General features: G+C 39.7%; 1 protein-coding gene and 1 long non-coding RNA gene across 2 annotated transcripts; one reads left to right on the top strand and one right to left on the bottom strand.

The window, feature by feature from the left end:
* Positions 1–15,638: 15,638 nt before the first annotated feature.
* On the bottom strand, positions 15,639–22,771 carry LOC308190229. The gene is made up of 2 exons (XR_013947018.1): positions 18,363–22,771; positions 15,639–17,347 (listed from the first exon to the last, which is right to left on the bottom strand). It is a non-coding gene; the product is annotated as an uncharacterized lncRNA (long non-coding RNA).
* A 168-nt stretch (positions 22,772–22,939) lies between these two features.
* On the top strand, positions 22,940–72,881 carry CA8 (carbonic anhydrase 8). The gene is made up of 9 exons (XM_080581281.1): positions 22,940–23,198; positions 23,348–23,539; positions 27,562–27,686; positions 48,415–48,510; positions 50,915–50,977; positions 52,351–52,399; positions 55,198–55,310; positions 60,382–60,554; positions 72,234–72,881. The coding sequence occupies exons 1-8, from the start codon at positions 23,120–23,122 to the stop codon at positions 60,514–60,516; spliced, it is 852 nt and encodes a 283-aa protein (XP_080437407.1). The 5' UTR covers positions 22,940–23,119; the 3' UTR covers positions 60,517–60,554; positions 72,234–72,881.
* The last annotated feature ends 37,831 nt before the right edge of the window (positions 72,882–110,712 follow it).

The raw sequence follows: 110,712 nt of genomic DNA, 5'->3' as shown, positions 1-110,712 counted from the left end.
CTACCTTTCTCAGCACTTACTCTTTCTTCAATATTTGTTCAATGTTTTTAATATTCCTTTTACAAAATCTTATTTTTAAATGTCATCTCTTGACAGCTTTTTAACCTCTGAACTTATATTTCTTTATCAATTTTGGGAATATTTAATTTTGCCTTAATAGTAATTCCCTTCCATTCTTTCAGGAAAAGAGTCACTAACCTGAAAATGTGACCAAGTAGAGGCATTTCTAATCACTGTATAAAACACTTCACTAGGATATTATCACAAGAAAGTAACTTGAAGTCAAGTGCATAAGTATATAAAACCTGGTGGTACTTGTAGAACAAAAAACAACAACAACCAACCAAACAAACTAAAAACACAACCAAAAACTAGGATTAACTTCAAGAGCTCAGAATGAAATGCAAGCCTCTGCTATTGCAGGCACTAGCTCATTTGCTTGGGCAGATCAGGCTGAACTTGCGACAGCTTCTCTTGATGATATGAAATACAGGTACTTGATGCTGGGGCTATTTGATCTTAAAATGTCACTGAGGCTATTTGTTCCGGGTCATATCACTTCAAACAAAGTATTTTAAACTCTTCTCGCTCCTTTCTTCTTATCTGATAGGTGGATATCTTTGCTATTGCTTGTTGTAAAACCAGCAAGCGTCTCTTGTTCTTTTATCTTAAATCACTGCTTTCCTAAGTTGATACAATTGTCTATGTTGAAAACTCGATACTGTGGCTACCTATAATATGTATAATAACATTAGAAAATAAACACTGCCAGACTGCCACAAAGTACATTTAATACTTAACATTTTCATAACCATTGCTCTGTCTCATGGCCACAGTCAGCAGAAGCAGAAGTGGCTGGGGCTTCTCATTACAGCTCTGTTCTACTTGACTTCTGTATTTGATAGCTGGCATTAAAGTTATGTTAAAATATGACAAAATAGGATTCTGGTGTTGGCTTATGCAACATTACAAGGAGTCATCTTTTCAGTATTTCATGTCAGATTAATTTATCTGATTCAATCTTACTGGCAATGTGAAGATTTAAAAGCGTATTCATATAGCAAATGCAGATACCCCACCTAGCTTTGCTTGCCCTAAGGCCAGAGCTGGAAGTGTTGGGTAGCAATGTTTTAGACAGAGCTGGGGTAGCTTCATGCAAGCCCAGGCAAGACTTGAAGAAGTGTGTGGTAATCCAGGAAATAAGGCTGGTCTGTATTGGTTGAATGTACTGGATGAGAGATCCATGCTGTTCGCAGCATGGGTTTACCATCCTATGTCTCACTGAAACTGGGGAATGACAGTGCTGTTGTGAATAGGTGAATTGGTGAACTGGTGAGCTGCATTTGGTGCAGGCATTGAAACACTCAGGGGCATAAAGCCAAGGCAAATACATCCCCATCTAACTGAAAGCAAAAAAAAAAAAAAAAAATAAAATAAAGAGTTTGGGAAAAGATAAACATTCTGAATCTTCTATAAGTCATGCTGTACTGGTACAGTGCATGCTATACTTTCCTTAGAAATAAGGTATTTATATGTGGTTGTCCAATCTGGACTTTATATTCAAATACAAACTTGTGTTTTGATTACTTCCCAGTGCCAGGACAAGAGACCGTAGGTAAAAACTGGCACACAGGAGGCTCCCTCTGAACATCAGGCAGCACTTCTGCGCTGTGCGGGTGACTGAGCACTGGCACAGGTTGCCCGGAGAGGTTGTGGAGTCTCCTCCCTGGAGATCTTCAAAAGCCACCTGGGGGTGGCCCTGCTTGGGTAGTGGGGGTTGGAGCAGATGGCTCCAGAGATCCCTTCCAGCCTCAGCCATTCTGTGAGGACTCACCCCTTTTAAACACAGTCAGGTGTCTCAACACCAGGTCAAATGAACTTTTAACAATATAAATTAGTGATTTGGCTGAAAATCAGAGGTTAATTTAAACAAATATTTGGTAAGATTATGATTACTGTCTATACAATTGAGAACTCTGTGATTTGAAGATTGTTACATAGGTAAGAGGAAGGAAAAGTCTCCATATGTACGCTATCTGCATTTAAGGAAATCTAAACTATACTTGAGGCCACTAGAAGTGAACATTGCAAACCTGAACTTGTTTAAAGGAAGCCCAGGAAAACAAATGTGTCCTGTTGTAATCATCCTTACCTGCTGTTTCAGATTTTTCCCCTGTGCAAATACAAAATAAGAAAAAGATCATACCAATTCTGCTCTTGCAGACGTATTATTTTAGTGGCACTCACTGACTATATTTAAAAAGCTGTGCAGGCTGGCAATATCTACACAAGGGAGAACAAAAGTTTAAAACCATAATTACATTGCCAAGTCATTTCCTGAGGGGCTTGTAGGGTGGCCAAGCAAAGGCTCCCACAGATAAGTGAAGAAACACTGCTCTCCGCTTCCTCACGATTACACGTCTTTTGTTTTGTTTGACTGTGGTTATGATTATTATTTCCACAGTGCCTAGGAGGGCCAAGCCAGGCTGGGAATCCTGTTGTTTAACTGCAAAGAGAAATTCAGACGACATCGGTTCCAGAGCACCTGTTGAAAAGAGATTACGTTTGAAGGATGAGCAAGGGTCACTTCCAACACTGGCGGCTGAGCATGCTCAAATATACCCTCACAAATACCCTAACTATTCAGCTCAAACAGGCATTTTCCAGGCAAATAAACAAACAACGTATATACACATCAACATACAGATCCATGGTCTGTCTCCTACTCCTGAAAATTTGGCTCTGTGTACATGGAAGTAGAAAACAACAGCTGTGAAGGAGGGAATTTGGAGTACAAATGAACACCAGAGCCAGCTGTAGATTTGCATTCTTTGACATCTGGTGCTGAGCAGACACTGGGGAATTCTGTGACAACAGGAGACTTTATGCATCTGTCAGCTAAATCTAGCATTTCTCTTTGGGACGTTTGCATGGATGAGGTTGATCACAGAGAGCCGTTTTAAGCCAGAACAAAATAAAGGAGGAGGACTGTGTATGATTCAGACTCTCAATTTGTATGCAGAGCTGGCAGGTTGCAAGGAGCTTGCCTTGAATTGGGATCGCACATCTGTTCTGCCAGAATTTGCAAGATAGCTTCCACAAAATGCCAATGTATTTGATTTCAGAAATGCTGTGGCTTGGGGCTCCATTACAGCCTTTTGGTGCATAATAAAAAAGGTTAGGGGTGTGTGTGTGTGGATGTGGGGAATCCCATTAAAGGGGACTGACCAATACTGTTTAAAAGAGGGATTTTCAACACTTCTTAAGATCTACTGGCATATCATGATGAGCCCAAATATTCAAGGAAAAGAAGGGCATATGATAACATTCCTTAAATTAAAGTAATTCTGTTCTTACTTTTAGTAATTTGATTTAAACTAGAGTCTTTTTTAATGTGAGCAGGATAAACACAGACTTCACACAAAAGCATTGAACTTCTCCTCCTCCTAACCCTGGATAATCAAGGGTGGGTGTAGACTGAACCCAGCTGGGGATGCTCTGTGGGGATGCTCTGTTGGGGATGCAGTCTGTGGCTGCAACCTTTCCACCTCAGACATCCGAGAGCACAGAGTGATCAGCAGCAGGGCTAATGAAGACTGCCCTTTCCCAATGTGTGCATGCTTCACAATCCCTGCTATGCCCTAAATCCCCAAAAAATGATTGGCAGTGCAGAGGATGAATTAAGCTTCCTCCTCCCTTCCTTATTTTCCTTCTCAGACAGGCACGTGTTACATTGTGCTGCTGGAATTGCACTTGTTTGGGGATGACCCCTGTCCCAAGTGATTCCTGCAGTAGAGGGAATGCCAAGGAGCTTTTTAGAGCTGCTGGTTGTAGGCATGTGGTGGGGTCCTCAGGTACCAGTCAGCAGGACCCTTGACCCCATTATTTGATCACATTAATCAAGTTTGAGCCATTGTCAAATACAGTGATGTAAGAAGGACTTGTGTTACTAAGAATATTTTTAATGAAAATTGCTATCATGCCTTCACTGTGTATATGTGAAGAAATCCCCCAACTGCGTTGGCTACCAGTTGTCTCTTTGCAAAGTATATGTTGTGCTACACATGTGGTGGTGAGTGGTTCTCTGACACAGCTCCTGAGTCCCTTAATTATGGCTTATTACCCCATGAAGGATGAAAAGGAGATAAACCTCTTAAGTATACCCTATTAATGACGGCTAGAAATGTCCATATTACTTCAGCAGGGCTGTAACGGAGTCTGGGATGCTCTATAAAGATCCACAATTTTCCAAAAAAAAAAATACACTCCTGTAACTTTGAAGGAGAGACAGGTGGAAGTTTATCAGGAGAAAATAGGCTTTGCTGACAGCTCCTGGCTGACAAATGCTGAAACCTGATTTCTGTGAAATTCTCTGTTGGTTATAAGTCAGGCATGAGAGAAACCTTGCTCCCTTCAGATGCCTGCCAAGTTTTTACATTGGATACAGATGCAGCTTTTTGAAGACAGAATGTATTTGCAGCATATAACATGCCTTCCACTGTTACTAATTCCTCTCAACGAGGAGGTAATAGCAACTTTTGTTTGTATTATGAGGTGTTCAGTATGTCAGCCTGTGGTGTTTGTGAGTGTGTCCACGCGTGTGAACATAGCCGTTATAATCAATACGCAACCTGTGTGTGTGGCCACTACAGGTGGTATTTTAACCATGTAATTAATTAAGTCCAGGCTCGTCCTAACACACAAACCCAGGATATACACCCATCAACCTTTCTGAAACCCTAGATCGCAACACTAACATGCCTCAGCAAGGGGTGGGCATTAGCCTCGTGCTAGACTTAAATCATTCCAGGCAGTCTGTTTTGAATTTCCAAATGTGCTGTCCTGTTCTAATGAGTTAATTCATTTGGTATCCATTTCCTTCTGTCAGCTGCTTTTGGAAGATAGATTGCGTATTGTTATCTTAGCCTTGTCCATCCTGTTAATTATTTAGGAAACGCAGCTGAAGACTATCTGGAGTTTTCTATGGCAGAGGTTGACCTGTGGCAGTGGGACAACAATCGATCACATCTTGAAGGAGTCACAAACTGTGAAATGAGTACTCATTTTATTTGCTGTCTTCAGCATGGTGTTTTAAAATGTTTTCTTTCATTCATGCGGAGAGATAAAAACAGAAGTGTAATCTTAGAAATTTTTTAAGAAAGTCCATCCCAGTACATCAATGCCATCCACCCGATGAAGGTGGGTATACTAACATACTGCGATTTCCACATTTGCCAGTAGCACATTGGAAGTCTCCTCTATTCCTTTCTTGCTTGTTTATAGTCATTAGATTGACCATACCGTGAGAATTCATGTTATATTCACTCATAGCGCTGGCATTAGGCTGGTGGGACATGAGGACTCAGTGCTTCCACCCCACATCATGCTCGAGCTTCGGACTCACAAGGCAGCATTGTCCGAAGCAGTGCTGAGTTACCCCAATGATGCTCCTGCTCTCTGAGGCCCAACCTTAGCCTGTGACTTGGCAGAGCTTCATAAAACAAGGTCAGCTGGGGTTCTTCCGATTCCCTGTTAAAGAATAAAGAAACTTCCACGAAGGACAGCTGCTGTGTGACATGAGCTATTATTTGCAGCCTTCCCAGTTCTTTCCCATCCCTCCACTACTTCCAGGAGCTTCCATGTTTATTGTGCACATCTTCCTCAGTTTCCTAGCAATCATTTCAAATCCATAGATAGTCCAGCAACTAATTTCTAGAAATGCCTGGATATCTTTGTTCCTTGGTGCTCTGGTTGTGTTGTCCATGTCAAAATTTTTGCACTGAGCTGTGTGCTGAGCCCACTGCAGCGCAGAGCACAGCATTGCTCGTGCCCATGCTCTCCCTTCTCTCCAACCACAATTAGATCATCTCAAAATATCTGCACTGCTCAGGGGCTCTAGATTTCACGTGAGGCTTCACAGATTAATTTAGCACAACTAGTTTACCTTGGGATTTAAACAAGCTACTAATTTAACAGCCCTGAATCTTTCCTGCCGTCCCTGTGCTGAAGTCCTATGCTTCCCATAGGATCCGTGGGAATAAAGAGTATATAAAAAGAAAAAGAAGCATGAGATTCTTAGCCTCTTAGCACTTCATCTCCCTGTGACTTTCAGACAGTTCTGACTTGCACACTGGAGAGACTCAGAGGTGTTTTTTTTTAATTTTATTTTTTATTTTTTTATTTTTTTAATAGGAAACAGATTGAATGTGCAGGCTTCCATTGATCTCTGTGCAAGTTCACCTCTGAAGAAATCCCCAAAGAGTTCAATGCACTGTACAAGGCATCTATTGGACCTTGGACTCAAGTCTGTTCTCTCCTGCACTTAGTTTCCATTCAGCAGGTGGTGGAAAGACCTCTTCAGTTTCTCTTACTGTGTTTTTAAGGATTGCAAATGATTTTGACCATCCTAGCCCTACTTTAATGCAGGCCACCGAAGAGGAGCCCTGAGATGCCCTTTCATCCTGAGCAGAGAGCAGAGTGGGAGCAGAGCCTGGTTACACGAGACTGAGGAAATCTGTTCTCAGAGGAATCCTCCGCAGCTGCCTGCGGCGTTGCCTGAGCACAGCCTTCACCAGCACCGGAGTGATGCATGAATCCAAGCTGGGCCAAACAACTTTCACCCTGTGCACAACTGAATTTCCAATTTTCCTTAGCGTTATGTTCCCTCTGAGGTGCCGGTGGCTCCTGGATGGCCCCGCATGCCTTGGGTGGGCTGCCTCGCTCTTCTGGTGGCCGGGGGTAGATCAGATTTTCCTTGCTGTTGAAGAGCTGCAGCTGCACATCTGCAAGATACTCCAGGGAGAAATCAATCTCAGTTTGATTTTTAGAAATAGACTCACAAATATAAGATTTGTGGAAGAAAATGCTGGCCAGGCTTTACTTAAATTCCATCATTATTTTTACAACTTTGTCCAATTTTAATTTAAAAAATATGTCCTGTGTTCTCCATAATGTAAATTGGTGCAGTCCAACTGAAGTCTCTGGAATTACATCAAATATTCTAGCAGACAATTTGGCCCATGAAGGGAAAAGAAGCCTCTATAATGCTGTGCTCTCAACATCAGCATTCATTTTCCTTATTATCTGTACCAAGGGATCATTTTCTTTAGGAAGAACTCTAACTGCAATTCTTACTATCAAGAATATTGCTTTTAAATTGAAAAATAAAAAGTAAACTATGATAGTTTTCAATAACTATACTACTACAGCCTTAATTTTCAAGGAAAAACATTACCTAAACTCAATTTCAGATAATGTTCTATTATGTGAAAACCACTGTTGATATAATAACTTCTATTTTAGGTTGCTAGTAAAGAGAAGAACAATGTGACCCATTTTAAAACTGGCTCACAGAAAAATATTAGCAAGCCATTTATCATTTCTGTTTAATTTCGTTGATAAGAACCATCTGATAGAAACATTTCTTTGTTGCAAAACTAACAGCAGCACAAGACATATTTGACCATAACACATGAACTTTGCAATGGTAAGAAATGGATTTTATGTTTGTTGCTTGTTCAGTTTGAAAAAGAAATGAAAAAAAAAAAAAAAACACTCACCTTTGAATTTTTCAGTAGATGGAGCCTGGATTTTTAGTAATCTCCAAGTAATGGGCAAATCACACTCCAGTGACTGGGGTACTGCAGTGGCTGTGTACAGGCTCTTTGGGGAGGAGAGGGTGGGAGGATGAGGAAGGGCAGTTTCCCTGTATTTGAGAAAGAAGCAGGGATGCAAGGAGCTCTGCTATGAGCCAGCTGAGAGCTTGTGGGCCTGGACTGGCTGGCAGACCAACGTGGGTAACATTGGTGTGGGTGTCTGCTCCAGACTGCCTGGTAAGAAAGAAGCAGCAGATCATCAGGCCTTTTCCAGACAAACCGAAGAAATACCTTCTTCACTGGCCCTGGTCCTCTTGGGAGCCTTTAGCAATGCTGGTATTTGCTGGAGAGGTAACACAGCAGGGTAAAATCAATGCAGGTTTCTGCAGGGCATTGATGACAGCTTCCTGACACAGGTGATTGATGAGGAGATGAAGCGTGGAGACTGTGCAGGACCATATTTCTACAAATAAAGAACTGGTTGGGTACGTGAAGGTCAGGGCAGCTCTGGTCACTGTGACTGGTGGAGCTCAGGATGCTGAGAGAAGGCACATAGCAGATTAACAGCTCTGGACATTAGAGGAGCAACCGCTGGCCTGTTTAGGGATCTGCTCAGAACAATCCCATGGGAGACCATCTTGGAGAGAGGAGGAGTCCAGAAGAGCTGGCTGATTTTCAAGGATTGCCTCCTCCAAACTCAAGAGTGTTCCGTCCTCATGCGTAGGCCTACAGGAGGCCTGCATGGGTGAAAAAGAAGCTCCTGACAAAACTCAAAAAATAAATATTCAGGAGGTGGAGGTAGGGTCAGGTGATATGGGAGGAATTAGAGACGCTGCCCAGTCATGCAGTGATCAGATTAGGAAAGTCAAAGCCCACCTGGAATTGAATCTGGAGAGGGATGTGAAGGGCAACAAGAGAGGTTTCTACAGGTATGGTAGCAGTAGAAGGGAGACTAGTGAAAATGTTGGCCTGCAGATGAATGGGGCAAGGGACCTTGTGGCAGAGAACAAGGGCAAGGCCAATGTACTCAATGCCCTTTTCTCTTTGGTCTTTGCTGGTATGACCAACCTTCAGGAATCCCAGGCCTCTAAGACCCACAGGAACATCTGGAACTAGGGAGAATTAGCATTGTTGATCCTGATGAGGATCAGGTTAGGGAAGACTTAAAAAACCTGGACACACCAGGCTGTTGGGCCTGATGGGATGCGACCACGAGTACTAAGGGAGCTGGCTGATGTCACCATGAGGCCACTCTCAATAATCCTTGAAAGGTCACAGAAGTTGGGAAAATCATTCTTGACCGAGTTGGTAGCCTTCTATGACAAAAGAACTAGTCTGGTGCATGAGGGGAAAGCAAGTTGTTTATCTGGAGTTTAGCAAGGTTTTTGACACTGTCTGCCATAACTTCCTCACTGTCAAATCAGTAAGCACAGACTAGGTAAGAGGACAGTAACCTGAGCCAAAAATTGGCTGAATTGCTGGACTGAAAGGATTCTTATCAGCAACACAAAGTCCATCTGGAGGCCACTCCCTGTAGGCGTACACCAGGGTGGGTACTGGGGATGACACTATTTAACATATTAATTAGTTACCTGGACAGTTGGAAAGAGTGCACCCTCAGCAGGTTTGCAGGTAATAAAAAATGGGGAGAAATTACTGCTACATCAAATGGTTGTGCTGTGATCCAGAGTGACTGTGACAGGCTGGAGAACTGTGCTGACAGGAACCTCATGAGGTTCAGTGAGGGGAAGTACAAAGTCCTGACCCTGGAGAAGGACAATTCCAGGCACCAGTACAGACTGTGGGGTCAACCAGCTGGAAAGCAGCTTTAACAAAAAGGACCTGGGGGTCCTGATGGCCAGCAAGTTGAACATGAGCCAGAAATACAGCCATGCAACAGAGAAGGCCATCAGCTTCCTGGGCTGCAATAGGAGGAATGATTCCAGCAGGGCAAAACAGCAGATCCCTTCTCCCTGGCACTGAGGAGGCCACGCCTGGAGCCCTGTGTCCACTTCAGAGCTTCCCAGTATAAGAGAAACCTGGACACACTGGAGAGAGTCCAGCAAAGGGCCGCCAGGTTGATGAAGGGACTGGAGCACCTCTCCTGTGGGGAGAGGCTGAGAGAGCTGGGACTGCTGAGTCTGGAGAAGAGGGACATCATTGGGGAACTCACCAATAAACACCTGAAGGGAGGTGCAAAGAGGACGGAGCCAGGCTCTGTTCAGTGGTGCCCAGTGCCAGGACAAGAGGCCATGGGCACAAACTGGCACACAGGAGGCTCCCTCTGAACATCAGGCAGCACTTCTGTGCCATGCAGGTGACAGAGCACTAGCAGAGGTTGCCCAGAGAAGCTGCGGAGTGTTTTCCTTAGAGATCTTCAGAAGTTGCCTGGGCATGGTCCTGGTCAGCCTGCTCTGGGTGGCCCTGCATGAGGAGAGGGTTGGAACAGCTGGCCTCCAGAGGTCCCTTCCAACCTCAATCATTTTGTGGAATCTTTGTTGATGTAATTTTTAAAAAGTGCTGTGTCTCAATAAAGGCCCATATTATAGGAATGGGCATAATCACACTTCCCTGCTGTTAACAGGTTCTGTTAGAAAGAATTCCCACATAAGCCTTCAGGTTGTAAGTGCACACAGAATCCTGACATCCAAACAGAGAGACAGCAGGGAGCTTTTCTCACCTGATGCTGGGGCAGATGGTGGATGCATTGCCACTCCTCACTAGCTGTGGTCCTTAGGGGCTGGGCTGTCCCCAGGTAAGGAGCACAGGGAGGATCATGACCTTGGTCCATCCAGAGCACTGGAGAGGAGGAGCAGGCTGCTGGTGCTGGACAGCTGTCTCTGCTGGCACTGAGGCAGCTCAGGAGCCCTTCTTTCAAGGAGAACCTGCAGCTGATTTCTCCAGCCTACTTTCTAGACCTTTTGTGCTGATCCTGCAAAGCTCAAAGGGAATAGAGCAGGGCTGGGAATATGTGTGAAAAAATTATCTCCCCCAGCCTTTTTAGGTACTGAACAGAAGGAATATGTAACAGCATGATATTTGCACCAGCTCCACTGAGATAAAACTGCTTCTGAAAGCAGTTTTTGGTTGTTCAGGAAAACTAATTTTCTTCCCAGGTTTGAGTTAAACAAGGTCATTTCACTTTTTCTTCAGCTTCCTATTATTGTGTTTATGATTATCATCAATAAATTATTTTGAACATCAAGCATATAGAGCAAAGTATTTATTTATTTCTTTTTTACATCATACTTTTAATAGTAAATTTTGGCCTTCATTTTTATTAAATGAAGAACCACTACCTACTCTGTTTTAGGATTAATGAATTCATGAGGCTTATTTTCACTGGCTATGAGGGAAAGACAACATTTTAAAGCAAAATGAGGTAGCTGATATCTTTCTTAATGTATTTTTAATGTATGAGACATGGCGAGGAGCAGAAAAACATTCCATGCTCTGCAATACAATTTGACAACAAAAGAATGGAAAAAAAAAAAAAAGAAAGAGTAAGATAAAAACAAGCTAACAGAAGGTATGGAAGAGTGAAAGATACAGCCATGTTATTAGTCTCCAGTTGGATAATTTTATCGGGATTTCCAGCACACGACAAATGAATCTGATAAATGGTGAGGGGATGAGGATGTTGTGATATTAATAAGAATGTAATTCCATATGAAACTGTCCTTCTGTGATTTATAGCTAATAATATTACTGAAATGAGGAAATGAGGTTAATAAAGGCAATCAATCCTATATAATCTTTTTTCTTTGTAAATCTGATTCTCAAAGCATTTCTGATAGAAAAAGGACAGATTTGTCTTCTACTCCCAGCAAGCTCTGCTGACAAGAGAAGTCCCACTGAAATCAATTGACAAGCAGTCCGGGGAGTACATAAAACTCTGGATTCACTTCTGTTCTGCTTTGCTTCTGTGGTTCCTCTCTGGTGACAATGTCCTTAGAGCCACATTTTCTTTGAGTAACAAGGCTGCTACAGCACACTTGAAGTGCAATTATAGATCTTGCTGATATACTAGCAAACTCTTGTTGCTCTGAAAGTTACCTTTGATCTTGCGACTTGGGTACTGATCACACAGGCTTTTGCTGTGCTGTTCCAATCTTCCCAGATCTCTGGGTATTTACGCACTTAGCTAGGCTGCACTGCACCCCGTACTGCTTGGTTTCTGTGGTATTAGTACTGGAGTAAACCAAAGCAAGGTTAGCTTGATTGAGTCTACCTGTGGTGTAAGAATACCACAGACTGCAGTGTATCTCCACTTCTGACTGTCATCTTTTCCACTCCAGCATGTCTTCATCTCAGTAACTGAAATCCAGCTTCAGTGAAATTTGGCAGACCTCAGAAAACTCACAGACTCTTTTTCTCTCCATTATGTGCCTTGCCTGTTTCCAATATAGTTTCATTACTTGATTTTCTCGGAAGGGAGTATGTGATTTAGAGTATTTATATTTATAGCATCTGGAGGAACACCTATTTCTTCAGAGAAATGTCATGGGATATCTCAAAGAAAGACATTTAAGAAATACTGGAAGTACTTTGCTTTGCTTCAAGTACATAATTCACAGTTCTCCTTATGAGGGAAAGTCTACAATGAAATTACTAATTTGGGGATAGTTTTGTGGACACAAATGTATGATCATCATTTTGGTGGAACGTGAAGAGAAGCTTCTGCACATATTTCTGTCCTCAAGCCCAACACATTCCTTTCTTGGATTCTGGAAATGGACGCCATGCTCATGTAAGTCAATGGCAATAACCTTTTTGATGTCAGTGAGGTAGGATAAGATCTTGTGTAAACAGCCAGTAGTCATATCTTGTCCTTGTCTCATGAACTTTGCTGCTATCTGTTTTAACACCTTATATGTGCACCTCACCCAAATATGTGAGTAGGCACAGATATATGACAGCAAGGAGGTATAATAGTGAAGAAAAAGATGTGTGAATACAAAGTTGGAATGAAAGTATGGCATTATGGACAAGATCATACCACATATTTTTCCTGTGCAAGGCTTTTTGGGGGAGATCTTAGTTCTAAGCAGCCACTGAGGCTAGTGGCATGAACAGTAGATTACTGGAAAAAAAAAATATTTTTGAAATATATGCTCAGAATAACTAGTCCCATCTGAACTTGGTGAGAGCAGTCTTAGATATGACATGGGCTGAGGAAACATCAGGGACACAGTAAGAAAGAAGTTGACTACTGATTTCAAAAGAAAAAATGTAGATTAAGTTTTGTCAAAAAGAAAACAAAAGATTTTAGTTAGAGTCCTGACTGGTTATTTTTGTTTAAGGTTACTTATGAAAATCACTTAGTACAGAGCAGATTAGACCCTAGCACTGTTGTGCTGTCATCACTGTAAATTCATTAATGCCTCACTGACCTGTTCTAATGCCATTAGACTGCCCATTGTCACATGTGCTGTGTCTATGAATGCTTTCTTTGTCTCTCCACTTAGCATGGAAGATGAAAGGCACTGGAACTTAACCGAGTTTTCAAGCCAAGAATCTTTGCAATCGTAAATAAGTCCCTTCAACTTAACATTTATGGCCTCCTTTCTCATGTAGAAGCAGATGTAAGTACCAAGGAAAATCAGGTACATAGTGCCTCTTTAGGCTCCTTTTGAAGAAAAGCAGGAAGCGAATAAGTCATATGGAGATGTGTTGTATGTATCTTTAGAAAAGCACTTACTATTTCTAGGAATATTTCTGATAATGAGAATGTGAGAGACAGTTCTTCATACGTTACAGCATGCACTGTTGCATTCTCATCAACTCTGATGGATGCTGGTTGTATGGGTATATAATTTAAATGCAGAGATATAAGGAATGGTTTATTAAATAACCAGATAAAGTACTTATATATGTGTATGTAAAGACTAATAATAGAAAAAATGCCAGCATTAACAGAATGCTATTAGAGGTTTAAAATTTCCTATCTCATAGGCAGGAAACCCCAAAATGGATGCTCTCCATAGACCGCAGCACTGTCTGAGTATGCATAGAAATATCTTGAAGTAGGAGATCTAAAATATAATCATTCATGACAAACAGTTTTTTAGCTCCTGAACCTAATGAAGGTCACAATCTTACTGTCAATAATATTACTGCTGTTAAAGTGAACAGCAATGTAATCTGAGATCTTGATATGTTTGGTTCTGTGGATAGAATTTGACTGTGGTGTTTTCCCCCTACGGCAATCTAATTCTCACATGAAACATTTCCATTTTTCAATAAGGACAAGATTAGACAGAATACGATCCCTGGTCTCTACAAGACACCAGACAAAGGTGAGTAGAAAGGAATAAACTGTGTCAATGCCTCTCTGCTCTCTCTTTCCACATCTATCAGTAGAACTGGTTCGATGTGGGTGGAAACACACTCTTTGTAAAGTGCTGGCACAATATGCCCTCATTAGTGGAGCATACCCATTTTATTTGGCACTGTTGCAGTACCTCATTTAAACACCGTGCTGCAGGGATTTTGTAAGTCGCTGGGATCTTAACTATGAAAGAATTTATTCTTGTAAATTCCTGCAGCTTCCTGGGCTTGAGGCACGGCATTGCTTGGCACAGCAAAAAAGCACCAGCACTCCTGTCACAGAACAACTTGCTTCAACACCATACGCTAGCAAAGAGGCTCTCTGATAAACAAGCTTTTAATTTTTTATTGCAACACTTTCAGTTGATAATTTGCAACTTGACAAAGATGTGTGTCAATGACTATGCCAAAAGCTCAGCCCTGAACAAAGCCGCTAAAAGGAGTGTGAGTGTAGAGGAGAAAGCACTCATGGGAAGTTCACAGAAGAAGCTTTACAGATGCTTTGATCTGGTGCCATCAGTTTTACTGCTACAGGCATTCTATTTATTGCTAACGTAGAACAGTCCAGGAAGAGTCCCAAGGAACTCTAAATGATGCCTTCCAACCTGGGGAATATCTTCTGCTTCTCTGAACTCCAAGGTGGGAGCTGCCAAAGCCAAAAATGCACAGGGACTCAGACCGATCATGAGGAGCATGCCTTCTCATACGATAAAGTCTCTCTTGATCAAACTGTCATTTAATCAAAGTGTATAGGTAGCCAAATCTCCAAGAGCATCAGTTTTTCAGAAAAAAGCCCCACTGACTTCTCCAATGTGAAGCCAACCCAAGCGTGTCAGGGATGGGCCATTCCTTCTGTGTGAAGGGAATGTCGGCTGCTCAAATGCATGTTAACATACCCAAGACAAAGGCTTTCAGTGCCAAAATGAGATGCTAAGTGCCAAGCAAGAATAATAATAAAATTTAAGAGAATTTCAGTTCTCTATGAGATATACCGTCCCACAGCTGGGAGCCAAAACCAACCTATTCCAGAGAAAATGCTTACACAGTCAAGTGACTTGTCAAGCAAGAAGCACTACAGGAACATAAATAGTAGAGGACCTTTTCTGCTTACCAAACTGTCGTCTTGTTCCCTGAAACCTTCACAATAATCCTTAACTACTGCATTGTCTCCTGGTGCTCTTCCTCTGCCCCTTTTCCAGATGAAGAGAGGCAAGCCTATTTGCTTTGCTGATGCAGATATAACAAAGTACACTGTGCTGTGAACTAACTCCCTTCCTGTGGAAAAAATATTAGGAAGCAGCTGAGGAGATATTTAAGAGTCCTGTGTTTCAGTGTAAAACAGAAAATGCCTGTTTTCGGATTCTTAAACAAGAGGGAGGAGACTGAAAAATGAAATCTTAGAAGAAAATATCAAAAAAGCTTCTGACAAATTCCAAATTATTTAGTGAAGAAGCCTCCTCTGATGCCTTTTTTTTTTTTTTAATATAAAACTACTGCATATTGATGTATTGTGGGACATTGATAAAATAGTGCAGCCATTGGATGACTTACTACATGGAAATCTGGTGAGATTTGGGCAAAGATTTATTATATTCAGTCTGTGAGGAGAATTGATTTGGTTGGAGTTTTTCACTGGTTTGGAAACTAGCAGTATCTTTATACTTCTGAATGTGAACTTTTCTGGAACTTTTCTGTTTATATATGAGATCTCTCTTTTCCTTTTCCTTTTTTCTTTCTTTCTTCGTTTTTTTTTTTTTTTTTTTTTTAATGTGGTTTGGGACAATAAGATAACCCCCTTTATCATATTATCACCCTGAAAGAATACTAGTTCAAGAAATCAGTGTACAGGATACCTGATGTTCCTACCCCAACCATTTTAATTTAATTTTATTAATTTTATTGATATGGGACTGCAGCCACAGAAATTTGATGGAGAGGAATATAATTAATGCTAGTGACAATAGCTTTGCAGAAAGTACATTTTGTCAAATGAACATATATGATGATATAATGAGATTACGGATTTTTATGAGGCATAATGTTTGGTACTGTACAAGATTTTGGTTAAAAATAAATGAACACTAGTACTGATTGAAATGAATGGCGTTTTATGTTAACTAAATGTAAAATGATAACACAAGCTGTGTTCACATTCTGTACACTGGCTTCTGAATACACTGACTTGAAAAGAGGACTTAATGTTTATACTAAACAGAGGCAGAACAAGAGCTCCAATGTCTGATTCAAAAGGAAAAAAAAATTAATGTGACTGGTCACTGTGCACATAAAAAAGAAATAAATGAGAACATGAGGTAAAAACAAGAGCGACACAGAGGGATTCTGGTGTCTGTATTCTTAATGCAGAAAACAGGAAAATGTGCAGGAAAAAAAAGCTTAGAAAAAAGATATCTTGGTCTTATTCTTCCAGTAAGTGTTAGTGAGCTCCTCTTGTTTAGACCACAAAGAGGTGACCAAGTGGGTGTGTACATCATGGAGAAAACACAAAGCAATAAAGGCTCTTTATCAAGGCAAACAAGCATAACATGAACCAGTGGCTGGATGTTAAAGCCAGATAAATTCAACTTAGAACTGGGTACCCACAAGTTAACGATGAAAGGGATTAACCGCTGGAACAAACTGTCAAAGGAAAGTAATGAATTCTTCATTTCTTGAGGTCTTGAGGTCGTGCATTTCTGGAAAATGTGCTTTAGCAAAACACAAGTTATTATTTATTTATAACCAAATAATTAACACGGTACATAAGTAACTGTGAAATGCAATAGCCTGTGATATAGGAAGCCAGATTACACTCCCAATGTATGATTTCATAGCTTTACCAGAACTGGGCGCGTGAGCACTTTGCCAGTTACAGATGTTTACACATTGATAAGCAAAAGTCAGTAGAATGAATGAAGAACTGGCTCTCCTTTTGCCATCATTTTACAGAATCAAATACGTTGTTATTCTCTTGATCCTGTTCCACTTGATCCTGTTCAGCGCTTCCATGTGTTCATGTGCTTCCCAGATGAAAAGCCAACACTTTTAAGCCAACATCTGCCTCTGCTCCTCCAGTGAAAAAACTGCTCAGGCTCATTATTTAGCTCATTTTCTCCTTTTATTTTTAAGAGTAGAACAGTATTACATCTTTCCCTGATTCATATTCAGTGCTTCTTTTTTAAACATTTAATTTGCAGGTAGCAGATTTAACATCTACCAGTTTCACTGACAAAGTGCCACTCCATTTCAATAGGCATTAGATGAAACTCATAATCCTTTAGGAATCTCATGTAATGTTAAAGATCTGAAATGACTACAGTTAGGTAAATAAATATTCAGCATCTTCTTATTGCAGATTTTCCCCCTGAGCATTCAATCATCTTCCTTGAATTTCGCCTGGGTATATCTTTAGTTCTGCTTCCTTCCTAAAGAAATAAAGAATTATTTACACAGGAGTTTTGCCATGTCAGGGCCCTTAATTATGATTTCTTTTACTGTGTTTCAGAGAAATCCTATTTCATCCTTTATCTCTCCTTTCCTCAACCTACCAGGGGAAAAAAAAATCTTGCTTCCCTTCTACTCTTCTATTGTTTGAAGGACTAGACTTTATTTTTGTACTTATTTTACTTCACCAGCAATTCCTGTTATCTTCTCCAAATTCTTTACATTTTTTTTTTCAGAGCTAGATCCTGTTAGGGAAATGAAAAGTTCCAAAAGACTACACTAGGTTATTCTCTATTTATTTATTTTTTTAGTATGCGCTTTAATTGCACTGTATTTCTTGTTATTTCTTCCCTTCCCTTTAACTGAGGTATTTTTAAGTCCTTAGAAGTGCATTCTTATTCCTTGGATTTTCCTTAAGGAACTGGAGACTATCCTGTTGTAGATTCATTGCCTTCTAGATGTATGTGTGTGCTCTCATTTGCAGCCACAATAGCCTTGTTTTACACATTTGAATACTGGGACAATATACGCCAATTATGCCCATTAGTTTAGAAATATGAGCTTCTTCACATATTCCTTTCACCTCTTGTTTACTCCTACAGATGCAATTTTGTGCTTAGGGATTTTATACCTGTGCTGTAGTGTATATTTGTGTACACACTTTCAGCTCAATTTGTTGGTATTTTAATTCCAAAGAAGCCATGTATACTGTAAAGTTAAATGTGTGAAGTGTGTGCAGGACCAGCCTGCTATCCTATTAGCTGGTAAAGTCAAGAAGCACAAATTTATGCCTACAGACATAAAATATACATGGCCACTGAAACCACATTTGGTGTGGATTTAAAGGGAAGTTGGAGTCCAGCTGCTATATTTTGCAATGTTTGCAGAACAGCATTTGCCAATGTAAACCTGACTTGCAAACACATGGAGTCTTTCACCATAAATTGTTTCTCTTTGCTCTAAATGGGCTCTTTATTGAAAATGGTCTCTCTTTACCTTGTCATCTTGGACTATTTATACCGCTTGGCCATCCTTTTCCTTTCTGTCACACATTGCTTTAGCTGCAGAAAAAAAAATGATAGGTGAATAATATTATTCCCGAAAAGCTGAAATATTCTTCCTTGCAGCTGCCTTTCAAAATATGCAAAGCAATTTTCAATTTTATTATATGGAAGCTTGTACTTTAATGGACAAACGTATGAACTTCCTGCTTACACTTCTACGTATGGAAAAGCGGCGAACTTATTTGAGAGAGTAACCTGGCAAGAATGAAGGCAGAAACAGTATCATGTGAGTGATGATTTTTGGCCAACCTCATAGTCAAGCACAGGAAGCAAAATAGGAAGCCTTATTTACTGAAAAAGCTAGATACTCCTGGTCCTTTAGTTGCTTATGTTTCTGTATGGATATTGTCTTTTCTTTCAGGATACCTTGGCAAGAACTGAGAGATGGCTTAGAGAAATGTAAACTCTACTCTGAATTTCCCCAAATGGAATACTCTAATGTCCCATAGAAGAATTCTATTATAATACTAAGTCCCACATGCCCTCAAATATTCTTCACAGGCAGCAAGGTAATAAAGAAAAAGAAGTGACTAATGAAGGAAATATGGTTCTCTTACAATCTGAATTTCATAACCTCTAATCATAGAAAAAACTGTCAGTTCTGTGGCCTGCAGAGAATCCCTGAAGGTAGGCCTGTTCAGTTCAAAATAACTTATATGGAATTCTGTTTTTATTTTTCCTACAGATTTCTTAATAACCTGCACAGTTCTGTGCATTGAACTCCCCCAGTCAGCGTGTGGAAACCAGTCATTTTACAAAGTTGTTGAAATTTAACTTCTTTAAAAAACATTTTTGTTTTTTGTCATTTTTGTCATCAATGACCGTTTCTGGATACAAATTTGGAACATGTTTCAAAGTGCCATTTTACAAAAGGGAATGTCAGAGACTCAGCCACTACTGTCTTCTGAGTTCAAAGAGAAACTGTTAAACCTTGGATCCCTCTGCCTCAGTTCCCCTCTCCTACCCCCATTACCATCAAAGGGTCAGACCATTAATACCGGTTAACCAAGAAGTCAGCATGCTCCACAAGATCAGCGGATGACCTGGGATGTGGGGAGATGTACCCTACTGCTTCTGCTGCTGAGTTGCTGTGTCACTCATGAAGTCCACTTTGACCGTGCTTTTCCTGATCTTTACCTATCAGTTTGGTATTAGCTTGAGGGCCATAATTATGCCTATCTATTTTACAGTATGCCAAGCCAATGTAGCAAACATTAGTCTGATGAATAACACCATAAGCAATGCATTTTTACAGAACAAATACTGTATTTGTACGTATCATATATTTATCATGTTTTTATAGTAAAGTCAACTACTGGGATCTTATGCACAAACAAATTTTAGATGTCTAGTGATAATAAAGTTTCTAAAGATCAATATAAAGTCAGTTTAACAGATGTATGGAACAGGCTGCTGATGTAAACCATATGATTGCCATGCAGAGAGAACTTAATTAAAGAGGAAAGATCTCTAAGTGGAAGTGGATGCCTTGGGACAAGTACATCAGGTAACATAACACTGCAAGGTGAGTTTTTCTAGATGATTGCACAGTACATCAACATTTGGCAAAAGGCAGTGCCTAGGGCATCATCAGTATACTATACATACGTACAAAAATGGACTAACAAAGAGTGCAATGATTTCAAGAGTGCCCGAAGGACACCAAATCCCATTGATCTAGAGCAAGACTTAGATCATGCCACTATCTTCATCTAATTCTGTGATTCAGTCCCTTTACTTGGAGCTGGGTCCATAAGCAAATTATTTGGCTTGTGCAGAGATTGCTCAGATGGATTCAGGTTGGAGCTAAATGTGAGATCTCTGTCCCACGCTCCATTCCATTTTAGAGCCATTACCTTGAACTCTTTTGTTACTCACACACTTTACCAAGTCATAAGAATCTTCAGAAGAATCTAATCTGGTGATTAGATCATCCTATGCCAGACAGCAACTAAGGAAGAAATGATATTTGCACAGAGAACAACTGTGGAGACGTGGGAATAAATACATGCCATCTCTTTGGTAAGGCTTTACCTGCTATGCCTAATTTTGCAGAAAGACATGGAAATAATGGAAGGGTTAAAAGGAAGGGCAAATAATATAAGTAGCTTAGTTCTTAACTTCAGTTATGAATGGAAGCCATGAAAAATCTGAAAAGCCATGAAAAGTATTTATTACAAAACAGGAAATCACAGGTCTGATTATGGTGCCACTCATGAGTGTGAAATTCTAGAACAGACGTCCCACAGGAAAGCTACTGCAGGAAAGGATTTAATACAGGGCATGAATGAAGCACTGTGCCTCAAGGAGCAATGGAATGAACCCAGCCTCCTAAGCCTGTTTTTTCTTCAAAATGAGAGACTCTGCTTGAAGAGGAAAAAGAATTTCCAGTCAGATGGACCAGAATCAATGATGATTCTGTGGCTCAGCAATGATCAAAGGGACTGATGTTAATAGGAATAACTAACATGTGTTTAAGAAGCAATTATGGGACAAAATTTATCAAACAATAAAGCCAATTTTGGTATATGCATATGCAATACACTATTATCATGTGACTAAAATTCATGCTAGAAAACCCACATGTTCTTTTTGTACTGATGTCAGGTATTCATTACAAGAGAAAAAATGTATGTGTATTTATATGTACATATATATATATATATAGAGAGAGAGATTTTCCCACAAGGAGCTGCACCACCATCGTAGTTTTTTGGGGTAGAATATATTTTTTTTCAATCTTCGGTAGTGAAGAATAACAAGTAACTGTGATCCTGCAGAAAGAAACTTGTATTTCCATTCTGATCTTAAAGCAACAAAACAAAAAGCAAAAGAAAACCCAATACATGCTACTTTTTTGTCCTGTTTTCTTTTTGCCTTGCACACAGCTCATGAACCAGTACTCTCTTGCTTCATTAATGAATTTCTAGCTTACTTCTTCCTCTCCTTCCATCTCAATTTAACACAGGTGATAATTTCTACTCTCATGTCAGCCTGCACAGGAATCGTAAATGCTACTGCTGAGCTGGGGAACACTGAGGTCGACACCTAGATCAAAGCCTGTGGATCAACAGCGCAGGATCAGGATATTATCTTCTCAGGGAGGTCTGGATGCTATGGTACCTACTAGTACTATAGTCTGGATGTTACCATCGTAGCAACTTTATTTCTCTTGCCTTTCTGGGACTGGGACTGTCAGTGCTGTTTCTTTCCCCTTCCTGTCACTGATACAAGTTTTTGGGTCACTGCCATACGGTAGTGCCTGACTACAGAGGTCCCTTCCAACCTTTTTTTCCCTTGATAAAATAAATGTTCTCCAGGTCCATGCATGGCTGTTGGCATAGGAGATGAGAGACTCCTCTGATGCCCTTGAATTGGGGCACCCTCTCATACCCTAGTACACTGTATACTCTGCAGGAAGGGTTGAAGCCACACTCCTGGATGTGGTCTAAATGGAGTCACTGCAGGGTATGGAGGCCTCAACCCTGCTTCAGAATGTATAAGACAGAGCTGGTCTCCCTTACGTTTTCAGTGGCTCTCTTATCCTCAACAAGTGCTTCCATCCCCTCTCAGGAGGGGGGCACAGTGCTGCAGGATGAGGAACCACACCATCACAAAACGTTTGGGGTTGGAAGGGACCTCTGGAGCCATCTGGTCCAACCCTTGCTCAAGCAGGGCCACCCAGAGCGGGTTGCCAATGACCATGCCCAGGCAGCTTCTGATCTCCGAGGGAGACTCCTCAACCTCTCTGGGCAACCTGTGCTTAGTCGCAGCACAGCACAGAAGTGCTTCCTGGTGCTTATATGGAGCCTCCTGAGTGCCAGTTTGTGCCCATCGCCTCTTGTCCTGGTGCTGGGCACCACTGAACAGAGCCTGGCTCTGTCCCCTTTGCACCCTCCCGTCAGGTGTTTATAGACGTTGGTGAGATCCCCCTCCAAGCTTTCTCCTCACACTGAGCAGTCCCATCTCTCGTCCTCTCCCCACAGGAGAGGTGCCCCAGTCCCTTCATCAACCTGTCGGCCCTTCACTGGACTCTCTCCAGTACACCCAGGCTTTCCTTTTACTGGGGATAAGTGAGGTGGACCCAGGGCTCCCGGTGTGGCCTCAGAGCTGAAGGGAAGGACCACGGGGGAGCCGTTCCCCCGGGTGCAGCCAGGAATACCACCAGCAGCAAGGCCACACCGCTGACGTTCCCTGGCACCCTCAGGACCTTTCCTCCAAGAGCCCCCAGCACCTGGGGCTGTCCCCCTGCAGGCGCAGCAGGACTTTGCCCTTCCCCTGCCGAACGCGCTCTGCCCGGGTGTCCTTGGCACAGGCGGGGGTGCAGCCCGAGCGGGGAGCCGAGGGCGAGGCGGGGCAGGGGGAAGCCGGGGCAGGGCAGGGGGAAGCCGGGGAGAGCAGCGTCCCCCCGGGGCCGCCTTCACACCCTCCGCCGGGGGCGGGCCGCCGCGGGGCGGTCGTACGCGCTCGGCCCACCCGCGGCATGAGGCAGCGCTCGCTGCCCGCGCCCCGCACCGCCGGCTGCCACCGTTCCTCCGCCCCCAGCCCCTGCCCCTGTCCCCGCCACACGGCCGCAGCCGCCCGCCGGGGCGGAGGCAGGGACGGGGAGCCGCTGTCGCAGCGCCGTGAGGCGGCCTCGCCCCTCGCGCAGCCCCCGCCGTGCCCCTCCGGGAGGAGCCGGGGCCGCCCATGGCTGACAGGAGCCTGCTCGGGGGCGCCGAGCCCTGCCCGCGCCGGGAGGAGGCTCCCGAGTGGGGCTACGAGGAAGGTGAGGGGCCGGGCGGCTCCGGAGGGGACAAACTTTGGGTGGCGGGGGGCTCCGGTGGCGGTCTGTCTGTCCGTCCGTCCGTCCGTCCGGGGGAGCCGTGCCGCGCGTTGGCTCCGGTCGCGACATAACGGCTGCTCCCGGCGCTGCAGGGGTGGAGTGGGGGCTGCTCTTCCCCGAGGCGAACGGCGAGTACCAGTCGCCCATCAACCTCAACTCCAGAGAAGCCAAGTACGACCCCTCGCTCCTCGACGTGCGCCTGTCGCCCAACTACGTCGTCTGTCGCGACTGTGAGGTGATCAACGACGGGCACTCCATTCAGATCGCCCTCAAGTCCAAGTCAGGTATGGCGAGACACCGCGTACGCTTTTCCAGTGGCCTCCACTGATTGCTAAAAGCTCATATATTGCCTTAAAAGTGTGTCCAGGAGCGTAGGAAGGGGAGCTGCTGCCAGCCCCAGCTGCCGTGCTGTTTCTGCACGGGCTGTGGCTGGTAGGAGCCGTGCTGTTGACTTAAGTTGGAGCAGGAGCTGGCTTTGCAGCGGGAGCTGGGAGTTTCGACGCCAAACTGGATGGATGGTCAGTGAGATTGCTTCAGAGTGAGTTCGGGGTTCCCTGCCGTGCTGGTGTCATCTGCTTCAGTGGCATTAACAGCTGGCTGTTGTCAGAAGCAGTGCAGGCTGCTGCAGAGACAGTGTGATGCCAAACTGCTTTGTACAGCTGGCAAAATTCGTCCGTGGTCCAGAGACCGTGTAAGTTAAGGTAAACTTTTTCCATTCATTTGAGTAGGCTGTCAGCACTAACTGCACAACTGGACCACTTAAGAAAGATGCTCCAGTTATACGTACTTAAAATATTGATAAAGAGCAGGTAACATTGCAGGTAGCAATCATTTCTTAAAGTGTTTTTTTTTTTTTTTTGGGTTCATTCAACAAACAAGAACTAGAAGCCAATAAAAAAAAAAAGAACTAGAAGCCAGTTTCAAGTTAAGCGAAATTGTGTTATCTCACCCAGACCTATCATGTGGATAAACTATTCTGTACAAAGGAGGCAACTGTCAAGAAAGTTGGCAGAAAAAAATCCTTTGTGCTTCCCAACACTGTGGTAGTGCTTACCATGTGTTTTGAAGAGTATCCAAGTTAGTCTAACGAATCTTAGCTAGCAACAGTCTTTTGGGGGCATTTAAACAGCTGAAGATTGTCAAACCATGAGACAGTCCAACTTTTGTTTCCTTCTGAGATCCCAATAGTCCCGTAAGCTGCAGCTGTGCAGGGAGTGAGGGAATCAGTTCAGTTTTACACTACTTTTTTTTTTTTTAAACACAAGGGTTTGTTTTATTTAATAATGTTGTTTTCCTTTATAATTTCCCTTCCATGATAAGTTCCATGTTTTATTGCAAAACAGAACATTTCTTTCCACAGATTTTTGCAGATTTCCAATAGAACAGAAGTTTTGTACTTCCAGACAGTTTTACTGCCCTCATCAGAAGCAGAGCTCTTTTCTCAGGGAGTATGGTTCTCCCTGCAAGATCAGGAAGGTTATTGATTCTCCTGCAGAGTGGGTAAGAGTGACCACAAACCACATCTCGCCACTTGTATGCCAAAATGCAACCCATTAAAACCTACCTTTCCCAAGGGCAGGTTGTAACTTGGTAACAATGATGAATAAGATGGGACCAACACACTTATGTGCATGTGCAAAACCATTAGAGATTTAGGAAAAGAAAAATACTGCTTTTAAAACTTGAATGCAGTGTGATGCCAGGCAGATGAGCGTTGAAGTATAAGGAGTAACGTGAAACAGAATAAAAGTTTATGACCGAGGTATAGGATTAGGATTTAGGAGATCTTGGTTTCTATTTCTATCTTGGCTTCTATTTAGATTTCATATTACATAGTTTTCCGTTTGTAAGCTGGGGATAATTTTTCCACTTTTGGGAGGGAGAGGACAGCATTTGCTATCTCTACGATGAGAAGAAGAGTTAATAAGCTCTGTTTGACCTACTACTTTGGCCAATTTTCAGGGATTGCGGAAACTCCTGCAGCTTCTCTTCCTCACAAGGGATCTCTGATGACAAGTCCATTTAGCCAGATAATTTTAATGGGAACTGTTGAATACTAAGTGCTTTTGAAACTTTGTCCAGTTAATGTGGAAGATAGTCACATCTTCTGTAATGTTGACAGTCAAAGAAAAACTTCTTTATGGAAAAAAATTAAACCGATTAAGTACATATTAAAAGTCAATTTGTCATTCCTGGAGATTGATTTTATCCTTTAATTCAGGACACGGTCCATCTGGAATTCCCCAGTCTTTCTTATTACTTAATTGTAAACATTTTTACAGGCTGCTTCCAATTTGATCATCATACATGTGTTATACATTAAGTGGAAGAAGCATGACCAACTGTATAATGGAACTGTATATTGAAAAGTGCTGTGGAGGATATCCTACTAACAGAGAGACTTCTCTTAAGCTCTTGGTAGATTGCATAGCAGATGGTGGTTTTGGAGTTGTTTTCTAGTAAGGATCAAAAGTTGATGAAAAGCAAAATTAAACATGTTGCATCTATTGACAAGGATCAAAAGTTGATGAAAGGCAAAGGAAGATAAACGTGCTTCATGCATTGAAATTTTTTTATCGTGGGATCAATGTATAAATTAGGTTAAAAAATAAACTCTTTGAAGCTCCTGCAGATACAAAACTGCATCATATAGAGAACATTCTTTTCTAGTTACACTTTCTCTAGGAGCAATATTTTAAACCAGAGAAATGCTCTGCTTTTCCAAAAAGTAGACCTAATTAAGTTTCGAGTTGCCTTTTATTCTTCCAGGTTTCTCTAAGGACGTTAATTGGTTGTTTTCCCAAATGTTCACCAGATTTGTAGATCTTCCCTATAGATATAGGTATGGGTTCAATATGGATAAAGAAAGTTTAAGAAGCAAATTTGGATCCATAACTACATTAAGGACATTTCATTATAGAAATGCTAATGGCTACTAGATTAGTTGAATTAGTAATGATTATGAAGAATCATTAAAGGAGGATTAATCAGAACATTTTACTTTTTTCTCCAATGCAACTGATTATGAAAACCATAGCTGATCATTTTTCTTTCTTTTTTTTTGATAGTTCCGTATTTTTTGTTTTTGTGTTTGTATGGTTGCAATATGATACAATTGCTAAATAGCTTTAATATAACTGAGGCTACTTAGTTTGTGCATCAAGATAACTTTATGTTATGGAAAGGTCATTCCCTAAAGCTGTATGTTATGCAATTAAATAGTCATTACCAATTATCAGAGACTGTTAAAGATTCAAAGTCAATGAAATGTAAGCTAGAGTATAATGGATTGTGAGAAAGACTGTGAATGTCCTTAAGTAAAATTCAGCCCTATGTAGAAGCCAGTACTCAATGATTTCAGCAGAAAGTTACTTACAACATGTGTAGATATTTGGGCTGAAGCAGATTAACAAATCCCTGGTTTCCATTGGTTAATTTAAAAGTAGATCAGATGTTAAAAAGGTCCAAACAAAATTGTTTTCTTAAACTACTTTTTCGTATGGTGAAGGGCTCCATTAATGCAAAAGAATCAAGGTATTATATAAAGTGGTTGCTCTGAGTTGCAATTATGGATAGATGTTCTTAAGAAATTCTGAATGTTTTAAAAAACTTCCCTAGGAAAAAAGTCATGGCTGCCCACGAGCTGTTTTAAAGTAAATAAGCTCCTGTGTCTAGGTTTGATTATATATGGATATGGGGGCATTCTGTATCTCAGAAGCCTGACAGGTGGTATATGTCTTAACACCTTTATCTTGGAAGGTATTGGCAATCAAAAGTTTTCTATCAGTTTCTGTGACACATAGCAAATACAGGTGATGAAAATTAAGCATTTGGACTAGCTGGAGGTAGTGACCAGTTCAATTCAGAACCCCCACCATCTGTTTAGAGCACATGCCTGCTGTCTCGATAACAGCAATAAACATATTCACTCTTCTGATAAAGGTATAATGTTTTTATTTAGTGTTATGAACCAGCTGTTCTGCCTCATAAAACTGAGACTGCAGCTTGACAGTGTTTTCACTGTTGTTTGTAGCTGCCTGGATTCGCATTCTGTGCCTGCACAGAAGTTCAAAAGTAAAGATCATAGAATCATTAAGGTTGGAAAAGACCTTCAAGGTCATCTGGTCCAACCATCACCCTACCACCACTATCACTCACAATGCCACATCTGTCAACTTTTCTTTTCTCTCTCATGCAGTTGATAATAAAGAAGCCTGCAACCATCTCCTCATTGTATTTGGAGAATATATTCAGTGGCTTGTCTGCTTGGAAAACCAAGTTTGTTACCATTTGTGTTCTTTCCCAGTGTTAATAGGTGGGCCGTTACCTCGAGGACATGAGTTTGAACTACACGATGTTCGATTTCACTGGGGGAGAGAAAACCAGCGTGGTTCTGAGCACACAGTTAATTTTAAAGCCTTTCCCATGGAGGTAAGAGTGACACTGCATTGTTTTAACACTCCTTAAATGCAAAAGATTTACATTCACAGCCTGAATTTGTGATAATTCAAAAGAGATTTTCTTTTAGCTCAGCATTTTATTGGTTTACATTTCAAAAAGCTATCTTCCTGAGGTGTGCAGTAGTGCAGGTAAACTAGGATATGCATCTGGGATAGAATGCCTCCAGCACTTATTCCAATGTGTGATTAATAGGTCATAAAGTTAACTTGCAGAATAATTAACTTCTGTCTTAATAATATTAGTGTTCTAACAAGATCTGCTGTTTCAACACTTCCTGTGTCACCTTGGCTAATAGCTGTAAATGGGGACTGATAGCTGTAGATGGCCACTGGAAATGTTGCCATGGTGAACAGTAATGATTTAGGAACATTTGGAGGAAGTGTATAGTAATTTGTTCACGAACTAGCTTTACATACCTGAAAACTGAAGGTTATGCCATAGTCTTAGGCATTCCCTGTAATATCTTAATCACAAACTTCTGAAACACAAGCAAACTGATAACGGAGTCTGAAAAAATTTAGTTGTTCATGGGGTGTCAGTTTGGGCTCCTAGGCAGCCCAACTACTGGGGCCAATGTCTGCTGCCCTCCAGCAGCCATCCATCAGACTGCTTCACTTTTGACTGTCCCATTGCTTACAATTCCACGAACATCTTGGAGTATCTCCTAGACCGCTGGTTACAACACCAGCTTTAACAGATATCGACCATGACGTTTGGTGACTTCACCTTTGCATCTTTTATTTCATTTGCTGTACACTGTGTCAATTTTAAAGAATTATTTTTTTTCAGAGTTCTTTGAGTTATTTGTACCTTATATATCTATCGTAATCCCATAGGAGCATGAAACAATATTTCCTTTTTTTCCTGTGTTGTTCAGAGTTAAGAAATTTATTGCAGTGTTATTTGTAAGTGCCAGGCTATTGGAATAGAGCTGCTTTATGGAAGAGGTTATAAAAAGTATTAGAATACCTACGGCAGAGCTAAGTGTAAAAAGCATGTTGGCTTACACCATCAATCTAATTTTTAGGGCTGTTCAGAGGCTTTCTTTAAGAGTTGTGGGTCAGATTCTAGTCCTGATTGCTATTTTGCACTGGTCCATCACAAAAGCCCAGGTATAAAGTCACTCATACGGGCTTTGCAGGTTGATTTCAGGCAGATTACGGGCAATTCAGGAGAATTAATTGAACAGCAAAGATTCATCAACCAAAAGGAAAGCAGAGAAGTCATCTCTACATCCTGGTTACCTGGCGTAATATATACAATAAAGTTTGTATGGGCAACAAGACCTTCAGGCTACTGCAGTGTTCCCATGAGGCAGGAAGTAGCTTGTTCATTATGAAACAGCTGTGCCCTGTGCTGGTCCTCAGGACTGATTCAGCATGTGGTGGTCAAGAAATGCTGCTATGAATTATGTCAAGAACTGTACTTGGACAGGCCTTCCGTCTCCTTCTCTATAAAGGATGACTCTGCAAACAGCCTTGGTGGTATATAGGAACAGATTAATAATATCTGCAGAAACTGCAGCATCTCAGTCCCAAGGAAAATATACTTGACCCAGAGATGCAAACTAACAATCTGTCATAAAGGGGTTTCTTCATCTACTCAAAAAGCAGCATGGCAGCTGCACAAACAGAATTCTGGCAGTATTGAAGAACATAGTCTGGAGGTGAGCAAGCTGGTGTTATCCTGTCTCTTGCATCTAAACAACTTCCATCTAGGCTCTGATCCTCAAGAAAGAATTAAAATTGCAAGAAGTTTGTCGTAGAAAAAATGGACTTATAATACATTTTAAATATAGTGTGAATGTTTAACTTTGCAAACATCCTTATGCGTATTAATTCTTCTGGCAGAAAATAACTGCATAGCTGCTACCGTCATATCCAGTGGCACACACAGGTATATTGTTTGAGCCAGTTCATCATCTTCTGTCCTGTGCTGTAAAAAAGCACAGTGTGGTCTCGTTGACAGATGAGTTGCACTTCCTTTTGCTTTGTCCATGAAGAGCTGCTGTATTAAATCCAGCTGAAATTGTCCAAATCAAATATTAGGCCTGAGCAATAATAAAACAGGCGCTTATGACCCCTAATGAAGTAGTGCATCTGAGACTCCAGAATGGGTTATCTTCTCTTTGTGTTCCAACCATTGCCCCACCTAGTTGCTTTTGTGGAGATCAATCATTTTTGTCAGAAGACCAGGAAATCTATTTCTTAAGTTTTAATGTTAGCATTAGTTTATGCGGTTGTTGGAAATCAGCATATTCTAAACACATATTGGACTTGATTTTCACTAGGCTTGTTAGTTAGCGAACATAAATGGTGATAGGTGCTTACTTTGGATGTATACAAACACTCTGGGGGAGTTTATTCTTCCTATTCTAAATGCAAAATAATCTGGTAGTTGTTTGTGCACAAATGCATGACTATAAATATATTGAGCACCAAGCACGTAAGTTTGGATCTTTTGCCAGTGGAACAAATCTAGCAGGTCATTTTTCCTAACAAACTAGAATTGAATTTACAAAGCAAATGATAAGGATTTTAAACCATCCTCCCTTTGTGGGAGGAAGACAAGCCAAGTAGATGAGCAGTAATATGAAAACCTAAGTGCTTGGTTTAAGTGAGTACATTAACACAAGAAACTAGGTCCAATTTAAATACACCATTACACTGTTATAAAACCGGAGCAGTTCTACAGAAATCAGTGTAGCAACTTTCAGTTTAAAGAGATCTATCTGAGGTAACTGTCTAGGACTGTTTATTGACTGGAGCAGCAGTCTGGTTTTTAGGACTGAAGATTGTAAGGCTTTATTTTATTATTTTATTACTTTATTATTTATTGGGCTGGATAGTTGTGGAACAGCTTCAGATTATTAGTGTAATGATCTTTGTAAAGGATGCTGTTAAAAGAGTATTATTTTTCAAAGTCTGGAAGAAAACTCTTCAGTTACTTCCTTAGTCTCTTCACCTTTGATACCACAGCAGCTCTTATGGAAATTAAGCAATATCCTATATTAGTTAGGTAATATCCTGTGTCTCTTAGTGCAACAATCTATCATTTCTTACCAGACAGCTGGGACCTTTGCACGTGGTTAGGATATATAGGTTCCTGGTGAAATAGGTTTGGCTACTAAACTTATGTAACCTCTCAAACAGCTTCTTGAAATAATTCACACTGTAGAAAAATGTTGTTTATGTGACTTGGAAGCTGAGTTCATCGTTATGAAAATAATGATGTTATTATTGTCTGAAGTTCAGCAAAGATACGTTTTCCACCTTTGTTGACTGAAGAAATCAGAATGTTGACAATAATACACAAGTGTTATCACTTTCACTGAAACATCTGTGCTTGCGATCAGTGAGGAAAGCAGGACAAAAGAATAAATAGTTGTCAAAAGTAAATGCTGTAACATGTCTTTTTTGAACAAAGGAAAAGCAGAGTGCTATATGTATTGATACAATGCTCCTCTCTTTGTTTCTTGAAAACAAGAACACAAAGGCTGTTCTTAACCTTTTGGACAAAAATTGGAAGGAGACATTGTGCAACCTTCTCCAGAAATCATTCTCACCAAGTACTTTTACTGCACATAAACAGTGTTATTTGCCCTTTGGCCACCGGTTAAGTTTTTAATAATGGTCTTAACACTGAGAGACTGTTTCTTGCTGGCAAATGGAACAAGGTACCAAAGGTTAAATTGTACTTTGCAGTACACATTTCCATGAAGCAGTAAAACCCACACTTGTACCCTCATGTGAGTTACCTGAACCTTATTTATGTATAAGAAAGAGAGGAACTATTCCACGTCTTTATTTCCTTCAGGCCAAGAGTATGGATTAGAGAAGGAGGAGGAACAAATGAACTAATGAAGCTCTGACTCCCTCCCTCACCTTTGCTGTACAGAAGGGAGGTAGAGAGAGACAAGAATAGCAAATTACTACTCATCCTAGTCATCAATACATATATCCTTCTTATTAACAAGGTTAGTATAGGGGCATCTATGGAGTCCCACTCTGTCTGATCTCTTTAGAGACATAGCATACTCTAGTGCCAGATCTAATCAATTTACAGTCCAAAAAAGACAGAAAAGGCAGCAGGAGAAAGAGAACCATCAGATGGCATCAATGCTGTTTTATGAAAAAAAAATATGTTTTTATGGCTTCTGAAGTGAAGGGAAACATAGGGAAAATTATGCCTTCAAGGTGTCTCCTCCTCTTATTTATTCAAGTGGTGGCGTGACCAAAGGCATAATCTGAACATAAGGAAACAGTTGTTTTCAGGCTGCTGCTCTGAAATAGAACTGTAACTGAGAAAATAAAAACGTTCCTTTCAGTGCTTGTATATGACAAGGAGCATAATTCTCTGTAATCCATCCTCTTTAAAATGTAGGATTATATTAGCTGTGAACCATGTGAAAGCTCTCAGTAGAAGAGGATTGGCAGAAAATCATTTAAAAAATGTTTCCAAGATCTGCAGGAAGATTAAAAACTGTATTATTTTCTGTCTTACAATTTTTGAGTAGAGCAGAAGAAAATTCAGTTGCCTGAAGGACCAGAATCAGTTTTGTGCAGAAAAAAGATGCTCCTTTCTGTTGTATCATGAAGAGCAGACTAATTCATTCTGTAGTCTCTTTCAGAGTTACTGAAATACCTGCTGCAATGTGTTTATATATAATTCAAAAATGTATCCTACCCTCTGTCTGATGTAAGCCATTAATTTTTCCTGTGTTCACGAGAAATGGTGCCTGCCTATGGATCTCATCAGAGTTACAGTTTTAGGGCTTAGACTGCAACCATTATACTTCTTTACTCTCAAGTATTTACAGTCTTTGGCGCGAGGATTTCTCTGTGTCAAAGTTCTGAAATCAAATGCATACACACCATGCATCTCCTTCCTGGCATTTCTTGAGAGGAAGTGGTGTGCTTTCAACATGGAAGTTTATTCTTTGCCGACCTTAGATTTTTTTTGCAAGTTTATTTAATCTTGATATCTGTTTAATTCAGTTACTTACTGGCTTGTGTAGTGAATTATTTTGGTTAAAATAATTACTATAATTACTATATTTGTAATTGTAATAGGAGGCATATGCATCCCTGTCTTTCCCTCTTTACGTGAAAGCTTACAAACTGCAGTGGGATTGGGTAGGTTTGAATGACAAGCAGGATTTAATCCATAATATCAGCAGTTTCTAATATGTGAGCTCAGTCTCGAAACCTCTGAAAATTTGCTGATAGTTGTAGTGGGACTAAGACCCTAGTCATAAACCCTAAAACAAAATGTTTTAAACCAAGGAATAAATCCTGTTCCCTGAGCAGCACAAGACCTATGAATGAAGAATATCCTGCTTAGGCAGTCATGAGGAGGAAAAAAGGACAGATTTCAGAGTGGTTTACGTAGCTTCATGCTGAGGTTTGGAACACTGCTTAGAAATTTTCCAAGTTTTCTAGTGGAAAATTAGCTTGTTACTCAATAGCTTGGAAAAAAATCTAAATTTTGAAATTATTGCAGATGAGTACTCTGAACTGTGATTAAAACACTGCTTCTTATGGGAAAACGATGACGTTCATGTAATAGTTATGACAATGAATGTGATGCCTGTAACTGTGCCAAACAACATTATGTGAGACATAATATTTTGTTGTTTAAAGAAAAAAAAAGCAGAAATCTTGCAATGGCTTTGTGAAAAGTGGCAATATATGACTAAAATATATGACTAATATGACCTAACAAAACTGTTCTGGTGATAGAAGAGTTCAGTGCAGTTCAGCTCAGTTCAGTTGGGATGGACCTTCCGACATCACCAAGTCCAGCTGCCTGATCACTTCAGGGCTGCCCAAAAGTTAAAGCATATTATTGAGGGCATTCTCCAAACGTCTCTTGAACACTGACAGGCATGGGGCATCAAGCACCTCGCCGTGATGCCCGTTTCAGTGTCTGACAACCCTCATGGTAAAGAAATTGTCCGTAATGCCCTGTCTGAACCTCCCCCTGCACAGCTTTGTGCTGTTCCTGTGTATCCTGTCATTGCCTACTAGAGAGAAGAGACCGTCACCTCCCTGGGCTTCCTCTCCTCAGGAAGTTGTGCAGAGCTGTAGAGCTATATCCCTGACAGATTATGAGTAACAGACTAATTATAATTCAAATTAGACATGCCCATTGAATGTTACCTAATTTCTGAGGACAGAATTGTGGAAAAACACAGGAAAATCACGCCTATATATAAGCAGATGTTTTCAGTTTTGATTTCCAAATCTGCACTGATTTATAGAGAAACAGAATTTTTTACCCATTATGCAGATGCTTTTTAGAAGCATAATAATAATACTTAGCATTACACAGCACTCCATGGGCAAAATTGGCCCTAGGACCAATTCCAGGGCTGTCAGTGAATTGTATTGTGTGATCCTAGCCCCATACGTGCAGGTGTTTAAGTATTTTTTTGTGTTTTTGTATATCCCATACACTCCGTGGTACCCTGGTTGATGTGACTATTGTTTGCTTTTTTTGTAGTGGTACAAAGCTGGGAGGTCTCCGTTCCCTCCCAGTATGCTAAACGAAAACTGACAAGAAGATAAAAACAAGATTACCATCATTGTAAAAGCACACATGGGCATCTTATGACTCTTGAGATTGCTGGTTGCTAAGCTCTTCCAGTATTATATTTTTATTGTGGTTGAGGGTTAATTTGACCTAAATAGGCACATGCAGCCTCTAAAGTATACTTTGTTTCTAGGTAATTTGTCAATATGAGCTTGGATTGGCCCTTGTTTTGCTCAGTCACATGTAGTTGGAATTTACCAGGGAATACATCTATGCACTTCGAATTGTGAATTCATGAAAATAACAGGTGCAAAAACGGACTGATGTGCTGCTACAAACGCTTTTTAGCTTGGCTAGCATCCGAGAAGCACTCAGTTAAGCTCTGTGGAAGATCGTAATGATCAGGAAGATCAGATGTAGTAAATGTTATTTTTCCTTCTGTGTGAAATCTGCAATTTATTCATTGGTTGTGAAAGACACATAAGCTGCCAGACACCAGGTCAAAGAAGAGTGGCATTAACAGTCTGTACTAAAGCTTCTTTATTCTTTTGTTTCTCTTTTAGGAGTTGTCTTACTTGCAGCCAGTTGTGTGTGGTGGCTTCACTGCTCACACACATCTAAAACTTTTGAAGGGGCAGGTGCAATAGGCTGTGATTTTTAACCTGTACCAGGATGGAGAATTTCAGTACTGTTTCAAGAAATAAATGGTCTGGACTACAAATGACTGAGCAAAATAGGAAGAACTCTTCTAAGGAGACATGTCGCAGGTGGATGGAATTTAGTGAAGGAAGTGAGAATGAGAAGAAAGTGAGAAGTGTATCAAGCTTGGTGGCACTGCATCCTCACTGAGGGAGGCAAGGAGCTTTGAAGGCAAAATAGCTCTTAGCAATCCCTGTCTGTGGTGGAGACAGTACAGCCTCTGAGACTTTGTTAAAATATGTGAAACTTTTCTACTCCTTGAGCTGAAATACTGCTTTGCCTTCTCCTTATTTTGCTTTCTCACAGAACTGTCTTGGTCACAGTGCTTGTACTTATGGATATAGAGACTGCTGCTGTGACATCCCTTACTGCAAACCCCATTCCCAACATTAAAAGATAGGTACTTACGTTTTCACTCTGCCGCGGGAGAAGAGCTTGTGTAGTCACTTAAAAAGTGGGACTTCTGAAATGAATTTAACCCCAAGCTTGAGCACACAAGTCTTCGCTCTTTTTCTTGGCTGTCTGCCCTTGACTTGTTTTGCCTCGGTTCAACATCATTTTCAAGTTTCTACCATGATCATTGCTGACACTCTGCTTTACATCTTGCCTCAATTTCCTGGTGCCTTGGCACTTTGCCCTGACTCCTGTGCCTAACTGTTTTTCTGTCTAAGGTCTGTCATTTGTGGAAGAAGCTGGGAAAGGAGATTCCTCATTTCCTCCCTTTCTATGCTGCATGCTGATGTCAGGACCAGTTCCTAGGTTGGCCCCAGTATGAGTGAATACTCTAAGAGAGAGACAATAGCTTTCTGATACAGACTTAACCACCCCCCTCCTTTTTTTTTTGTTGTTGTTATTTGTGTTAATGGTACACACATGGCTCTCAAGAGGTAAAGGATAAAACTTGAAGATCATCTAAGAGCTGAAGAGCTTTGAAGGCTTACACAAGTATTTACTGTCATGCCTGAGTGCTTCACAAGCACAAAGAATGCAATACTTGAAACATTGGTGTGAGGGAGGCAAGTTCCGCTCTTGCCAATGAACTGGTAGAAAACAAGTTCAGAGGGATTAAATTATTTGGCCTTGGTCACGCATGTCTTTTTCAGGACTGACAGAGAACTGACTCATAATTCCTAGATCATCGAATTCTAGAGAGACTTTGAGACACTGCAGTACCAAAATAGCTAATTTAGGTTATAAATCCCAGTTCAGCAATTAAACCACAGGGGTATCTGATGCCTTGCTATGTGGACCACACTGTTGCCAATGAGACAGCCTCGCTGCTTATTCCTGCCTTCTAAGGTGGCAGCACTAAGCCACGTAATGAACCAGAGTGAGGCACAATTAAAGCTCGACAAAATTATGGGAGTCTGTGCAACTAGGGGACTGGAGAGAAGTATAATGCCATTATGCAATGTGCAAATGTACAGTTCAAGAGGAAACTTGGATATGCATAACAAGGGTTATTATTCCAATGAAAACATAGCTGATGCTATGGAAAAAAAAAAAAACAACCGACTCAGTTTCCAAGAGGAGCGTAGTATGGATGAGCAACTGCTCACTGGAAAACAGCCAGGCTTACAATTTAAAATGATAATATGCAGCCACAGATTCTCATCTCTTCAGAGAGACCCTTAGCTTTGAAACACACAGAACCACAGGATTCAAATCAGTTATTAATAAAACTTGGTAAATTAGGAGAGAAGGAGTATTTTTTTTAATTTATTCTGCCTTCAATACAGAATCTATTGTTGAAAATTAAATCAGTGATTTAAATCCTTCCACATACAAACAGTCTGGTTTTAAATCCAGGACAACAGATTGCAGCCAACACTGTGGAATTGGGCATGCCTATATTAAATGCCTAGTCATATAACTAACACTTCCAGAAGTAACCACTTAACCTCTGCCACTTTGTGTTTTCTGTGTGGTTGGCATTGCTTGCCTGTAATATCATCAACTATTCATCAAGGTCCAGTCCCTTTCTACCAAGCTTCGCACTTTCCAGCTATGGAGATGTAAAAGCACATGCAGACACACACGTACACCCACGCAGGTTGGCAGCAACCCAGTCTAACAGCAGGATGGAGGGTCTTGTGCTAAAATCCTTGTTTTTTCCTTCCTGGCCTTCAGGGGAAGGAAGAAGAAAGGCTTGAATGTGTATTTGCTCCTGTTAGCACAGGTAAGGGCAGAGCTGGGGCACCTCAGCCTACATGTTTGCTGCGGCCAGATGTGGTATCAGGGAACAATGACCTTCTGTGGTGCTCCTTGCTTCACACATCGGGCAGAAACTTGGCACAGTGAAGAACTTGACCTATGAATCTGACTGTGAGAACTATGTAGCTTTTCATTTACTTACTGGTTGGGTTCAAACCGAAAGTCAGCAATATAGAATCAAGGGTGTTCTGCCTTTTTCATTCCTTTTCTTAGCCGGTATAATTTTCCTGAGGTTGGAAAAATGTTCATTTTTTGATTAATTCCTGTTTTCTTTTAATTTCCTCTGCATGCCAATAGAAATAAGCCGTGCTTGTGCTTTCAAGCAGGAAGAAAAAATAAATACAAATTATAGCACCCTCAGTTTCCCCTATGCCCTTCGATGCTTTGCCAGTGGTTTTCCTAAAAAACAGACAAGCTAATGCCACATTTCAGTAGCCTCTGTGAGCCGTTGAGGAGATCCTTTGGCCTTCTGTTCAAGGCCTAGACAAAAGGGGCCTAGGTGGGGTTTGCAAAGCTTTCTGGGGATTGGTCCCCTCCTTGTGCTGCTTCCTTTTTCCTAACCTTGGAAATGGAGCCTCTCTGTGACAAGTTGGCACATCCTTAGTTCGAAGAGATTTGACCCATTTTTTGCCTTTTTAATAAGGTTAAATATTTTTTTTTTCCCTTAGCCTTTTAGCTTCTTTTGCCAGAGCAGAAAGAAGAACACTCAGATGGATTTTTGTTGTTGCTGCCATTACTTTTCTTTTTAGCTTACTTTTCATTGCTGTGGTCTTTTGAATCTCTCCATATACACGTGTACTTCCTGCTGTTAATTCTGTTGTTTCAGTTGTCCAGCAATTGTTTTCCTTACATGAAATGAGGCTACTGCATGGTATTGGACTCTTCAAAGGGAACACAGAAGCCTGGTTAATGTTAGATGTTGCAATGTTTTTATTATTCTTTTTCAGTACGGTTCACCAATGTGGTAGATATTTCTGTATCACAAGGGATTTGCCACAGTGACTGCTAGGGCATTTCCTGAGATGCTACAAACAATCCTACGCTCCCATTATGCTTTGTCTTTCCAGTGGCATGCCTGAAGGTATGCTGCACAATTGCCTAGACTACTTTTGCAATCTATTTTTGTAGTCTAGGTAATTGTTACTGGGCTGGCTTTTTGGAAAGAGAATAGATTTTGGAAGGTCTTTGCAACCCTTCCTTATACAATCTAACTAAAATATTTTTTTTTACAGCAACATTACAGTTCAACCCTCTTTCAAAGGTGTCCATGGAGAGAAGAGCACAGTCAGCAAGGGTTCTTCTGGACTAGCTTATGTCCCAACTGAGCATTTATTCTGAATGTTTTAGCTATGAACTTTGCTTTTGGCCTGAGACACTTTGTATCTCACACTATGACTGCAAGGTTGTCTAAACACAATCTCCAGCATACCTTGTACTCTTCTCCAAGCCTAATTGTTGCTTCCACCTAATTTGTCTGATTTTAAATTACAGACTTCTTTGTTCAGGGAATGTCATCTTGTTCTGTACATACCCAGAACCTCACAGTTAAGTGACAGACTAGACCTAGACCTTTAGATTTTCAATAAATTGTAACAAGCAGAAGTTGGACAGAAGTTTAGCTTTTCTTTCTCCTACATTATATTATTCAGGAGGATTTTTACTTAACAGTGTTGTCATCTGTGTTTCTTGGCACTGCTTCCAGCCTGTCTTTCTTCCTTAGCACTGACCTCAGCATTGCTTTCAAAGATAGGCACAGAGTTCCCTTTATGTCTTTGTTATGACAATAATCTATGTATGAAATGATAAAGATGATTTAATTCCTACTGAAATTCAGTGGCATTTTGGCACCTATCCATGACAGAAGCCTTGAAAAATTCAAGTCTACAAGCATAAACCAAGTACACTGATTAATATCCTAACTCCCTTGGCTACTTCCTCCTCCTTCTCTTCTTCTTGCTTTTGCCCAGAGTTTGTAATACAGTCATTTGTTTTTATTTGCATTTGCTTTTTTAAAGGACCATATTTACCTTGACGGAACTGTAATGTTTAACCATGCAGACTTTATACTTCATGGGGTTTTGCTTCTTTTTTTTTTGTGGTACAGAGTATATAAATGTACTCCTGCTTTTTCTGATATTTTCAAACAGCTTCTGTATCAATTCCATTAACTTTAATTTCCTAAACCTCTCCTTCAGGCTGTTAATAACTAACTTTCTACTTTTTTTAATCACTTTTCTTGAAGCTGTGTGCCCTGGTCATATCCTTGGTTCGGTCCCCTTGTGAGGATTAGGAACTTAATTACTGTGTGTTATGGTCACTGCCAGCAGCTTAGTCAATTGCTTCCTGAAACAATTCAGTGCCAAGTCAAGTATCAACTCATAAATTCTTATGCACATGTATAATAGCAAGACACATTTTTTCCACATTTTGTCTTTATGTGATATAGTTTATGCATTTTTTTTAAATTATGCATAATTAAAGTATGTCTAGTCTGTGTTGCTATCCATTATTACTAGCTAAAATCCTCAGCTTCATTTCATCCTTCTCAGACCAGGAAAAAGACTTTATATTGGCCCTGGCTAGGTATCCAGAGTTGCCTATTCGTACTGTTCCCTCCTTAGTTTTTATGGCACGTTGTGAGTGGAACGGGAGTGTAGTGATCTTTAATAAACCTGGGTGAGTCCAGGAGAACAATTGTTAAGCTCTACAGTAGTTATCAGAGCAGCTGCTTTCTTACCAACTGCATGAAATTTAACAGGAACAAGTGCCAGATTCTGCACCTGAGATGGGGCAACCCCAGCTATATGTGCAGACTGGGGGATGAGAGGCTGGAGAGCAGCTCTACAGAAAGGGACCTGGGGGGTTCTGGTCAATACCAAGTTGAACATGAGCCAGCAGTGTGCCCTGGCAGCCAAAAGGGCCAGGTGTACCATGGGGTACATCAGGCACAGCACTGCTAGCCTGTCAAGGGAAGGGATTGTCCCACTCTGCTCTGTGGCGGTGCGGCCTCACCTTGAGTACTGTGTGCAGTTTGGGGCACCACAGCATAAGAAAAGACATAAAACTATTGGAGAATGTCTAAAGGAGAGCTACAGAGATGGTGAAAGGTCTAGAGGGGAAGACGTATGAGGAGCGTCTGAGGCCCCTTGATATGTTCAGCCCCGAGCAGAGCAGGCTGAGGGGAGGCCTCATGGCGGCCTGCAGCTCCCTCACAAGGGGAGCGGAGGGGCAGGCGCTGAGCTCTGCTCTCTGGGGACAGCGACAGGACCCGAGGGAACGGCATGGAGCTGGGACAGGGGAGGGTCAGGCTGGGGGTTAGGGAAAGGCTCTGCACCCAGAGGGTGATCGGGCACTGGGACAGGCTCCCCAGGGCAGTGGTCACAGCACCGAGCCTGTCAGCCTGTTTGGACAACGCTCTCAGATAATACGGTTTGATTTTCAGGTAGTTCTATGTGGAGCCAGGAGTTGGGCTCGATGATATAGAGCAAAGAGGCTTTAAACTAAAAGAGGGTAGATTTAGATTAGATACAAGAAGGAAATTCTTCACTCAGAGGGTGGTGAGGCACTGGCACAGGTTGCCCAGAGAAGCTGTGGATGCCCCATCCCTGGAGGTGTTCAAGGCCAGGCTGGATGGGGCTTTGGGCAACCTGATCTAGTGGGAGGTGTCCCTGCCCATGGCAGGGGGGTTGTAACTAGGTTAAGGTCATTTAAGGTCTTTAAGGTCATTTCCAACCCAAACCATTCTATAATTTTGTGATCCTTATGGGTCCCTTCCAACTAGGGATAGCCTATGATTCTATGAGCTCTAAAGCTGCTTTAATTTACCTTAATAATATAGATTAATCCCTGAGGTGGCATTTACATGGATTCAAAACAATGTTTCAGTGCCACTGTCTGTCTCAGTAGTGACAGATATATGACAAAAAGACATGTGGTTACAGTTCCCAGACTAACATGTTTTAGATGCAACTCACAATTTAAAATGTGGTGATGCACTACTCACCTATTAGTCTTTTAAAGAACACCCCATATGAATTGAAATAAGGATCAAGAAGATAGGAGAGCAATAATGTATCTCGAACCTTCAGATGCATTCTTGACCTGTAATATTACTGGACTAAGCAGACTTTTCTGGAGCTTGTAGTTGCTAGTTGCACAGCTAACCAGAAATACCTTTATAACCTAGTTCTGACCAGGGAACAAAGCTTTCCAACAGATTCATTTACACTTGACACAGCATGCACTGAAGAAAGAAGCTTTTGGAGTACCTAGCTCCTTAGTGAAGAGCAAGAGTGTATGGATTGGAAAAAAAGTACAGTGAGTGATTGCAAAAGCAACATGCATTCAAGTAAGCCTAGTGATGATAGTGTCGTAGTCTGATGTTTTAACAGTTTAACATGCAGATCTGAAGCAGGATTATTTTAAAATCATAGTCTTCTGTTGTGTATAGAGCACAAACAGGAGCCTGTTGAACAGAGTGATCCCCCATGTCACAAATCCTTAAAAAATTGGCTATGGTTGCTGAGGCTGGACCTACACCCAGGTTATGTACATATTTTATCTTGCCTCCTGTTGCCCCAGCTGCCAGTGGTTTTATCAGGTGTAAGTCTGCTGTAGGACCTGCTTCTGATGCCATTGAGGTTCAGAGGACTTTGCTATTGGCACCTGTACCTTGATTCCAAGGAAGTGTGGGTTTGTTATTTCTGTCCAAACTGCCTAGCTTAGCTGATAAAAACATTCCACATTGAACAGTGTTTTAAAGGGATCCCAATAACAAATTGGGGCTCCAGTAGTTTAGCAGGAAGTATTCATAAAGAAAGCAGCAATATTATATGAACTACTTCTTAGGGTAGCAACTCATTGTGCAGATTTATAGCAAATTTCTAGCATTAAGATTATATAAGAGAGCAGAAACATTTGAGCACAGGGTCCTCCTTCTTCCTTGACTGTTAATCAGATGATACGTCATAACAAAATATTAGCTGTGATGTATTTCAGGGAGTATTTTCCTATAATGCACTAGCCTGTCTCACATTGCCCTGGTCTGCCACTTGGATAACAGAGACCCACTAGCATGTTGCAGTGGGGGATAGACACAATAGTGACTTTCTGACATTGCAGGAGTTAAGTAAGCTCAGGTGAAAGTAAACTTAGGTGAAACTTAGACATTCACTAGGTGATATTCACTGACAGGATCTGAGAAAGAGCCATCATCTGGGAGTCATTCAAAAGTCATTGTTCTGGCAGTTGTGGCCACTTTGTGCCTGGCTTCCTGACCAAAGAGAAGATGGGCCGGGCTCTTTTGAGCAGTGTGAAAGGGCAAGAGAGGTGAGGTTGCAGCAAGAGAGATGCTGATTAGGTACAAGGAGAAACATTTCTTCACCATGAGGGAGATGAAATACAGAACAGGCTACCCAGAGAGGTTGGAGGATCTCCCTCCCTGGAGATATGTAAAACTTGGTCAGGCAAGGCCTTGAGCAATCTGATCCAACTTTGAATTAGTGGGTGACTTTGAATTTGTTGCTGCTTTGCATGGGGAAAGGAGAGTTGCATTGGCTGGCCTTCAGAGGCCCCTTCCAATCTAAATTATCCTGTGAGTCTATGTTTTAAGTGTGAACTAGAAATAGAGTAAGGCCAGCAACAGAGCTTAGAAGATCATTTTTTGTAGCACCCTGCAAAGATCTGCAAAGCAGCCAGCACCATAGACAGAGGAAAAATGTACATGTTCTTGTAACACTTTTTTTATTGAAACTGGCTTCCAGAACTAATACTAGGTCATACAGAGTGAAATCTAATTCTTGCCAGAATCTGTCATCCCAGTGACTGATACTGTGTAAAACTCTACCATTCCAGGCCTTTTCTTTTCAGCTTGGTATAAAAGATGTTTATGTGGTACGGAAAGGAACCGATTAGAGTGTAGGCTTTTCATTTGTTTATTGATTTTAAAGCCAGAATCTCAGGTCCTTATTAAGTTTTGAAGCAGTCTTGATTTGAGACAGGCCTCTAGTTAATGTCAGTGTATGTTTTTCCTGAGCAAGGACATCAGGACCATGATCAAAAGTCTTTTAGTTGAGTGAAGACTGGGTAAAAACTGAGAGGATTCTCAGGATTTGTTGCATACAGAATAACCGTTCTGTAGGGTTCACTCTGCTGCCTGGAATAATTTCTTAATATTTCCCATGAAGGAGAGTCTCTCCAGCTGTTGACAGAGTAAATCAACTCTATCAGCACTTTATCATTTGCCTTTGTGAGTTTTCAGTTCATCCTATTCCAAGGAAGTCACCACTACAATTCTTTGATATACAGCTGGAATGTTAAACGTCTCCAAAGTACTTTTTTTTTCATCCTATTATTATTATTATTACTACTATCATTATTATTATTATTATGCTAAAGAGTTTCTCACAATCTTTTAATATTTCTGCAAAAATATGCACTGTCTGGCGCTCCAAGCCAGCCCTGACAATCAGCAGCATAGCTGACTCATTCTGGTTGTATAGAAACATCATAACTGCTGAGCATCAACACATTAGCTAACAACTTGAACAGAATCTCTCCTGCTGCATCTTGTTTGCACTCGGAATGAACCACACTACAGTGAGCTGCCAATACATTGCGTTGATTATTTAAAAAAACCCTTATGGTTTGTTTTCATCAGAGGCTGGCACCCCTTGTGAGTATGCACTCTCAAACCAACGTCCCAAATCAATACGGCCTTCTCAAATCAATGTAAAATTGAAAGCTACCAAAGTACAGACCATTGACCTAGTAAGTCTGCCTGGCTGTTAGCTACTGGTAAGGTACAGCTGCATGGCTGTGAAGTTGTCAGTGTACAGAGGTGTTACATGGGTAGTTTCAAGAGTTGTAAAAGCACTGGGGTATTTCCCCTGTGCACATCTGATTTCCATTAATATTAACAGGAGTTACAGGCCATGTTGGTTGTGGACTGTCCTTTTTAGAGTTCAAATTTTCGTAATGTTCATAGATTTTTAGCCGTTTATTTTTTTCTGTTATCTGAGATTTTCATCTAATTGCAAATTACAAAAAAAAAAAAAAAAGTGAACAGAAGGCTGAACAATTCAGAAAACCTCATGAATGCATAGGATAAACAACAATTTGAAAGGAACACTTTGCTAAGCAAACTTAGGTCTTACTAATTCCTGGGTAATATTTCCCTTTCTGTATCTCTTGTTCATTTACTTATCCAGACCCCATATGAGCTACATTTTTCCTCTTCTGCAGAAGAATTCATTTGATTTGGCTTCCATGTATTTAGACAAATGTTGACATCTATTTATTTAAATGCACATGCACAGGCTTATCAGAGGGCAAAAGATGTGAGGCCTTGTGACCTGTTGTTAGGATGTATTACGGTATTATTAGGTCTCATTAGGTTACCTGTCTAATTTCAGCCTGTAAATCCCTAATGACAGAACCTTTTCTGTGAAGAGCTGTTCCAAGTATCTCCTAGATTCCGAAGATGGGAACGTAATGGATACCCTGCTGGGTCAGACCAGCGGTCCATCCCGTATTCTGTCTCTAGCAGTGGCAATAAGAGATGCTGCCTGAGGAGAGCACACGAGCCTGACCTCTTTCTGTATTGTACTCCTCGGTCATCTGCGGTGGTTGGGCTAGGAGTGCTAGAGGCTACCATTCTATCTGTTCCCTTTAGTATCTGTTTTTAGAAGATTTGTCTGTAACTTGTCAAACCCATTTATATTATGGTACGATATGGCTCCGCAAGTGTTTATGGCAACAGGTTTACAATCTACTGTGTAAAAAGTAGATGACTAATCTACTGTAATAATCGCTACCTCTAAGGCAGTCGCAGAGTAGCATTTTTAACACAGACCAGAAGTTTGTTCTACATTGGTCTGCAGAAACGTGGTACAAAATATTGATTCTTGTTCCAAGGAGTCAAATATTTATTTAAATATTGAGCATTTAAATATTCCACATTCTTGAGTGGAACCTCCAAATTACAGGAACCTTTGAGCCAGAAAGTGATGAATGTCCATTTCAGTACCTTTAGTAATGTTGATTCCTAAACCTGAACCTAGGCAAAGGTACATCAGCTCTATGCAGAACCATTTTTTGTCTTTGTGTTATTTTCTTTTTGTCGTAGACCACCCTGACCTCCGTTAAGTTGGTGGAAAGGAAGGAGGCCCTAAGAGTATTCAGAGAATCTTCTTTCCCCAAGTAAATAGCAAGGCCTAGAGATACGCTTGAAATGCGTAGCTAATATTTACTTATAAACTAATATTTACTAATATTTAGCTAATATTAATAACTTACTCTTCCCATGTCGCCGGGAGATGTGGGAAGAGGTGCTGGCCGGTGGGTATGTGCTTTGTAAAGCAGTTCCATCCGCAGGGTGTTTGGCACCATGTAGCTCCTTTCATGCAGCAGCTATGTGTATTTTACAGCACGTCCTCCTGGCAGGCTGTTTATGCTGCTTCCCAGACTAATTCTAGATGTCTTAATATTTTACACAGAGGTTTGGATATCATTTTCCTGGCCAATATATAACATTGACATAGGAAACAGTCTCTGCCCTTAAGAGCCTAAGACAGAACTGCGACCTCTTTCTAGATACCCTGGGGTCATTGCTGGCACGGTCTGAAGTGCTTGCTCGTTTTCCTCTCTCTGAGGCTAAGAGTTTTCCTTTTAAACCTTCACCAAAAAAATGCTGTTGTCAGAACACGGAGAGACATCAGATTACAGACTTCACCTCCAAAGGAGCGCAGCAAGCTGCTGAATGTCATGGCAGCCTTAGCCAAGCCCCGCCTGTTGACACAGTTGAAGTAATGGGCTTGTTAAATTTGGCTATCACTCCCGGCGCTATTGTTCCAGTCGCCAAAGGAGAGGCTTGCTTTGACATTTCAAACAAAATGAATGGCGGTGCCATGTGGTATTGTTCTCCGCAGCACCAAGGACATCGCCGTCGGGACTGCAGTCACTGCAACCTTTTCCGTGAGCCTGTGCACTCCTGCCTGCCTGCCTGCCTGCCCGCCTGCCTGCAGCTGGCTCCCGTTCCCCTCGGCAGGTCTGGGGTTTGGTTCGGATCGTGGGACTCCCTGCGCCCCCTCTAGTGGATGGCTAATGCAGACTCCAGGCTCCGCCGGGGAGAAGGCAGGGCTCCGACTTCGAGGGTGGTGGTCTGTTTGCTAAAGGGAGTGTCAGGGAATGGACTGTCAGTATCCGATCCTTTGTTTTTATTCTTCTAAAGGCCAAAGGTAAATCAGATGTATAGAAAAGCTTTTTATGTCTGCTGAAGTACATGACACCAAGTACATTCATGGGAAATAATGAGACAGATTAGCTCTAACAGGGAGCGTTTGTATGTCTAGAAGTTTTATAGCAGTGGTCGAGTACATTCGTATCACTGTTCTTCATGTGTGAATGATTTTTTTTAAAGGTTTCATTTTTTAAGTACAGCAAATGCCTGCGATCAATACGACCAGAATTATTTGCAATGATAACTTGAAATGTAATTTGATTTACAGTATGTTCATTTAAAATTTTACATTGACAAAGGTTTATAAGATGACAAGCATCAAGAGTAGCACATAAAATTATCCTCAGAGATGAAATAAGGGGAGTGGAGCAGATCTTCTGAAATGCTGAGGTCCCTTGGTAAACTCCTGCTTGCCAGAAGCATTTCATAGGGTCTGTTACTGGGCCAAATTGAAGCACAAAACCAGAAAACGTTACCTGTTTTACAGACCAGTTTGTCTGAAGGTGGAAACAATATTAGTTAAGACAGTGATATTTTAACTTTAGACATGTCTGAGCAAAATTTCAGTCACTTAATTTTACAACAGGAATTAAATTTAAGAGTTTTTTTTTAAGCTGTTTTATCTATTTGGAATGTGCAAAAGTTGTTGGCAGATAAACTTGAAAGCATCGGTGCTTAGGGTGTTGAAGCTCTGCAGTGTTACCAGACTCAGCCACAGAGATTACATTTTCGCATCAGTGCTGGAGAAACTCATGTATGAAATGTATATTACGTCTCAGTAGGTGGTGGCATCCCCTTCCCTTCCCTTCCCTTCCCTTCCCTTCCCTTCCCTTCCCTTCCCTTCCCTTCCCTTCCCTTCCCTTCCCTTCCCTTCCCTTCCCTTCCCTTCCCTTCCCTTCCCTTCCCTTCCCTTCCCTTCCCTTCCCTTCCCTTCCCTTCCCTTCCCTTCCCTTCCCTTCCCTTCCCTTCCCTTCCCTTCCCTTCCCTTCCCTTCCCTTCCCTTCCCTTCCCTTCCCTTCCCTTCCCTTCCCTTCCCTTCCCTTCCCTTCCCTTCCCTTCCCTTCCCTTCCCTTCCCTTCCCTTCCCTTCCCTTCCCTTCCCTTCCCTTCCCTTCCCTTCCCTTCCCTTCCCTTCCCTTCCCTTCCCTTCCCTTCCCTTCCCTTCCCTTCCCTTCCCTTCCCTTCCCTTCCCTTCCCTTCCCTTCCCTTCCCTTCCCTTCCCTTCCCTTCCCTTCCCTTCCCTTCCCTTCCCTTCCCTTCCCTTCCCTTCCCTTCTTCAAGGGCTTTTCTCAAATCAAGATGGACAGCTGTGACACTTCACCAGGACAGACTTGATGTTTTCCATCCAGTGTCTGCTGCCTGACGTGTTCATGCATTAAATCCTACGGGCCCTGCTCCCTTGTGGAAGGCAGTTGAGGGCTCTCATTTTGCTCTTTAGCATCCCTTTCACTGCTGCCCCAAAGGTGATCCTCCAGCCATTCTTCTCTGCTCAGCTTTCTCTCTGTTTAACCTTTCTTGAAGTCACTTCACCTGCTCTTACTGCTGAGATGTGAGTGACTCATCTTGGAAGGTGACGTGTGAGACAAGTGACATTCAGATAATACAGTCGGCCACTCCAATGTATGTCTGGACAGCCTGTGTCCATAATCATACCTTGGGAGGGAGCTGGCAGGATGAGAGGCAACACTGGCAGGTTGTATTAGCTGATGTTATTTCAGTGTTCAAAGTGAGGGAGTATGTAACTCATCATTACCGTGGTTATTCACACCTTTGTTGCAGATATTTGGTAACTGGCTATAGATCGCTTTTTCTGCAGCTGACTTTCTTTTTTCTTCTTGGGATTCCTGATTATAATGGAAATCCATTTAGATATACATGCATAACCACAGGCATGCATATGCATGCATGCACTCAAACGTGGAGGCTTTGTTAATTGAAGTTAATTTCTGGTGTGTTTTATTTTTAATTACAAAACATATTTATCTATTGGTCTATTTGCACTGCTTTGTTTTAGCTTCATCTAATGCACTGGAACTCCACACTGTACAGCAGCATCGATGAGGCAGTGGGGAAGAAGCACGGCATAGCTATTATTGCCTTGTTTGTACAGGTGGGTTTTCTGTGCTGCAGTTGTTACCATGCACTGTCATTTGTGTGAGGAAGATCAGTCCCTTTACATTTTCTTTCATTTTTAATGATTTCATAAAATAAAACAATGTGTGGCTGCTGGTATTCTATTCAACAGACATTTCTCTGTCATGTCGCCTGTGCATGTGCTGATAAATAACTCTTGTTTAAGTAGTATATTTAATGTATATTAGTTCAAGAAGGGGTGATATGTAGTCAAACCATCTTTTCTCTGTGCGTCTGGCTGTAAGTAGACATCCACTCACCATGCCTGTGACGACAGAATGAGGACTGTCAGGAGGGCAAGGTGCTTCGCTGTCTCTGATGTGTTCTTCTTCATTCCTGGCCAGGGCTGCAGTGCAGGGATTGGGGAAATATATAGAGGAGAGGAGGAAAGAGGAAAAAAAACAACTAAATAACCCATTGACCCAAAACCCGGTAGCAGAGCTGTGCCTTTTTAAACACAGGGGCAAGTGTGTTTTTACACACAGCAGAAATGTGAGGTGGGATCCCATTACTTCTTCAGAGACAACAGATCGAGACTGTACTGAGTCTTTCTGCACATCTTCAGAGAAGCCTATGACATGGAGGCTTAAAGCTGGCTGGGGAGAAGGCATAATGCAAGCTGGGAAGTTAGGCCCATAATCTAATTGCCGCTGAAGGTTTTTCGGGACTGCATCGCATAAAGAAGACTGTCAGTTTTACTCCTCAAACACCACTTGCTCATCCTCCTCATGAAAAGTGGCAAAATGTTTTATTTAAATGGGTTTATAGGAAAAGATTCAGAATTCATGCCTGGATCAAATGGTTTTTCTTTCACAGTGATATTATTAATTTGTCATATTTCATAACAAGTTTATGAATGCCTTTGAGCTTTACCTCTGTTTGAATTTAAAGGTACATTGGTTACAGCTCCAACACTGAGACAGAACTGCTAAAAATGGAAGTTAGACAGTTTTCATTCTCTCAGTTTTGTATCCTGGAGGGCTGTGTCATAATTGCTTGTGTAACTCACCTTCTAATTCTAGCAGAGGTAACCTTCGAGTTAGTTAGAAAGTTATATATAAGTTCTTAAACAAATATGAAACTTAAATGATACATTTTCCATTTCTGGTCTCTCTCTCACTTAAGCATTCCAAAGTGCTTTTTCATTAGCCAGGAAAGGCTTCATATAATTAAAATTGACTAAGAAGAGTAGTTATGCTGTTTATTAAAGGAATGAGGAGAGGAAATTCAGTGACCATTTCCCACTGATGGCATGGAAATATAATAGTTCTGCACCACAGTTCTCAAATGCATCATTTAAAGGTTAATGAGAATATTTTCACTGTCTTAAGTGACAGACCTTGGTACAATTTAGAACCTACATTTTTGAAGTTATTTTGATATCTTCGATGCACTTTGAAGGTTTTAAATTGAAATCCCGTTCTGAAACAAAAGAAAACCCTTTTAAATTACTGGAAATAAAAGCTACCTTTTGCTGATGTTCAATTATTTCCTTCTAGTGACTACTTTTCCATTTTATTCCAAAAAATAATAATCCAAAAGCAAACTATTTTTTCAGCATCCAGCTCTACTGCTCTCTCTCATTCCCACTTGATTCCTCACATTATACGTGTACATGTTGGCAAAGAAATCAAATGGAAGGCCATTCTGAGTCTTTCTATTTTGCCAATGCTACTTAGAAGGTAAAAGTTAGGGTCTTTAGGTGGGTGATTTAGATCAGAAGCAGCTGAAATCAGTGTGCAGAGTGAACAATGTTCATGGAAGCTGGTTTCTTTTGAAAGTCTTAAAAGACATTCTGTAAAGACACTGCTGCAGAGAGCCATGCTTTTGCCTGCAGAATCCCAGGGATACCATGAGGGAGAGGATCTGCCATTCTGCACTCTGCAGGCAGGAAAAAAACTCCCCTGAGCCTTAGAGACATGTTGAGCCAGATTTGCAGCACTGTGGGAACAAATTCAAAAAGTGTCTGTCGTGTTTGTTCACTCCGTTCCTTTCTGTGTACTTTTCTGACAAAAACTGGTAAGGACAAACTGTATCCTTGGCATTTATATGTCACAGAGCTGCATGATTTTGAATTTACATGCAGTATATGCTGCAAAACAGGCTTAGTCAAAATTTACCAGTCTTAACTGTGACTCTTTTTCTTGCTCTGTCAGTTTTTGTCTCTGCTTTAAAGTTATTCAGACCTTGTCTAATTTTGGCTGATGCCTTTATAGTAATTTCATTGTTTGGAGTTGCCATGTATCAGTGTATTTGGTTAATACAAGGTTGGGTAGCTTAAGTAAAAACGAGTACAGAACTCACTGTTCTGGTTGACTTCTGTGTTTCACAATTTCAGATATAGCAAAACACTGAAATTCATCTTTGCTGTTGTATTTCAGATAGGAAAAGAACATGTAGGCCTAAAGGCTGTAACTGAAATTCTTCAGGACATCCAGTACAAGGTAAGGCATCATCTGAAGAAATGTTTCCTTCACAGGCCAGAGATGAAGTAAGTGAGTGAAAGATGGATATGAAACCCCGAGGCCAAGAGAATGTTTTCAGACTTATTTGTAGTAAAACCACATGTGAAAGCCATAGTTCAGTGGCCTGTATCAAAAGCTCAGTATTTTACAGTATTTTCAGATAATGTACAATCTGTGTGGTTAAATTCCTTTGTCTGATGTCCAGAATGTTTGATCTCTTTTACTAGCAACTGATTTCAAGTACTGCCTTTCCAGTGATTATGGAGTCAGTGTAACTGTAAGCACTGCAGCATGCTTAGTGAACACTAGTAACAGCATCTCCAAACTTTTCTGGTTTTAATTTGTAGAGGAAAAAATAAACACCTGTATTAACTTGCAGTGGAAAATCAGCAAAAACACAGTGCTGCCTTGTTAGGGGAGTTATGTGTGGGGATGCTGAAGAACAGATTAAAAACATAGCTAGATTGAGGAGATCTGAGTGCTCTCCAGGATGCTGACTCTATCTTATACTACCTTGGGCAGTCTGCTTCCATCCCTCTGTCTGTAAAATGGAAATAATCATACTTACCTTGATTTTGAAGCATTTTGAGATATATTATTGAGAAGTTCTATATTGTTCTGGAGAGATTAGCCATTCACGTCAGTGGGTGCTGAAATGTAGAAAAATGAGAAGCTGTTATTAAAAGAGAATTTAAAATCTTCTTTTAGGCAAATAATAGATGGTAAGCTTCAGTCATGATGTTTAAGATTACATACTCATTGTTTCTGAAGGTGACTTTGAAAACATTAGTGTACAGAACTGTAGAGTTTCATTACTGAAGACACAGCTAAGTAGATGAAGGTGGTGGGAAGCTTCATCATTAAGAGCGTGTTATACTAGTGCCTTTTGGAGGGCCAGCATCAAACTTACTTTTTGCATACATAAACTTTTCTTGCCTTAAATAGGTGAATCCAGTATTTAGTGTTTTCTAGATCAGTCAAGGAAAAGCTCACTTTGTCCCTTGTTTTTTAAACTCTTTTTGTATGGAACCCCTGAATTCCATGTAGAGAAAGAATTTTAAGGCTGGGGTCTGGAGGAAGCAGAAGAACTAGAGGCAGAAAGTTAACAAATTGCTGAGATAATCTTAGAAGTAAAACATGTATTAAAACAAACAAACAAACAATGAAAACCACAACTGTTTGTGTAGTTGCAAGGACAAACACAGTGATGATTAATTGGGGAATGTTAATGTGGTTGCTTTGCACAGAAATTCAAGGTTTAATGTTAGCAAACACACAGTGTTTTACATTACCATTCATCATCATTTTAACAAGAAACTAGAGATGAGATTGATTTGTATTCATTTTTTCAGGGAAAGTCCAAAACTATACCCTGTTTTAATCCCAACTCTTTATTGCCAGGTAGGTGCCTTTACTTACTTTTGTATTGGTGGATTACTAGCTAATTGAAGAGGCTGAAACAATCTGGATCTAAAGAATAGTCTAACTGCAAACCTGAGAGTGTATGCCATCAGGTGATAATGCATTTTCCACCTAATGGTGCTAATAGGAGTAGGGAAGAAGTCCCTTTTGAACTTGGGATAAATTCACACTTCCATCACGCAAGTGGAATGTGATATTGTAGTCCATGCCCTGCTGGCAACATTGTGGCTAGATTTGTTGATGATTTGTTATCCCACCCAGAGGGAGAGCGATGTGTAATCCTTTCTCTACTTCTGCATGAAATATGAAGATGATTTCCTTAAATAGAGGCTTGTTATAACTTCAGAAAATGTAAGGTTGCCCACTTACCAAGTTAGTGTTTTGTCAGCAACAAAAGACAATGCCATAATGCAATTGCAGTTGTATAGGATACAGGGGGTAGTGTCAGTGGGAGGCAAATGCAAATTCATATAGCCAAGGGTAACAATAAGAAAAAACCAGTTACTCTACCTTGTCTTGAAAAAAATGTGACTTTAAAAAAAAATGCATTTCTACAAAACAAATATTTCTGCAAGGAATCTTTTGAGCTAAATTTCATGCCATAGTAGCAAGATATTTAAACTAATTTTCCAAATAACCCTGGTCTATATTAAACTATTTTTATTATATAAAAAGAATATTGTTTAGGTTGCAAAGTCAAGTGCTCAGCATTTAGGAATTGCAGGAATTAAGGCTGGCTGCCTGTGTCCATTCACATACATGCATGATAAAACATATTTTACCAGAATTTATTTTTACAGGACCCCTGCCTCACAGTTCCTGATGCTGATCAAGTCACATAAGCCAAATTTTTCATAAATGATCTCTAACTATGTGTTCCTCATTTTCTAGGTGGCCGACTTGAGATCATGGGGTCTGATTTGCAGAAGTGCTGAGTGCTTACACCTGCAACTGAAGTCAATGGGAGCAGTGCTCTGACTGCATTAAGTGCTATAGAAAGTTAACTACTCTGAGAAATCAGGTTCTAAGCATCTCATATTGAACACTTCAAATGAATAGATGCATTTGACCTTAAACTCTCTTTGTGTCAGTTCCCCAGCTTTAAAAATTGGGAGTAGTCTGTCCTTTCTCACCACACCTGGGTGCTGAAAGGATAAACTTACATATGTGAAGCACTCAGACACTGAAGAAATGAGTGCATTAGAAACGAAAAATCAAGAAAATTAGTCCTTCTAGGAAGCAGGATTTGAACAGCATGGGAAAAAGAAGACCTAGGACCATATATTATGCTGAGAAAGCCAAATATTAGCCGCTGCTTTTCAAGATAGAATCATCCATCTTTGCAAGTAAATGATGAAGGCTTCTCTAGAAAATTCATATGTGATCATGTAATGAGACAGTGTCATAATGCATGCACAGGATGGGCTGAATTAATTCTTGCAGTTCTTAAGTTTGAGTGCTTGACAATGCAACTTTCTTGCAATGGATTTGCTATGTAATTCCGTAACTGAGAATGAAAATGATATCAGCAAACCAAAATGCATTCACTGACAATCACAGGCTTCATTAGCAAGATTTAATTCTACTGACATTCCTCCTAGCTAGTAGTGAAGTGGCAGTAACAGGTTAGGTCAACCAAGCAAATTTATTCCAGTTTCCATCCTCCCATCCTGTCCTTGTCAAGCTAGTCACAACCTTCCCCTGGCTCTCCATGTCACAATTAACTACCCTTTGTCTCCAATTGCTCTCTAGGTTTGTTTCTTTTCCCCTCTTTTACAATCAAGCAGTTTATTCTACTTTAGCTGAGTCAGGAAGTCATTTATGACTATGGCCTATGGCAGAAAAGGACAGCCCTGTGTAGTTTGACTTAAGTGCGGTGTGACTGGAATGTCTGGGCAATAAAAATTGAAATAATTAAAATAAATTTTGTTGTATGTAAAATTAAAACTCTTCTGGGACAAACTGTTGTATGTTTTCATGAGAGACAACAAAGTAGTCTCTTAAATAAAGATCGAGTTTTCTCCTGTGGAGTCCAGCTCACTTTCCAAAGCTAGCAGGCACTAATGCATCTCAAAAAACATGTCACCAGAATTATGAACTGAAAAGTTTGGTTTGGGCTGTTTTGACTTTTTTTTTGTTTTAATTAAGTAAATTCATCTTTGAGACATATCCTAAATGTAGAATTAAGTCACAATTTTACACATCCCCTCTACCTTCAAAATGGGATGTCTCTTGCCCCTAATGTTTTCTGCTTGTCCTAGGGATAAGGGATTGATATTTTAATCCAGCAGTGAACTTCAAGCTCCATGCAATAGTGGGTTTGAGATTCTGCACGACCAGAGTGTTGAGAAGAAATCCAATTCCTCCATTCCTTTTTCAAATGTGGAGCGAGGCCCAAAGGAGAGCAGGTCAAACAACAGTTGCTGCAGAGAATGTGGAGTTGGGAAACCTGGAGGCTCTTTCCCAAGATATGGTTTATTTGCTTTGTTAGTTTAAGGAGTTGTGCTCATGGTACTTGCCATGTCTATAAAGTGGCATTTTCATCTTTAAAATACTCATCTACAGGGAGAAGTTACCGTTATGTAATGGCTGTGTGCTCATGTGCGGTCACGTGAGAAAGTGGTGGACAGTGCTTGGCAGGTTTTAAATTCACACCTTACCTTACTGCGCACTAACTTCATCATACAAGCAAGCCCGTGGCTATCATGTTGTCATAATTAAAAGACACAATCCTCTTCCTTAGTGTCATTAAAATTCCACATTTCTTTTAATTTCAGATCCTCTACTGCGTGACTACTGGGTGTATGAGGGCTCCCTCACCATTCCACCCTGCAGTGAAGGTGTCACCTGGATATTATTTCGCTATCCTTTGACTGTGTCCCAAGTGCAGGTAACAGCTGTGCTTAAAGTGACCTTGGAATATGGTTATGAGCTAAAGGTTATAGCGTGCAAATATATATATCAGGGCATTATATTTGTTCTCCATGAAGATCCCATTAGATCAGTACATGGCTTTTCAAGTAAAGGTTAAGCCTTTTGAGTCACTGATGGCAACGCAAAGGTCAGAGATGAAAAACCTTGTTATCATTTATAATCTGCGTTTAAAATAGTTCTTTATTTAAGTGAAAGAAAAAGAAAGAAGTCAACGGGCAAAAGAAATTCAATTCTTTGTAATTGTAAGCTTTCAAATATCACTGCTTTTTGATGTTAAAGGAACAAAAAAGCTCAGGGAGATACTGCGTCCCAGAGAATGAAAAATGTTAACATTGTACAAGCTAGCTATATTGCATTCAACTATATTTAACTTACCTTGCCGTTTTTTAGTTCTATTTTATAATAAATAACAAATGGAAACTACCTGTTTAAAGTTGATTTCACAATATTTTTAAGTATATTTCTTTGTAATATCAAACAGTCGTATAAGTATTTCTATATAAGAAATTTCAAGCTTGTCAACAAGTAATCCCAATAAAACAATGAAAACTTCCAATGATTATTCTCCTGCAGTCTATGAGACTGACCTGGAGAAATGTAGGTATATTTAAGTGAAACTATCTAAAATCCCTGAAGCTGAGTGCATTAATTTTTATTTTCTGCTCTGAAGGATGTGCAAACAGAAGGAAAAAAAGCATAAAAGGCGATAAATTCATATTATTTCAGCTTTAATAATCTAAAATTTTGCTAGTAATCCCAGCAGAATATTTTAACAAATTACCATTTTAAATCGACAGTGTTTTTTTTTTTCATGTGAAGAGTGAATTCTAGTTCTAATCATAGGATAAAAGTGATAGTTCCCAATAAGCTTATTTGTATGTTAGCTGCAAATTAAATGTATTTTATCAATCACTGATCTGTTATTTATTTATTTACGAAAGGATAAGTCTTATGGCTGCTTACTACTGAGTGAATTTAAACAGAACTCTGTTGGCACTATTAAATTCAGAATAACTTTTAAAAACAATGCATTTTATAACGTGGCAGCTAATTGCTCAGATATGGTACGGATAAATAAGAGGACTTAATCAAAAGTGTAGAGATAATAGCTGTAAGGCTGAGACCTTGTATAAAACATTTTAGTTCATGTTAGTTACATCCTCTGTATTCTCTATTCTTTTATAATCCAGTCAGTGGACAGAGGAGGGTATAGTTCAAGCCATGCATTTTCTGGGAGATGATGTGGGGGGTGAATGAGGGAGGAATTATGCAGAAAAATGCAACTTTAATTAATGTTTGTGCTCATTTACCACAAGAAAACAAAATGCTGGAATGTGGTATGAAGGGGATAAATCTCCAGAAAAGAAATACTATGCAGTGGTGTAACAACCCGTGATTCAGTATTGCCTTCTTGCTTTGATTACTGAGCTTACCTTTCTTTAACAGAGAGCCTCCCATATATAAATAGTGTCGGGGGAAAAGAGAGGGATGCATTACCAAGGCCTGCTGTAGCTGAAGGGTAAATGGTCTTTGTTGCTGCATTGCCTTGGTTGGTATAAACTCAGTCCAACGAGAGCATCGCAGTGATGAAGGGCTCACAAGTCATGGAAAGGCTTAGGTGACAAGACTTCACCCTGCCACTGACATTGGGTGTAGCTGAGATGTGTCTCTGGAACAGAGAGAGATTGGAGTAGATTCATGCCAAGATGATCCACAATACATGAAGAGCTTGGGCAAACCTGGTTCCTGGAGTTTTATTACTGACTTCCGTGGGAAGGACATCAAATCTTGTCTGAAAAGCTGCATCCTGAAGTACTCTTTTTGCACATTCCTGCCCTCCTTTTGTGTTTTTATCATCCTCACTTATCTTACATTAAAATATACATAAATTACATAAAATATACAGCACAGAAAGAACTGCTTTGACTACTTTTGTAAGACCCCTTACCCATGATGTACACTGCTGGAATACAATGCAAGAAAATAGAAAAATCTCTCCTATTAGGCCAGCAAATAGCAGGAAGAAAATTGAAAAAGACTTGCTTGTGCTTCTCTCCACTATATATATACTTTTAATAGGACATTTGTGAATAATGTGCTTTTTATTCACTGAAGCCCAGAACAAGTGCATTGTCTAAGCCAGTCAGAATAGGGGTTTTACACAATGGTGAAACGAGGAGCTGTTGTTCTGCTGTACTCATTGTCAGAGTTAACTGTTTTTGTATTGAATGGCGAGATCTCTAGTCCTTTTGTCTATTTCATTCAAAGTCAAGTCCTAAAGGGCAGAAATAGTAACTAGCATTTAGAACTGGAGTGGGAGTTGTGCAAAATTTGTGTAGTAGTCTGTGAAATAAAACAATCTGTGAAGTTCATGGTATTTTATTCACTGGGAGACAGGTCTGTTTTCTTGGAAGGTGTGATGAAGGCATGTGAAATTCTCAAGTAGAAGGTAATACTTCTGTTTCTCACGTAAAATAAATGTTCATATAGAAAACTTGCAGATATTCTTTATTTTGTGCATCCTACTCCTCAGCAAATATTTAAATAAAACAGAATAAAGCGGTATTCAGAATCTGACTACTGGGAAGTGGCAAAAACATTCTTGCAAAATTCTACAAAATATAAGCTAACTTTATTTTCACTCAGTAGAAGTGTGAATGTTAACATTGTGGAGTTACTCTTTCACTTTGCTTCTGAATTTCAGTGTGAAAAGTACTGGGTCATACTTAGGGATGACTGGGTGTAGATGGCTATTTCTGTTAAGAAATGTGTGAATATTCAAGGATGTTTATCTGTGTGCCTCTAGAGTATCTATTTCCTCTACAGGGTGTACTTTACAGCATTGACATGTGAGGGGTTGGCATGAGATGGCGAAGAGGAACTAGTAAATGGTTCCATATTAGATGAAGCAGTATGAATAGGGCACACATACTGCCTTTTCACATGGAAATTTAATATGAAAAGTAGCATCAGCACAGCTAGTGTCCTTTTCTGACAAAACCACTTCTCAAAACTGAAGCAGGCCACCAAATATGTCACCAAGTCTCTGTCATTGGGGTCTGAACCATGATATGAAAGATTGAGCAAGGAGACTGGTGGGCTCAGAAGCAATTACCCCCCCAGAGTGGGGCTGCAATTCCTGACTTCCCTGAAGAACAGACGTGGGGATCCGATCAGTTTTTTCTGACTGAAGAAACTGGAAGCTGCTTTGTGAGGAATACCTCCTGGAGAAAGATTTCACTGTAGAGACTTGGGCAGAGCATTTGTAGTTGTAGTAGCAGGTAACTCACAAATGCCAGGTTTGCAGTCTGCTCTTCCCTATCCTTCATCTGTGTTTGTTTGAAGTCTCTCACTCTCAAAAGATCAAACAAAAGACACATTCCTGTAAAATGCCTCTGCCCCTTCCAAAACTACAATTATTTCAGACTTCCCAGAGTTGATTCAGTTTAGTGATGGTGAAAGATGGTACAATACTCATATAGTGATTTAACAGCATTTGACTCCTGAAGACTTTTTCAGTTCTGAAGCCTGTAGTGGGTTTGTTTTCAGTTTGCTTTTGATAAACATTTTAAAAAAAAATCTTCCAAAATAGGAATCTGCTTCTAAAAGCATTTTCGAGGACCTTCTACGGTTCTTTCTGTTTTTCATCTTTTCACTCTAAACTATTGCTTTATATCTCAGCTGCAAGAAGCAGAGCAACATTCATTTCTAAGCACGCTGGCTTTTGAGGAAAAAGCAGCAGAGCAAAGCTAGCCTCTAAATCAAATAAATAAGTCTGTATCATTTCTGCTTTAGAGTGGAAAACAACAATGAAGGCGATTGTCTTCCAGGTTGCAGAAAGAAAGTATTCTCTGCAGGCAATATAAGAATAAAAATGTCATTACTTAGTTTAGTACCTCATTTCCTGTAATTCTGGAATCACACTTGCATTCTCCCTTTAACCCTTCATAGGGTGTTTTTCATGGAGAAATTCATCCTCTGCAATCTCTTAGATGGTAAAATGATTAAATACTTCAGGCTCCATTTTGCTTTCTGTATAGTTTCAGTTTCAAGTTCCAGCTGAGCTGAATAGTGAGACACAACAGGGTCGATGCAGATACAGAGCCTCTGCCTAGGGGAGTCAGCCTTCAAGTACATTTGCTGTATCCAGCTAAGGTAGCTTGACAATATGCCAAAGCAAAAACAAACACAATTTTTGTAGTAGCTGTAACTACATATTTAAAAGACTAGACACAGCACTGTCGAACAGTAAGGTATGATGTTGCTGAGAGATGCACTGGTTTTCTTAGCCTTGTGTCACACAGAGCTTGATGCTTATACGAGGGATGAAGATGGAAGCTGTGACATTTTCCCCTACATCAGGTTAGAGTGAAATCTAAAGTGAGTCTGTGCACCAAAAATACATTGTTTTGGACTATTTGAAATGTTTTATATTGATTTTTGATTGTATTTGATTTTTAAATATATATTTCGCACCTATGTCTACAGAACTTTTGAAGTGATATTCCATTTTGATTTGAAAAAAACATACTGTTATGTATAAGATGTCAGAGACTTCCTCTAAAGTTTAAAGCCTGTTTAAAATTCTCCTGATTTAGCAAATAATATTAATTTAAATGAAGCAACAATTTCACACAATAAATAAATCACTGGAAGAAATACAAAGCAATTTCCAGTTGGCTGAGCTATTCCTGCACTTCTTTGAGGAAGACCATAATGATTACTCTCATGTCACAACTGTGAGGTTGATTTTGTGGGGATGTAATCTACAGTGGGTAAAAAGATTATGGATCCCAAAAGAAATTATGAAAGCAAAAAGGATATGTTTGCTAAACGACATGCATAAAAGTTCTTATTTTTCTCTATTTTGACAGTGCTGATATATATATATAATGATCTTAGCATATGGTATCTGAGCACTCCAGGTTTCAAAGCTGCAGAAGTGGCAGGAAAGGCTGATTTCAATCATTAGTTCCATAACGAAGAATGTATCTCAGCTTCTTCATGTCTGTTTTTCTGCCTTTCAGATAGAGGAATTTCGTAGACTGAGGACACATGTTAAAGGTGCAGAACTTTTAGAGGGCTCTGATGGAATCCTAGGAGATAACTTCAGACCAACTCAGCCACTTAGCGACAGAGTCATCAGGGCTGCATTTCAGTAGCAGAAGAGGAAAACCAACAAAAATCAATTTTTATTTAGGTAAGTAAAAGCTTAGTGGAAAAATCAAAACTTTGAAATAATTTTCATAGGGAAGATATCGCCGAAGGAAAAAAAATGAGTTAATTTCATCTCATATTACGATATATTTTCACAATTATAAATTTTTACACTACAGTCCTATTTTATCCTATGGTATAACACGTTGGTTTACCTTTCTGAAATGCTAATAATTGGAATAATTGGGTTCTTTACTGGCTGGAATCTAGTATGTGATTTAGTGAATTAAAATCTTTCTATTGACTTAGTAGGCAGTCGTGGCAAAGTTAGTTCACAGTTACTTCTTGTAGCTTTAAATTTCCCCTACTGCAACGAGCAAGAGCACATTATACCTAGGGTTATGTGATAGATTTCCCCAGTTCTGAAGGACACTGATTTCTTACTGTTTTTAGAAGACCAGTCACTGGTGAATCTTGTGATCTAGTGTTCTCTTAGACAAAGTACTAGTTACTAGTTCTGGAGGCCCTTTTTTTTTTTTTTTTTTTTAATCCCTTTTTCCTGTTTTAGAATGCTGTACTTTCCCAACCAAACAATGAATCTTGGGCAAAATCAGTGCAGATACAAGACGAGATAGTTAAGTAACTTCTGTCATGGCTGATTTTTCATGTTACTTCATTCCTCTATGTAGCTGCTGCTTCTTGTCCTCAGTGATGCTTTTTTCTTTCATTGGCTCACAGAGCAAGGATGACTTTGGGTTCGGTACAGAAGAGCTAATACACATGTGAACTTACATTATCCACACATGAGTTATTAAAACCGCCCCTGTAATATTCCCCTAGCTTCTATCAATTACAACATAAATTCCCTTAGTACTCAACTGTTACTCCTAAAGCTCATTACACTTAGGTAATCAATGCTTTACTATAATGAAAACCCTGGTAATGAGATTCTTAGAGTTAAAGAAAATTTGCTATCAAGACAGCTAGTTACTTTGATAATGAGTCAGACACCAACATTTATGGTTGTTTTTGTAATAAAGTGGCCCCACCTTGATACCAATAGTATGAAAGCTAATCTGGAAAATGTTTAAAAATTTTTTCTTTCTTTCTTTCTTTAATAAGTCCTACTACTTTTTAGCGTTATAGAAATGTCCATCTCCTATTCTAAAATAAACTTAAAAAAAAAATAACAAAAACCATAGGGTACCCTGTTTTACTGGTAGAATCTATTATATAAAGGCATCGGTTTTTCTATCTGCACATTTCTTCAAAGCCATATGCTTATAATAGAAGCAATTCTTCCAGAGTTTCACCTGGAAGCATGCTGCTGAAAGGTTTTTGATATACACTGTAGGGTACAGACATTTATTTGTACATTAAACTCACGCACTATCTAGGTCAGTGCTGGAACTGCCTGTTTCACTTCAGGCTCTGTTGTGGGGTTAAACTTCTTCAGACTATGCTCTGGGTCCCACACTCAACTTCATATAAAGTTAACAAATGATCAGGCAGTAGATAACGCCTAAAAGAAATTAATAATTCAGTGCTTCCAAAAACGGATCTGTTAAAACCTAGTGGGAAGATTATCTTTCCTCCCACACTTGACAAATTATTAAGTGGTCTAGGACAGTGGCCAACAATTTAATGTTCTTTTGATATAGTGTAAGCATTCAATATAACATATGCATCTAAATATTTTTAATGTGTTTATTTGTATTTTATAACTCTATTTAATGTTAGCATCCCAGAAGTTAAGTAAAGAAAGCAAAATACTAGTCCTTTTATTAATATTGTTTTCTCATTCATCCTTTTATTGTTTTCTCATTCCTATATTTGAATTTGGGCACATCCTGAAGCCCAATTCTTAATTACATAGTTCTCTGCAGTCACGGAATGTCATCACTTTAATCTTGAAATGGATGATTCAAATTCATCCAGGCTTCTGCATTAAAATTACTTGGGAAAATCATAGCGATATTAAAGTACGATTTTTCCCAGAGAATGAATAATGCCCTCAGGCCAGTGCAGGTAATTCAGGTCTCTAACAGTGAAATTACTTGACACTCTGACTTTGAATTTTAAGCATGAAAGAGCTTCCCTTTACAGTGCTGAAACTGAAATGTGAAAATTTTCCTTTTGCTTTCATGTTTGAAATTTTATTACATTTGTCGATACTTTTGAAGAATTGTTATAAATAACAAGATTTATCTTGGCCATGCTTCACAAAATAATCTGCAGTTTTAATTCCCAAATGATGGAATTTTTAATGTGAAATGCCAGTGTTCACTGTTGGGTTGTGCTAATTATAGACTCTTAAGTACTGAGAAAGAACTGTGACTCTGAGCATTGTGTAGCCCACAGAAAAAATGGCAACTTGGCTCTACACACCTGTTTGAAGGTCTTCCTTCAGTAGAATCTGAAAAGATCTTCCTTTTAGTTTTGGGTGCATCAGTCCAAATAGTAGTATTAAATACTACTAAATAGCCAATTGAAGGCTCACAAGACATTCCTGCTATTGAGTTTGTCTCTGGGGAGCTGGGAATTAGATATATGAAGTCTAAAAGGAAATGGTGTGGCCTTGATCACCTCTCTTCTGCACTTTTCTCCTCAGAAAAGGAAATAAACAATCTTACCTATTTTGTTGTGGTTTTCTCAAACTGTTCTCTCCAGGTGGAAGGTGTTGAAGAACAGTAGCTCCCCACACATACCTCAGACATCCTCAGAATAGATACCTCCCCTCCTTCCTAGGAATGAATAATGGTCTTTTAGCTGGGGCTTCTAACATGGGTTATGAAGACTCAGTAGCAGATGGGGAAGTAATAGTTTGCAGAGTTGGATCTACGTAATGATCTAAGAGGAAGTATTGCTTGCTTTCAAAGAGAAGACTACCTTTTATTTTAAAGGTCTGGTATGTCTTGAATATTACAGTTACAAACATACAGGTGGACTTCTTTTCTGACATGATGCCCCTCTGCCAAGGCTGTTGGAATTCCTGTCTGTAGAGCTTTCAATATTTTCTCTTTCATTTCAAGCCAGTGTAGTGCAAGCACTCGAAGAACCTTGAGAAACATTAGTTTTCTGTGGCCACATCACTCTGTCAAGGAAAGGAGACAAATGTTCCTTTATAAGTAGTGTATACACAGGCATAGAGAGAGGTTGTGTAAAAGGTCTAATTAGTTTTGACTGAATCAGAATGCAGGCTTTATGCATGCCATGCTCATAAATCTTTGGAGCATCTGCTTTTCAGCCTTGATTGAAACCTTGACAGAACTGAGCCTTTTGTGGCTTATGATCAAATGGCATATGTTGATCTTTGATGCAATTTGTGGTAGCTTGTTGAATTGAAGGCACAGATGACACGAACATATATCATATTGTGTAATCAGGTAAAGAAATTATTATTTTTTTGACTGTTCCTTTATCGTAAGAGAGAACAGATCTCAAAATAGCCCCCTCCAATTCTGGAGCAAAGTTTGTCTAGGATGAAACAGAGATATTAAGGAGGACACAGTAGGTAGAACTTTGTAGCTCCACTGCTCCTTTTAACCTGGTTGGTTTTAGGATAAGTTTTTGCTGCTTAGTTGACCTCTTTTGGCTCTGTTTTTCCACTAAAAATGCATCTCTATCCTATAGCCTGGGGTTAGTGAACCTCTCGGATCTGTTCTGTGGATTTTTTTTGAAATATATTGTTTACAGAACAACCTTTACATCCATTTTTTTCTGCAATTGCTGAAGTTTTCACATTTCCATAGAAATAAAACTTTTTTTATTATTGTTTATAACCTATTTTGGTCTATCACTAGACTAGTGATAGAGCTAGTCAGGTGACAGGGAATTTGGATGGAAAGCTCAGTGCAGATTTGCTTTCAGATATAGAAGGTAAAAAAATTGAATTTAATTTTAGACTGAAGAACAGTAGAATCACAGAATAATTGTGGTTGGAAGGGGCCTCTGGAGATGTGTTAGTCCAACCACTGGCTCAAAGCAGTGTCAACTACAGTGGGTTGTTCAGGGCAATGCCCAATTGGGTTTTGAATAATTCTAAAGATGAAGACTCCACAACACCTCTGGGCAAGCTGTTTCTTTGTTTGAGTGCCCTTACAGTAAGAAAAGCTTGAATGAGATTTTCTGTATTTCTCTTAATTATTTTTTGTGGTCTGTTGCTGGACTCTTTCCAGTATGTCCATGTTTCTCTTGAAGTGGGGAACCCAGAACTAAATCCAGCACTCCAGACATCTCACCTGTGAGGAGCAGACGTGAAGGATCACCTCCCTTGAACTGCTGGCAATGTACTTCCTAGTGCAGCCCAGGAGGCTGTTGCATGGGTGCATTGTTGGCTCATGTTCAACTTCTTGTCTAGCAGGACCCCTAGATCGTTTTCTGAAAGGAAAGAGAGGAGGGATAGTGTTATGATCCCTCAGTGTTACTAGTTTTTGTGAGAATAATCAGTATTCCCAAACTCTGTTATATTCTGGGGCTTGTCACATTATCTAATGTATCTTTTTCAGTAGTGTATTCTTCATTGAAAACAGCATCATCAACTGGCGCCATCTACCTGTATGCTTGTGCAAAGCATTTGACACTGTCCCACATTATATCCTTGTCTCTAAATTGGAGAAACGTGGATTCTATGGATGGGCCACTCAGTGGATAAGGAATTGGCTGGATGGTTGCACTCAAAGAGTTGTGGTCAATGGCTTAATGTCCAGGTGGAGATCAGTAATGAGCGGTGTTCCTCAGGGGTTGGTATTGGGACCAACACTGGTTAACATCTTTGTTGGTGACATGGACAGTGGGATTGAGTGCACCCTCAGCAAGTTTGCTGATGAAACCAAGCTGGGTGGTGCAGTCGTCACACTGGTGGGAAGGAATGCCATCCAGAGGGATCTGGATGAGGTGGGCCTGTGCAAACCTCATGAGGTTCAACAAGGCCAAGTGCAAGGTCCTGAATCTGGGCTGCAGCAATCCCAAGCACAAATACAGGCTGGGTGGAAAATGGATTGAGAGCAGCTCTCAGGAGAAGGACCTGGGGATGTTGCTTGACAAGAAGCTCAACATTGAGCTGGCAATGTGTGCTTGCGGCCCATAAAGCCAACCATACTGCATCAAAAGAAGGGTGAGGGAGGTGATTCTCCCCCTCTATTCTGCTCTTGTGAGACCCCACCTGGAGTGCCGCATTCAGCTCTGGGACCCCCAGCACAAGGACACGAACTTATTAGAATGAGTCCAGAGGAGGGCCATGAGGATGATCAGAGGGCTGGAGCACATCTTCTCCTATGAAGACAGGCTGAAGGAGTTGGGGTTGTTCAGCCTGGAGAAGAGAAGGCTCTGGGGAGACCTTATAGTGACCTAAAGTGGGCCTACTGGAAAGCTGGGGAGGGACTCTGTCACGGAGTGTAGTGATAGGACAAGGAGTAACGTCTTTAAACTATAAGAGGATAGATTTAGATTAGAAGTTAGGAAAAAAATATTATGTGGGTGGTGAGGCACTGGCACAGGTTGCCCAGAGAAGCTGTGGATGCCCCATCCCTGGAGGTGTTCAAGGCCAGGCTGGATGGGGCTTGGAGCAACCTGGTCTAGTGGAAGGTGTCCCTGCCCATGGCAGGGGGGTTGGAATTAGATGATCTTTAAGGTCCCTTCCAACCCAAACCATTCTATGCATATCAGCTTGAATCGACAGCGATACTGAATTCAGTGTGGCATGCTTACATGTCCACATTCCTTTACAATCAGGCTGCATAAGCATGATTCCATTCTTATTATAGTTAAATGTCATTGCTCCCATTTACGAAGGGGAGATCAGATAAATGCCTAGTATCGAAGTCATTGAAATCAAGGAGATTCTTTTAATAGAAGGCAGTAAGACCTGGTTCTAAAAAATAACTCACTAACACAATATTGAAATAATATTTTCTCTTGAAAATGATAAGCTTTAATTTATTTTTCACTGAGCATAACTAGTAAGCTAAATAATTTGATCTCCAATGTGCTGTCTTGAAAGTGCACATCTCAGACACAGCTTCTTTTATTTTGTAGGTATGAAGAATAAATATAAAAGAAACTTCTTTTATTTTGTATTTATGAATTGTATTCCAGCTACCTATCTACATTACTCCAGTTCTCCTGAACATTTTTGTGACTGATTCAGAAACTCCTGAAAAAGCATGTTTTTATGTACACAAATGCATGTACACATTCATACATATACATGCATCTTTAGTAGCCCTCAGATTGTCAGTAGCTACAAGCTTATCCAACGTCATGTAAATTATGTTAGCAGCAATGACCTTGGATTAAAGACTATTCTGTGTTTTCCTAGTTCCTGTTTCCTAGTTGTACATTTCAAAAGTAGAGGAAAAAGATATAAATGTTGTCATTAAAACACCAAGTTTGTGCTAGGCCTGAAGAACAGGAAGGGGTAATTTAGGGTGGGAGGAACAGTGGCTGCATGCTTGATACTGCAGAGATTGCATGATATCATGAGGGAATAAAAGAGACTGCATGGCTAATACCACAGAGACTGTCTGCATGATGTTGTGAGGTACGACCAAACAAGCAGAAATTGGCACAGCATTAGGTTCACAGCATAAGCAGAGGAGGGAGGACTACATGGTGACTGTATCTGGTGTGTTTTGTGAGTGCAAATTGCTCGCTTTTGAAGCTACTGAGCTGAGCTTGTGGCAGCAAAACTATGCTGCCCTTTCTACAGGGAACTGAACAAGGGATCAGCATTGCCAGTGGGAATGAGCTATCGCTAAACAGGTAGTGGTATGTTCCCCTCTTCGTGGCATTGCGCATTGTACGGTAGCAGTAGAATACAGTATATGAAAGGATATTTAGATACAGAGTGAGCTGTGGAGCTGTGCCTTGCCTTTGAGAAACAGGGTTGAGTGGCATGATGCTATAGTCTGCATTTCTTTGCCTAGGTAGATCTCAGTGAACTTCACATTTGAAAGGAGGTTCACATTACCAATGGCTGTGTCATTGCTCTCAGTTACTAATAGCTTTTGTGGTTCCTAAAGTTCACAAACAAGTTGCTCCGAGGAAGTTCCAACACTGAGGAGTTTTATGGTTTCCTGTTGTGTTGATCCAGATCTGGAGTGAGCTTTCAGCAGCCATGCATCATTATGCTACTATGGCCATTCTTTGCCTTTTCCTGGTATTAAAAACAAAACAAAACAAAAACAAAAAACAGAGGTTATCAACACTAGCTCTTTAGAAATAAAAACAATGATTTCCTAGATCATTGTGATGAAATGTGAATAGTTATGCTGCTTTTCATCAAGTGATTTTTCATCAGTCACTATTTGTCTCCATGAGTTCAAGTTTTGTTCATGAAAGAGAATTGGTTTAATTGTTAAGTTTCAGTCTTTGAAAGACATACAGCATCATGCTATCAACACAACCAACTATTGTTCTTCCGTTTTTGAGAGCTTATGTATGGTGCCCAGCACACTGCTGCCACTTCAGAGTACTTGAGAGTGTGCTTACGTTTGAGTGACTACAGGATAGAGAGCCAAACACCTTTGGCTTGTGAGCCACACATCATAACTGGAGAGCTACTGGAAGCATACTACCAAAAGCTTTGGAGAGTTTAGGGGATGGAGAGCTTCAGGAATGGCTGAAAGCAACCTTTTCAGGTTGCTTCCCACTACTTTGTTGCAACAGAAGGAAAAGGGGTGTGCATTGACATTGCAGATTAACCCTGTAATGTCAGTCTAACTTGTTTTCCCACTGCCAAGAATTCAAATTAGTGAGCAGCAAAACACTTTTGTTGATTGTATGGCATAACTCTGAAACAGGAGACACAATTTAAGGATTCAGTAGCCACAGGCAACTCAAGAGTCATAGATTGGTCATTACTGTAGTAGAAATTTTTGCTGTATCCAGGCCAGAGGATCAGTACAAGAAGCGATCAAGCCATAAATGAGGAAGAAAATAATTTTGAGTTGTAGCTGTTTCCAGAGTGAGTACCATATTGGAATTGTCCTTGCTTAATCATTTACAAATCTCTTTTTAGAAAAACCAAAGTATTGGAGGAACAGGAAACAGTTGAAATCTCTTAAAAAAAAATATTGTGCTTCCTTTTGAAAGCTAAACAAAATCAGAGGGTAGCCTAGGAATCAACCCCCTGCTATGTGCTTCAGATAAGATACTTCATATTAATAAAAGCTCCCAAATTTCTTGGTGTGTGCCTCTCTATCAACACCACACGTTCAACACCACATGTTCCCCAATGCACTGCTATCATCAGCCTTTTTATGAAAAAAAATAATCAGAGTACAATTTCCAGCTGCTTAGCATAACTCATGTATGGTTTGTACACTACTGCTTGGAAACTGAAAACTTAGCGAGGAGCACCTGTCATAAAAAAACTTTCTCACAGCGTGTTTATTGGCAATTTCAGCATGAAAGCTAGGTGGAACTCTGCCACGTTTTACTCACTTATGGGGAAAATGCTGCAGATCAACATTGAGGCAAAATGGTCAGAAGCTTAAATCATCTCTAATTGAACTACACCTGATTTTTAAAGTATAGAGACTCTAGATTATTATATGTAATATCTAGTAATGTAACAGCTCTCAAATGCGTCTGACTACAGAAACAGAGAAGAAAGCCCACAAGACGCATTCCTTCTTCTACATGGTTGTACAGCATGTTAGGAAGTGGCAGCGTGCTCTGTTTTGCCTCAGTGAAATCACACAAGGAGTTTTAGCAAGAACATTATTACTCCATTGGAACCAAGAATCCAGGGATTCACAGATCTTTATTCTTATTGGAAATTGTAATTCTAATTCTTTCATATGGACGAAAACACTACAATGAGTAGGCATACAAATTCTTGCTAAGCAGACAGCAATGTTTTGAAAATAAATATCAAATAAAACTGATCAAGTTATTTGGGTTACTGAAAATATTTCTGCAACTGATAATTCTCATTCAAGGAAGAGAATACCAGCAGTGATTGTTGTTAGCTGTATTTTATGACTAAGACCAAATTTTGTGACAGAGCAATCCTACAAAGCAGAACTTTCTGTAATTTTAACACCTTTTTATGCAGGTCCAGAACTCAAGAGAAACAAAGGTACACTTTAGTTAGCTAGATATTGTTAAATGCCCACACAGCTAAATGTACATTCTATAAACTGTGATCCTTTCATGGAATGAATTACGAAGAGTTGCAAGAAATGAGGATTCATAAGGTAGTGGGACACTTTGAATCCATGCCTCACCATATTTTCAGGTGCTGCTTTTAGGAAGGTATAGAATGATGGCAGTGTGTAGTCAGTGTTAAAGTGATCTTGCTACTCATGTCCTCTGAAGGTTTTTAACTCTTAACAAACTTTTTAGTTTAACTTGGTGTTGAGGAGGAGGCAAGATGCTTCTAACAAGAAAAAAAAAATAGAAACATTGAGTGAGACAGTAATGGTAAGGAATATGCTAAGACAAAAGAGGGAGAAAAGCTCTCCAGAAAGGAGATTGACTATTTTTATGTAGCAGAAAAAAGGTTTTGATCTTGTATAGTGGTTAACTATAAGCCTAAGGCGGCTGCAGAGGGGTATCTTGCTTCCTCCCTGTCTGATGGAAAGGCATAGTATTGTGGCCATCCTATTTAATTTCTCAGATATTTACACTTGATGGCACTGATTCTGAAAAAAAGCTTTTCTTTGAAGATGGTTGTCTGACCTGTAAAGGACTCCTCCAGAAGCAGTGGGGCTCTATATGTAGGACTTGACCCAAGCAAAGGAGGTTTAAGAGACAGAAATATAAGCATAAACAAGCAAGTCATCTAGGCAATTTTTTGATTATAATATACATTTGTACAATTTTAGCTCAACCAAAACTCTTCAGAAGAGTAAGAGAAACAAGTACCTTAATATATGCATAAAATATTAGTCTGAATAGTATGTTACTTGGTTATATATATTGTGGAACAGTGCTATTAATTTAGCATGGTAGAAAAATCAGTCTTAAATGCCAATAATGGGTAAACAGGAATAACACCACCACCAATATATACAATTAGTTTTTTGTCAGACAATACAAAGTATTTCCGTACAGCCACAACTGAAATCTTCGAGCTGGCTCATAATTAGGCTCCTTTCCAAAAGTAATCCATTAATACAATAGCTGCCCAAATCCCAGTTCAACTTAATTTCACTGACTTTGATTTTTGGACCAAAAGCATTAAGCTTGAACTAGTAAAAAATGTACGAAGTGTGCATTCAATTAAGGAGTAATTAGATACTCAATCACCCTTACATCACACTAGGGATTCTCCAAGAAAGAAGAGATATACTACTCAGTGCAGTGTATAAAACAGTTTTGTTAATTAGTTTAGCACTAATTGAGATTGAGAAAACGTCACTTTGTCAAAGCATTAGTTTGCCTACACGGAACCTTAAGAATACAAAGTTTTTGGTTTCTTCTGAGCTCGTTGAACTTCTGAGGTTACTTTGATTTTTCAGTCTAATACCTTGGTCCAGTATCTTCTGTCCACACAAGAGAAACCTTTCTTTTCAGGAAGGGGTTGGTCCCTGCACCATCATATCAGTAGCCCACTGGAAAATATGCCAAGAGTTTTTCCAGAGACTGAGAATAACTTGCTATAGTAGTATACATTTTTTCCCCCCCATGTTGTACCTTTATACCAAGCCTCAGGAAGAACTGGGAGTCCCCTGTGCCACTGCATGAAGTATGTCTAAAACCAGCTGCTCTGAGAAGGGCTTACAGACTCCCTTAGACAGTAGCCATCAGAAAGTTCTTCAGGTTGACCATCAAATGATCCTGCTGCCAAACTGCATGATTTGGGGGTGTGTTGTGTAACTAGGGAGTGTACAGACATCATTGCACAGTTTGTCCTGTGTGTAGACACCGAATCCTTGACAGTACTGTAGGAGACTGACAGCCTCTACAGTCCCTTTCTCCTTAAGGAAAGGAGTGGGAACTCTAGAGATGTGTTGACTGTTCCTGCAAGCAGTTGTAGCCCCAGGTGATCATTTGCACCCAAGCATTTATAGATTTCATGTGTATACATACTGAGCCCTAAAATAACCTCAGGAAAAATGAGATTGTTAGTACAACAGAATGAAATGATTTGTCACTCATACCTACCACTTCTGAACGGGGGCTATGTGAGTAGCTGATTTCCTAAGGTTAGGCTGTTGTTAGGCTGCAGCACATGAATACGTGTTTGCATGAAACCAAGTATTAATTTATCTCTACTGCTAACAAGTAAGAATATTACTGCTATTAGGAGGGTTAAATCGGGCCTTTGCTTTATCTCTTGAGCCCATCTGACTCCCATGAGGGCTGTGTGCTTAGCACTCTACTTGGTAGGTCCCCATAGATGGTAACAAATTCTGGGTGATAGTATATTTTCCTTTCTACTTTACAGCTGTACTCTCCACATTAGAATCAATTACCTGATTGATTCAGAAAGCCAATTGTAAAGCTTTGTTTCAAGTTTACTGCTGCATTTAACTTTGCATTTTTACTGCCATTTCCTCCCTTGCTATTAAATCTTCCACCACTGGCTTTACCCTGAAAGAGAAGAATCAGGACCATTATGTCCATGAAGTATATACCCTGAAACTACCCCCACCTGCTGTCATGAAACCCCTGCTTTTAGTTTTCCCTGTCTCCCTGGCTGGACATAAACAGTCTTTCAGACCCACTGCAGAGGAATTTCAGTAACATAATTGTTCCATTCTCTTTTCAGAGAGGGGGAAGACAATGCTCCCACAGTGCCCTTGGATGAGAAATGGAAACTTTTGAGGCTGCAGCTTCAGTTGAACCACAAAGCCTGTATTGTTTGTCTTCATCTAATTCAGCCTTGATAGACAGCTGTGACAGTTGGTCTGTCCACACGGTCCAGTGAAATTCTGGGAATGGGGCAGTACATTAAAAGAAGAAAACACATTAAATCTTCCAATTCACACTGTTAACTATTTTAAAATGGTAATTATCATTGCTTATATAGTTTCTTTGCCATAGCATTCAATAGTGGTCTGTGATCCAAACAGAACTAATTTTAAGCTTGGTATGAATGTTAATATATGTAGAAGTGCTCATTATTGTTTTGAATGTTACATTTAATTTTATTTTGTAGCATTTCTTGTGCTGTCAGTAACCATCTTTTCTGTAGAGGGGAGGTGCATTCTGTAAAGTTAGAAAAACATTGGTTGTTCACAGAGAGCATTATACAAACTCTGAATTAATTTTTGGGCAGAAATGAACACTTCTCTGCCAAACCTATGCACTTAACATGGTTTATCTGAATAAAGCTGAATGGCATTTGCAATATTAGGAACCTTATTCGAATAAAGAACAAATTTAAAATAAGGAAAATAACCAGTGTAACAAAACAGAACCGTCTGGATTATTTTCTATTTGGTGAGTCATGGAATTTTGCAAAGAAATGTTCAATTCGGGCAGAAAATTATCAGCCTTTGTTCTCCCGTGAGTTATGACAGTTCCATTTGTTTCTGCACATTGCTGAGGATGGTGGTCTGGGGACCTGCTCTGCATGTCCTGAGCTTGCTGCACAGCATGGGGGTTGCCACGCTGGGCCACACATGGCACAGACAGAGCTCTGACAGAGCCCAAGAGGTAAACTCAGCCTAAGCCAGTTAATCAAGCTCGTAGCTTCTGATTCCTGCAGAACAGGTAGCCGAAAGACAATAAAGTGGTGGAAGGTAGCTTTGATCACCATGGCTATCAGCGTGGTCCATTTTGCTAGCACAATGAGGGCAGGCTTATGGTGAGACCTACGTGAGTGGAAGAATGCCTGAGCGCAGATGGCAAGCTGCAGGCAGGGCACAATGGAGATGAAAACAGAGGATCACAAAGCGGAGTTTACTCCCTTGGAGCAGATTGGTGAGTCATCAATCACAAAGTCAGCACTATGCAGCGGCAAATGCAGTGTCAGTCACAAGGCATGCTTAATCCACCTCTTCAAGCTCGTGACTGTATGTACTACAGAAACATTTGCAACCTTTGGAGAGACACAGCCGCCCTTGATATTGCAATAAATGCATATAAAATATGCAGCAAGCAGCCCATCATGAAGTCATCTGTTTAAGAAGCTTAGCAGAGTTGTAATTGGCAAATTGCTTCGTGGACCTATGGAAACTCACATTTCTTAGGGTTTTGCTTAAGAATGTTCCTCTACCTCTTGCCCAAATTTAATGAAATATAAGCACATTCTCTAGTCAAGGGGCTCAACATTTCAATACTGGCCAAAAATAGGCTTTCCATCTGCAATGTCCCAGCACTTCAAAATGTCAAAGTAGCAGCTTCACTCACTGGCTGCTGCTCCTCTTCCTTCAGCAATGACTCCTCAAGCAGCTGCAGCTGTAACCCAACCCCAACAGCAGAGCCTGGCTTCCTCTGGGTCTATATCTTGCCACAGCACAGGGAGGAGTCTGCATAAGGTCTGCTGTACAGAGTGTCTGCTCTGCAATGGCTTGGCTGGATTGTCTGCGGTTTTTGACAGTCGCCCAGTAATTTATTGCAGTTGTCAGGTTTGGCTCTAAAATAAATTAAAATAAATATAAATAAATAAAAATCCTAGGAGGTGGAAGTCAACATGTTTCTGCGTTGATGACCTCTTGCTATCTCCTTGCACACAGGAATGAAAGAACTGTCCAAAAGTGGAGTGAACCAGATTCTGAACCTGGCAATTCCCAGGTTCCGTGAATAGCTCATTCGGAAGATCTTTTCCCTTTGCACAAAACATATTAATAACTACTGGGTATTAGCTGAGGGGAACTGTAATATTAATACAGCAAATATTGACGTTACAATGAAATCTGAAGTAGTTTATTCTCTGAATAAACACGTTCCTTATCTTGGAGCTGGCTGATATTATTCTGGCTTTGAAATACAGATACATTGCAAAGAAAATGATGTAATGTCTCCACTGAAAAATTGAAGTCCATTGCTTCCCTTTCCTGTGCTCCCTTCCTGTGTTTGCTGTTCTTTCCTGCATTGCCTTGGACAGTGAAGTTTGAGTTGTTTAAATCCTACTGTGTAGAAACTGAGGTTAGAAAATTTGTCTCAACATTTGTGAATTTTTTTTTGAAGGCTTGGCTTTAAAAAAAACACAACACTAGTAAAAATATTTATAACTGTGTTTTGTCTTTAGACCCAGATCTAATTATAACAACAAGTTCACTCCCCAAACACACCCATTCTAATTACAGATTGGTCAACCCACATTCGTGGTGTGCTGGGAAAAGTTAAATTAGTCTTTCTGGTTTCAGTAGGAATCTGCAGGGAGGAATTTGCAGAAAGGGCTCTCTGTGTATTACTCCAGTTACACTGCACCCATGAGAGATTTTATTGAGTGTGGCAAGGCTCTGCTACTCTTCAATTAGAGTTCCACATGCCTGCCTTTGTATTAACGTTTTTAAGAAATCATAAGAATTGATAAAGGTGTTATAAGGGTAGTGTAAGGTTAATAATTTCCTCTTCAAGCCTGTAGCCACGAAAATTCTTCTGAGTTAGATTGCTATCTGCACTGGAAGTATTTTAAAAGATGATTATTTATGTCTATGATGCACCATATAATTTTAAAGACTTATTACAAATGCGAATTAGAGGTTTCCAGGAGGTGTTGAGGCCAGAAGAAATTCACAGGTATCAGTTACACACTTGCTGATCCTGAAATTTATGACATCACACAAGCAGCTATATGCCTCATGAGGCAAAGGCTGGCTCTGCAGCCGTCATGTAAATTTTAGGAGAGCACAGGAAATAAGAAGAAACCCAACTTTTGGGAGAAGACAGGTGAGCTGGGGCAGGATGTCTGCTGTGGTTGATCTTCTCACTGCAGGTGATGTGCTCTTGGGGTTTCTCCGTAGTTTTCTGGAGCTCCCAAGGAAAACTCGGAGGCCTAAAGCGCTTCACCTGTGTTCAGACTTGTGTTCAGACTGCTTGGCACTCTGGGCTGTGGTCCTGGGCATGTAAAAATGATCTTGAACTAGCTTTGGGATGTGTTCTTCCTTCATATACCATCACTGTCTGCTGAAATGAGAGGTGGCTGGAGAACCATTCACCACATCTCCTGAGATTGGACCATGCAGAATGTGTTCGGAAGTGTTTATATACACATTTATTTATGAAACCATAACTATCTGTCATCGTAAGCACACATCTCTGTGAGTATTCATATCTCTAGAACACTATACATAGAAATACTGCTTTTAAAACAAGAACAGTTTAAAAGGAAGTTTAAAATTGCTACTTACTTAAAGCTAAGAAATTCCAGTATGAGGACTGTGTGCCTAACATCAATTCACCGCCACTGTATATGATCAGTTGGTGTTTGTATGATTGCATATTTTTCCCTTTGTCCAATACCTAAGTCCTGTTTTCTTCTCTTTTCCCTAATATTCATTATTCATTCTCAGGTCCTTTGTACTGGATGGTGTTCAAGACTTGGTCTAAAGAAATAATCATTCCTTTTCTCATGGGGCATTCTTTCTTAGAACATTTGTCTGAATGCTTCATATGTATTAATGAACTTATCTTTACACGCACTTTGAAAATGCCTTCTCTCCTGTATCAGCTGAGGGACATTTCTCTGATCACAGAGCTGCTATCCGTGCAGTACCAGGCATAAGAAGCAGAGCAGTCAGCTAGTTTAGAGAGAGACTCTTCATATTGCCCTGTAACACGTGGTCCTTGTCCAAGAGAACGTGTTATGACTTCATCTGCAAAGTTAAACACTTAGCATTGATTCAGTAGTCAGGTTTCCTCTTCAGCCTTTTCCCTGATAAATTCGCTGAGCTGATGACTTCAACTGCGAGGTTTGTTTTTCAGTGCTGGGTCATTTTTTGTGGCCCTTCTGTCCAGTATCTTCACATCCTTCTCACCAGTGTTCTTGCCATGCTGTGTACAGAGGCAATATCAGCTTTTCATTTCTGCTTGTCATCCCCAGAGCCTGACCCCATCTTGATTTAAAGAGACCCTTCTCCTCCCCAAATATCAGGCAAACAACAGAAGATGGGTTCTGAGAATGGGAAATATTAGGTAAACTTGAAAAGAATTTGCCCTATAAAGTACACAATGAGTTATTTAAGCCTTGAACAACAAAGAAAAAAAGAAAGTGTAAAGATAGAAGAGAGCAAAGACAACATAAAGGAATTTCCGTAAGTGTCCTTTCCTCTGTCAGAGATGTGGTTGGAAATATTCCTTCTCTATTTCCATCTCAACTCGACTGTGTTGGGAGTGGCCCATTCTGGGCTGAAAGTGGCCCATTCTGACGAAGTCACAGCCAGCCCCCAAATCAGTGGTTAGAAACCACTTCTAGGAAGCCTCATTCCCTGAGCCTGCTGTTCTGTCCCTCTCACACCAGCGCCAGGGAAACGGCTGCTCCTCCTTGGGCAGCACACAGCAATCCTTATCCCAAACCCTGACTGTTCACCACATTCCCTGTGGTTTTTCTTTTTGTTCCCCCAGGAAGACAAGAAAGACATACACACACTCCATTATTCTGAAAAGTGAAGCACTTGAGAAGGCTGGAGTTTCAAGCACGTAAGCAACTCTTCTACACATTATTTAAGACAATGTTAGTGTCTGAGGTGGAGACGAAAACATCTTGATCTTATATAGACATAAACTCCTTGCATCCCTTAGGCTTTAATATAAGTATACACTACAAACAGTGCTTTCTGAAGTGCCCCCCATGTAAACATCTGACAGTGGTGAGCTTGAAACAGATGAAAGCTATAATAAAGCAGTGAAACATACAACTGCATATGATACACCATGTCAGCAGCATTTTAAATAGCAGGTATAAAGCAATTCTGGGAAATATTTTTGTTTTGTTTTACTTCATGTTGTGAAGATACCTTTTTTTTTTTTTTTTTGATGCACTACAGGTCAGCTGGAATTGAATATCATTATCTTGAGTCATAATTAGAAAAACACTTGATCTCTTTAGTTGTGTTATCTTATGTGTGACTGAGCAAAAAGAAAAAAAAATGTGAACCAAAGGTAGCAGAACGATTTATTCTTGGCTTAGAAACATGCAGTAATTCACAAAGATAAGGAGATGTTTACTCAAGAGACGAATCAAAAACAAACGCAAAAAACCCTGAGAGCTGTGTGCTCTTGGCAGGGAAGTTGGTAATGATTATCAAGTGCATGATTCTCAGTGTGAATATATAGGCTGCAATTTAGCAGATGTGCCACAGCATTTTGAACCTTCCTGATTTCTTGGCATTGTATGTATTGACCACCCCTAGTACAAAATCCTAGAAAAACACAAGGCCAGAGCATGTCAAAATACCTGTGATTAGGGCCATAATGAATGGCAAATGGACTTGGAGATCCAAATAATTTGTTTTCAATAGAACCCATGGTATCTGGCCTTCAGATAATGTGACTGTGCAAAATTTTTACAGGTGTCCAATAAAGATGTTTAATTGCATTATGTTATACAGCCACTAGATGTCTGCATACTATAGAGCTTCAAGCAGGGTTTGGTCTAGCATCAAAGGCAGACGAAAATAATTCAGTATCTTTGGATGTCTCTCATTGTATCAGTCAGGCATTTTTTTTTTCCTAACCTATGCCCCTTATTCAAGGAGAGATCTGTAGGCAAAGAGATCCTCTACAAGAAATAATAATAATAATTAAAAAAAAAAAATATATATATATATATAAAGTGAGGCTGAGTTCTATTAAAAACAGAAAGAAAACTGTAGATTAAACCATTTGTTGAGATCATATCTACTAAGATAAAATTCAAAAATAAACTCTGGAAATCAAATAAAAATTACCATACCTGAGTTGGCACAAATTCCAGTTAAGCAGGTTGCTTGGCTTCAGGAGCAGTAGCAACCTGTAGCAGAGACAGCATAAGTCTGGCTACGGCAGTGATGTGAGGGTGGGTGTCACCTCAGTGTTAACACGAGGGTCCCTGGTGGAAAGCACGACACCCAGCATGGGAAGGGGGCAAGCTCACCACCCCCTTGGCAGAATCCCCAGTGGCTTTGTTAATACTAAAAATAAGGCAACCATTTATTACTTCAAAGTGACCTACATATCTTTTGGGGAGTCCCTCTCCTGAACATCAGGAAACCCCAGCCTACGTGGGCTGCAGCTCCGGCCCGGGGCCTGCTCCTGCGGGGGCTCTCCATGGGCCGCAGCCTCCTCCAGGCCACATCCACCTGCTCCACCGGGGGCTCCTCCACGGGCTGCAGCGTGGAGATCTGCTCCGTGTGGGACCCGTGGGCTGCAGGGGGACAGCCTGCTCCACCAGGGGCCTCTCCACAGGCCGCAGGGGAACTGCTGCTGCGTGCCTGGAGCACCTCCTGCCCTCCTGCTGCACTCACCTGGGGGGCTGCTCACAGAAGCCACCCTTGCAGCTCACTGCTACCAAAACCTTGCCACATAAACCCAGTACATATAAACACGTTTCTCACAGGATTTCCCCAGGGCACAAGGATCTTCTGCCCCTTCCTAGGTGCTTGCTGTGTTGAGGTTCCAAGATCTGGATGGAAAAAACACCTCTTCACCTTCAGGACCCTTGCCACTGCACAGTGGGAGATTGAGGGATCATTTGCAGTGTCCTATAATGCTTGCATTTGAGCTCTGCCTCCTCCCTCCATGGCCTCTTGATACCTGTTCGTGTAGCTTTTGTGTCCGTGCTCCAAGATACAACCTCCTTTTGCTTCTCCTTGTCTGATATCTTCCCTTGCTGGTGTAGTTTCTTTTCCAAATGCATTTAGTAATGGGTGGCTGCAGAGCACAGCTGCTTTTTCTTGTGCTACCTGATATTATAATATTTATCATTTCCCAGGAGGCTTTGAGTTCTGTATTGTGTTCAGGCTTTCCTTGTTTCTTTACAGCTCTTGGTTAGTTAATCAAGTAACAGTTCCTAAATCCAGTTTCTCATTAAAAAAATTGAATCTAATATTAAGTATTCATTCTCATTTTAGAGTTGATTACCATAATTGTGGTTAGTGTTCCATCACAATTAACTGTGTTTTTAATCACTAAAAGGCTAACAAGCACTCTAAAGCTCATTTCACACTGATTTTATTTGGTAAATGCGGAGAAGGAAGATCCTTTTGGTGTCTTGTGGTTATCAGGTCCAGAAATTTTCTTCCACGGTCCTTAACAGTCAGTGTCAAATTCTATCTTTGTAGCCTACATGAAGCTGAGGGGCAGAGCACTGAGGATATCTATCTGTTTTTAAGAAGTGGAGGTGCAACTGACAGGTTGTTGTTGTCGCTTCTTTTTGAATTAGAGCAGAATCCTCTTGTCAGGGGAGACCTTATTGCTCTCTACAACTACCTGAAAGGAAGGTGTGGGGAGCTGGGGGTCGGCCTCTTCTCACAGGGAACAAGTGATGGCCTCAAGTTGCGCCAGGGGAGGTTTAGGTTAGAAATGAGGAGACATTTCTTCTCAGAAAGAGCAGTCAGGCATTGGAACGGGTTGCCCAGGGAGGTGGTGGCGTCACCGTCCCTGGGGGTGTTCAAGGAAAGGTTGGACGTGGTGCTTGGGGACATGGTTCAGTGGGTGACATTGGTGGTAGGGGGATGGTTGGACCAGATGATCTTGGAGGTTTCTTCCAACCTTAGTGATTCTATGATTTCTGCTCTGTAACATGCTCTCCCCATTTGCAAAAATCCTGAAATTATTTTCAGCAAATTAGTTGCCTTGAGAGAAAAGCCTACAGTGTACTTAAACTTGGTTTCACAAAAGTAAGCTTAAAAGCTTTGGCACAGGGTGGGATGGAAACCTTTGTTTTTCTTTCTTTTTGTTTTGTTTAAGTAAGCATTCAGTCGTTAAAATATGAAATCTCTTACCTTATGGAATGTAAAACTCTTGCTACTAATGACAGACCTTGGGAAGTCAGACTCCATGATGTTTGCTTGCATCACTTGTAGGTGATGCGAGAAAATGTATCCCCCTCCCCTGTTCAAAGCGGGGAAAGGTAATATGGATGCTTATGTGGCATTTGTAAGCAAACAGCTGAAAAACGTACCCAATATTTAGAGACTAATTTGGAAATGTGTATGCACTATCAGGTTCCGGATGTTTTATAGACCTCTTTGACCTTCATATGTGTTCTTTTCATGAGCATAATCAATATATGTTTTCTTAGGAGAGGCAATTCTACAGCTTTCGATTTTCATTTTGGTAAAAGAAGCATTCAAAGTCAGCCTGTGACTAATGCAAAAAAAGTGTCCAGCTTCTAAAAGTTGTACAAGAAAAAGTAATTTTTATAGTTATACCTAGCACCTTTTAGAAAAAAGCAAGCAGCCCAAATCTAAAGATGTTTCACTAGGAGAATTGTTCCGTGTTTATACCCTACAAGAAGGCATGCTTCTAAATTTTCGAAGTTCACTCCAAGATGGATACTACATATCTGACTTGTTTTTGAAAACTGCTGATAAAGTCATTACTTTCCACTAACTTCACAGGTAACATAATTCAAGAATGTTGCAGCAGAATATATATATATATAGTTATTTAGAATACATCAAGTAACTGAAAATGAAGTATGTCAAGAAAAAAAAAGTGTTTTGATGAATTTACACATTAAAATCAGCCAACTTCCCTGTCCACTTCTTGATGAGCAGGCATCAAGTGTGCTCTGAGGGAGAGGGAAGTGCATTTGTTCAGATATCCTGCTCTGCTGTAGCTTGGAAATCACGAGTCCATCAGACCATGGTCTCCATTGCACCAAAGAATTCCAGATGACAGTTTAGCTGTGATGGACATCTACATCCTGGTGCAGACCCATGTCACCTAAATATGAAGCAGTCACACCTGTAAGTGGAGGACATTTGGAAAAGGAAGGAAAGGAGTTAGAAATCTGTCAAGTCTAAACCTGCTCTCAAGAATTCTTCAGTTACTATTTTAATGTGATCATGTGGCTTTTTTTTTTTTTTTTAATCTTCTTGATCTCTTAAATTGTCTTTCATTAGATTTTAATGAGATTTTCTTATTCTCCACCATATAGAGTCATCCCATTTACTGGTACATTGATCCCGTTTGATTCCAGTTGTACAGCCTTACATTCAGAGCTATAGTAAAAATATAGTCAAGTCCATATGTGAAATCCAGACTACTTTACCAAAGTGATTTGCAATTACTTACAATCAACCAATATTAAAGCACAAAGGTTAACTCTGTTTATTTAGCCTGGTCTTCATAGCACAGACCACAGAACTTCATCCAGTAATTCCTTCATCAGTTGCAGAAGCTTTTATTGACCTTCTGCCTAGTCTTGAATTATGTTTAATCTGTATTCTCAATGCTTTACTTGTGGTAGTATGTGTAGCCATATTTGCATTACATGCAGTTTTGTGCATGGTTTTCATATCTTCTGTTTCACGTGCTTTTTTTTTTTCTTTTCTTTCTTTCTTCTTTTTAAATCCAATATAATTCTTTTTTTCCTCATCAGCTTTCTTAAGAATTCCATACTTTTTGCTTTCTTCCTTGATTTTTTTCTGTCATATACCATTTCTGAGAACAGGGTGCATGCAAGCTCTGCTTCCACAGAATAAGATCTCTCTTCTCCTGGATCATGCCATGCTGCAAATCTGATCTGAGTGAGACATGGGCATATTTCTGATTAATTAGCCAGAGTACAGGGTATGAATATATGCCAGATTTTATCCCAACTATGGATAAACAGATGATGTGTACTCAGCACAAAATTAGAGTGGGCAGGAGGAGCTAAAAACTGATCCGTCAAGACAGATTGAAGTTGTACTAAGAATTCAAAATATTTGGAACAAATTTGAACTGACAGACTGAAGTTGTTTTAGTGTTTTGTGTCATATGGCCATGGGGGTTTTGATCTTGTAATAAGCATCTTAAAACAGGTTTACCATCTTGTCTAAGTATAACATCAGTTTTAGCAAAGTAATAACCTTCCTGATATTAAGACCAGAAAGAATCCTTTGGGTAATTTCACCTGATTCGCGAACCACCTGGTCAGTAGAGTTTCCTTCATTGATCCACATTGTGTTCAACAACCTCCCATCATTCTCTAATATCAAGGACCCGAGATGTAAAATAAGTGAAGCATCCAGCAATACAATGTTTGATCAACACATCATTTAGGTTGCATGTGTCTGGGATTTGTACCTTGAGTCACTCTTTCATTCTGGGCCTTGGCAAACCTTTTAGCTTAGACACAGTACTCCTCAACCTGCGTCTCGTCACTCCCTGAGCTCCCTCTTTTTGGAGGATGTTTAGCTCAACACACTGGTTTCCTTCTGCCAACAGGGATTGGACAGAGAGAGAGCTCACTGCTTGGCTTGTCTCAGTAGCCCTTGATGCCAGCAGCCAAATAGCCACCAGCAGAATAGAAAGAGGAGCTTAGACAAGCACTAGTCTTATCAGGGAGAGGCAGGCATCCTGTATTTGGCTGGTGTTTGTAGCTTAAGGTAAGGCATCGGTTGTGGAGAAGAGACAGCTGTGGCCAGTGATTACCACACCGGGTTACTCCATTGCCTGCTGCCTCCCGGCTGAGATCTGCATTTGGCCGTGAGAGGTAGACCACTCTTGCAGGGAGTTAGATTCAGCATGTACAGGCTCAAGTCTCAGTCAGGCACAGTGTGGAGACCTGAAGCTGTGCAGGGGTATGGTCTCAAGTTGCACCAGAGAAGGTTTTGATTGGATATCAGGAAGAATTTATTCATGTAGAGGGTGGCCAAGCATTGGAAAGGGCTGCCCAGGGAAGGGGTGGAGTCCCCATCCCTGGAGGGATTTAAGAGATGTGTGGACGTGGCACTAAGGGACGTGGTTTAGTGATGAGACTTGGTAGGTTATTTGATGTTTGTACTTGATGATATTGAAGGTCTTTTCCAATCTCAATGATTCTAGGATTCTGAGATGCAGTGTAAGAGAGCACTGCCTACACCAGAGATTGCAAAATGAGGCAACCTGTGGAAAACCCTCTCAGGCCTTACCAGAGAAAAGCACAAGTAACACTAAACTCTGAACTTTATGTGCTTATTTTTATCTTTCCTGTCTGTGCAATCAGGTGATTGATGCTAAGTGAAGAGCCAAAAAAGGCTGCTGACTACTTTAGATAGGGACACAGTTATCTTTCTGTGGATATGCCAGGAGTCACAGACATATTTTTACTTTTTAAAATTTTTAACAAAGGGATCAAATAGGAGTTTAATTATGTATGAAAGTCAAGTAAGTGTTCATCTACTTCTTGGGAAAATGTTTATCCATTTCTATCCACTTTTAAAACCCTTGATCTGATGATATGTGGATTGGATTTGGCCAAAGCATAGCACTGTTCTCTGAAAGTGACTCACCTTTTGAGTCTAGTCCTGCTCAGGACCGGTCTCTTACATAACACCTCAGGCAAACCTTCTGTGAGCAATAGGACAAGGACTGGAAGCTATTTATTTTCTGCTTATCAGGTTTGTGTTATACTTGCACACATTTTCCTCTTGCCAGAGCCATAGTAAGCCATTCTAGTACCCAGACAACTATGTCTCATAGATTGCCCATCCTAATAGTGCAATTTGAATAAATATTTGTCCAAATACTTAAATGTTCAAATACTAATTAAACATTAGGGTTGCACGCTCTACTTATTGATTGTTCACAGCAAGTTACTATGAAATTACATCAGTTCTGCCTAACCTTGTAGTCAGTCCTTTGAAAGGGGGATTGTTCGTATGGCTGGAAATGGATGGACTCAATGGTACTTGCAGTGAGACTACCTCTGTGTTGGGAGAAAAAGGCAGAGCCACCCCAGTGGACATAAAAGGCCTCGTGGAGGTCTGAAGTCTAACTGCTGAATCCATGGCACTCAGCTCTTGAGCTGGAAGGACTTCATGAAAATGTTTGATCCTGGATCACTGAGGAAGGTCGTCAAAGGGTAGGCAAAATAACGATTCATTCTCCCTGCCTGGGTGAATCCAATGGGAATACCCTCAAGCAGGCTTGTCTGGAGCATTTGTTCCCAGAAGAGGTCTTCTCTTGCCATGCATGAGCTTCTTCTACCCGTTGCTGCTATAAAGTTATGGGGATGGTGAACTGCACTGTCTATTCCTATACCTGCACTGAGGCAAAGGTGACTGATGTATATTGGTACAAATTGCTTTAGAGAGATTCATGTGTGAGCCTTCCCTGTCTTCTTAGTAAGCCTTTCCTCTGGACTAATTGTACTCACTGTCTCCTCCTGTCATCCCCCCAGTCCCTCTTGGGTCCTCTTGGGTGTGGACATAGTATGGCAGTTGTGTCATGAAGACTGGTGGCTCCCTGGAACGGCAGGGCAGGACCTGGAAGCCCATCCCATCCTACTGCCCAGCCAGGAACCGGGCAGTCAGGGGCACCAGGGCTGCCCCAGCCCCAGGCATTGGGCACCTCTGGTGGTTCAGCCAACCTCCCATTGATCCCTGATGCTCTTCTTTCCCTGCCTCTCTGCTTCCATTATGCAGCTCACCCTGGAGGACAAATTCATCCCCAGCACAATCAAGGCTCTGGGACTGAGAAATCTGCACAGCTTAATTTCAGGGCCTCATCAATGTGCCTTGGGAAGACAGCATCTGATTAAGTAGTAACTAATCTCCTTTTGCTATTAGAGTGAAATGTAATACAGTGGAACATTTTGTACATTACCTGTCTATCTCCCAAAGTTAGAGAATGAAGAAGGGAAAAAAAAAAAAAAAAAAGGCAAACTATTTTTTGGGTAGAATAGGAAACCTCCTGATTAGAAAAAGAACAATTTCAACATCCTCTTCAGATGATCATGCTCTAGCCAATTTTAAATTAATATAATTTCACACTGATTTCATAGCTCTTTCTTCATTCCTTATACACATAATTAATCTGTAATTGACATCGTCCTTCTCCAGCTCCCAGCCCTGCTGCTAGCACTGCTGGGCTGGTGTGCACAGAAAAGCAGGGAGAGGTGAAGGGATCTCACCTTGCTGCTTCTAAACAGCCAGGCTGTCACCTTCTGCTAAATCAAACTTGTACATCCTAGCGGAAAACGACTTCAATAATCTTTACATTGCCCTGTTTGCATTAAATACGGAGAGTCAGGAGTATGTTCATGTCTACATTAACTCCCACTCCGGAGTGGGGTTTTGCCTACTGCGCCTTCATGAGTGACAGCTCTTCACAGAGCACTGCAGCAGTTTCCCCAAGGGAAAAGGTAAAAGGAACAAGCAGCGAGACCTACGCAACTTTACTTCTTTTCCATAAAAACGTTAAGAGTTGTACTCCTCGATTTCAGACAGCTGAACAGCCCAGCAACGTGTAAGCCTCAGAGCCGTGGTGTGACAGTGCCATCAGCCGTCCTGAAGCCATATAGCAAACAGCCCCGGGCTGGCTTCCCCCGCCCCGGCAGCCAAGTGGTGGGGGCGACCCTGTCCCTCCTGCCTGGTTCCTGGGACCCCCTCCCAGCAAAGTCAGAGGTGCCTAAATTGTAGAGAGGCAGCTCCAATCCACCCAGGTAGAAAACCGAGAATCAGTTCTCTACAAACCAAACTGATGTTTCCAAATGTTGCCAGCAGAGGATGTACCAAGCACATTTTTTGCTGGATCAACATATAAACCGATCCAAACAGCCAGATTTACCAGCAGAGGTAGCATAACTTCTGTAGAGACACAGGAAATTTCAGTGTAAACAACAGTTCATGAAAAAGATAATACACAGAGAGAGACAAGGAAGTTATGCACTGTTTTTTTCTGATATGCTTATCCCACTAGCTCTTGACTCATTAACATATTAAATGGTAAATGCATTTCTGATTTTGTTAATACATCATTAATACTGGGAATATCTATGCTAGGCCACTTCCAGTATATAATGCAGTCTCTTGCAAAGACAGCAGCCATTTTGATGGCTGAATATTTTTCATTGCAGTAATTCATCTTTTAGATCTGGGATAGTCAGCAGTTTAGGCATGGGGCAGAATAAAAAGTGTTTAAAGAGACAATGGTTACTAGACTGAAGGACTGACTCAAAAGGCATTTGAAAAATGGTTGCTATAAAAAGGAATGGTAAGAGCATCAACTGTAGATAACAAGACAGCATTTAAAATTGGTGTTTTAGAGAAAGATCTGTAATCTTCTCAAAGAGAAATGTCAAAGACTACTTAATGGTTACATCCTGTATCAACAAGAAAGTATACATTTTTTACTGAAAAAAAAAAAAAGGAACAGATTTTCTCACAGATTTTTTTCTCCTTATTACAGAAACTGAATATTTCTAGGAAGCCACAAGTATATTTCAAAATATACATTCTAAAAGTGTATAATATAGTGAAATATTCAGAAAGATGCATTCTGCATTAATTCTGTTTTCAGACTTCATCAATGGTCTGGCTCTGACAAGTCGGTGTCTTGTTCAGTGGCAAACCACTCCCTTCAGTGGAACAGGATCAAATCTTTAAACATTTATTTTTAAATGAATTATTTGTCATAGCATACTGAAATGAAAATGACTCTTTCGAGTCATTTTATCTTCTGTACCTAAACTGAGTTATGTGGTTGTGATTGCTTCCTAGAGCTGACTGTGAGTAGTTAGCTCATGTTTATGTCTCAGTGTTTGTTTAGTCACAAAGTCTCATCTAGAAGGAGTTATTAACTTTCTGAAACAACCTGTTTACTCAATACATGTTCTCTCTGTATTATGATAAACATGAAATTAGATGGATTAATGAAATACTCATTGGTCTACGTTGAAGTCTGCAGAGAAGAGTTATTCTGGATATAGGGGAAATTGCAGTTATCATTTATTTGAATGGGTTTGTCAGTATAAAAATTATCAGAATCATTTTCCCCCAATTACAGTGCTCACAGCATCTGTAATTGCTGTAGTAAAAAGCAGTGGATGAAAAGATTCATCTTCCATATTGTAAATACAGTCAGGTTCTTTCAATTGGCAGCATACTAGGGTTCATTTTTGTAAACAAACATGCATTTTTCCAGTTATTGGTAATATCACTAGTGGCCTAATCCTGTCACTTTTATCTCAGTATGCAAGTGTTAGGAAGCTTGAATGTTGCAGTAAATTTGTTTGCTAAGCAGACAATGATAAAAGTATTTTTGTTACTTCTTTCAAATTGCAAATAAAATCCTATCTGAGTACCTTATCATACTCTTGTTTTCTCATGGTCAGCTTTTCATGTTTTCTCCATGACTGCTGGAGCTGTAGCAGACCTGTAACACACCAGGCACCTTCATCACTTCCCCTGAAAGTGGGAAGTCATGTTTCACCCCCTGCCTCTGCAAGAGCAGACAGAGGGAATTTGGAGGCCTTGGCAGCTCAAGTCCCTGCATATACCTGGGAAAAACAGAATATCCCAAGTTGGAAGGGACCTATGTTAATCACAGAGTCCAGCTCCTGGCTCCACACAGGACCACCCCAAAATCAGACCATGTGTCTGAGAGCGTTGTCCAAATGCTTGTTGAACTCCAGCAGGCTTGATGCTGTGACCACTTCCCTGAGGAGCCTGTCCCAGTGCCCGACCACCCTCTGGGTGCAGAACCTTTCCCTAACCCCCAGCCTGACCCTCCCCTGTCCCAGCCCCACGCCGTTCCCTCGGGTCCTGTCGCTGTCCCCAGAGAGCAGAGCTCAGCGCCTGCCCCTCCGCTCCCCTCGTGAGGGAGCTGCAGGCCGCCATGAGGCCTCCCCTCAGCCTGCTCTGCTCGGGGCTGAACAAACCCAGGGACCTCAGCCGCTCCTCATACGTCTTCCCCTCTAGACCTTTCACCATCTTTGTAGCTCTCCTTTAGACATTCTCCAATAGTTTTATGTCTTTTCTTATGCTGTGGTGCCCCAAACTGCACACAGTACTCAAGGTGAGGCCACACAAGCACAAAGCAGAGCAGGACAATCCCTTCCCTTGACTGGCTAGCAATGCTGTGCCTGATGCACCCCAGGGTATGGTTGGCCCTTTTGGCTGCCAGGGCACACTGCTGGCTCATGTTCAACTTCGTATTGACCAGAATCCCCAGGTCCTTTTCTGGGAGGCTGCTCTCCAGCCTCTCGTCCCCCATTCTGTACATATAGCTGGGGTTGCCCTATCTCAGGTGCAGAATCCGGCACTTGCTCTTGCTAAACTTCATGAAGCAGCCCTCCAGTTTGTCAAGATCTCTCTGCAAGACCTCCCCACCCTTGAGGGAGTCAGGAGCGGCTCCTAATTTAGTGTGGTTTGCAAACTTAGTTACTTAGTATGCATTCAAGTCCTGCATCCAGATAATTTATAAAAACATTAAAGAGAACTGGCCCTACCTTAGCTCATGCAGTTCAAAGCTGGTATCAGAAGCTTCTCATGATACATTCCTGAAAATCCCTTAGCTCTGAGAAGTTAGGATGTAACAACCCTACTCTTGACTGCCTTTGAATCTTCTCTCTGTCTTCTATTTGAATAATACAAAAAGAAATCAAACACATCATAGAAAACATACATATTTATACACAACTGAGCAAGTAAGATCCAATCAACATCTAAGGCATGGAGGAAGAACACAGTTCAAATATTAGTATTTTTTTTTATGTGTGTTCAAACCTGACCATCTGTCCTCCCAGAACCCATTCACATAGGTCCCAGCACACTGGTGGAGGTGGGAGGTCTCCTCTGTTACCTGCCTGAGACAGATTCCTGCATCCAGAGCAGCACAGTCTCCAGTGCAGCCTTTGAGCAGGGCTGGGGAAGCCTTCAGTCCCCTCCGCTGTCCTGCTCCCAGTACCCACACCCAAACCAGAATCCAACTCCTTGTACTCAGGAACACCAGGAGCACATCTCTTTTGCACTTTCATTAATACAGTATCCACAATGAGGTATTTTCACTTGTGCAACTAAAGGGTAGGCAAACCCCTGTGGAGTACAACAGCTACGGCAATGCATAAGAAGCTCCATCACCCAGTTAAACAGTGGCAGCCACCACTGGATAGGGCAGCCTTTCATCCTGGCAACACTTTTAGTTTAGGGGTTTTACACATATTCCCCTAAAACTGCAATCCTTTTACAGCTATGATGTCAGAAACACCCAAAGCATTTTGGTTGGCTTGCTGTGGGAGATTTCAGTTATACTTCCTTCAGATGGTATTTTCCTCTGCAGTGGACATATCTGGAGCCAATTTCTAGTGTGCAACTTCATCCAAAACCTCACTGTAATCACTGCCACTTCTGAGGCTTCTCAGAAAGGGTGGTTGACAGGAAGCTGCCCAGTTACATGAGTTTTAACACATCTTTCAGCTAACTCTGAGTCCTAAATGAGAAATCTGCTAGAACATGCAAAGACGTCATGTGGATTTATGATATTTGCTTGAGGACTCTGGAGTCATAAACCAATGAATGGATTACAATGAGATAAATACAGTATTTTCTCTTGCCAAATGCAATTCTGTCCCAATACATTTCATTGCATTATTTAATTGAAAGCAGCTTCCATTTTGCTCAACCTAGCAATATGAAAGTTTAAAAGATAAGCCACACTTCTTTGTTTGAATACACTGTCAAATGTATTTGAAAATAAAATGCTCAATCACGATAATGTTAAGTCTACTCCTTATGTTTGTGGGTTTAAAATGTTAAACCTAATAATACTCTTTCTTTGAAACTGGGCCAATCCTGCTTCACTTGAAGTCAATGGGAATTTTGCCAGTGACATACATGAAAGCAAGGTTGGGGCCTGTATATTAGCTTCAGTCTTTAGGACTCAACAGGAGCCCAAAACTTCCACTTTGTGGAAATTAAATATTTCCAACTGCACTGAGCTGTTTCTTGCAAAAAGCTGCCACATCACCAGAAAAGCATTAAAATAAACTCTGACAAAAAGTGAAATCTATATATATATTTGATATTGCTGCCAGATTCTGAAGTTTTAAAGCAATAGTGATAAAGTGGAAAAATGCATTTTAATACATATATATATATTTTTCAGGAACAGTTGCATTTTTCCAAGATGTGAGACGCAGCCCCAGTCCTGCAGAAAAATACACACAAGAACTGCAAAGCACAGATACTGTCTGCTGTCTTCAGCAGGCCTGTGTACAGTTTGGGAGCCCACCTACACAACGTTACTGGGTAGAAATATCTGCTGCAGCTGCTTCAAAGATTTTTTGAAGAACAGTATTTTAAAATATTATTATTAAAATTATAGATACATATTAGTATTGCTGATATGCTGATATTTCTAATTTTGACTGAAAGGTTAGAAAGGAGGGTGAAGAAAGTTTTATTTTACACTTTTATTGCCAATTCTAATCAAATTAATTTAATAAACTCCCAGTTTTTATGAAATCCTAATACACTCAATAGGCAAATGAAAGATGGACCTGATAAGTCTAACCGTACATGGTGAATGAATAGCCCTTTCGGTGTTAGGTTCTTTTGAGTAGTAGTCATCACAGCTCATGGAAAACAGTTTCTGCATTAGGACCATTTGCTTTATGAAGCCCCAAGTTACTTCAACTAATGCTTTAATTATGGCCTGAGAATGCAAGCAAACATGAAGGAAACCAAGAGAGAGATGGGGCCAAAACCACTACCTTACTTTATTCATCGAATTTAAGATGACTGTGTCCCCATACACCTGACTTAATCTCCTGGTTTTGGAGAGGTTTCCTTCCCCTCTTCAGTTAGCAAGGAGAGAGCTCAGAGACGGACACTGCAGCCCAGGAACAAATTAGGTGCTTCCAGTAATAAACACAGTGTCACTGTCCCTGTGCATCTCATTTCATAGGACTGGCATGCCTATAAGGCTCAAACTGATGGCTTATATGTGAACAAGTTCAGAAAAATTGTAAAGATACTTCAGAAATAGATTAGTACATGTCATAAAAGTATTACATTTTACCCATGTTTTATCTTTTGCACACTATTTCATCACAAAATATTACTAAAGGTCATGTTCTGGTTTCTGTGATATACAAGACCTCCCTTCCCCATATAATCTTGAGGAATTAGCCTGACCACCACTTGAACACCCCCCATCCAGCTTTTTGTGAATTACTGAGTAGCTTTGCACCCTTTGCAGGGAAGCTTTGGGCATTTATCCTCTCCTTTCCTCCACTGATATCACCGTACCTGGGGCCTGATTCTCAGAGACTTGGCATGTCTACAGATCCATCAGGCTTTGAGAGCTTCAGAACAATGACACCTCCTGAACACCAGCACAAGCTGTCTATGTGGAGTTCTTTCCACAGCAGGATGTGCATTTTCAAATTCAGTGTGAAGCATACTAAAAGTGCGTTATTACATCTTTCTATGAATTAATATGTATGTCCTAATAATCCTTTCTCATTTTGGATGGATAATGATGGATATATATATATTTTTTTAATCTGGGAAAGATGGAGTTTGGGGTACAATGCAGTGGTTAAATAATTGCCAAGTCACCATAAATACATTACTCTATTTAACATGCACAATCTTACATTCAATCAACTGATGATACAAGCCAAGCAGAACTAATCAAAATATTGAAGGTGGGTGCTTGCTGCCAGCATCTCTTCTCCATTTACCAGACAGGCTATTTACAAACCTAGAATGTGAGCTACTTAACCATGAGTGAATTGTGTTTTTTAAAATAAAACTTAGCTAAAATTAAATAAAAATGTTCACTAAGGAGAGTTAGGGGATATAGGCTGACTACAGATTGGATTTTCAGTAGGCATATCATTCACCGGTGATAATATCTTCACTGTTTGCTGCCGTTATAAAGGCCAGATATCCATTGTTACGAAGAAATGGATATTATCACTAGCTTCCCCAAAATCTTAGAAAACTGTGTTGAAAATAACCTCCAGAGTTCATATGCCCACCTCCTCCGCAGGACCAGCTATCCTGAAACCTTTGCTAAGAGATGTTTATCAAGCCTGCTGTCATTTGTCTGACGTTGCAGCCCCAGACCCTGTGAGCTGATGCAGATCTCTTCAGATGATTCCTCCAAGCAGGAGGTGGAGGGGAGCTCTTAGGTGATTTCATTCTTTTGAGCACACAAACATAAATGCATTTCTTTTTGTGATATCATCAGGAGAAAAAGGAAAATATAAAGGAAATCTGTTATTGAAATGCACCAAATTAGAAGGAAGATTGGTGACGTGTTAGTCAGATCTGTCAACCTGTTTTTCTTCTACTGACAACCTTGCTCTTTCATTTCAGGCAGCAATCTACTGATTCCTCTATTTGTGACTCCCTGAGGGGCTGGTACATGCTCCTGTATGGCCAAGGGGTCTGTGCAGCTGACGGCACTTGTGCTGTACCCTTGGTGGACACTCTGAGTGCCTGCAGGTGATCCCTGCAGGAGACCAGGGCACTCACCAAACCTTAGAGATGCAGTGTAGGATGTGTCCACCAACCCGAGTTTGACGTTTTGGTACTCATCAAGTGACAAAGCAAAAAAGCAGGAATCAGGAATATCAGCCTGGTATTTCTGGCCCGCTATACGGCACCATCTAAAAGCCTGATAGTTATTTATGAGTCTGCCCTCATAGCAGTGACATGTGAGGATGAGCATCATTGTCTACAGTTTGGATGTGTGGAACTTGGGTGCCAGGAGGCTGAGTTTTCTCAAATTTTTGGCTTATTGAAACATTTGGATGCCTGTTTGTACACACGTGAGAAAAGAAGTTCCACTTCTGTATTTGAGGAAATAGTTTCCCTCAGGCTCTGAAAGCAGTGGATGTTTGTTGACCTCCTCAGAAAGAAAAACAGATCCAACCTGAAAGCAGAAGGTAAGTTTTTTACTTACTGAAGCTTCTGTCTGTCATTTGTACAATCTTTACAGAAGGTTTCAGATTTGTTACTTCCACCAAGATCATTTCTAGACAATGTGTCATTCTTTCACAGTCACCTATTTGTGCTCAGGCGTGTAACAAGACTATTTCTTTACCTATTTATTGTCTTCTTATATATGTGACAGTTAATGTGAAAAAGAATAAGGAGACACTTGTGAATTTTTTTGATTTTTTTTTTTTTTTGTCAGGAAAGTTTCTTGCAAAAAGTAAATATAAATGTTTGAATAAAATTTCTTCCCAAGAAACTAAAAAACAAAACAAAACATAACATTCCCAAGCACAAACTAATTAATAACTATCCTTTAAGTGAATAGATGTCAAAATATAGTTCCATTTTTATCTTAATTAATAGCAATAATAAAAAATACTGGTGTCACAACAGATGATTTGTTAATTCATCAGACCTGTGAGGTTACAGAATAAGTTTATATATTCTTATGTGTTCACTTTTCACTTAAATAGTAGTCCCCTAGTTTAGTGAAGCAGCTCATCAGGTTTTATTTTGTAGTAACATCTAGTGGGAAAAATACCTCCCTCATGCCACATTTTCCTCTGAAGACTCCTGCCATTCTACTTAGGCAGAAGAAACTTAGCTATGGTTTTACTATCCCCTTTCTCCCAATTCATCTACTTATTTCTCTGAAGACTGTCACCAAAAATGGCTTCTCAGAGTGAGGGCTAATTAATGTTTTGTAAACACCTTACACTTTTCAGTACAAGATGGCAACTCGTCATCTTTCTTTACTGCTGCTTCACATTGAATTAAGAAGCTAAATATCAATTAGCAATATGTCTTATTCATCCGCTCTTTAAGTTTCAATTTCATCCACTCTTAAGTTTTCAGTGTTCCTTCTGCACTGGATTAGATAGTCTGAAATCTTTCACTTTCCATTTTCTGTGTGGTTTAACATTGGTTTAGATATCTGAATAATCAGTAATTGCCTGTCAGTGGCACTGTCCTTGTTTAGCTCTGTAGGCTCCTCACATTTCCGTAGGCTCCTCCAGAAATGCTCACTACTTTTTCCTGAGCTACTCAGTGATGTTCTGCTACTGCATTGCATCCCTCTTGGAGGATATATCCCATAGCTGAATTACCAAAGCAGCAGTCCTTCCATGAATCCCTCATGCAGAAGAACTGCTGCATTGCATTTTTGCTATAAATGACAGAGAGAGTTGAAACAAGGATAGGTCTGACTTTTTGGAATAGGCTAGCTACCTTGGTAAAACTACCTTGGTAAATCCTGAGTCTTTACTATAAACAAAGCTTAAGTGTGTGTGCAGTTCACCTGTATTGACTCTACAGTTGTTGTTTATACTCTTTTCTGAAGAGGTATGGAGACACCAACTTTTTTCTTCAGTAACTTTAACAACTATTACATCATTGTTTAATCTCCTCAATAATAATTTCCAAAGAACTTATGGAGAAAAAACAACAACAACCAACCAACCAAACAAAAACAAACAACTGCCTGGTAGACCCTATTACATTTTTTATGTAAAGTATTTAAGTAAAGTAATTTAAGTAAAAATCTTGGCTGCACCAGAATAGTTTTGAACCATTTTGCACCTTGTGCTTCATACCATTATAGTACTTAAAGCTGCATGTCATATAAATGGAGGATAAAGTAGTACAAATTATAACATTCTCATCAAAGAATCATATTTCTGCAGTATCTGTGAAAATATCCAAGTTGTAGTATTCATAAAAATATCGTTGATCTGTACACCAAACTCACCGGCAATCTGAAATTTTGGTTGGATAGCAAAATAGATACTTTGCTTATACTGTGCATGTGTGTCATACATATGTATACGTACATATATATACATACATATAAAAATAATCCTTTTAAATCAAATATGTACTTAAGTGGTTAATTGTAATTCGTAGGCATTAGGACCTTTACCTAACTAGTAGTCTTTATTTTAGAATTTTCTGATTTCTGAGTGCTTAAGTGTGGAATCTAGTATTCAGTTGTCTTATTTTATCCAGAAATGTCTCTCTCTAATAACAATTTTAAGTATGTGTTTGGTGCTAAGAGTTAGAAAATATCTTTTACCTATCTGAAAAAAATGTCAAGGAAATAGATGATGAGATGGAAATACAGCAATATTCCAATATAACTATATATTTTGGCCTCCATAGAACTGTTTGCAATTTATTTATGAATCTTGTTTTTTTTTATTATTATTATTTGTTTGTTGTTTATTTATACTCCTCAACAGGCTTATGAATACTCTTGTGTGTATTTTCATCAGCTACCTTTCTTCTTAACCTGTAAAAGCTCATTTTTATTCTCCTAGACAAAGCATCTTCTTATACTTTATCATATCAGTAATTCTATTTCTTTCTGTGAAGGGTTTGATGATCTGGCTGTTTGGTAGCTCCCATGATTATCTGATGCACACTCTACATCTACACTACTCCTTCATTGCCTTCCACCATTAAACCAGAGGGAAAAGTTATCTCAGGAGACAAGAGGATGAGAGTATTATTCTGCTTTAATAAAGCCCACAGTCATGAATGTCTGAACCAAGTGGTCATCACAAAAATGTAGTTTCACCCTCTGGATAGGTGGAAGAGTTAACATATGTCTGAAAGTCAGAAATTGCAAGTGATCTTAAACAGGCATATTAGCACACAATACGTGGGTGGTTTAGTAAAAAGCTGAGTTATTAATCAAAATGGTCAACAAGTTTCTGATGCATTTCTTTGCTTAGTTAAGTGCAATTGATTAAGACCAAGATTGATGACCCTGTCCATCTCTTCAGTTAGGATGTTCTTATAGCCTGAAAATAATAAGCAAAAAATAATGATTTATTTATTTAGTTGTTTGTTTATTTATTTATTTATTTTTACAGAAATGAATGAGTCAGGCATTGGCAACATGAGAGCACAAGACTACACTGGTTTCTGATAGTCAAGAGAAGTCTTCCTGACTAACTGCTGCAAGGAGTTTTTTGTTTCACATCAGCTTTAGCAAGATGAACTTTACATAAGAACAGGAAGCTGTCTGATGATAAAATAATGGCATTTTTTTGTTTGTTTGTTTTGTTTTGTTTTGTTCTTCCCAATGTATTATAACCAGAAATAGACTGCATAGAATGAATTTTGATTGCACTATGTCTTGTTATCATGACTGAAGTTCAGAAATTCACATTGTGCCTAAGAGGGGGATACCAGGACTGTTTGCAGGCTCCTGGGCAGGTGTGTGTCCTTAGTTCAACTAAGTCAGCAAAGATGGAGACTCACACACTGTGAGTGCCCCATGACATGCTCTGACTTGGTCCCAAGTTAGAAGACTGGGGAACTGATACTCACCTGTATGTGTGCCCTTCTGGCTCTAGATACAGACACTGATGCAAACCCATTAATATTCATGAATCCATTGATTAAAAAGTAATTATTTTATTCATATTGAAAAGTTAAGTAATTTTGACTGAGTGAGCCAAAAAATTCTTATTGTCATGCGTCAGCTTTCTGTAACTAATTCAAAACAAGCATTTAAAGCTATATGCACAGTATTTTCCAATCTATTCCCCTGCAGACTGATGTTTATATTTAACATCCACTCATTTAATTTCTGTTTCTTTAAAGCCAGCTATAAATATTACATTACTTAAAAGATGACCTGTAATGAATATTGAACTGGTGATTTGGGCAGTCTCTGCTGACTCTTGTTGAGAGAAAATGAATTCTCACTAGGAAGGACATAAAGTCATGAATAAGTATTTACCTAAGGATAATATCAAACAAGTAGAAGTTTTAGGTGAGAAAGGCAAAGAAGGAATCCAAAATATGTTGTCACAATAAATCTATTATTCTCATCTGCTCCTGGTTTAACATTTTCACTTGACAGATTAACAGAGATGTGTAGCATATGGATTGCTCTGGTATGAATTATTGCATGTGGTATTCAGGACTAAAGTACATAACTCTTTTTAAAATGATCTACAATGGAAAATTGTTAATAAATTTTTCCTGCTCAGATCAATGCTAATATTAGTGACAGGAAAATCAATTTAAATAGACCAAAATTTTCTTGAAATTCATAAGTATGTGACTAATTTTATTCATTTAATTCTGCTTTCTCATTTCTGGTACTCCTGGTTTGCAGCTCACACCAAAAAAAAAAAAAAAAGAGAGAGAGAGAAAGAAAAAGTACCAAGAGCTGTAGAACCCATCCCCCAGCCCTCCAAGAAAGGATTTTCACATGCTGTTTATGGCTAAAACTGCAATGAAATGTATTTTCAATTAGACACAGATGCACACTGACAACACTATGATGACAGTTCAATTACCATAATACATTCAGCACAGAGTGCACTTGTGAATTTGTGACGTTTTTGTTTTTTTTTTTTTTAAATGACCCTACTGAGAGGTTCCATAACTCTAAGCAATGTTTACCCAAGGTCCTGAAGAGCTTCTACTGGTGGTTTAAGACACTGTGGGTGAAATGCAGGCCTTGTGAAGTAAATGCAACTTTTACTATACAGGTAGTGGGTCCAATATTTACATATTCTGATTCTGTCTCTTCAATAGAGCATAAAGAGAGATATTAAGGGCTTATGGGATAATCGAGGAATGTTCCTGGAATGATCCAGACAGTCCTTCCCACCCTCGATAAAGGCATTTTAGTTCTTCATCTCAAGAATCTAATCAACAGGGCTGTGGCCTTGTGTCCCATATCATACTATCCTGAATGACTGCAAAAAAAAAGATGAGGTTACGTCTTTGTTTGAACTCTCATTGGCATCTTTGTCTTTCAGTATTACCCCTTCATTTTGCTAATTTCTGAATTCCACTTTGCTATGTTTATTTTAAGCTGAAAACTAATAATATCCGTTGAGTGGGTGGTCAGAGCTGTGTTACAAGAATTTTCCAAGCAAAGCCTATATTTAAAATGAAGTATCTATAATTCAGTTGAAGAGAATGAATTTCACTGCTTTGAAAAAATCCCTTTTTGATATGACTCATGGTCATGGTGGCAATTACAGTCATCAGATGTACTTGCAACAGATATGGGTATATATCTAAAAATCACTGCCAGTTTAGTTTGCTGAATAAAAGGAACTTATAATAATAATTAATAGCTGTGAAAAATCACAGCCTTCCCATATGCATCTGCAGATTTTTTAATGTTTTCAATCCACATAGAAGAAAATGTTATGTTGATATAGACTATGTTTAAAAACTATGTTTAAATAACAGGATAGACCTGAAAGTATATGTCACTGGACCACATTTTTTTTTGATCTGATTAGTCCAAATTGCTTTATTTTATGGACACAGAAACTGTAAAAACTTGGGCATGTAAAAGCATCTGGCTACTGAATGAAAAAATGAACTACGTAACAGATCCTCCTGAGTATCCAGGCCAGATGAAATAGAACAAAAGGATGTATGTACAGAGTTTTGGTTGAATACAGGTTAACAATGCATATAGAATGTTTTTACAAAGCTTCTATCCAAGCTATGGAAAGTATGTTATGTGAATAAAAATTTTTTACAAAGTATAAAATTTACATGGTTAAGTTAATATGCTGTACCAATTCTGGTATTTTATTCATTTAGTACTTTCTAATAAACTTTTAACTTTAAGACCTATCTCTTAAGCTTAATATCTTTCTGCAAAAATGGATTTTGGAGTATACAATAACAACAACAACAAATATTTAGCTCAAGCCAATATTGGTCTTTTGAAGAGCTGTTTGAAATGGAATATCACATAACCGATATTGTGTTCATCTATTGCCTCCGAAGTGTGTTCCAAACTTTGGAAATCACATCAACTCAACCATACAAATCATTCATTTTTACTTCTCCCAAAATAAAGAACTCAGCTCAAATGGATTCTTTTAGTCATGTAATTTCTTCCTTACAAAAGGGAAATTTGGTATTTTTCTTACCAGAAAAATACTTGCCATCTATGAAAACCATTTTGCCTGGCTTTTTACAAATTCCTTTCACAGGCCTCATTGCTCTTCTACGGATAGACATATTGCCCATGTCTGACATCAACAGATGCAGTGCTTTCAGACTCTATAGAAAGTAATGGTGCCTGACATTTCTAGGGTGAAAGCCTCTCTTTGGTTTTAGTGCTAATGGAAACAGACTTTTCGTCTTCTTGAAAATCCAAAGCCAGAATGTAAATGGCTATGTAGTAAACAGAACAGATTCTTTTGTAATCCCAGAGAATAAAGAAAAGTAAAAAATTCTCATATTGCAAAGTTATAGCAGAGCTCTGAAAAAAAACATTTTATTTCCAAAGAATACTTTCTGTAAAATCTATTAGGTATCCATTCTTACTCGATATAACAACTACCAAGATCTATATTTTACATATAAGGGAATTTGATGACTGCATACATTACATCAGTGGCAAAGTATTTACGAATGAGAACAAACCTCAGACAGATTGGCCATAGTGATTCACAGAAACACTTTATGCTAGGATGTGGTGTTCAGATGGCTTATACTAAAAGAAAATCTCAGTTACTTTGAATTAGTCCTACAGCAGTTCTGAAGACTGGATGCTCTGCTTAGTGAAAGCATTCTGATAAATAAAATTTTATTTTTGTTCACAGGAGTTAAGGATCCAGTGCAAAGAATTCTCTATGGTCAAAAATAGTTAAAGAATAGCATGAAGTATTTTAGAGGACAGTTTGAAGGGCAGGGAGATTTTATAACAGAACGTTTACTGACAATGGTGACTGCCTGTGTGGGCATAGTACCTGGAAAGTGATATTTCTTGAAAAATAAGTACTGAACAATGATCCTTGGATATCATCTAATTCATCTAATAACATATTTTCAGTGTATACGATAGCTTCTTTCAAATTCATGCTTCAGGCCTGAAAAACTATGATATTCTCAGTGTTTGATTGCCATCATATTTACGCTAGACTGAAATAGGTTGCTAAAAAAGGGCTATTTCTCAAAGCACTAAAGCCTTAACATCCCAACATACAGACCCATTCTGACACATCAGTATTACATAAATGCAGCAGAATGCATCTAATGGAATGCATCCATGCCTGGTGTTAACCACATACTTCAGTCTTTGCCACATAGTGGTCTAAGTCCATAAAAGTGGTCAAAATTTCAAGCTTACCAGAAATCCTCAAGTTTTCTGTAGGGACTGGATTTTGCATGATGTGCTCAACATCATGTCACAGAGATATTGCCTGTCTTTGGCAGCTGGATACATGGAAAAATTAGTTATTTAGGAGTTATCAGTCCTTAGGAAAAAGAGGGTTTCAGAGAACTCTGATAAGCAATGTTCCAAGGAATCTTAAATGCCAATTAAAAAAAAAAAAAAAGTTTTAGGTTCCTCAATTTAATGAAATATTTCAATCTGGGCAAAGCAATCTGCAACAATTCTCACTGGTATTGGAAGACATAAAATCTAATTGAAATTTCCCTGTGGAACATATTCATTTGCAAAAACTGCATGTTTCATCAGAAAACTGTTCTGATTTAAAAAACAAACAAACAAACAAAAAAAAAACTAAAAGAGTGTAGGTCTGTTTGAAACTTTACTTCAGGTACTGCAATTTGACTATGAATATACAACTTATTTCCTTCCTGGCTTTGACCATGCAAGAATAGCAACGTAAGCATCACTACATTGTTATACTTACAGAAAAACATCAAACTCCTAAACACATTCACAAATGCAGAATTTTGACACCCACTTAAGACTTAGTTTTGATCTCAGTTATGTGGGCCATTTAACCCCTAGCTCTTTTTGGTCTGATCAGTTTACATATGGCAATTATTTGGTTTCCACCGACATGGAATGCTTTTCTTTAAGGCCTTTTTTCTTTTTCTTTTCTTTTTTTTTTTTCTTTTTTTTTTCTTTTCTTTTTCTTTTTCTTTTTCTTTTTTTTTTTTCTTTAATGACCTGGTTCCATCAAAGAATTTCACATTTCAATTTTCTGTTATCATCTGAGTACAGACCTCTTCAAAGTCAACAACCATCAGCTAAATGTTGTTATTTCAGAGCTCATCAGGAACAGTGACTCCAGAAGGTGTCATGTTTTTACTGTAAAATAAAGACTCAAAGTCAGAATGAAAAGTTACGACTAGGAATGACCTCAAAATGAGATATATACACTGGCATGTATATATTCCCCAAATGGTCACACCAACACACCACCTTTGTGCAACCTGGATCAGTGGAAGTTGTAACCAATTTAAAATTATGTTTCATGTGAAAAGAGTATCTTCTCCAACACGACAATTTTCTTTTGTGTAAAATGTCATTAGTTTGTCCCTCTGTGATTTGAGTACTAGATACTCAAGTATTTTATTACTTTCAGGGGAACAGAAAGAGTGTCATGGTCTTTATTCTTGCAAAGCACTGCAAAATATAATGGCTAGGAGATGAAAGAGTTAAAATGAAATTAGAAACAAGACAACAATTTTTAACAGTGAGGTAATTAATTTCTGATGCAGACTACCAAGAGAAACATGGCATCTATATCTCTTGCTCTCTTCAAATCAAGTTGTGACATCTACCTTAGGAAACACCTTCATTCAGACACAAGGAATTTGAAAGCATCCTATGCTTGATTCAGGAGACAAAACTGGGGGGTCTAATGCCATCTGAGATGCTTTAGAATATGTGGTTAGGTCTCCAGACTCTGTGTAAGTACAGGTCTCTCTTCCTATTGGTTTCACAGCTACTTCTCCTGGGCATCCAAAATGGCACTCAAGGCTTGTGGAGAGCACCTAGTACAGCAGGAGATGAAGCAGATCTGTTAATAGTTGGTCTTCCTATATTACTTCTGACCACTTTCAGAATGAAATGAAAAAGCAGATTGCCATTTCGTTTTTATGTTCTGTAATATCAAATTCACAATATCATACTGAGAAGCCAGTAATATTCTTCTTGGAAATTTGTAGAAAAACATACTATTGCGTTTGCTGTCTCTGAAATATTTTAATGGGTTTATTTTGTGCTGCCTCATAAAGAAGGTATGCTTATGTCAATAGTAAGCAATCACATAAAGCTTTGTAGAGTCGATACTCCTATAAATTTAAAATGGATATGCTTTTGAATCTGTTTGAATCTAGCCTTGATTTTTATCTTCCAGGTCTGATCAAAAATCTGTACCTAACTAGCTAACTAACTGGCTAAAGATCAAGCAACAGACACATTATTTTCCTGTTGCAATGCTTATCTGGATATTTTTATTCATTTCTGAGTAACGCTATTCATCCAGGAGAGCACTATGAAAATGTAAGTGTAAGCACTACTTATTGTGAGCTAGGAACAAAGAGAGAAGCAGTGAATTCAAGGCTTTTTGGCTATAATGTGCTGCTTTCTAGATAATGGGCTCTCTTGGTGTTATAATGAAAAGCAAACATATCATTAAGAAAGAGCTCCTTAAAAACTGCCTGTCATATATCTTAAGCTTCATTAGTTTAGATTAATGACTTACTTGATATACATGACAATAGATGAAGCAAATCTTTGTTTATTTATTGACAATTCAATGTAACTGTGACATGCATAAGCAGGCTTCCTCCTGATTAGTTCCATGTTTTAAAGTAACTTTGTATTATAAAACTTGTTAACTACAGTATCATTTTATTGAACTCTGCTCTATGAATGATGTGATCTACATTGAAAGGCGTCAATATTGCAGCCATTCCTGGAAGGCATTGGAGCATTATGCACACAGATTGGAGTAGATATCTCATTGTACAAATCCATGGACCCAGAAAATGTCCAGTTATTGAGACTGCACAGAGAGGACAAAGTTCTTTTCATAGGATCTGCAGTACAAGGTCAGAGAATGAAACCTGAACTAAGTGTAAGGTTCAGATTAGTTTCATGGTTTTGCAGAAGACCTCCCTGAAAGTTAGGACTCTGAAAGCACCAATCCTTACTCAGAGATCTCTGCTGAAGGTTCATTGCACACAGCATAATGCTAGGAATGAATAAGTAGTTGGGAATGATTTCCAGTGTGAAGCTCCGTTAAAGCTCGGGGAGAAAGAGAGAAGTAGATGTGGATATATCTAGTACCCTATTCCTCTTAGTTCCTCAAAGGAGGTTGTATGAGCCCTTAGTAACAGGGCAACTATTTCAGGAAAAGACTGGGGAGTAATGGTAGAACAATATTTAATGTTGACATGTTTTTACTTGGACGAAATAACTTAGATTCAGTTTAAGGTTGAAAACTACTTGGGATAGCTGCCTCTCTACCCCATGAAACCACTGACATCCTGTGGTCCTGACAGATCCTGTGCCTCTACCAGTCTTCCTGAAATAACATAATTAGAGATGGGTTTCTTTAATGGCAGAGATTTTAGTCAGGCCTAGTAACATTTTTTCTTACCATGCCAGTTTCACAGTTTCCATATAAAGACCCTATTTTCAGTGACCTCTAAATTTGCTAACAGGTTTGGTTTGATATTTTAAATGCTGATTGTTGGCTTCAGGTTGAAATTCTTGGAAAATGACAACCAAAATTTTTCAAATGAGATGGCAAGAGAATCAAAGGTCAAGGTCAAAGAAGACAGGAATGGGAAAAAACAGTTTTTGCCCAGTATGTACGCTGCTGCGTGAACACACGTATACCATTCTGCTGCTGGTAAGTACGAGAATGCAATGGCAAACTGTGTGACACAAAGCTCCATAGCTGGCCTTCAAGAACTGTGTTGCTGCTAACTGTTTTCTGCTAAAAACTCTAAAGTCTTCTCCAGTCGTGTCATTTATTGTCACAGGACAGAAGTTCCTCCCTTTTATTTTATTTTTTTCCTTTTTTCCTTTTAAAACACCAAGAAATCACATATAAAAACACAGAGGAGGAAAGATAATAATGTAATAAAATTTAAACCATTTTTTTTTCTTCTAAATGGAAATAAAAATCTTTCAAGAAAATCTGTGGATTCAGTAGTCAATCAAATTTTAAAAGGAGCATTCACTAAGGTGATGCTACAGGAAAAAAAATATGTCAAAATTAATTCTTTACATTCATTCCAGAAGTCTTGAGAGCTTCCTACCCCAGAGCTATTCCTTTCCAGAGGATAAACCCACAGTAATATTTCACTCAGGAATTCTAAAGCAACAAAACCAGTAACTGCTGAACTCTTAACTGTGAACAATAATGTCTTTTAAACGAGTTGTGTCACCTGAAGAATGGAAAGTGGCAAACATGACACCACTATTTCGTAAGATTTTATAGATTAACTCATGCAATTACAAACCAAAAGTTATATTTACATAACAGCAAATTTGTAGGAATATTCTATTCTGTAAGTACAGAGAGAGTAATAAAACAGGAAAATACAATATGCTAGGGAAGACCCAATGTGGCCTTTACATAGGAAAGTCATGGCTAATATATCATTTAGAAATCTTTAGAGGAACCACTGAGCATATGTTTCAGGTGATGTAGCACACATGCATTTACAAAAAAATCTTTTGAGAAGGTTTCATTGGAAAGTCTCTGAAAGACACTAAGCTGTTGTGGGGATACAAGAGAATGTCCCATGGCACTTTAAGAATTGGTTAAGAGATAAGAAACAGATGGTAGGAGTGCGTAGTTGGTTTTCAGAAAGGAAGGAACTCAAATATATTCTACGTATGAAAAATGTGCCATTAAACATATTCATAAATGGGTATCAAATGATAAGGAGACAACATCTGAAAATGATACAGAATTATTTGCAATAATATAAAGCTGACTGTGAGAAGGTGTCAAGGATCTCAAACTTGTAAGTAGATGATAAAAAGGTGGATGAAATTAAGTGTTTTAAAGTGGAATGTAAAACCTAGGAAAAGAAATAACTTATACATATTAACACAGGATGGGCTTCAGATTAGTAACCACCATTCACAAACTGTTCTTCAGAACAACAGCTCAGAGTTCGACAGTGTCTGTAAATACAACCAGAATCTGAAGAATAATTGAGAAAATAATTAGGAGCCTTACAGGATGTATAATCATGTCCCAGTATATGTTAATCATCTATTAATATTTCAAGATTTCATTATTCTAAATTTAAGAAATGTAACTTACGGTTATGAGCATGTAATGAAAGAAAAAGGTATAATAGAATTACCAAGAACTCAGACAAAGACAACAAAAACAAACAGATGTGTGGAATGTCTTTCATAAATCTACAGAGCAAAGTAAAAAAAATAAAAAATAAAAAAAATCTGAATTTTGAAAAAAAGGTTGACAAAGAATATGAGAGAATTTGTAGAGTGGAAAAGATCAATAGCAAGTAACTCTTCTTTCAGTATAAGAAGTAATGTCACCAAATGATATTGTCAGAGTAGACTCCGAAAGACACAAAAGGTATACTTTTCATACACAAGAGGTATACTTTTCTAAATGAGTTTAGAAAGGGATCAGAGAAATTCATGAAAGCCAGATCCACTGGTGGCCAATACACATGACAGGCTGTGACCTCTGGAATAAGGAGAAAGTCAGTGACTGCTCTCTACACACACTGCCCAATGGGGCTAGGCTTACCTTTGGTGTCACCTCTTCTGGCAACATTTACATTCAATGTTCAGAAATGAGGAAACCAGAAAATAAAGGATTGCTCTGCAAACTTAGTTAAAAAAAAAAACAAAAACACTTCTGCTTAAGTATTTTGACATCTATTACATACTGTTTTGCCCTTTTTATTTCCCTACCATTTTCAGTACAAGTTCGGGAACAGTTTAGGAAGGTAACAATGCTGTGCACAAAGGTGGCTCCAGCAGAACTCATTTTCACCAGTTGCAGTTGTGTGGAATGACCCAGGGAACTGCAAGAACTGAATCAAATAAGACAAAAGTCTTTGAATACATCCTAGAGAACATTTACTCACAGTTGCTTGACTGGTATGTTTGTGCTTTAGGTAGGCAGATGTCCACAAACCTCTGCTTGCCTCTGAACTTCATGACATCAGTGTCATAACTGCAATCAACTTATGGTTGTTAGATGATAGCATGGTTTCAAACTTTCCATACCATCTTCCCTGTTTGCACACTCAACCCTTTTTCTCAAAGAGAGACTTAAATCCAGATCATATGGACAGGTTTAGGCTCCCAAGTTAGAGGACATATAACCAGAACATGACAGAAAGTCACAACAAATTGGAGTTTTCACAGCTCACCACTAATTTTTACTGCAGTACCATGAGATCCAATTTACAAAAGTACCAGGAACTTGTAATTTCAGTGAAGGTCAATAGGATTGTATAAACTCTTATATGATGTTAAATGCTCTGAGGAGTCTGATCTTCCCATGTCTCAAATTCTGCCTGCTAATCACTGGAAATATTTGTTTTCACGTGTGTTCAGGTTCTCTGGCTATAAAATAATATTCATGCCACTCTTCATCTCACAAAGACGTTGTGAAAAAGAAAATAATTAATATTTATGTGTCACTCAGTTGTGGAAGTGATGAGTGAAAAGAATAATTCATTTTTTTCTGTCTTTAAGTCTACATTTTAGCAACAAGTATGGTCTGAGGTTGCAGACTGAACAATAAGGAAAAAACAGAATATGGATTAGATGATCATTAAGACCATTTTGCAAACTGAATGAGGTAGATGGTGTGTGAGGGATTATTTTGTAATTGTGTAAAGACAGTAATAGAAAAATGTGCACATAACCTCACGATGACAATCTTACTTCTGACATTTCATAACTACCCAGGGCTTGTTTAGAAAGCCTGGTTTTTTAAACGCGTGTTTTCTCTGTGTGTAATATAAACCACAAAGTTTATATTGGCATTGATTGTTAGAAATTTTATATGTATGTATATATATATATATATATATCCTTCCCACAATTTTACTATAACATTTTTATACAAATTGAAAATAAACGTATTCTAAGGCAATTTTAAAAACATTCACATTTTATGGTTTAGCCAGTCCAGAGTAGTGCTAGATTTCCGCATAATAATATCATCACATTCAAAGGAATAGGGAGCTTGATGGTGGATGGGCTATTGCAGATCAGTGAAAACAGAAAGATTGGTTTTCCCCTTCATATAAGGCCTATATTTAGTAGAGTGTGACCATGCCATTGCACCATTCAGGAAAAATGATAAAAGCAAGGCTGTACATCCAGGCCACTTATCTTAAAAATAATTCAGCTTCTATTATACTAAAATGGTGAGAATAATTTTGTCTGGGGATTTTTAATATTTGTAGACTATACTTCCGTTTCCAGTCTCTTGGGCAGCAAGAATATATACTGTTTCAACAGGTATAGTTTGAATAGTCTTATTTGTATCTTTTTTTTTTTTTTTAAATAATGAGTACTAAACAATAAAATAATATAATAGCCCAGAGGAGAAACCACAAAGTCTGTTTATAGTCTGCTTATAATTCACAGTTCTTAACAAGAAATTGGCTTCCTTCTGTGATATCCTTGAAGACTCTGATCCAAAGTTTCAAGAGGAAGAGATCAGGACAGAAAGATTTCAAAAATTATTCAGCTCCATGATGCAGCGAGTGTTCATTTGCTGCCTTTACTGCTTTCATTTCATATTGCTCTAAAGGAGCCTCAGTTCTTAACACCTTTAACATTCCTGAGGCAGTCTAGTAAAAAATCCATGTTTTTTTTGTCCTTCAGACTACAGTCCTGGAAAAAATTGGCTTATCTCTGTACGAGACTAGTAATGAACTTGATGGAGGGGCAGTGAACATGAACTTTTATGTATTGGGGGTAGATATTTTTTCCCCTTTAAATTAAATTAACAACTGTAATTTATCCTTTCTTTCTCCAGCCACGTTTTATGTGGTCGCTAGCTATTTTGTATCACAAGCATCCAGAAGATAAATGTTCAGAGCATGAAATATTACCTTCATCCCCTATCCATGTAGCAGATCATATATCAAAGCTAATGTTAACAAAATAATCTGTAGGTATATTCAAGAAAACAATCAGAAGGAAGTACTTTCAGGTCAGAAAATGATAGGTGCAATTTTCCTTGAAATTTTAGTATGGTGAAACAATTTAGCTGTGCAGGATGGGCACAGAGGTTTGGTCTCAGGAATCTTTTCTTTTCCGAGTAACACTGATTACTGCCCAAATCTGATGTGCTGTGCTGTTTGCCATATAGCTGTCCTGCTTTTAGGCAAAATCTGAACAAAGTCCTCACTGAGCTGCTGATATTGTCTTCAGCAGGTACCAGAACCAGCAGAAGGCAGAGAGCTCCCCACATGGCAGCAGCACAGTGCCCCTGTCCAGAGGAAAACACCTCTTCCCAACTCCAACAGATACAAATTTGCTGATCTCAGAAACTGTGAGGTTTATATCCCTTTCCAAGTTAAAACAAATCCTGTTTAACTAAATTTAAAGTATTCTTATTGTTTGTATATATGCATGATCTTTTTCAAATCCTACTAAATCACTGGTCTCAGTGATTTCCCTGGCATGGGAAGAGCCAGGGGAAGCTCCGTGCAGATTAGGATAGGGAGTCCTGACTGTGAAAGAATGATTTCAGGGACCAGGCAACTGAGACTAGAGTGTGCTAGAAGGCCTAGCATCTCTCTCTATGTTTTAGGAATGTTCCTATTCCAGTGTGGCATGTGGAAGAGATTTAAACCTAGTTAGATGTCTGTGACTTCTCTGTCTAGATGTTGATAGACAGATATTTTGTCCTAGGTGGCACAGTTCCAGACGAGTAAATCAGTTTTCCTTTATCTTGATATCCCTGTGTGACAGGACATCCACGAGTATTTGCTACTCTAAAAAGGAAATGAAGACTGGAAAGCCCAGCTAGATGGAGATGCAGGTACACAGTGAAACTTATAAGACCAGCTCTTCAGTAGTTTAAATCAACATAGCATCAATGTTTTCAAGGAAGCAATGTCAATTTACATTAGCTGAGGGTATACATCTAGTGATACAATGAGTTTTTTTTTTCTCTTTTTTTTTTTCCTCATCATCAGTCAATTAGGTGTCTAAATTACCCATCAAACTGGGAGAAAGGAAATCTTCCCTCTCAAAGGGGTATTCAGAATCTGAAGCTGATCCTGCTGTGCCAAACTGCTGCCCAAAGGAACATGTTCCCATCCCTTTGATGGTTCCCAGGGAGGCTGGTCATCCATATGGGATACAGCTGAAGGGGTTGAGTTAACTCACATGAAAGGTTTTCAACTGGAAATTATATTAGATCATCTCATTGGTCAAACAGGATAAAATAAACAGCAGCCAAAGAGAGACCCAACCTTATAGCCCCTAATCACATGAATAATCACACGGAAACCTACAGAGTCCTGCGAAATGGCCTGCTGGATAAAGACCATCATGTTTAATAAATTTGATATACATTTTTTACCATTGAGAAAGAACAATAGAACACATCTAATTCATTTCAGTTTGGAAATGAAAGAATGACTCAGAAGCCACAAACTGATTAGCACACAGGAAATGGAGAAAGACCTCTGAGTTGTAATCTTGAGACAATATTCTACAGTTAATCTCTTTGAAAAATAATGGAACCAGACTTTAATATTAACCTGTCATTGCACTGCAAAAGATCTAGAGAGAACAGTAAGTACTATCATTGAAATTAATCTAATGACATTTTATTGTTGCCACACACAATATAAATTCAGAGATTCAGCAGACAAAAGGAAACTATTCTAGATTTTCTTACTAAATTATGCAATTGCAACACTTTTATAGTTCTCAAATATGTAATGTAAAAATTGTGTCATTTCAAATTTAAAAGCCCAATTTTCATAAAAGCTCTTTTTAGCTTGGTCGTGTGATCCTTCCTTGCTGTCAGGATAAAATTCAGTAATGCTCTTTTCAAACAGGACGCTCAATACTTTTCACTAGGCTATTAAAACTCCATGCCACTAGAACACAGGAATGTAAGAAGTGTGAGACCCTCAGAACCTATTGCAAGGCCTTTTAAGCCCTCCTTTCATTAGATTGGGTTTAACTTTATTAAATACACAACATTTCTTTTATAAAACAACATTTAGTGGTCTAATATAATTTACATTACTGCCTACAAATAGAATGCTAAAATAAAAATACAGCATCCCATTGAGACAGCAAGTAAAAACAAATCTCAGAATAAGAACAAATGGAAGTATTATCCCGTGAGAAACTCTTCTGAATCGATCTATTATTTCGCAGCTTGAAATGTGCCACTATTGTACTTCCACTTGATTATGAGTCTTGTTATCACTTCCCCCAGTTGATCCAAATTGAGTGCTTCTGACATTTGCAAAGTTACTCACATTTTCCACTGCGCAGCAGGGAAAACCTTGTTAATGAAGAAATAACAAGCTGAAGAATTGAATAAATATGTAGTTGATTGTAAAGAGGTACAGTTGCTGGTATTTAAATGCTGAAAATGAAAAAAGAACAAAAAACAAACTATGAACCACCACACAACCCGCAGTAACATACTTACTTGTGTCTTCTAGAAAGGGGTGCCTAGTGGTGTTTTTCTCTGT

The sequence above is a fragment of the Anser brachyrhynchus genome (assembly GCF_964034855.1).
Source record: "Anser brachyrhynchus genome assembly, chromosome: 2".
In the NCBI taxonomy this organism is placed as follows: domain Eukaryota; kingdom Metazoa; phylum Chordata; class Aves; order Anseriformes; family Anatidae; genus Anser; species Anser brachyrhynchus.
This window is presented reverse-complemented; position numbering and strand designations above follow the sequence as displayed.

Excerpts from the sequence above, each read along its gene's own strand:
- CA8 (XM_080581281.1), top strand. The coding sequence starts at position 23,120 with ATGGCTGACAGGAGCCTGCTCGGGGGCGCCGAGCCCTGCCCGCGCCGG. Across the intron at positions 52,400-55,197 it reads TCCCAACTCTTTATTGCCAG|ATCCTCTACTGCGTGACTAC; the intron begins GTAGGTGCCTTT and ends TTTTAATTTCAG. Across the intron at positions 55,311-60,381 it reads TGACTGTGTCCCAAGTGCAG|ATAGAGGAATTTCGTAGACT; the intron begins GTAACAGCTGTG and ends TCTGCCTTTCAG.